The sequence below is a fragment of the Melospiza georgiana genome, chromosome 5 (assembly GCF_028018845.1).
Source record: "Melospiza georgiana isolate bMelGeo1 chromosome 5, bMelGeo1.pri, whole genome shotgun sequence".
Classification (NCBI taxonomy): Eukaryota; Metazoa; Chordata; class Aves; order Passeriformes; family Passerellidae; genus Melospiza; species Melospiza georgiana.
This window is the reverse complement of record NC_080434.1, coordinates 35,947,473-36,070,809: the sequence shown is the minus strand read 5'-3', so window position 1 is coordinate 36,070,809 and position 123,337 is coordinate 35,947,473. Positions and strand designations below refer to the sequence as shown.

Here is a 123,337-nt window from a genome sequence, read left to right as displayed (position 1 = left end):
TATTTCTGAAAAGAAAAAACAAAAAACCAAACATACCTTGATATGTGAACGCCTTGTTCTGAGCATACATTTGTGAGGCAAGAGCATTTCTCATTGACTTTCAGCTGTACTTTTATGTTTTGTTCTCAAGAGAAACACTCAAGGCAATTGAAAGTCCATTCCTGTAGCCCCCCCTGCAATAACAGAGGACTTTTATTAAAAAAAGGAACAGAATATGGGCAGTACCATTTGTTGAGTCAAAGGATCCCTGCAAGAAGACAAGGTTTGATGCAGACAGATTGCTGCAGGGCTGTGCTTTAAAATGTGTAACACTAATACAGATGTATAATTAGGTTAGACACCTAGACTGAAATTAATAACCCCAAGCACTTCAGAGCTACAGTAGCTACACTATATATTAGTTTCTGGGAGAACAAAATTTGCTCTGTTATGCACATAATTCCACTGAAAGTCAAAGGGCTTCTGCGTGTGATGAAAAACATAAAAACCCACTTCCCTAAACAGTTCAAGATGCAAGTTAATTAAATTGATGAAAACAAAGCCTTCTTCTTCCTTCATGGCTACAGCTGAGAAAATTATCTCTGTGAAACCCTTGGCTGGCTTTTCCTGTGCTTCACGAGGACAAACTTTGTACATACAGAAAACAACAAAGGCAAAACCAGGGACAGTACTGCAAACAGTGTGAGCTAATAAGTATGTTACACTAAGACTACTTGATGAGACTCACAAACAAGAATTTCTTCCTAGTGGTGATATGTGGATAAAAAGTCCACTTTCTCTGAAGTAATAGGAAAGCTTAAATAAATTTGAACTTCAGCAGCACCTGAATACAGATTTGGAATGTGGTTTCATGGAAATTTATACCCATACTGCTCAAAAAAGTTTAAAGCAAGAGAAAAATGGCATCTCAGCACGATGCAGACAAAGTAAAGGCTTTATTATACATAAATTAACACATGCACGCTATATGTACCTACCATTCTGCAAAAAAAAAAAAAAAATGCTCACAGGCTCTGCCTTGATTGTAAAGGGGTTGCTCTCACAAAATAATTTTCCCTGTGAAATAACACGCCAAAAAAAAAAAAAAAATCTCCTAATAAGGGAAAAGGTAATATGCCTCTACAGGAGAAATCTTTGTGACTGGGCTCTATAGAGCATAATTTGTTCTGATTACATGCCATGAGCATCTCAGCATCCTCCCACTGTTTTTCAGCTTAGCACCACACAGAAATACAACAGTCAAGCCTAAGGCAGAGACATCTGAAACACTTCGGGGAACATCGGCTTGCTCGGTAAGTCAGTCAAAAGGACCTTTTTTTTTACCTGCAAATTTCAACTTCACCTATTTCCAATGTGGGGCTGGATATTTCTCTAAGCACTTGCCGAACTTTGTACAGCTTCGGCCGGGCTGTTGGCCGCTTTTGGGCCTCTTTGGCCAGAATTACCTTGCTGCTGACAGACCCCCGCCTCACGGCTCCGGGCTCCCTCAGGACTCGGCGCCGGCTCAGCGGGCACCTCCCAAGGGCTTCCCCTCACAACCAGCTCAGTGGGCACCTCCCGAAAATATCCCCTCATGCCCGGCGAGCACCTCCCGAGGGACTTCCCCTCACGCCCAGCTCGGCAGGCACCTACTCAGGAGTCCTCTCACGCCCGACTCAGCGGGCACCTCCCGAGAACCTCCCCTCACACCCGACCTGGCGGGAGCAGGATTCACCCCAAGCCAGCAGCAGCGGGCGGCTGGGGGTCATTTGTAGCGCTCCTGGGGCAGAGCGCCGCCCCCTCACGCCCCCCCGCTCCAGGCCTTGAGGGGCGGAGGTGGGACGGGCGCGCCTCCTCCTCTCCGGAGCGCTCGCTGTGGGAGGCGGGTGCGCTCTCCGTGGCCCCGCTGCCTCCGTGATGATGCCGTCCTAGTGAGGGATGATGACAGGCAGAAGAGGAGGAGGGGAGCAGAGTCGCCGCCGCTGTTGGCAGCCCTGTCTCTTGCTTGCCTCGCCGGTAGTTCCTCGCTCTCGCTGCCAGGCTGCGCATCGCGCCGCCTTGCCGACGGGCGGTGGGGTGGCCGTGGGTTTGTGGTGAGAGGTTTGTCCTCTGTAGGTGCTCTGTCCCCCGCCGAGCAGAGCTTGTGTCTCCTTTCTTCTCCTCCTGCTTCCTTCCCCGCCGCACACGCTGCCGGACGAGGCCGGCCGGGAGCGGGAGCAGCGGCGCTCGCCGCCGCCTAAGGGGACCCTGACCATGTCGAGCAAAGGCAGGAAGAGCAAGGAGCAGGGGAGAGTGACCTTCCCCCCGCAGCAGGAGGAGGAGGAGGAAGGGGCAGAAGAAGAGGAGCAGCAGCGCCGGCGCCGCGGCTGGAGAGGCGTCAATGGGGGGCCGGAGCCCCCTCCGCCGCCGCAAAGAGCTGTCAAAACCCTCCGGGAGCCCTACGGATACTACCCGCCCCCCCCTTTTGCCAGCACCATGTAAGTGGGGCCCGGGGGGGTGTTCGGAGGGGGAACTTCCCCGAGCAGGGACGCGGCTCCCGGCGAGTTTTGGGCCCGGGGGTGCGGCCCCGTCCCGGCCGATCCCGGGAGCGGCCGCTCGGCTCCCAGCGCCCCGAGGGGCTCCGAGTGCCCCGGCCTGCCCTCGGCCCCCTCCCCAGCCCCGGCTCTGCTTCCTCGGCGTCAGGCGGGCACAGGTGTGTGCCGGGGCAGAGAAGAGTCCATCCTTTCCTTATTTCTTGTTTTCTCTCTGGATGGAAGTGCAGCTGCCGGGAAATTGACCAATTGTTGGCTCGGCTAAGGTCCAGAGAACCCCTTGCTAATGCTGCCGCTTTATTCTTATAAATTTTTAAAAGCTATGCTGAGATAAAACTGAATTCCCCACAGAAATCTAGGACACCTGTACAGAAAAGCCTTAGTTCTGGAGATGCACCTTATCCTGCTTGGATGCGCTTTTCCAAAATATCCATTTATTTTTAAAGGCACAATCCTAAACATCTATCTATGTAGATACATGAAGAGATGCTGCCCATGCAAATACACTTACTGCAAAATAAATGCATTCAATGTTACTAGTAGGGATGATAACTTTCTTTTCCCTGACTTCCAAAATGTAGGTTGTCCATGAATAATTCACTAATTTTTATATCATGCTGCAGTTTAGGTAGACTTAACCTCAGAGGATTGCTTGACTATTTTATGTTTTCCTGACAACGTTTAGTTCTTAATTAAATATTTTAATTACAAGATAGCAAACACTGAGTTTTAAGATAAGATATTCAGCATCTGTAGAAGCCTTAATTAAAATCACCCCGGAGAAAACTGTAAAGTACAGAAATAATTAGGGTAGTGTTTAGAATGGGATAACCACAAGTAATGGTGGGGTTTACCATCCCTGTGCATAAATTCTTCACAAATACCCTGTGCCCAGCAATTTGCACTTGGAGTGAATTGGTCTTTCACATGTCTTCAGCTGTCAGAAAGTTAGTTGTGCTTGAGTTACTTGTCTAGACTCCCATGTAGATGATGGAATGGGAGCAGAAATAGCAGTGGGAAAAGTAGTATAGCAATTTATCTTCTTTTTTGGAGGTGCTTGTCTTTATCTGCCATAAAAAGAGACTTGGACACATTATTTTTAGACAGTTGAAGCTGGCTCAGATGAATTGTAAGCTGTGAGTCCTCAACTTCTGGGTCCCAAGTGTCCTTCTAGAGAGGTTGACATGCTCCTGTGTTGAAGAAATGGGTACTACACCACGGGGGGGGATCAAACTGGAGTGCAGTTTACACAGCTGTAGGTGTTTGAGCCTGAAGTGAGTTCTGTCTCATGGAATTGTTTCTGGTAGATAATTCTTGATATCCTGGGAATCTGTGAGCCCAATGGACTGACAAAAGAACTGACATGGATTAATGTAGTAAGAGTATATTGAACTGTTGGGTATAGAGGCAAAAGACACAGAATTACATTTTCCCTGTTAAGTGACTGTGGTTATCCTTGGTGTAGCAGCAGGATTTTTCTCCTGGAGTAACATTGTGTGTTTGGTGCAAGTGTCTAAAATCATTGTGCATGTTGATGAGATAAAGATGAGCATCAGCTTGCTCCTGATGTGCTCAGATTGACACATGTCAGGCTTTAGCAGGCACAGAGTGAGAGTCCTTGGCTGGAAGGATTTGTAGTGTGAATACTCAGCACAAGGTGTGAGGGAAAGAGGCAGGAAGATGTGAAGGAGTGTGCCCATGAAGGCAGATATTGCTGGGTTTGAAATCTCTGAAAGCAGCAGCCTGTGCAAAGTGCCTGTCAGTGTACAGCTGGCTCCCTCCTGTGCCAAATATGGCTGTGAAAAAAAAGTAATTAACCTCAGATTCCCACTAAGATTGCAGAGTGGAAGTAGTACTTGTTTCACAGGGTACTCTATGCCCCAGTGGGGAAAAGGTGGACAAGACCTGTAAATTAAATGTAGGCATCAGATACCTGACTTCCCGAGTCTCTCTGAAAATCACAGTGTAGTTTTCTGGCTAGAGAGACAGAACACAAAGAAAGGACTAAGTTTCAAAGGAGCTTTACAATTCTTTGTTGGTACAGCCCTGTTAACTTGGCTCTTTCCTGGTGAGATGTTTGCCTTGTTCTGTGTGTGCATAGATGCCCTCCTGCCATCAATACATGGTCCTTTTTTCCCACAGGAATTCTGAGGGTTGGTATTTTCCTTTGAGGAGTTATTGAAGGGTAATGGTCAGAAAAAGCTCTGCATAGTTTCATGGGGCAGGAGTTTGTTCCATCCCCTAAGTGCATGTACACCTCCTCCTGATATTTCACTGTAATTTTTTTTCCATTTTTTTTTTGGACTAAATCTTTCCAGTTTGGAGCCAGCACTTGTGTGAGATGACATGAGGGCATTTTGGATGATGGATTGTGTCGTTTCAGACCAGTGGGAGAGTATAGACCTCAGTCAGATCTTGCAGCTGGCCTGATTTATGTTCTGCTGTTCAGCTGAATTAGCCTCCCTCTTCTGGAAAGCCCAGGCAGTAGCTGACAGAAAGGAAAAGGAAGCTGTCATTTAATGCATCTTGGATTTTGGTGCAGGGACTCCCAAATTTTTTGGAACATGAGCCAGCATGAATGAAGGAGACGCCAGTTTTAGTGGTGAAGAAACAAATTTCCCCCATTTGGCCCATTCTGACACAAGGGAAGCAGAGACTGGAGAGAGGGAAAAGCCTTCCTTTGGGAAAGGCAGTGAGGATGGGGGATTACCCCTCCAGCGCTGCTTGTGGTCCTGCTCAGAGCTAGGAGCTGCTTCCTCCCATGGAAGAGCTGGTTTTTTCTGCTGCAGTAGCAAATAAAACACTTGAGATGGCTTACTTTGAGAAATCTCAGGAGACATTAGCTACAACTGCTCTTGTGTGTGTGTGTCTGAGCACTTCTGTAAGGCAATTATGGGTCTTTAATTTTCAAACTGGGGCCTCAGAGGTGACTTTTGGCAGAACAAGAGGCACGATCTGCATCTCCTGCTCGGCTGACTCTGGTGTTGTTTCTTTTAAGAGCTGTTGGCATTGTGTGCTTATCAGATCTGTCTGTTACCACTGGGCTGCATTTCCTTTTCAGGGCTAGAACGGAATCAAGATCACTCGTGTGCTGTAGTTTAGCAGGGGGGTAAACTGCTTGTAAATTGTTGATGCCATCTTTTATTGCATGTGATAGTTCAGGGAGAGTAACAGCCTGTTCTTCAGCATTAATTTCTCTATGGATCGGGGAAGGCCCAGGATAAAATCTCTGTTTCTTCAGCTACTCTCCTTTCCTTTAAAATTGCTTATGCTGTGTGCACTGTTAAAAAGTAGACTTAGAAACAAGACTATAAATCCTTTGGATTGCTGTAGATAAAGAGCGGGATAAGGAAAAAGGAATTCTCAGGTCAACTCTCCATCCCACATTTCTTTTCTGCTGCAGTTCTAGATTGAAGATGAAAAGGAATAGGTATAGGAACAGTAGAAATCTGTAATTGAAATAGCCCATGGCAGAAGCAGAGAGATTGTTGTGCTTTTTTCCAGTCCTTTGTAGTTGCTGTGCTGCTCAAATGTCTTGCTTTGTACATTCCTTGTAGGAATAACTCTGGCCAGGCAAGGATATGATGCAATGTAAGGTCATAGTAAAACAGGAGACGAGTGGGCATTGATTGTTCCATGGAAAATCTTTTTTAAAATAATTTTTTATTTCCCATATGAAGGTCATACATTTTAAATGAAAATACTTGAGGTAAGCAAAAACATGTTGTAATGTAGGAGAGGTTTTTGTATGTCTTATTTACCAGGTCTGTAATGAACCAATGAATTGTTCAGAGTGCACACAACATTGCTGTGTCTGAGAGCTTGTGATGCTTATCATTAGGGAAAGGCCTTGAAAGGTGTTGTGCTCCTTTAGGAGCCTTGGCCCCACTCACGTGGGAGTTCTGCTGCAAAGCAGAGCTGAGGAGTGACTGATCCTGAAGGCTGCTGCACAGTTCCTGACGTTCTTCCTTCTTTCCAGTGCAGTTTTGGAGTTCCTCAAGACAGCTGCAGGCTCAGGGCCGAGTGAAACGTGTCCAGATGTGGTGGGACAGGTGTGCTTCATTCAGTGAGCATGGCTGATCTCCAATTCCATCCTTCTTAATCTCTACTGACCAATTAATACAGAATAATTGGGCATTTTTCTCACTTGGTTCTTTTGTGGTTTTATTGCCATGCATTCTACAGATATCTTGATGTTTTTGTGTATGTGTTTTTCAAGTATTTGGAACAGTTGGGAGGAGGAGCATCATGATTCCCATCTCTCCTTCCCCCTTTATTAAATTAGGTTGCCAGTACCTTACAGAGACAAGGCTGAATATTTGAACTTTCAAGGCTTTGCAAATAGAACACAAGTAATTAACGCACACTTAGTTCTATTTTCATCATATTTTTAAGCCAGTCTAATGATGTTGAGAGATGCAACTTGAGATTTTGCTGGCTTGATTATTTCAGATGGCAAATAATACATATAAAATATGCTGGAAGTGGTCAAACACTCAAAACTAAAAACTAACTCTTTTATTCATAGTTTGGGATAGCTAAAATATTAGATGTAAGAAAAGGAAAGCAGAAAAAGGAAAAGGAGACCTTGTACCCGATTGTTGCATGCATTACTCTGACCAGAGCTATGCTGGCTTCAAGGTCCTTGAATTTGCTGAGGGAAAAGTGGAAAAAAAGAGGGGAGAAGTGTAGACGAACACAGCAGCCTCATGGCCCTGTGGTGCTGCACAAGAGTTTTTGCTTTTTAGTTTTTTTTTGGAGATGCCTTGACAATATTTTAGTCATTAAAATACCAAGCATCATCCATCTTTATTTTGAGAAGGTATTGCAGTCACTTCAGATCCATCATTTCTGTCAAAAGGTTTACAGTTAAGGATATCTTCCTTCCTAGGAAGCCACTCTTGAGAGGACACTTTTGAAAGGAGATGTGTGTGTCTCTGCAGAAGTCAGATGAATAACCTCCTCTAGATAGTGGAGTTTGAAAGGAAGGTAGATAAAATGAAAATAAATGTCATATTTCAAATTATGCTGAAAAATTAAACTGAATATATAAGAAAAAATGTATTGTGTATTTCATAAAAGATAAATGAGATTCAAAGTGGCAGTTTAGAGTCTTCTTAAAACAAGAAGTCAGCAAGAGTCAATTTATTTTGTCTTTGTTACATTTTTAATAGCTATAATTTTTTTTTCTTCATAACACTAAACACTACATTTCTGTATCTGTGTGATTTTGGATGTGGAGGATGAGTGGAAGTGTAACAGCAAAGACAATAAGATCTTGTTTAGAAAGAAACTATGAGAAGACAATGTATCTGGTTTTACTTCTGATTTTGCTGGGGAATAAGACAGTAGCGAACTGTGGCTGTTCAAAATGTGCACTCTGGGCTCAAGTCTTTATTTCTGAGTACTCCTAAGTGGGAAATATGCCTGAGGTTTAAGACATTAAATCAAGTCTGTGTTTAACAGAGTTACAAATCCTCTGTGTTATGCAGCCTTTTTTATAGATTTAAAGAAAGTGGTATGGAAGTGGGGAAAAAAAAGAAAGAATGGATCATGTCATGTTTGCCAGAGAAGTTTTACCACATATTTCAAAGAGTAAGTAGCAGTTAACATTGCTTATTCTGTGGTGCCACTCAGGCTATTTCAGGTAGTCCAGAAATGGCAGCCACAGATAACAAGGTAAAAAGATCAAATGCTTCATCCCAGGAGAGACCTGCCCTTGCTAATGAGTTTCACAGTCTCTCTGCTTGATGAGCAACTGAGCTGCCCGTTTGTGTTCACTGAAATGCCCAGGGCTTGGACTGGGTTTTAGGATGTTGTGGCTGTGATAAAGTACTTAAGATTGTACATTTTGATATAGATAGCTGCAAGGGCAGGCCTGTCCTTAGAACCTGGATGCAATTAGTTCTGCCCAATGAGAAATCCTGGGGCCGGCCGTGCTGCATCCAGAGATGGCAACGGGCATATTTTGTGCAGTGGCAACAGAGCTCCTCGTTGAGAGACCACACCCTCAAAAATCAACCCCCAGCAGCACTTAGGAGGCTGTTTCTCTGTCTGTGGATTTGAACCTGCATCAGTTTGGATGTTTACCTTCCAAAGCTGCCCATGCAGATGCTACTGTGTCCACTTTAATGCAGAGCCCTTGTGTGCCCAAAGGTGTGTGTGGAATTTTTCCCTTGGTTCTGTCTTTTTTGCAGACTGACAGGGTTTGCTTAAAAAGGGTTGTTTAATATTTTGGTTTGCCCTTGGCATTCATTACATGGACTCACATCTCTTCTAATGCACTGAGGGTAGAAGGATTAATTTCCTTTTCAGTTTTTCTGTCTGGCCTTTTACTCCTGTGTCTGAGTTTTTCAGCAAAGTGAAAAAAAAATTAATTTTCACAATGCTCCTGTAAGATGGGAGCCAACTGTTCTTTTTTCTAAAGATGAGGAACAGAGGCACGTAGGACCTAAGAAACAAATTTGGAACTTGAAAGATTTCTTTATCTCTATGTATTGTGTGTATATATATATATATGTAGAGCATTGTATATATTCAAAGCACACCTCCATTAAGTCATATTGTTTATCAGCAGCACTTGGTGTCTCCATGCCCATGAAATCATCCAAAGTGATCTCTGTCTCTTGAGCTACTGGATTAATTGATAGCAGCTGGAGGCTGCCTTCCTCACTGTTCAGCTGGACTAGAAAAGGCAAGGGAGATTGCTGACCTTGCCAGGCAGTTGTCTCCTGCTGCTGTTTTCTCCAGCTGGGCAGTGTCTGCTCCTCAGCCTCTCATCCTGGGTCCCTTCTCTTAGCAATTTCTGTCCAGTCTCACTGCTGTGAACCTCCCTGCCCCTCTCTTGTTTCCTTGCCTTGCTAGATCCAGCTCAGCATCCCATCTGTCTGTTCTCTGAGCACATTCACTGGTTCATAATTCCAGTTTCTGTGTTTGCCAAATTAGCTTGCTCAGCCATTCTTTTCATCTGTTACCCTTCTCTTTCCTCCCTCTTTCTTCTTTTGCAACTGGTTTCTGTGGAGAATTCACGGGTTCGCTGGTTCTCATTTTCCTTTAAAACATTTCTTTCCTACACCCAGGTTTCCTCTTTCTAGTGCAGCAGTTATCCCAGTTTTCATTCATTAACTCTTTGACTTGCCTTTTTTTTTTGATCATGGTACAAGAATGTGCACACAGCCCCTCTCAGCTCCTGAAATGGGTGATGTAGAAACAGGCCCAATAAAATCCACAGCATTGCAGGAGTCCACTGGAGTGAGAGCTGATCCCAGTCTATACTTAATGACTCCTGGTGCCTGGAACCTGTGAACAGTTTACTTGTAGAAAGTCTGCTCAATATGTATTTAGTATTGTCATCCAAAAATCTGTAATTGGACCAAAGTGATTTGTGAGTAGAAGCTTCCAGGTTTAACGTTTCTAGTAGTAACACGAGAAGCTGTTATCAGGTGTTATCAGCTTCATCATGTGTTGCTTGGCAAGACACCCTGAAGAAAATGTGTTTTCACCTCACTTTTATGTGATCTACAACATGGTAAGTATTAAGTATTGCCTTACTTATACCATCAGCTTGAATGCCTGTGATGGATAATATTAATTACTACTGAAAGCAGTAGATGAGTTTTCATTTTGTATATGGGAGGGATTTCTGAAGAGGAGCAATGTCTTAAAAGGAATGAAAAATGTTAATAAATCTTGACCATGCTAAGAGAACAGCAGTGGCCTGAGGCATTGAGCCTGTGAGTGCCTTTAGATTGCAGACGAGCAAGAGCAATCCCAATTCAGGATACTGCTTGTCAGAAAACGGGCGAAGGACAAGGCACAAAATAAGTTGTTGCAGCCACAGGATTGGAAGTTACAAATTACCACCAGAGTGAAAATTTGTTACCTCTTGCTCGTTATTTCCTTAGGTACATCGAAGAGAGCCCGTCCCTGAGGCGGATGACCATGATGAGGGAGAAGGGAAGGCGACAGGCCATCCGGGGCCCGGCCTTCATGTTCAACAACAGGGGCACGAGCCTGACGGCCGAGGAGGAGCGCTTCCTGGACGCTGCCGAGTACGGCAACATCCCCGTGGTGCGCAAAATGCTCGAGGAGTCAAAGACGCTCAATGTCAACTGCGTTGACTACATGGGCCAGAACGCCTTGCAGCTCGCTGTGGGGAATGAACATTTGGAAGTGACAGAACTTCTGTTAAAAAAAGAGAACTTGGCACGGATTGGAGATGCCCTGCTGCTCGCAATCAGCAAGGGTTACATTAGGATAGTGGAAGCAATTTTGAATCATCCTGGGTTTTCGGTAAACAAGCGACTGACTCTGAGCCCTTGTGAACAGGAGCTCCAGGATGATGATTTTTATTCCTATGACGAAGACGGTACCCGCTTTTCTCCAGACATCACTCCCATCATTTTAGCCGCCCACTGCCAAAAATACGAAGTCGTGCACATGCTGTTGATGAAAGGAGCAAGGATAGAAAGACCTCATGATTATTTCTGCAAATGTAATGACTGTACAGAGAAGCAAAAACATGATTCTTTCAGTCACTCTAGGTCAAGAATAAACGCCTACAAAGGACTGGCCAGTCCGGCTTATCTGTCCCTCTCCAGCGAAGATCCAGTGCTCACTGCTCTCGAACTCAGCAATGAACTTGCCAAGTTGGCCAACATTGAAAAAGAATTCAAGGTAATGTTTTTGTGTTTCTCTGTCTTTGTTATTGTTTTAAAGTTGCTGCTACTTCATGTTGTCCTTAGATGCTGAAATGATTCCCCGTGTTTTACTTTTCCAATTACAAATACTCTCATCTTATTGTCTCTTTTATTCTTGATACATAAGCCTTTAGAAGGAATTTTTAATGGAATAAAATTGCTTTTGCACCTTCTGTGTTTGGAGAAATTTGGTAAAATTGGAAACTGGAAAAAGTGTGTGTTCTGATAACCTTGCAGCAGACAGAAAACAATTCTGGTTCCTGCAGCACACAAGGACTGTTCTTAGTTACAAATGCTGAGTAATATAAGTGCAAAAAGCAGAAATATTTGGCTTTTCTTGCGGGCACTGCAGCACTGACCTTAATTTGTACTGATTTTGACTGATATCTCCAAATTGTTAAAAATACCCAGAGTGGATTTTTTTTTTTTGGATGCACCTTTTAGGAATGTCATGTGTTCAAAACCAGCTGTTAGACTGCTTACAGATGTTGGTCCTCTTACTTGGTTTTCAACTGTATCTGGTTTCGTATGTCAGTGCCCTGCCTTCTTTATATATTTCAATTATTGGCTTAGTTAACTGTTGCCCAGTGGTTTTTTAAATGCTTTTCCTGTTCAGTTGGATTCCTTGGAAAGGACCTTTCCTCTTGTTCTCCATTCTCCCCCTGCAGCCAAACCCCACCAAAAATCCAACTCCAGTAATCTGCTTGTAATGAGAAAAACTTGGCTTGGGGAATGACAGACTGCTCTCAGTGGGTAGAGATATTCACAGCATTGTCTCTGGGTGTAACAGCAACTTTATTGGGGTTCTGCAAGGCCAGTGTTGGGTACCACTTGCTCATTTAATATCTTGAAAGATGATCTGAGAGAGACAAAGGATGCATTAACCTCTCCAAACAGCAGCAGACACTGCTTACCCTGTGGAGTACTCAGAAGGAATATACAACAACTCGGAGAAAGAAGCAGAAATTAACCAAGTGAAATTTAACAGAAGAGGAAGAAAATTCCTGAGAAAGAATAGGTCCATATTCAGCTGAGTGAGTTAAAAGAGAATTTAAAAAATAAATTTTCAGCGGTGAGAAAGATTAATGTATTATAACACAGACTGATGAAATGTAAAATTCATCTTTAACCCTTCCTCTCCTTTCTTTGCTAAAGGAACTCACTCTTACCATGCTGTGTATTGTGTAACCTGGCAAATTAATTGAATACTTCCTCATTGTATTTATTCAGGAAAATATGTCAGATTTTTCTTTTTCCTCAAGTGAAAAAGTACCCTGCCCCCAAAAGCTAAATTAGGGCAAGCTGCATTGTGTTTTTTTAGGCAAGGATGTAGGTGATTACAATTGCATAGAAAAATTACAGTGGAAAGAAATTAATAGGAGACTCCCATCTCACAGGTACTAACACCATGCATACAAATTTCATCAGAAAAACAAGTAACTTGAAATTTTGAGGGAGAAAAGGTAAAGATTTTTGATTGAGCTTTAATTTCAAACCAGAGCTTGAAAAAATTGATTTCCGTTTTTAAAAGGGTAATTCCCTGCTATTTTGGGATGCCTAAAACCCCAAGAATTCACTGTTTTCACAGATTTCAGTATTTTTGGATAGCACTTTCATGGCTACTAACCTTGCCAGGTGTATCAGATGATTGAGTTTTGGCACCTACAGTAAAAATTGTCCCAGACTCCTTGCTGGGGTGGAAGCTCCAGCTTCTCATCAGTGTCAAAACATTCCAGTGAAGTAATTACTCTCCCCACTGGTGTCACATCTCTTTTTTTCCCTTCTTTTTCTATCAAGCCTGATGGGAGAGCTGAGTGTTTCCCTGGAGTTCCTCCCATCTGTAACTCCCTTTTCAGTGCTTTGTTCCCTACAGATCTGTCATCTGAAGGTGTTTGGCTGATAACTTGTGTGCTTTGTCACATCCCAGAGGAGAAGGCTTCTAATCCAGCATTTGTATTCCTGCAGACTTCTGCTGCACTCTCCTCTAGGATCATCACTGGAAATTCTCCAGTATTCCACTCAAATTCAATCTGTAGCACAGCACTGAGCAGAACTGTTTCAGGGTGGAGAAAAATGGGCAAAATACTTCATCTGTCTCACAACAAAAAAATGGACAAATCTGTTTAAATCACAATTTATTCTCAGTATCCATGGAACATTAAGGCCCACAGTGTTTCCTGTGTGTGCTCTGCATCCAGGATTCAGAGCACTCCTACAGAAAATACCGTTCTGGGTGATTTGCCCTCAGAGAAAGAGCATAGGTTGAACCTGTTTAAAAACACCTGAGGGCCAAGTTTCCTGGTGAATGCTTGTGAAATTGAACCTAACATCCATTGCATATGCAAAGCCCAGTCTGCCCCTCTTGCTTATCATTTACACTAAGAAATTCCAATGCACAAACCAGTGTTTGCACAAGTGATTTAGAAATGTGGGAAGGTGATTTAGGGCCTTCTTTCATGACAGTCAGTTCCTCAAGAAAACCTGATTGATCACATTGATTTTTAGGTTTTGTTTTATTTTCCTTTTAGGGGAAAGGATTCAAAGAAACCACAGAGCCCTGATTTTTCTTGGAAGATGCATGACATTTAGCAAAAAAAAAAAGTGCTGAAAATTAAAAAAAATAGATGAGGAGACCAGAGCCTTAAAGACCCTTTGATTCTACTCCTTTCATCTCCAAGCTTCCTTACTTCCAATTGTGAAATCCTTGTTTCAACCTGCTGTTTGTCCTTTTGCTCTTCATCTATTATATTTATTTCTTCTTGACACTTTTGATCCTTTCTGATCTTTGCATCCACTTGTCTTCTTCCCATGTATTCCTCTATTCAATTCTCTCATGGCCAGGGCAGGGAGTGCAGTATTTCTCTGACTTTACTTGGCGTTCCTAGTCCCCCTGGTCTCCTAATTCCAGGGATTGCCTGCAGGATTTCAGATGACATCAGGAATTTCACTTTGATCTCAGCCAGGAATGCAACCAAATTGTAAAAACTGGAACTGTATCTTGTCTTAATGTAAAAAAGTGACCATTGCCATAGCTGGAGGATTATCTTTTCCTTTTCAGTAGCACCACAAAGTAGTTTGCAACACAAATATTCCCGATTTCAATGTTTTCCTGTTCTATTTTTAGCAGACCATGGCCACTGCAGCGTGGCTTGGGGAGTGTCTGGGTTGGGTTACTGAAGTTAATTGATATTCACCCTCCTCCCTGAGAACTTTAAAGCTGTTATTGCCCAGGGAAGGGAGGATTTCTGGCAGTCAGAACAGCTGATGGAACTTTCCTTTGGAGTCACCATAGGAAGAGAGAGGACAAGGTGGCTAAAAGCCCCATGGTTATCTCTGTATACCAGCTTTCAGCTAAATACTGTCCTGTGTAAGCAAGCTCAATTGTCCCAGCTGAAATTGCTCTGGCAAGGATCAAAAAGGTGCTAGTCCTGCTTTCTATAGGATAAAAAAAATCCCTGTTCCCAGTTTTGCTAAAAGCTCCTACTGAACCAACAGAAGATGTGGACGTGCATCTAAAAGCAGAATCTGTCAGTGTTCCAAGTAAATTTACATAGTGTTATCTCAGCTGAACTAACAAAGAGTGTGCAAGCTTGATCTAGGTTTAGACTCAGCTTTTGAAAGGACAGATCCATAACCATTAGTGCAATTATGTGTTTTCTTTGCATATACAGTTACATGTGCAAACTCACCATATATGTGATATCAAAATGGCCCTTTAGCAGATAATAACATGCAGTTATGATTCAGTGTAATGGCTGTGAATTAGTTGTGCGTTGCTCGTGAGCTTTGGTGCTTGCAGGAGTGTACCAAAACACAGATCCCTACATTTTGTTTGACTGCATGTGATGGCTCAGAATAAATTTCCTTTGCAGTGGTTGCAAATCTTGAGCGCAATCAGCTGAAGGTCTTCTGTTCGTGCGCTTTGTTCTTTGCACACAGACTGATACCTTCTTTGTCAAGACTCCAGATGAATTCACAGGGCAGTGCTTGATGTTAGGAGGGAGAACAGAACACACAAATTTGGGCAGGCTTTTGATGTGTGTCAGAGTCCTCTGAAACACAGCTTTGAAATTCCAGTCGTCGTCAGTTGGCCTGAATGTCCCAGAGTCACCTGGGAACCTGAAAACACAGGGTGCAGGCTGATATTTTTTGATGTTACCAAGATGTTTGTGCAACTGTTGATCTGGTGTCTTAATTTGTGTGTTCTCAGGAGTGAGCAGAGGTGATTTGGATGACTGGGGCCATAGATTAAAATTCCTTATATTCACACAACACCCTAGAGGCAGAAGGTTGTTTGAGAATCAGGTACTGTTTGTCTGTTTAATTCTGTAAAGCAATCAGATAGACTGGGATAAATTTGATTTGCTAATACATAGGTAAATAAAGACCTGGAGAGGGAAATCTGACAAGTTTTCTTGCTGTAAGATTCAAAGCCAGAGTGGGATATTAAGAATGCACATACTGGCTTGCAGTTCTCATAACAGCATTTGTGAATAATGTAGGCTTTATTTATTCCTTAAATTTGACAGAATTAAACCTCATCCATGATATTGTTAATCTTATCTGGCAAGAAGCGTCATTCTTGTAAGCAAGTGGTGTAGCTACCAATGAAGAAACATGTCATTCATGTTTTTACTGTTGTTCTACTGCTATTAGAAGAAATCTGGGTAACTCTTGTGGTAGGCAAACATGCAAAGCATGGAAATAACTCTTATTATTTCCTAACTATTAGAAATCCACTATTTCTTCTTCTGTTTCTTCACAATTAGCAAAATAATGAGAAAACACTTTGTAATTGAAGCCTCTCCCTGCAACTGGACAGCACATGTTTATTCATACAAGGACAAAATTTGGGTTGTGTTATGTCATGAAGCACTTGACTAATACAAAACCTGTATTCTAGCAGTTTGTACTCAGAGTTTTGGCCTCTGTGATGAAGCTGTTTCTTGACTAGGCTGTCATGAAAGACTGTTCCTCTTTGTTTTTCCCTTTTTTTTTTTTGACTGCTGCTATTTTCTAGCCGCCATCCTCGAGTCTTCTTTTGCAGGGTTTTTATCTTTGTAGTGTGAGATCTAATCACATTTCATGTAAAAGCTCTATCTGCATTCAGACCTCCATGCAGGCAAGTATATTTCACTCCCTTGATTAACTTTTTTATGAGGCTTTGCTGTAGGGGGATACAGCATGGGTAAATGAAGGTGGTACAGAATGTAATCTTATCCCCAAAGAGTTGCAGCTGGAGCAATTACTAAAGATGAGGAGCAGGCCTGATGTTAACAGGCCACACCAATAAGAGCAGTGGTATAAAAGAGTGGGTTGGTGGGAACTGGAGTCAGATGGCTGCTGCAAGGACCAGGAGCAGTCAGTGCTCTGAGGAGCTGTCTGTGAGAAACATCGAGGAGGTATGGAACTCTGGTGATATGGAGTCCTTGCACTATAACAATAATAGAACTCTTGATGTATAAGACAGCACTTTGCCTTTTTCTAAGTCCTAAATCTTGGTCATACATTAGCTTGCTTATCCCTTCGCTGAATTTAATCACACATCCCAGTATCATTTTTATAATTGGCTCATTTGTCCTGTTCCCCTTGGTTACCAGAAACAAATCTAAAATAACCTTACATCCTGTTGCTTCACTGACGACTGAATTAATTTGTCCTCTATGACCAAAGAAAAGAACAGGATCCTGTTTAAGGTCTATGATTCGGGCAGGTTGCTTCCAAGTTTGTATCAGGGATGTTAGTCTTGTGTAATAACACAACTTCTAGGAGTATTTGTTTGTCTCCAGTAGTATTTCATTTTGATTCATATCTGAATGTGACCTATGGGATTGATGGCTGATTCTTGCACTTAGCCTATGCAGCCTCTTTTCCATCATTTCCCAAAATAATTTGAAACTACTGAAAGCACATTAGTTTCTCTGCCTAATTGTGTAGATGCTAAGTTGAAAATTTAGCAAAACTACTGGTAGGTAGTTTTGGAGGAGGTAAAAATACTTAGGAAAGGAGGACGAAGTGAGGGTTTCAGGAAAAAATAATTTAAATGAGAAAATTATGAGGGCAGAAGCAGTAAGGAAACATTTTTGAGAAGACAGGCACCTCTAAGGGAAAATCTACACCCTCAAAAAGTAATTTTGAAAAGGCAATATCTGGAAATGAACAGTAAAACACAAAAAATGGAGAGGCAGAGGGCTCAAATGAGTGTTTTGGTGGTCTGGCAGAGGAAAAAACCTGAAGAAAAACTATGGAGTAATTAAAAAAGGTAGTTGTGCTGTTTTTACTTGTGTGCTGAAGGTAAAATTGGCAGATTCAGTTAAGTTTCCTCCTTCAGCTGTAGCCTCATGTGCGTAAATCAGAGGCCACATTTCAGATATGGAATTTCTAGGAACCTGTCTGAGAGGACATGGACATGAAAATGAAGACCTAGGTTTGTGCTGAAGCAAAGATCAAGATAAGGCTTCATAGGTAATGTCACAGAGGTGGTGGAAGATGTTTACAAGTATAAACAAAAGTACATGCAAAATTTCAGATGTGCATGTTTTACAGAGTTAGCTAAAAATTCTGAAATGCAGCCACAAATGTTTTGTCAGAGGAGGAGGAAGATTAGAGAGAAGCAAATATTTGATGTTGGTAGGCTAGTCCTTGGAAAGACTGAACATGTATGGAAGATGAATTCTCCTGTTCTTTCCAGAGCACTCTTACAGGAAATTTGGGGTATTTTGCCTGTAATGTTGGTGTCCAGGCTTTTGTCCTGCAGTTACTCAATGCAGTTACTCCGTAACCCACTGTGCCTGACGGTAGGAAAGGAAAAAGGGGGAAATGTACCTGGTGTACATCGGAGTAATGAGCAATCAGCCACTTGAGCAGTGTAGAAAGAGCTAAAAGGTATTTGTAGCCTCACAGGCAATTACTTCATTAGTTGTCAGCAAAGTTTTTGCAGGAATGAGGTTCCTTTTTTAATAGTCCTGGTCCTGCTTTGTTTGTGAAATTGTTATATTTTCAGCTGCCCCTTGTTGCCCACCCAGGTTATTGATATATAATGGTACATGTTCCCGTGCTCTGTTAAACATCTGCTGTTAGGTGTTCACCTTGTGTCAGAGAATGAATGATTCTGTCTTGGGATCTTTTGGTGGTTGCTGTGACCCCAACAGATGTTAAAAGTCTCTTTTCCCAGCCCAGTGCTTGAAGGAGGAGTCAGAGCTCTTCATTTCTTGGTCTCAAGGTTGTTTATTGTTCCTTATCTATAAAAAATTTTCTCCTGCCCTGCTGAGGTCCATCCAGCAGGACAGTTCCAGGCACTCTGCCTGCCCCTGGGGTGGTGTTATGTCTTTATACTGAAAACTATATATACAATGTTTACAATTACTTCCCAATACCTGTCACCTACGTTAGACAGTGATCTTCTACTCTAAACCAATCTGTAAGTTCCAACATCACAGCAGAAGATGGAGGCCAAGAAGAAGAAGGAGAAAGGCTGGACACACCCAGATCCCTTCATCTTGCCTCCTGAATCCCTATTCTAGAAACCCCAAAATCTACTCTTCCACCCTGTGATAACTTCACTGTTGTGCTACCTAAACTGTTGTGGCTTGCACATCTTCATATAAGGTTGGTAATTTGCTCCACGGGTCATAATCAAAACCACAGGTGTTTTGGGCTCAGTGCCAGAGCTTCTGAGCCCCCTGGCAGGGGTCCTGGCCATCCTGGAGTGTCAGAGGGATGTTCTGGGTTCCCACAGAACATTCTGCTGTACAAGAATTCTGTAATATGTGATACACTTCAAACGTGACACGGTAAAAATCCAACACTTCATTTTTATCAAGTTGTACGGGTCCTTTTCTCCTCCCCACTGACTCTTAAGCACACGTGTGACAGGCCACGTCATGTCCTCCTCCCGTTCCAGAACGACTACCGCAAGCTGTCCATGCAGTGCAAGGACTTCGTGGTTGGCGTCCTGGACCTGTGCCGGGACTCGGAGGAGGTGGAGGCCATTCTGAACGGGGACCTGAACGCGGAGCCGCTGGAGGCGCAGAGGCACCGCGCGTCCCTGAGCCGCGTCAAGCTGGCCATCAAGTACGAAGTCAAAAAGGTAACTGCTCACAGCTCTCAGGCACTGTGGCAGCAGGGCACTGCCACCTCCTCTTTCTGCAGGTGGTCAGATGCACAACTGAGACGTGGGGTGAGTAATCAAGGCTCTCACAAGGCAGAAGGGGACTGTAATGAAGGAGTTTAGTTTAATCTACTTCCCACTGCTGAGAAGTGGCAGGAGATTGTAATGACATAAATGAAGTGTGCTAGCCAGGCTTTGCACAGTTGGTCAGATCCTTCTCCTGATTAACCCAAAAGGTGTTTCAGTAGAGCCAGATTTTCACTCAGAGACACTCAGGCTGTGTCTTTTGTCAGTCAATGAAATAATAGCTACTCCAAAGAAAAGTCTGTGTTGGTTTCAACCCATAAGTAACTCATCTGCAACTGTGTGTTGTAGTGAGAAATGCCATGTGATTTACCATGCTTGTTCCTTTAAAAATATTTTAAAAATCAGCTCTGGAAATGCATGGAATATGTCTGTGACTGCTTGGTCAATTCATTTCAGTTCTTCACCTTTGTGTTTATTGGTGTTTTGGCAAGTGTTTTCAGTAGATGCCTCTCTCAAAGTAGTTTGTATTTTGTGAATGAATGTTATGGGTTAAAAAATAGAACTATGCATCACATATTTGACATAAATACATATCTTTTCATTGTAGTTTTTATTGTATTACTATGTTGTTCTCCTCAAGATTCCACATTAGACTAGCACAGAAAATAGTTAATACTGTGTCCTGTTGTGAGAGGAGGCAGGAAGTACAGCAGGGCCTATGTATTATTTACAGCTACCTATTTGTGTGATTAGCATCACTTCCATTCCTTACAGCCATTATAGTTTCATCATCTCCACAAGAAGCCTTGTGTCTCTCAGAATAAATAACCCTGTGTGCTGTGGCCACCTCTTGAGCCAATCTGCCATATAAAACAAATTGTAAGGACCCTGCCAGAGCAACTGGGGATTGCTGGTGTTTATGACGGCCCCAAAAGATTGATAATAAAAATTGTAAACACATATCCCAAGTAGCAAATCATCATTTCCAGTAAAGGATTGGTCTTCAGCAGATAAATGCATATTAATTGCCAAAAATCAAGGTAAATATATACAAGCATTAAATTAGTTTAAAAGACTGGAACTGGGGAGAAAAAAAACCAAAGTGCATAAGCATGCTTTAGTGTCTAAATATATACTTCTTTATGCTATTGCAGTGTAATGTGTACCAAAACTTTGTTGATGCTCATTTGTCAGCTTTCACACTAAAGGCTGTGGTTTTCTTTTATGAGTTTGTTGTCACTGATGAAATTCACTGCTGAGCAAAGGGCCACACGGATCTGTTAAGAATAGCAGAAGTCTAAATAATACCAAAAAGAAAGATAATTCCTCATAGCAAACTTGTTCTCTTCTCTTGCAAGAGAGAAGCTCAGAATGCTGGCTGCAGTTCATGACCAACATTGTTCAGAACCTACAAGAGGAATGATCTTGTTGGGAGGAAATGGTGCAGAGTTGTTACCATACATGTGCAGTTCCCTGTAAGTGGCCATTACAGAGGGCATGGCAAGGATGGAAAGGTCTCTGCCATGGTGGTCCTTTCATGCTGGGATTTGTTCTGTCAGAGCTGTCAGGATTCTAGTGATATCCTGACTGGAACAGATTCAGAGGTGGGAGGTCCACATAGGACTGCTTTAATCCTCTCACCATAGGGAGCAGACGAGGATGTGGTGGATTTCCTTAATTTTCTGTATTTCTAGCTGTGCTTCCAGGTCAGGTCCATCAAGGTCAGTTCCCTGCTTCCAGCAGTGCAGCCAAACAGAGCAGCAGGTCCATGAAATGGGTAATGAGCCTATGCCCTGTGCAGAGGCAGGAAAAAACATATGACAAGCAGCAAATGTGCTCAGAACCTCACTGCTAGGGGAAGGGAGTTTTAAATTCTATTAGTAATGAAAATCTTGCACTTAATGCCCTGGGTACTGCACCAAAGTGGAGCCCATCTTTTAAACATGATGTGATTTTGAAGCTAAGGTTCAGACTGAAACTGCAGCCCCAATAGAGGACTAAGGGAATAGCAGGAGGAAAATTTAAAAAAAAAAAAAAGCAAGTTGGTCTTGCTCTGTATGCTGAATTACTGCTGTGGTAGTGCTTTTAGTTTTGTGTCTCAACTCTGTCTCTAGATTGCCAATGAAATTCCAGAGAAGAGCTGATACTGGCCCAAGTAATCTACAGTTCTTGCTGAGACAAAAATCAGGATGGAATTTCCAGGGCAATCAATAAGAGCTGGAATAAAATCACAAGAGTTAATTTTCAAACCCTGAAGTGTTCAGCTGATAGATAAGACAGAAGATGCAAAAATCTCTTTTTATTTTTTGTGTTAGTATATTGGAGTGTGCCAGGATTTGTTCTTGCTCCATCTAAACCCAGCCATTATGATGACAGAAATAAATAACATAATCACTCTGAGTCATACAGGAAAATATTTACATACTGATGACTTGATTCATGGTCATGAAACTGAAAACATCAAAAGTGTTACTGTCAATTATACTTGGAAAAGCAGCTACATTAAAATTGGGATATTTTTTTCTTTTAGTGATCAGATACTGTTCTCATGCATAATTTTTGTTCGCTGAGGTTCTGCTTGGAGCTGAACGTATTAGATACATGTGATAATAAGCTCAAGATATGTAATGAAAAGTGAGAAACTGCATGGAAAATAGAGTGAGAGGAGAAATGCAGGAAGAACAAGGTTGTAGGATGCTGTGAGCAGTAGGTAAAATGTGATGTGAACCTATTGTCCTTGGAGGAGATGAAGCTGCAGGCTAATACAGACACACACGCAACAGGGGTGGGCATAGTTTAAAGTTGCTGAAACTAAAAAAAACATAATCATAAGTTGAAGTATTTCAGTAAAGACTGAGAGAGGAGGGATGAATTTCAGAGCTTTTATGGATGAGAAGTGACACAACTCGCTCCGAGGGCTTGGAAGTGGTGCATGTTGTGCAGTTGCCAGCAGTTAAATAAGTCACTAAGATCCTCTCTAGAGCCTTTAGACTCACTGCCAGAGAAGATCTTGCCCATAACTCTTGGCATCTTATTCACTAAGTCTTCCCTTTTTTTTTTTTTTTTTTTTTTTTTTTTTTTTTGGAAATTATAGCAGATCTCCTCTCAGTGTCAGATCAAAATGTTGATAGATCAGGAGAATAAGCCAGCACAGAGCTCTGGATAAGGTGCCACAGGGCCCATGGGCTGATTCCCAGCCCTGGGTAAACTTCCTTAAAGCTCCTTTAGTGTTTCTTCCCATTCCCTGTGGTAACAGAAGAAATGATGTGGGTGTTTCTTCCCTCCTCTTCCCTACAGTTTTAAGCCTGATTTTTAAAATGTCTTTGTAATTTGAAATAACTATTTACTTTCCTGCCTTTGTCCACAGTTAATCTGCTGAGGGATTTGTCCCTTTGATGTCCTGAGTTGACAATGAAATTTATCTTAGCAAAAGAAGAGGCTAGGGGCAAATGTCAGAATGCACAAACACACAAAAACCCAATCTCTTCTCCTCAAATGGGCCAAGCTGGCAGTTTTTATGGTGCATAAGCTTCAAAGGTGACAGCCTAATAAAAAGAACAGAAGCAGTTGGAGTCGACATTAATTTCTTAAAGAACTTTTTTACAATCTCTTTATTTATTTCTCTTGGCCACTCCACTTTATGTACAAACTGCATTAATATGTGAAGTAACTCCTTAATGCATCACATAGCAAAATGCTTAGGGACTTTAATTTTACAGCAAAGTAGATTAAAGTATGAAGATTGCCTTCCTTTTTAAAGTTCATGCAGCAGTTTCAGATTGCTCTTCTTGAGAGGTTTAAGGCTCCCTGTTTTCATTGCCAATGATTTAATTTGATTTTCTTTAAGAAGTCTGTCCTGTTGTACTACTCTATGCACTTTTAATGAGATTTGGAATATTAATAGAGTTTTGCAAGCAAGACCTGGCAAACAACAGTGTATGTAGTACATAATGATCTCTGCAGAGTACAAGGGATAATAAAATAGGTATCCAAGGTTTACAGTATTTCATTTTTTTTCCAGAGTATAACCAACCGACAACAAATCTCACTCTTAATCCAACACAAATTATCAGTTATCAGATTTATTTTCAACCCCCTTTTTGTGAAACACCTAGCCTTCTTTATTCTCATTCACTAGTTATTGGTAAGTGTACTACCAGAGTTCTTCAAACTGCTGTGAAAACCAGGCTGCTCGCCCTTGTGCTTAACTGGTGTCCCACATGCTCTTGTGGTGTGGCAGTTTCTTCGTTTATTAACCTTTGTTTAAAAGGGAATGAGAAAAAAGCCATGGTTCTTAAATATCTGGTGTTAATTTAGACCTTAGGTGATTGCAATTGTGCATGTGGCAGTTATGTAACTCTTCTTATTAGTGACAGCATGTCTTGGTTTTTCTTTCTTTTTCCTTTTCTTTGCAGTTTGTGGCCCATCCAAACTGTCAGCAACAGCTCCTGACCATCTGGTATGAAAATCTCTCAGGATTACGGGAGCAGACCATAGCTATCAAGTGTCTGGTGGTGCTGGTTGTGGCACTGGGCCTTCCCTTTCTAGCCATTGGTTATTGGATTGCACCATGTAGCAGGGTACTGAATTTTATAAATTATGTGTCTTGTGCTGTTCTTGGAGCTGCTTTTCCTTTCCTGGCAGTCAACATGCAACTTCTGCTGCTTCCAAATTGGAACTAATTAATGATATTTTTAGCAATCCCTAACCTTGCGCCAAAAGGCGCTAAGGGGGCTTTTGTTACTTGCACTGTAAAGAGGGGACCACAGTGATGAAGTATGAATGTAAATTAACATTAAACTGAAGGAGAGAAAAATAACCTTCTTTAAGAGCTTTTTTTCTTTTTTAAATTTCCCTAGGTTATGCTCACCTCACATGTGCTGTGTAATTTATTATATTAGTAATATGGATTTTTTGAAAGTCACCACTCAGATTCTTTATGAAGTCTCCTCTGGTGGCATCCTAAGGTCTCATGCTGTTCCCATATAAACCATTAGCAGAACATCTGTTGACTTTACTGATGCAGAACTTAATCTTAAGTAAAATATTTGTTATCCCAGCCCTAGGAGGTCTGTTTGCCAGCTGAACCATAGAGCAGAAATCAAATTGAATGCATCATTCTGACTGTGTAGTGGAGTGTATTTGTAAAAGAGCATATCTGTAAACTCTGATCTTATAAAAAATTTGTGAACACGTAAGGTTGCTCCCACCTTTGCTGCTGGTCTCACAAGGAAAGGAACTGCAGTTTCTTTGAAATCCTCATGGTCTCTAGCACATGAATTGTTTGCAAATCAGGTGTATTCATAGATCTTTGGTATATCAGATGAAGGAAGATTTCTCTGTTGAATTAACATTTTTAAAAATTTTAAGTACGTTTACTCCTGTGCTGAACGTGGTCTTTCAGTTTTATTTCCCTAGCAAGTGTAAAGCAAAGAATTGTGAGTTTATTTTATATTTCATTCTTTTAGTTCATCTCAAAGAGGATAAGGTTTTTCTCATCTACATATTTGAAGGGAACCTGATCTTTTCTCTGGGTTAAATATTTATTTACTTTGAAGATAAACCTTTATGAAAATGGTGTAATTGTTACTCTCATTATTCTCTGAAATGTCACTTTCTATTAATATCTTTAGTAAATATATTCCTCACAGCTCCAAATAATAGGAATATCTTAATGTATTTATAGCTGGTGTCTAATATGGAAAAGTGACATTTGTCCTTGAGCTCTAATTCCCAGTAGCAGAAACATCTGATGTTTTTCCTCAGTGCTCATGTCAAATAAAAGTGCTATACATTCAGGTCAGTGGTTGGATATTGCAATTACAAAATGCCTTCTAAAGGTCAGGAGCAGGAAGGGAACCTGAGATTGTTTGCCCAGGTAGTAAGTGCAGTTTAATGTGTGCTGGTTTGCTTAGTTCATAGTAGCTGACCCAAATTTCAAGGAAAACAATTCCTTGAAATAAGAAAGCTCATGTGATCTTCTGTAAGATGCTGGTCCCCTCTTCTGGTGCAGACAGACTTCCCCTGCTGCTGCTGTTTTCTTCTTTTAGTAGGTGCAGATGTGAATTAAACCTGCTGAATTTATTTATAAAACAACTAATATTTCTGATCTTATCTTCTTTAGTCCATTTTGTGGAACAGTCGTTAGTTTTGATAGACACAGGAACTTATCTTGGCACTTAGAGCTCTGAACATGTGTTCTGTGAATGAAATATAGTAACCAGACATAAGAAAACAACTAATTCTTCCTATAGCTGTAGTTATAGAAAAGTTAATAATACTCCCTTGTTGTTAGGGAAAATGTTTTGCTGGAGTTGGAGATTTGAAAAATTTATCTTTCCCTGAACTTGCTTTACAAATTCTTCCTGGTCACGGCCACGGTACATTTGCAGCTCCTTGCAGTGTTTCCCCTCAAACATTGCCATCTAGAGCTTGTGGAGTATCATGAGCACTCACTAACAGAACAACACACTCTGGAAGGCTCCCCTGTGGGAGCCTTTTGTCTGAAATGGCAAAGCACCACAGCTGAGTGCTCTTGGAAGGATATCTTTTAAGAATGAGGTTTCTGGCTGTCCTGCGCTCTGAGTGCCCATTTATGCTTCTGGAATGCCTGGTGTTTCTTTGAGAAAACTGAGTGACTGCTTTCATTCTGCCTTTGCAGCTTGGAAGAATTCTTCGAAGCCCATTTATGAAATTTGTGGCACATGCAGCATCCTTCATTATTTTCCTAGGCCTGCTGGTGTTCAATGCTTCAGACAGATTCGAGGGCATAACCACGCTGCCCAATGTCACTGTCACTGATTACCCCAAGCAGATCTTTAGGGTGAAGACCACCCAGTTCACCTGGACAGAAATGCTGATCATGGTGTGGGTTCTTGGTAGGTATATTGCCCCTTCATCTTCCTGTTCTCCTGCAAATAAAAATTCTGAAAGGGAGGAGAGAAGCCCAGGTCCCAAAGCTTTGATCCAGCTGCTGTGTGCAGCAACTATAAACCTTTAGGGCAGATAAGATGACATTAGAACAGATTTTGAATAATTTCATCCTAAACTGTGTCAGGGGAGGAGGTGAGTATCACTTGCATGCTGCCTTTTGGGAGTTACGGCTTTTTCTCTTTATGTGACCGAAGGCAAGGACTGGGGTTTTCCAGTCCAATGTGTGGCTGCTCCGAGTGTAGTTGGGATGGCAGCAGCAGCCCCTTTGAATTACACAGCCAGAGAAACAAGAAAAAGTTTGTGGGGTTGTGATTTTGCTTTTTCTTGGGTTTTTATTTTCCCTAAGAAGCCTCTTTGAATCAAGAGTCTTGATTCACAACAAATGCATCTCATGGTTATGGTGAGGCTGTGATCTGGATTAAATCCACACAAATTAATTTCTGAGAAGAAGTTTAACTGAGAAAACCAAATTACACATAGCCAAATTCCACTTTCTATGCTGAAAAGAATCACTTTCTGTAAAGTGGAAAAACAGTAGTATAATTGTGCCTCTTATATTTGGTCATCTGTGTTATTGGGTAATTGTGTTCTTGTGGAAAAATTAAACCCTCTGATTCCGAAGTGGCTTAGGAATGTAAATGCTAAGAGAGTAAGAGGATGTATTTCCCCCACACCTTATTTTTTCTACTTTGCAATTACAGAGGTTTTGTTGTTTAGCCACAATACTTTCACTGAAAAGTCAGGGTTCTACTCTACCCTCTGTGGGGTGATGTCTGAACTATGTTTCCATTAATTAATCTCAATTAATACTTTGCTATTTGATCAACCCTGTTGAAACCAAGAGAGAATAACCTTAGTGATGAGGCTGTGATACTGCAAATAAGTGAATCCCTGCTCCACTGGTATCATCCACTTCCATGAAATGGGAGAATGCAGGGAATTTAAATGACCACAGTTGGGCAAACACTGCTGTGCTTTTTCATTTCTTGTTGCAGGTATGATGTGGTCAGAATGCAAAGAGCTGTGGCTGGAAGGACCCAGGGAATACATCTTGCAGTTATGGAATGTTCTGGATTTTGGGATGCTGTCCATTTTTATTGCTGCTTTCACAGCCAGGCTCCTGGCATTCCTTCAGGCCACAAAAGCACAACAGTATGTGGACAACTACATTGAGGAGAATGACCTCTCCGAGGTCACACTTCCTCCAGAAATTGAATACTTTACTTATGGTGAGCTTAGTTTTTCTTCCAAACATGGAAAAAGCTTGAAGGATGCATTTAGAAGCCTCTCTTTACCCTAGAGCTAAATTTGACCCCCTTGATTTTAAATATTTGGAAGTTATATTTTATTCTTAGCTAATTGCACAACAGATGAAAATATTGATGTGATTCCTTTCTCTATTTTTTGATTCAGTTGTTTGATAGTTATTCATGTTCATAAGCATCTATCAGCATTTCCTCCTGTCTGTTTAAATAGAATAAAACTGCAAAATACTTATTGCAGTGCAGAAATTGTCCATAAAGGTGTGATTCACCTGTATTTACAACACAAGAAAATGCTGCTGACAGAGTATTTTAGGATGGGCTTCAATATATTGTAACAGCAGACTTGGTTTTGTTCCTTACCTTAATTGCAGTATAACCAATCTGAATATTGTGTACTGAATGTAATATCTGAATATAACCATTGTGCATATGTAAATACACATTTAGAAACACAGGGTATTTTGATATGAAACACATTTTAATTCAGTGTTGCTCTGCTAAAATGGTGTGTGAATTCACATAGTAATTTATGAATTTCTGTATAACTCAATTGTTTCTGTGCACATTGTGTGTAAAACCCACAATCCTATTTCTTTTGAGGTAATTGACAAAAATCTTTATGGTCACTATGGGAGCTAGGTTATATCCTGCAAAAAGAATAAAAAAGAATAAGCTTGTTGTGACTAGTATATGAAATTGTTAATCAGGCAGCACTTAACTGCCCATCAATAAAAGACCAAATAGGAATAAATTTCCCTGCTTTAGCATAGTGCTTGTTAAGATAGCTAATAGAGGCAAAAATGCAGTAAAAGTTAGTTACTGTGTAGTTCAGGTTAAAATGCAAACTGCAGAAGAAAATGTCATGTTTCTTCAAGTCACTTTTCTTCTAACAGAAGGTAATGTAACTCATAATTTGTGACTTAAATGAAAAAGGAATAGAGCAGCAACTGTTAGACTCTTCAAATATTTGTCTCAACTAAATTCAGGCATGTTAATGGGAAAGTCCTATCAAAGTTTATTCCTCAAGATTGTGATGAATGAGTAACCCCTGTGTTTCATATCTTCCAGCTAGAGATAAATGGCTCCCATCTGATCCTCAGATAATATCTGAAGGCCTTTATGCAATTGCTGTTGTTCTCAGCTTTTCTCGGATTGCCTACATCCTGCCTGCAAATGAGAGTTTTGGGCCCTTGCAGATCTCCCTTGGAAGGACTGTTAAGGACATCTTCAAGTTTATGGTCCTTTTTATTATGGTATTTCTTGCATTTATGATTGGAATGTTCATACTGTACTCCTACTACCTTGGAGCTAAACTGAACCCAGCCTTTACGACGTAAGTATGAGGTTTCATTGTAAGTAAAAAGCCAATCAAAACTTTCAGGTTTTTCATTAAGATAACAAAGTCTGTGAGACATTGTGTGCTCTCTGTTAGCATTAAAATAAAACTGAAGACCTCAGAAAGCAGAACACAAAAGAGCAATTGTTCCCTGTTTGTATAATGGAAACTTTCATTTCAGCCTGAAATAATTTCACCTGTATATATTTCAGTCACATAGACTTGTGGGCTACCAATTGGAAGAAAATATTACTTGATATAAAATACCTTTCTAGTTCCTGTTGTTCTGCATGTATTGTTACAGCTCTATTAGCTGTGATGGATAGGTGGAGCACAGAGGACAAATGAAAAGTGCTGTGGAAAATGCTTCCTTGCATGTTTGTTGTTTTGATAAGTGCTCTGGTTCACAAACAAATTAATTGAGGTTGTTTATCAGTCACTGTAAACATAACTTTTCTATTTCTTTGTGTAGTTAGTAATAATGCCTTCCTCTTTTTTTTCCTACAGAGTGGAAGAAAGTTTCAAGACCTTATTTTGGTCAATATTTGGCTTGTCTGAAGTAACCTCTGTTGTCCTCAAATACGATCACAAGTTCATTGAGAACATTGGTTATGTTCTTTATGGCATATACAATGTCACAATGGTGGTGGTTCTGCTCAACATGCTGATTGCCATGATCAACAGTTCATATCAAGAAATTGAGGTGGGTTCTCTTTTCCAAGTTGTTCTCGTCTGTTATGCTGTAAAAAGGACAGAATTAATAGGAATTATTTCAGTGGTATGCAAAAAGTACAAAGAGATTACCACAGGAAAAGATATCACAAAATGAAGAAGGTTGACTATCTAACAACTCAGCCAAGCTGCAGAACCTCACAGGATCTAAACAAGTTTATCTCATGTTGTGTACACATTGTACTTGGCATCCAACTGCAGTGAAAAAACAAATCAGAAAATGTGTAGTATTGAAGATACTTGGGTTTCAAAAATAAATCTCAGGCTGCTGAAATGAAAGTAAAAGTGTATTTATAGTGCCAGTTTTCCAGACCCTGAGTTCAAAGAGTACTACATTCACACAGATGCAGGCACACGCCCACACAAACAGGAAGAACAATTATCTAAGACATGGTGTACAAATGGATACGTCATTCCCAGTCTTTTCAATGAGTTCTGGGGAATATTAGGGAATTCAGGAGAGAAAACTAGTTATAATCCAGCCTTGGAATACTTCAGTAAGAATCTGTGAGGACAAAATAGGTTTGTCAGTGTTTAACACAATTTCTTCAGGACCACAAAGTTTGCATTTTCTATACTCCATTGTAAATTGGAGTTACTTGTCCTGGTTATGTAAAAAACTGTGAGCACTACCATTTTAAGCCATTTTTTTGCCTTGAGCCTGATACTTCAACACTTGTGCAAGTACCAAGCCCATGTGACCACTTTAATAAGAAAAACAAGGCTTGAAAAACCCCTGAAAGTTCCACTTTGAATAGCAGGGAGTTTATATGTTGGCTTTCACTTGATGCAAAAATTAGGCTTGCTTAAATGCTTCATGTTCTTGAACTAAGTATTCTCAATCAAATGTTGCCATAAAGAGAACTGAAATTTGGTTAAAATAGACTAAGTGAAGTGGTTGCATTTCTGCAGAACTGCTGGAAGTCTTATTAGCAAGAGTATAATATTTTATCTCAAACCACAAAGATCTTTCAAAGCAGCTTCTTTGAAAGAACGTTTGCACTTCACAAAAACCAAGAGCATCATCTGTTTTATTTCCCAACACAGGATGACAGTGATGTGGAGTGGAAGTTTGCTCGTTCTAAACTTTGGCTGTCATATTTTGATGATGGAAAAACATTACCTCCACCCTTCAGTCTTGTACCAAGCCCCAAATCTTTTTTCTATTTCATCATGAGGATCATTAACTTTTCCAAGTGCAGGAGGAGACGGCTACAGAAGGACATTGAAATGGGAATGGGAAACTCCAAATCAAGGGTAGGTTCTGAGATCTTTTCATTGCAGGAAAGAATTGTGTGTCTGTTCCACCTGTCTTCTTTTCTTTTTAGTTTTAGCCTGTAATCCATGCTTCTGATGCTAGTAGAGTAATTAATCATTTATAGCAATAAATCTCTATTTCAGACTGCATAAAACAAGAAATAGACTTAAATTTTATTAGAACAACCAAATCTGGGGAAACACAATTAAAAGAAAAATTTATGAGTATTCAAAGATGCAAATAATTCCTACAAGTAGTTACTTGAATATTGATTAAAGATGCTTTAAGCCTATTTCCTCAGAACAGGATGGCCAAAATTATCAGCATTAAAAAAACAAAACAAAACCAACATAGAATTCAAGGCAATCTCATTTTTTAAAAAATAATACTCTGATATATTAAAAGATGGAACAACATGTCTTTAAAATATAATAATGGACCTGAATCCTAACTTTGTGTTCCATAATTTGTTTTAATTTTGTCTTATTTCTTCCTAGTTAAACCTTTTCACTCAGTCAAATTCCAGAGTTTTTGAATCCCACAGTTTTAACAGCATTCTCAATCAGCCAACACGCTATCAGGTAAGCACATACAATGACCACTGTCCTGAATAATAGAACTGTGAGAAGGTTCTTGCAGAATTTTGTGCTTCAAGTACAGTTTGCCTTCACCAGAGAAATAAAACCTCCTGTAGAAATCAAACTCTAGGATGCTCCTTGAAAAAAAACATAGTTATTGTCCAAGCCCATTATTTGAAGCATTTCAAGACTAGCTCATGCAGTACTTAAAATTGGTCTTTGATGTCCCCCTTGGGAACATGTGAGGAGCAAACATCTGAAACTGGTGAAGGAATATCTGAAATGGGGTTTTGGGTAAGGGATGTGAAAGCTGAGTAGGTTGGCTGTTCCCTTCCTTGCTCAGCATGCCTCCATTTGAGGCAAGTACTTCATCTGGGGCTGCTCATTCTTTCTCTTAGGCTGGTGTGACAGAGAGAGCTAAGAAAGAAAAATGAACAATGTTTAATTATATAATCTCAGCTGATTATAGAACTGTTTTAATCTGGCAGCAAATAATGAAGAGACTGATAAAACGCTACGTTCTGAAAGCACAAGTGGACAAAGAAAATGATGAAGTCAATGAAGGTAAGAAAGAGACTGCAATATTCAGAGGCAGCTTTTTTCATGTTGTATTAGGAGCCAGTATTACACTGATGCATGGGGGTTTTGAGTGAAAAGAGGGATTGTTTGTATTTCACATGCACCGAGGCTCAGGAAGTAATGGAAAGTATGCCCATGTCATCAAAAAATGGAAAACTAGGACTAAAGAAGTAGAACTGAGAAATATTATGGCTCCTGTTTTACAGATATAAAATGAGAGCACAGACAATGCACAGAGGATATCTGTGAAGGAGCCATTAACTGTATTCACACTTCCAGAGTCCTAATCAAAGCTGCAGGATCTTCCTCTCTGTTTCATTCAACTGAATACACAATTGCACACAATTTACCACTTTACACCATGAACTATTTGTCCTCCCTTCATAAAGCTGTGAGGAATAATCACCTCTGAAGCTGCCCATCATTAAACAAAACTCTACAGTCAGCTGCATGGTGACAAAAAATGACAAATGTAGCCTCTATTTTAGTGGGAGACCTTTTGAGAAACAGTGGATGTGAGCTCTCTGGCAGATGTGAGAGGTGCTTGCTCCAGTTGCACACCCTAACTCACCACTGGGATGAGATTATGGCAAAGGTTGTCCTCTTCTCTCCAATCTTCTAGGAATGAAACTCAGGCCTGCAGTCCAACAAGGAAACCCCTGTGCTCTGGGCAGATCCCCAAACAAAAACTCTAGCTGGAATGCTATCAAGCAATAGAGTGATGCAGTGATGGACAGGCTGGGGTCAGAAGATGCTTTACGGGCACGGCAGCATCAGGCAGCTGTGTGCATGTGTGGTGTGAGGGGCCTGAAAGGGCTGCTCAGCTCTCAGCTAAGGCAGCAAAGCTTCTGTTTGGCTCCTTAGTTGCTCTCTGCTTACCTATAACTCTCTTCAGCAAGAAGCAGGGAGCAAAAAAGATTAAATTAAATCCCCCTCAGTGCCTTCAAAAGGCAAGCATTGTGCACTGACTGTTATCCTGACACTTCCCCATCCTGTGTGGATGTACAGAGCTGTGATTGTCAGTGACAAAAGCAGACAGGCTCCTAAAAGTGAATCCTCTCAGTGTGCTGCTCTCCTGAATTCCCACTGCTTTCCTCCTGTTCCTGCTCTGTGATGTAGGAAATCATCTACCTAGTGACTGATGAAAAAACTGTTCTGTCACCAGCAGAGCCAGCCCTTTCCAGGTCCCTGATGCCACTTTGGTGTTGAGAGAGATGTGTTTAAATTAGAAAGACAGCACAGAAGAATCAGGGTTTACTGACATCATGGTTCTGGCTTTGGCACCAGGTTTTGTAGAGGGCAAGTAACCCTTGAGTTCTTGAGTATCACTCTTCAGCTGCTAGCCAAGTGCTCTGTGTCTTGAGCATCTCATTGTACCCAAAGCACAGACCCAGCCTCTGAAGACAGAATTCTTGGAGTCTGCTGTAGCCTAAAGAGAAAACATTGGCATTTCTGTACTAGAACTACTTTAACAAAAGTCTAGAGATTTTTCCCTGCTCTCCATCACTAGAGAATTTAGGTGCCTCTTCATACTCTTGTATTTTGTACATGACAAATCATTTCCCGAGGCAGGTGCTGTGTAGGAATTCACGTCCCTCACACTTGCTGGAAGAACAGATTTGAACATTTTTAAAGGCCTTTGCTCTTGAACTGAATATCCTACAAAGCAATACATGCTGCTGATTATTATAAGCCTGGCTTTGACAGCTGTCTTTGTTTAAATGTGTTTTTTGTATTTGTGTCAAAATATAACATCATGTTAAATTGGTTGACTTTTTCTAATTCCAAGGATGTTGGTAAGGAAGAGGAGAGAGACTCAGAAGCTGTGAGTTTTACTGCCAGCTCTGCCACACTTTTCCTTGTGATTTTGGCACACCTCTTCAGAAAAAACCTCTTTTCCTTTTCTCTCTAAAAAGGGGATACTAATATTTACCAGCTGTTCAGCAGAGTTGGTGTGATTAATTCATTAACCTTTGTACAGCCCTTTGGGAATCTTTGGTGTTGTATATATACATGGAGCATAGTGTAAGACCCCAATGGACTGTTAAAATGCCTTAGGTGCTATTAGGGCTGGAGACACATCTCACTGAGAATGAGGATGAGGTAAATCCTCCTGACCCATCCTATACCTGCTCTCATGAACATTTTGGGATGATAATCTGAAAGAGGCACTGATGTGGCTTAACAGGAGAGTATTCACTGAATGTCAAACTTTACTACTGAGTGTTTCTTTCTGTTATTAATGCAGGTGAATTAAAGGAAATCAAACAGGATATCTCCAGTCTTCGCTATGAACTGTTGGAGGATAAGTCCCAAGCAACAGAAGAGCTGGCAATTTTAATACATAAACTCAGTGAGAAACTAAATCCCAATATGCTGAGATGTGAATGATTCAACAAAGGAACCGTGGCTTCAATGACAGCACAACTATTTATTGGCAATAATATTTCAGTATCTTATACTTGAAAAAAATGTATTGTAGATTTTTAGCACTAAATAACTTTATGTACAGCTTCTCTGGAATTTAGTCTTAGGAACTTTTAACTCACCACAAAAAGATTGCTCTCTTCATTTTAATTGTCTAAAAGCAAGAACTATCATAACATTTTTTTTTTTGCATTTATGCATTAAAAAGGTATAATGGTATCGATTGCTGATATTTTAACAGGTTTATGATTACATATGGAGAATTCTTTGCACTAAATTTGCAAGACAAAAAATTAACAGACACAGCATAATATTCTGTTCCTTGCAGTGTCCAGGTACAAAATAGGATTTTTCATACTACAATAAACCAACTAGAGATGAGTGGGGGATTACTTGAAATCTTTGTTCTTTATTAGTGGTGCTAGTAACGCGTGTAAGCCCAGAACTCATGGAATTGCTGAGAACCAGGTAAGTGGCAATGTGATGGCAGCAGCGTTATTTAACATGTCTGTGTATTCACGTACTCGCGCCGACCCTTTCTTAATTCAGTGTATTTACCCTTCGGAGAGAAAGGATTTATTTTTTTAACTCGGACCCCGTGCAGGGCAGATACTTTTGGCTTCGTTGTTAAACAAACCATTCCTCCCGCACGTTCGGCACCGAGCCCGGGATCGCCCTCGGGGTCGTTCCCGCGGGAGCCGCTCCGGGGCGCTCCCGGCTCTGCCCGCCCCTCACCCCGCCCCGGCGCCTTGCAGCCAATCGCCGCGCCCTTCTGGCCGAGTCCCCGCCCACCGTCCGCCCGCCCAGCCAATGAGAGGCGGGCCCCGCGTGGAGGTTGCCGCGGTGACGGGCGGCGGGCGCGCCGTGCCCGCGGGAGGGACGCGCGTCCGGCGGAGCGATGGAGCCGAGCCTGGCACGCGTGGATTACCTGCAGGTGGGCACGGCAGCGCCGGCAGCGCCCCGGCAAGGGAACCAGGCGGCACGGCCCGCCCGGGGCCGAGGGGCCGCCGTGCGGCGGGGCCTGCGCGCTGCCCGAGGCGCGTCCCGGCGCTCCGGGCCCCGCTGTGCAGCGTCTCTTGCATCCACAGGTGGGAGTGACGGCGCAGAAGACGATGAGGCTGCTGCCCGCCTCCGGCAAGAAGGCCACGCAGAAGGTACCGAGCGCCTGGTGCTTCGCTGCCTCTCCTGTCCTCTGCCTCATCCTAGCGTTAATCAACTCCAGATTTCCTTAGATACAGGACGTTATAGGGAAAGACTGTGCAACCCCATTTGGGGGGTTTGGAAAACCTTATTTTGGAGAAAAAGAGAAAAAAAATCTGACTTTGTGATTGGAAACCTTCAGAACCAGGAAGGAATTTTTGTAGTTCCCAGCATTGCTGAAACCACAAGGGAGTTCTTCCACATTTCTCTATTTTGGTTATACTAACATTTAAGCCTAGAGGAAATGGCCTGAAGCTGAGATGCAATAACATTACTGTTATACCTGGTATATTACCTGAAGTAGTACCATTACTGTTATACCTGATATGTTACCTGAAGTAGTACCATTACTGTTAGGATGGTCAAGCATTGGAACAGGCTGCCCAGGGAGCTGGTGGAGTCACCATCCCTGGAGGTGTTTAAGAGGTGTCTGGATCTGGCACTGGGTGGAGTGCCAGTTTAGGAGTTAGAGTAATAGTGACAACTTGATAGTTGAACTTCATGATCTTAAAGGTCTTTTCCAACCTTAATGAGTCTATAAAACATTTATTTTTAAGTATTTCTTAATTTAATTAAGGCAACCTTGTTAGGGAAACACAATAAAAAGAGCTGCATTTTTTTCCCCTCGGTAATAAAGTCTTAGTGTGAAAACACAACTTTTCCCAAGTACGTCTTCATCTCATGGTTGCTGACGTTTACAAGTAGAAGCAGGAAAAGGATTGTAAATGCCTGTCCTTGAGCTGCTGCTCTACATCATATTTCTAGCATTTTATATAGATCTTTAAAGTATACTTTAAAGTATGTAATTAAATAGTCTAGAAAATATAATTAATCTTATAACAGAGGGGCTATTTACAGTAGCATATAGTGACCAGGCAAGGGGGAATGGCTTCACACTGACAAGAGTAGGTTTAGATTAAATATTAGGAAAAAGTTATTCCCTGTAAGGGTGATGAGGTACTGGCACAGGTTGCCCAGAGAAGCTGTGGCTGCCCCATCCCTGGAAGAGTTCAAGGTCAGGTTGGATGGAACTTGAGGAACCTGGGGTGGTGGAAAGTGTCCCTATCACTGGCAGGGGGCTGGAGCTGAGAGATCTTTAAGGTCCCTTCCAAGCCAAACCATTCTGTGATTCTATGAATACAGGTAAAGCATTATTTAAAACCACAGCTGGTGTGTGTAACAAAAAATAACAATGTATTGTACTTTTGAAGGTGGTTGTTGGAGATCAGGATGGGGTCGTTACGTGCTTTGGCATAAAAAAGGGCGAAGCTGTGGTAAGTGGAAATGTTCCATTTAAAATTTTGGTTTTGGAATGTTCTTCCCAGTGAACTTTGGAAGTCCCTTATTTATTCATGTGGCAAATAAGATGCCAGTGGAAGGTGTCTTGGTAGAGCTGTGGACTGATGCCTAACTTGGTGAGGGAATGCTGATCTCGTGCCTGTTCAAGCACAGGATTCTCCACAGTTATAGTCAAAAAGTAATGTGAAAGAAACGTAATATCCACACATTTTGCACTTCAGCCAAGTTGGGCTTAAACCTGGGCACATACACAGTTATTACAATGGGACAAAAACCTGCAGAGATTCATTAAATCACCTTAGGGATTTGGACAAACTGATTGCTTTTCATGCCCAGCTCAATAAAAAATAACTTTATTTCACAGGTTTTGTTCTCCAAGTTGATGGTTAGCTCATAAGTATTCTATAGCAATACAAATAAATCAATGTAGACTTTTGGAATAAGAATGTAACATGTGAGAGAGTGTGTGTGTATTTGTTGTTCTTTAAAATAAAAAACAAACCACAAATAACACAGTTGACAGCAGTGCTGAATTTTCCCTATGGATGAATTAATAACAATGAAGTCATAATTTACTATGTTGTAAAGCTTTTTTGTATTTCTTTGCTCATAAAATGCTTTGTTACTCTGTGACTCTGAAATAAATACACAGATTATTTTTGTCAGTGTACAACCCATTGCATCTTAGTTTTGCCAGAAATTGAAAGTCAATTTGTTATCCTTTATGTTAAAAGATTAGCAGAAATATAATATTGTGATTGATCAAAATTGCTTTTTTGTTGACAGCCAGTGTTCAAGACACTGCCAGGACAAAAGATCTCCAGACTGGAGCTGGGAGGAGCTCTTAATACACCACAAGAGAAAATTTTTGTGGCTATAGGATCTGAAGTCAGAGGTTTCACAAAAAGAGGGAAGCAGTTTCTTTCCTTTGAAACTAACCTTACTGAAAGCATCAAAGCTATGTATGTATGATAATTTGCATTTTTGAGAGCTCTAGCAGATTGTTAGTTTATGATTTTATGCGATAATTTTAAGCATATTGTGTAGGTGACACTAAGTGCCAGTCCAGCTTCAGCTTGTGCTGCGACCTGTAGGAGGAATTGGGGATATCTTGGAAATGTGGGGGGAATTGGGAGTGGTCTGGAGGCTCACACACTGTGTGAGCAGAGCTGGGGTTATTGCCACAGTGTGTCCTGTCCACAGAGCTCCTGGAGCAAAATCTCTTTTGGATTGTGTTGTAAGATGCTGCCATGGACAAATCAGCATAAAAAATATAATAATGAAATTTCTATAAAGATATTCTTAGGGATTTACCTGAAGATAGGAGTGGAAATGTGAGAGCTGTAGAAACCACATGGTTTTAGTATTTATAAGGAACTCTAAAAGCTGGAACAGCTTGCAGGGGCCCATAATACCTTGGAGCTGTGAGCATAGTAGGACATAAAAGCATAAAGGACTCTTGCTGCAGCAAGATGCTACAGGAAGTGTTTTCTTCTCCTCAGGCACATTTCAGGAGCAGATCTCTTTCTCTGTGCAAGCTACATCTATAACCATTACTGTGACTGCAAGGACCAGCACTACTTCCTCTCAGGAGATAAAATCAATGATGTTCTCTGCCTTCCTGTAGACAAAGTGAGCTGCATCACACCGGTGCTTGCATGTCAGGACAGAGTGCTCAGGATGTTACAGGTTCAAATGTCTCCTTCTTTATGTTTTATGCATGGATGCTATGGAATTGGACTGATTATTAAGGGAACAGGGCTTAAACATCATAAGGATTAGTGTATTGTGCCTTACTTGGGAGTGTTGCTGCTAGTACATTCCCTTTCTGCTGTTTTTTTTAAAGGAAAATCATTATCATAAACTTGTAAAAAATGAGGATTAATGAAACCACTGTAAACAGGCTTTGGGATTCATAGGTGGAAGTTGATGACAAATTGGTCCCTTGTAACTAAAAGTGCTCACATACTCATTTAATTTCCTGAAGTTTTTATCACTTTGGGAATTCTTTCTCTCATCAATTACTGTTGCGACAAGTCTTGAGTGATACTAAGCTGTTTAACAAATTAAATTGCTAGATGAGTATTATCATTTAAAATGATCCAGGAAACATTTCAATAGTCCTATGTTTTATTTCTACAGACTTCACCCTGTTTTAGGCTTAGAAATGGTTTTCTCATAGGAGTTTGAATAAGTAAATGTTACCTTTTAGTATGATCTGTAATAATTTTGTCATTGTGGGACATTGGTTTGGTATGTGGCTGGTGTTTTGGAGTTCCTTTTTTTTTCTTGTTTTGGGGGATTCTTTTAACAAATTAATTGAAGATTGTTTTCTTTATCTTCAGGGATCCAATTTGCTGTATGAAGTAGAACTTCCTGGACCACCTGCTGTTCTTGCTCTGAGCAATGGAAATGGGGGTAATAAGAATTTGAATATACATGTAATTAATAATACTGTTTTACTGTATTTTTAAGATTATGTAGCTTGTTTTAGTTATTTTATCTTGATTTTCAAGCTGATGCTAAAAATGCAGCAGAAAAGTGACTATGCAAGGTAATTCTTTTACATATAAATAGACATAGAGATATGACTTTTAGACAGTTCTAAATTATATTCACATTTAATTGAAGGCCTCTTACAACACTAGTGAGGTCTGAGGTCTCATTGTGTAAAAACAAACTGGACTTTTGGGGGCCATGTTCAGATTTTGGGTTTGTGTTTCCCTTACACATGGATTTCCATAACTGGAATACATGGATGGATGAGAATATTGAGTAGAGCTGACATAAACTGAGCCTGGAAGGTTCAAACTTAAAATAGTTTTGATCATCCTTCCTGCTAATCTGCTCTATCCTCATAGAAATCTCTTTAGGGTGTTAATCTGGTGCTTAATTTAGTTTCAGTTAGGTTGTGTGACAAACATCCAGAGCTGGTTTAGAACAGTAGTTCTTAATTGCTGAGATTTTGGCACAACATTCACTGCTGGGTGTGTGTTTGGAAAGGATTTCTCTGGTTTTCTTCTGTCAAGTCCATTGAATAGCCTTTATACTTCAGCCTAACTTTGATGAAATACATAGTAATAAATACTGACTGGTTTTTAGGCAGAACTCAAGTGCAGGGTGCAGCCAAACACAGAATAGTGATAGCCACAAGGAAATGACCAGGATGGGTGCAGTTTTCATGGATTTGTTTTCAGCTTTGAAGCCTGACAGTTCCATTACTAATTCAGTGTTTTCTTTTCCCATGGGCTGCAGAGTGTAACTACACAACATTTTGAAGTTGGTGTGCTTGATTTTATCAATTCTAAATTCAGTTTCTGTGTTCAGGTGATTCTGGGGAAGAAATTGTGTATGGGACTTCTGATGGGAAATTGGGTGTCACCCAGATTACTGGTACCAAGGCAATACCAAGGTGGGAAATTGGAAATGAAAAGAAGAGAGGAGGTATGTCATGTGTCTCAATTTCTCACTCTTTAGCTTTCCAGCATACCTGAGGCTTTGTTAAGAGTAGGGTAATCAGGAAATCTTATTCATAGATAACTCTGGAGGAATAGTATGATTATGTCATTGTGGTTATATCAGTATGTGATACTAACATGACTAAGGTATCTTTAAGTCTTCTGATTTTCTGACAAATAATTTTAATCAGTTTGTCTTGCTTTGGATTTTGTGTTCATATAATTTCCAGTATTGTAGCAAACTTTTGTTTTTACACTATTTTTAAAGTGGTGTTTGTAAAACAGTGTTGATTCAAATTCAGTTGAGATATTTGTAATTTTTCTAAGTGTGTGTATAATTGGCAAACACACCTGCCAAACTTATCAGATGTTCAGTGGTTTTAAGGTCTCTAAGAGTCATAGTAAAGGGTTTTGTCTGAAGGTAGAATGTGTCTCCACAATAACTGATCAAAACTTTCCCAGTTTTAGCCTTGGTGTGCTGCCTCTGGAGCATCTGTTAGCCCCTACTGCTTTGTAAAGGACAAGATCAGGAATGGAATGTATAAATACATTTTTATTTAATTATAAGAGTTATCACCACATTATTTTCTTAAAATGCTTCTTAGTATGTCCTTAGTCTTTCTGTGAAATATGGCACCAAAAAAGTTTACCTTGAGTCTGAAGCACAGGGGAGGGACTTCAGCTTTGAGGACTTATCCAGAAATCTCACTAAAAGCTGGCCAGGACTCTGTTTTGTGTAACTGAGTGTGGCCTGTGTATTATTGTATCAGAAACTGATAAAGATGAAGCAAATGGCATTGTTTTCTTCTTCATTAGGTATTCTGTGCATTGATAGTTTTGACATTCTGGGAGATGGAGTTAAGGAATTACTTGTTGGACGAGATGATGGAATGATAGAGATTTATAACTTTGAGAGTGCTGATGATCCTGTCCTTCGACATGATTATGTAAGTCCTCATTCTTCATACTCTGCTGAAAAAAACCCAACTCATTAATTAAAAATAAAAATCAGTATTTCAAAATTTACAGGATCGTTACTGCTAAAATATGTGGTTTGGTTTTAATTTAAGAGGTTTGTAACATTGACAATATGAACTTGAAATCAGTATGGTAATATGTAAGAATCAGAAAGTGAAGTAGTTGTGATTTGAGCAAAAATCAAAACAATGTAGAGAGCAAAAATCAAAATAATGTAGAGAGTGTTCAAGTTTTGGCTTAGTTGACTGCTGGGTGAAACCTAATCCAGAGTTGCTTTCTGAGTGAAAAACCCAAGAGTGTTGTGCATAGTCTGTGATTTACAGGTTAATAAATGGAAGCTGCCAGGGCTTCACTGAGCATAATTACTTTGGTATCAATTGTTTAAAATAGTAATTGGATCCAGAGGGATCATTTCACTTCAGTCAGATTGCTAATTTCTGCTGGAACAACACTGTCTATCAGTGTTTTGCATTCAACTTTTCAATATGTTTGCTATGTGGAATAGAATCATCCAAAAACTTCTAAAATGAGTGCAGTGATATTTCCCTCTGCTTGAATGTGTTTATTTGAAGGCTTTGTCAGAGAGCATTTCATCAATCCAGGGTGGCTGTGTGGGAAAAGATGGCTATGATGAAATTTTAGCAGCAACATATTCAGGTAAGCTTCATGTCATTGACACAAATGCCATGTGTGGTGAGGTGATAAAATGAAACAGGTTATGTTGTTAGTGCAACTCACATCTCTTAAAATTTTGTGTTGAGAAGATTTCTTCTGATTTAATATTTACACTTTAAAAAAGTTTACTGCATTTAAACTGTGAGGATTTTAGATCTTAAGATATTCCTCGTGTGTAACACAGTGGCTGACTATATTTTGGTGTCAACTGCTGCCTTAATGTGATGAATTAATGAGTATGTCTATACAAATTATTTATGATTTTTTTAATATGTATGAAAAGTGTTAGTATACAAGCATGTTTTTATTTTATTTTTCTGTGTTTTATGTAATTTCATTCGTTTTCAGCTTCAGAGTGCTTTAAATGGAGTTGATTTTGATTTTAGTTGGAAATGAAGCTCCACTGTGTGAGGCAACCCAGCAGCTCCTCTGTAAGCCTTGAGCTATTGGCCTGTCTGTGACAGAGACCATGATAAACATGCTGCATTTGTCAGCTGATGGGAGCTAAAATATTGCTAATTCTCTGCCTTTAATTACCTTCAGTGCTAAAAGTTAACCTATTGAAACTTCTTGTGATGAAAATCATGCCATTTGGCAAGATGCAATCTTCAGTCAGTTACTGAGAAATCATGCTGTTCCAAGTACTTCTTGTAAACATTTTTGAGTGATCAAAAGTCCCTTGCACCTGACCTCACATGAATTGTGTTGGTATGATTGGCAGTACTTGGTACTGTTGCACCCTAAGTCCTTTGTGGCTTCTTTTAGTGGGAATGTTGTCAAGATCCTGGATGATAGAAGGAAGGGGAAAAGTAAAAGCCCGTGTTTCCCTGTGGGCTTTCAAAGGTGAATTCTGGTCGGATGTGCGCTAGACTGATTTTGGCAGAGAACTGGAGCTGTAAGCACCCATTCTTCTCTGCATATCATACCTGAGGTATCAGAATATAATCAATTAGTATTTGCTTTTAGAAATAAATGTAACTTAGTAAGCAAAAGTATAACTTTTTTCAAGCATCAACATCCAAACTCTAAGCCCACTGAGCAGCATCTAGTTTGCTATAAACACATTGAACAGTTTTTATTTTGTTTTCAGTACTGCCAGTAATTCAATTTGTGAGAAAAAATCCAACTGCTCAGTTAAAAACTGCTAAAAAGGAATTTATTGCTCAAAATACTTAATGAAGACAAAGTAATGTTTTCCAATTTAAGCATGAAACCCATAAAAAGTGCTGCTCTGTGTCTAGGATTAATCCTACAAAAAAGGATTAAATTGGGCTCAATTCTCTCTAGCCAGTGTGTGGAACAAACATCACTCCACACATAAAATAGCTGAGTGTAGAATTTTCTTTTTAGCTTATAAGGAATATAAACTTCATATATTGGTTTAGGCTGGCTGACAGGACTGACTACAGAACCTGTCCATAGAGAAGGTGGATCAGGTGAAGAACTTAAATTAAGTCAAGAAATGCAGAACAAGATTTCATCCTTAAGGTAATTGTGCTAGAAAGAAATTTAAATGGAAGAATGGAAATGTTAAAAGCTGAAATGTCATCTCTCCTTCTTATCTCACTGGATTTTCTTTATCACTAATATATCTAGAAGTAGAATCAAACCTTTTCAAAGTAGAAATGAATAGCAGCCTCATTTCACAGCCTTTTTCTATCTTGCCTTCACATGATGTCTTAATGCTTTCTGCCTCAGTGCCAGTAAGATAAGATTCCTTTCTTCCTTGCTGCTCTATAGCTTCTAAATGATGGCAGGAAATAAGTCACTACCATATTATTCAAAATGAATTGTACTCTTCAAGGAAAAAGTTTGTCCTTTCCTCTGTCTCAAAACCCTCTTTAGGCAAGGAACATGTAAAATCCACGTGTCCATGTGATAGAGTTTATATTTTATCTTTGCTAAGTACATCTAAGGGGAGCCATCAGTCACTTCTGGCTGAAATATGGAGGACAGGAGATAAACATGATTGCCTTGCAAGTTTAAACTATTTAATTTCTAGTCTAGCTCTATAGTTACCTTTTTTTGAAGACATTATGAGTGGTTTTCCTTTTCTAGGAACGAGTTGGAACAATTGCAGATAAAAGTGCTCCAGGAACGGGAGAAATACCAGCAGTCCTCTCACTCCAGCACTGCAGTTTCCTCAGTACCTGCCTTCAGTGTCAATGACAAGTTCACACTGAACAGGGATGATGCCAGCTACAGCCTCATCTTGGAGGTGCAGACAGCCATAGATAATGTCCTGGTGCAGGTCAGTGGGGCTTGTTCTTGGTGGATTTCTTGATGCATAAATAAAACACTCAGAGACTTTCTAGTTCAGAAAGCCAAGTTGCAGCATCTTAAGGACATGACATGCTTGTTGGAGAGAAAAGACAACAAATTCATATTGAGCAGAGCAGCTTTACATTGCCAAAATAGACCAAAGTGGCTGCTGTAACAGAAGATTTCTTTGTAACTTTGTGTTTGCTTTTGCATATCCTTATTTAAACACCAATTAAATGGGGTGCACATCTTCACTCGCCAGTTAAGTGCCCTCTGTAGTGGAAAATTAATTTCAGAATGTTATGGGCCACCTGTTCACTTCCAGTGTGGAACAGTGTCTGATTTGTGTGCAGCTGGGGAGAAATAGTCCTGCCCATTACAGCCACCTTAATTAATTATTCCTCCTACTGTATCAGCTGAAATTAATGCCATCTTTGGTAGTCAGAAAGAGTAGCAGTACTGAATTACCTATTTTGGGAAATGCATGAGGAGAAAAATGTGACAAGGAGGAATTTATGAGGTGATTTTTCTATAACAAATGGGAAAGTAGTATTGTACGAATTTATTTTTCACTTCTTTATAAAAATCCTGTTTTTATTAAGGATGTTACAGAGCAATGCTAAGCTACAGCTAATTTGTCACAGTATAATATCAGATGTTTCCATAGCTAAATGAGAAATAAAGAAATTGTTTAATCAACCTTTCATGTCTGAAAGACAGTTACAGATTTTACACTGAGGTTGTGGTAAAGCAGCCCCCCAGGAGTTCAGGACTCTGTAAAGGGAATAAGAGCAAGATCATCGTGCTACTCCAGGATTAAGGAGTAAGCTGCATGTCTGTTAGGCTTTTGCCTCTGAGATGAAGCAATCTCCTTGCCTCTCTCTCCTTACAAAGCTTGATGACAGTCAGAGGATAAATGCACTTGGAGCTACTCAGGAATGTAAGCTCTTGCTTTTTCCTTCCTCCTGTGTTCTGCAGAGTGATGTCCCACTGGACTTGCTGGATGTGGATAAAAATTCTGCTGTTGTTAGTTTTAGCAGCTGTGATTCTGAGGTGAGTGAAACTGAAGAGGGGATGTCTGGAGAGATGGCATGATGGAAACCCTTAATATTGTAGCAAAAATAGAACTTGGATGTATATATCTCTGATTGAAAATACATTCAGTTAAACTGCTCCTCTGGTAATTTTGGAGAGCACAGCTTCTTTAGAGATACTGCAGAATGGGGAGCTACAGGCAGGTCCTGATGTAAGGCAAACCTAAATATGCAAAAATATCTCCTCTCTTCCTTTTTTTTGTTCCTGAGGAGGATTGTGAGAGACATTCAGTATTGCTCTCTTCTCTGGATTTCATAGACTCATGTATGTTTACTTCCAAGTAATTTAGGTGAAAAGTGTTACATTTCTTAGTTAATTCCTAAAAATTATCTTTAGAATGTGACAGTTCTGCTGTGTGCGGAGTCAAATGTTTGCATGCCTTTTTTTATATGTTATAATTACAGACTTAAATAGTTAGAATTACTATTGACACTGAGGGCTGGGGAGAAAATCCTGAAACCACCTTAGGATTTATTAAAATCTTCTCCCTTTTAACAGTCTTTTTAGTTTTAAGAACTGAATTTGCACATCATTGTTCTGCCCTGGAGCTCCCAGAAATCAGCTTTTTATTTTAGGTTTTGTGCCATTTGTGGTGATTAACTTAGTGCTTTTTGGGGTGTATTTTCTTACTGATCCTGCTTTAGCTTTTGAAAGTTGAATTAATTTTGCAGATGAGTGGAGTGGGCTGACATGCATTTTTCAGATGAAAAGTAGGTATCTGTGTAATCTTTGTAGAGATATTAAAGAGTGTAAGAGGCTTTGGTTGACTTCTCCTTACAGAGAGATTTTATTTTTTTAACTCCATCATAATTAAAGCTAATTGGAACATTCAGGGGAACCAAGGATTGCTTTTTTGTATTTAACTCTTGTAAACAGTTTTGCATGCATAGCAAAAACTTCACTGTAACGTAGCTACAGTTAAAAAAGACTAGTAGAGATTTTGTGAATCCACAGACCTATTTTGTGTTATTTTCCTGTTTAATTCTTTTTTTTTTCCTTTTTTCAGCCAAATAGCAACTTTCTTCTTGCAACTTACAGATGCCAAGCAAATACTACAAGACTTGAACTTAAGGTAAAATGCTCAAAAATATGTTTCATAAAATTCATGGTTAGTCCTGCTTTGGAATGAAGAGCTCTCCATGTGGATCAGTCCAATTTCTACTGCTGTTTTTTTCCTAAGACCTTCTAACCTGGGGCTTGTGTTCCTTTCTATTTGTCTTTAGGATTTCTAAGGGCTTCTAAAAATATGTCAGAGGAGAGCCTGGGATCTTTTTGAGTGTCCCTAAGATGAAAGCAATGGGGACACCACAGATTGGGAAAACACAGGATTCTGAAGGCAATGTGTGGACCTTAAAGCTGAGGGAGGTGTGGGAAAGAAAGCTCTGGCATTGTTTATTCTCTGAAGTGTTTGAAGGAAATGACATTGGGAACTAACAAGGGAATATAGGCTCAATTTGTATTTTGAAGAGGAAGCAAATCCTATCATCCCATGCTTATTATACTTAAAGGCATGTGGGTGTTTTGGAATTTATTTTTAAGGATCTACCAAATCCATACATTTTATGGCAGCCACCACAGGAAATAATGAAGGAAATCCTGATTAGGAAAATCCTCAGCATGCCCACAGGCATGAGGTTTTCTCTTTTTTACTGCAGTCTTCTAATCTGATACATGTTTACATAAAACTTTCAATTTTTGAGGCTTTTTATTTTAACTGATCAGAAAACTGATCAGAGTTAGAGGGTGTTATTAATATTCATCTAATACAGCAGCACTTCACTGGACTATGCTCCATTTAGTTTTAAAACTCATCTGCTTTGTTTATAGTGGCACTATCAAGTAAATGTAGTACTGTAAATATTCCTAAATACTAGAGGCTTTCTTTAACATACTTTGAATATTCACTAAATTTCCAAACAGTGGTAAAATTATCTTTTTCCTTTCCTTCTTCTCTGTGGGGTTCTTCTTTCCTCTCTGCAGGTTCGCTCGATTGAAGGACAGTACGGGACACTTCAAGCATATGTAACTCCAAGAATCCAACCAAAAACCTGTCAAGTTCTTCAATATCAAATTAAGCCACTTTCACTTCACCAGAGAACTCATTCTATTGACCAGGACAGGTATGTGCAAAGGAAAATCAATACCTTTTTTCACTTGGAAAAAATGACACAAGGCAGCTGAAATGTTTGCTCGGTAAACTTAAGTATGGAATTTGTAAGCCCTAACCTACATTTTTGAGCCTGTAGTTCCATTTCATGGATTTCCTAATAGAAATAATGGATTAAATGGATTCCTTGCCACTCTTGTTTTGGGGCTATTTTTCCTTTTACTGCCATGGGTTGTAGTTCAGCCCCATGTGTTAGTTGAGCTGAGGGTGTGGTAGAAAGGAAGCTTTCCTCTGTAGGTAACTGTGTTTTCAGTTTCAGCCTCATTCTCTGCTCCACCCTTTTCCTCTAATTTTTTTCTCACAGCTAACTTGGCCCCAAAATTGAGCCAAGACTTTATCTCTCTGTTATAGGAGTTTTGTATTTTACACAGTTTCTGATGGATTTTTGCCCACTTCACTAACATCTCATATTGCCTCCAAGGATCTGCTTGTTCAAACCAAAACTGAAGAACTGAAGGGAGGATACCAAAGGCTTCAGTGTGCAAATGAGTTCCACCATGCCTTGTTCTTGATAAAAATGCTACATCTGAGGTTTACAGCATGGGAAGCTCTTGAGGCTGTCTTAGTCATATTTGCTCTTGTCAGTTGTTTACCTTTGTCCTAAATTTCAGGTTTAACAACTTGCAGTGGGACATCAAAAACTTCCAACTTGTTTTTTTTTCCTAGATCTGACATGCCTAGTGGGCGGTAGAACTTGAATATGCATGTAGCTTTGCATTTTGAAGTACAGAAAAATAGCTGCAATCTACAATATGTATCTGTACTTAGGGAGAGACCTGTTTTATTACAGGGTGCTGATTAAAAGGAAACCACCACATGGAACTGAGCTTTTTTTACATGAACAGAGTCCGTCCTTCTTAGATATTAACTGTCCTTTTTCTCTTTTAATTTCACAATGCCACAGGCCCATGAATACACTTATGCTCAAAGGCCAGTTCAGTTTTGCTGAAATTCACTCCTGGGTTGTGTTTTGCTTGCCTGAGGTGCCTGAAAAGACTCCTGCTGGAGAGTGCATCACCTTTTATTTTCAGAACACTTTCCTGGGAACACAGCTTGAAAGTACTTACAGGTAAAATACAATTACTAAGCCTAATGCATGCATGTGTGTTCAAGTTTATGTATTTTAAACTGTTCTTCTTTTATAGAAAAGGTGAGGGATATTTTAAATCTGACAACATCTCTACAATATCCATCCTCAAAGATGTGCTTTCCAAAGAAGCTACTAAAAGGAAGATTAATCTTAACATATCATATGGTAAAAATATTTCTCTATTTTGTTGTACTTCAGTTCATTTGTTATTCCCATAAATGGAATATGTAGTACTCATTTGCTTGTTGGGGTTCTCTTTTACTCCCTGCTAGATGTAAATGAAGAATCTGTGAGGCACACCTTAAAGCTTATCCACCCTAAATTAGAGTATCAGCAGCTGCTGGCCAAGAAGGTGCACTTAATAGATGCTTTGAGAGTAAGTATCTGAATTCTTGGGGTTTGATCTATATGGGGGGGTTATGCTGTCAGATACTAAACCATGGCTCAAGTCACGTGTGTGTCATGTGGGGTGTGTTCCCTTAAATTAAATTAAAGCATGTATTTGAAGTGTCTAGGAGAGAAATTTCTCCAATGAAAATTCTCATTTTTGTTCTATAACTAGTGAATAACATGTAGGATTACTGAAGATGCTTAAATTGGATGGTAGGAGGGCAGCCAGCTTTATTGTCTGATGTTCTCTCCTAGCCTGCTGTTAGTTTCCAGCTCCTTCTCCCTTCCCACTAACATTTATAGTTTTTTAGATCATTCAGGCCAGATGCAATTTCTTTGCTTTGGAACTTCATCCCAGTGTCCCATAATTTCTAAATCATCTGCTTTTGAATCTTTTGCTTAATACCTTCCTCAGTAGCCTTTGGGAGGTACCAGTTGGGCAGCTCATCTCAGTTCTTAAGACTTTTTTCCCCAAGAGCCAAGATTTTCCTGTCTAAAGCTCACCATCATGGAGTTGGTATTTATTATTTAATGGAAGGGGAGGTGAAAATGTTCTGCCAGTTCTCTTTTGTCCTTTTAGGGGATTCAAATACTTGTCAGAGCTCTTCAGATAGCAGAAAAGCTGACTACCAGTGAGAACCAGTGTGACACGAGTGTGAATCTTTATTATCACTGAAAGGGTTTTACTTGGGCTTGGTTTGGGATTGAAACTATTTTTTGGGCAAACGAGGGATTTAAACAATAATAGAGAATTAATTCTTATTGCACATTGTCGTTGTGCAATGTACATCTGTTGTACATCTTGCTTGTTTTAGACAGCAAATCTTTGGCCAATTTTTTAATCACCCATTTTTTGGATGGGAACTTATTGACAGGCAGTAAAATAATCTAATGATTGATAAAAGCTGTTACCCCAGCAGACTCTCAGTGCACAACACCATTACCTCTTTTCTAGAACAGAAGTGTGCCTTTCTCTGGAGGATAAAAAGATCTGTACTATCAACCATCCCAAATTGGTCTGCTGATAGACTGAGGCTTTTTAGAAGAGGCATTCAAAACTTTCTGCTGTCACAAATTGAGTGATACTTTCAGAGTTTACTTTTCCCTTCAGACTTCATGGAATGCTACACTTTTTTAGGAATTCATTTATTCTAAAAATGAAGGTATGGTCAAGACTTGAGTCTGTGTGGTGTGATCCTGTTCTGGCTCAGAGCTGAAAGAAGCAGGATTTTGAGAATCCAGTCTATGAAGTGACATCTGGCATTTCATTAGGAGACTAGAAAATGAGGCACTCTGAAATAACACTTGCTAGTTTACGAGGGGATTGTCTTCTCTTTGAAGTACTTCCTTCTGACATATCTAAGCTTCATTTCTTCTGACTTACCTGCTCTTACAACACTTAACCTGCTGTTAGCTCTTACCATTTTCAACTGTCTTTGAGGAATTACAAGTTCATGAAGGCAACCTGGACTTCCTGCTCCCAAAATACCGCAGCATTTTGGAAGAGGCAGATCAGTTGCTGGAGGAGTACAAGAGACAACCTGCACATCTCGAGAGACTTTATGGTTTGTTGACAATTCAGCTTTATTGAAATGGAGCTTAACATCCAGAGACATGGCTGAAATAGACAGCTGCTTATATTTAGATGATTCTTGTCTTTATGGACATGGTTAAAGATTGTGTTCAAATTCAGGATGGCACTTAAGAATGTATCAAAGTTAAGTGGCTTGGATTTGTTTACAGTCGAACGTAAACTTTAAAAACTCTTTTAACAACTGGAATACTTGGTATATAATCATGAATTAAAAGTAGAGATACCTCCTACTGAAAATAAATAGTAATTCCTGGAATTTTACCTTTACAGGTATGATCACAGATCTCTTCATAGATAAATTTAAATTTAAAGGCACCAATGTGAAAACCAAAGTTCCTCTCCTTCTGGAAATTCTGGATGGCTGTGATCAAGATGGATTGATCGCTTTTTTTGATGCTGCCTGACAAGGAAAAAGCAGAGTAATTTTTCTGGTTTTAACCAAGGCATTTCAGTATCAAGTCAAAAACACTTTTACTCTTTTGTTGTACTGTCAGTTCTTAGGTTTTATTCATATTTATTACCATATTGGATGCAGTAGAAAATTTCCTATAAACTGTTGTGTATGTTAACTGTGTGCAGAGGTTTTATGTACAGTGTTAAGAGCTCAAGAAAGACCAGATGTAAATACCAAATATCCTTTTGGCAAAAATGTTTTCACTACTGTTTAGGATGACATGGAGTGGCCTGTCCCCCAGCTGCAAGAATGGATGAAGAAACTGTTTCCAGAAACTTGGATGGATTTGGAAAAAATCTGTGTGTTTAAGGTGTACCGAACTTAGTTTTTCCTGTTGTGTTGAGAATGTGGTGTGAGAATCTCACCAGACCCTGATGTAGCTGGTGTGTACAGAGGGGGGAGAACTCTGAATTTTAGACTGATAGCAGCTCCATTTAAAGCCACATTTGTTTAGGAATGGATGGCATTAAACTTCCTCAGTGCTTCTCCAGCCTCCCTGTGCTTCATTTCAAAGCTCCACCTACTTTCTCACTTGGTTTTATTTAAAATTACAAGAGATGAAGCAGCCAGTGGAGACAGAAATGTTTGCCAGTAAAAAAGATCAACTTCATTGAAGTGACATAGAATCACCAAGGGTGGAAGAGACCTTTGAGATTATCACGTCCAACCATTAACTTGTCATTATCACTGTAACCCCTAAACCACATCCCCCAACCCCATATCCAGACACCTCTTAAACACCTCCAGCGATGGTAACTCCCTCTAACAGTGGTAATTTTTCTCCTAATTGTCTCATCTGAGGATGGGGAGGCCCTGGCACATGTTGCCTGGGGCAGCTATGGATACCCCATCCCTGGAAGTGTTCAAGGCCAGGTTGGATGGGGCTCTGACTAACCTGGTCTAATGAAAGGTGTCCCTGCCCAGAGCAGGATGGTTGGAACACGAGTACCTTTGTGGTCTGCGATTCTTTGTCAATCGAAGGATTATTATGGCCTCATCCTGAGGCCATTTCCTCTTAGCCCCTCGCTGCGGGCACCTCCCTATCCCCTCGTTTCAGAGAGCTGGAGAGAGGGATGAGGTCTCCCCCTGAGCCTCCCTTTCTCCTGGCCAAACCCCCCCATCTCCCGGGCCACGTTCAGGAGCCCGGCTGGGCGAGCTCCATCTCGCTTCCCACACACGTTTCCCGGCGGGAACGCCCGAGGCTCTTCTCTCCCTGCCCTGGGCGGGTGCGGGGCCTGCTGTCCCCGGCAGCCGCGGTCCCTCCCCGTGCGCTGCCCGCCCCCCGCGTCCGCCCGTGTCTGTCTGTCCGTCCCTCTGTCCGCCCCATCCGGCGCGGCCGTGACGCCGCGCTCGCCCATTGGGCGGTTCAAGAGTCGCGGGCTACTTGAACGGCGCGGGCGGCTCCAGGCGCGCCCGTCCCCGGCCCCGCCGCTCCGGCCCCGCCGTCCCCTCCGCCGCGCTGCCCCCGGCTCCTGCTGCGGCCATGCTGGCGGAGCAGGAGAACCAGGAGAACGTGCCCCCGCCGGCGGCCGGCAAAGCCGCGGCGCCGCTGCCCGCCGCCGGCACCCGCGTGGCGCTGGGGCTGCTGCGGGGGGCGCAGCAGCGCGCCGGGATCCCGCTGCAGGTGAGGGGGAGCGGCGGGAGCGGGGCGGTGTGGAAGGGGCGGCGGCGGGAGCTGTCAGGGCCCGGCGCTGACGGCCGCTCTCCCCACAGGCGGCGCGGGGCGGCTGCGAGGGCCATGGAGCGGCGGCGGGGCTGCAGCAACACCAACACCAGCCCTTCTCCATCCATGTGGACGAGCCCGACGGGGAGCGGGAGCCGCGGCGGCAGCGGGGCGTCCCGGCGGGGCGCAAGGAGGAGGCGGCGCTGGGGCTGCGTGCGGCCGTGTGTGCCCTGGGAGAGCGGCGGCCCCTGGCTCCCCTGGGCAACGCCATGGAGCTGAGCTTCGGTACGTGCGAGCCCGGCCCTGGGCGCCGTGCAGGCCGCGTCCCACCTGCTCCCCTCAGGGCCCTGCCTGCCCCCGGGCAGCGAGGAGGAGCTCACCCAGGGAAGGGTTCCCAGAGCCAGCTGCAGAGCTGTGGCCTGGGACGAGGGCTGGTTTGGTTCCTTTGAGCCTGCTTACCTGAGTGCAACAGCTCTGCCATGCAGCTGAGCCTATGCGTTCTTATCCCCTCCTGTTTTAGGCCGTTTTATAATTTACAACTTTGACTATCAGTACTTCACGAGAGAAACCAGATTACAGACAAGATCAACCCATAAAGCCTCACCCTTTGCTACTATTACAGAGTTAGAAGGGGACTTGACCCAGGCAGATCCCAAAACGTTAAAGGTTTTTCTGCCAGTTAGTGGTGCAAGTGTTTTGAGCTCTTGCCAGTATGTGAAAAATGGGAACTACCAGATCCGTCTTCTGTAGCATATGTCTGAATATCGGGGGGTGGTTTTTCTTTGATCCACTTCGGCAGGCTACTGAAAGCTCCGGCACCCCTGCCCTGTTTTAAGCCACGATCTAAGCTTGCAGGATCCACGTCTATGTTACAAGGTATCACAGGGTGCACTGAGCACTACATAATTGCAAGAGAGTTTTCCATCTCTTTATTCTTAGCGGGAAGTGGAGAAAGGGGAAGGGGAAAACTTTCCTGTTGCACTAACATTTCACTTCCATAGACCCTCCCCAACTCTCAGTCCAGCTGAGTGAGCCTGCACAAGGTTCCCTGTGCTGTGAGGAAATGATGTGATGGTGCCCATTTTAACATGGCTGTTATCCTCTGCTTAGATTCTCCAAGTATTATGGATATTTCAATAACCTCAGAAACAGAAGAGAAAGCACCAAACGTTAATAATGTGCCAGACTATATCAATGAAATCCATTCATACCTGAGGGAAATGGAGGTGAGCTGCTGTCCCTTTTCTTATTTGCATACAGCCCACGGGGAAAGAGTTTGGGGTGGAGAAATGTATCAGAACATGAGTTACCAAGACAGTGACTAAATTAGAGCTTGCTAGAAAGGGAGAAATAAGAGCACGGGACTGGTTTCTTGTGATAAAGTTTATTGTGCCACGCACAAGCTGGAAAGCGAGATTACAGAAATAGAACTTACTGATCCTGAACTCACCAGTGTTTACTTCTGATTTGTTAAACTGTGATAAATGGAGTTTAAACAGTTGCTTCCCTACCAGCACGTGGTCCAGCCTCAACTCTATCTGTCATCTAAACCTACAGGTGAAGTGCAAGCCCAAAATAGGCTACATGAAGAAGCAACCTGATATCACAAATAACATGCGGGCTATTCTTGTGGACTGGCTGGTGGAAGTTGGAGAAGAATACAAATTACAGAACGAAACCCTGCACTTAGCTGTAAATTACATTGATAGGTTTCTTTCATCCATGTCTGTTTTGAGAGGAAAACTTCAGCTTGTGGGTACTGCAGCTATGCTGCTCGCATCGTAAGTGAAATTGCTTCATTTCATGTTCCACCTGCTGGTTTCATGCCAATGAAAATCTTGGGGCTGTTCTGTTGCCTAGAGCAGGACTGACTTGGGAAGGCTTCACAGTAGGAGAAAAATCAAGAGTTATCCACCTAAAAGCTGGGCAGTTATCTTTGAAGTTTGCCCCTAAAGTGAGAATCTGTTATTTCCAGCTGCAGCAGCCGGCATCTAAAATAGTATTTGAGGGAATATGCTTAAGGCATGTGAAAAGCAAGTTGTGCTTGCCCCAGTTGCTAATTCAGTGGGTTATTCTGGAGTTTCAGTGACTCCAAGTACTAAATTCCTTAGTCCTGAATTATCATGCTGTTGTAGCTCTCTTATTTCAAATCCTGGTGATTCAAGAGCTATGGAACCAACTGCAGCAAACTTGTTTGGCACCAGTGCCCAGCTCCTTCCCAAGTCAGAATTTAAATGAGCATTTCATTGAATGTTGGTGGTTTTCTAGTACTCAATTATTTACTCATAAACGTTTCTCCTGGCAGAAAGTTTGAAGAGATCTACCCTCCTGAAGTAGCCGAGTTTGTCTACATCACAGATGACACCTACACCAAGAAGCAGGTCCTAAGGATGGAGCACTTAATTCTGAAGGTTTTGTCATTTGACTTGGCAGCTCCAACAATCAACCAGTTCCTCACCCAGTACTTTCTACATCAGCAGACAGATGCTAAAGTGGAGAGCCTGTCAATGGTAAGTAGGAATTACTAGCTCAGCTCATGTAATTAGAGAGTTTTATTGCAGATACTTATTGCACATATATTTGTGTATATGTATGACATATATACACCTTCTGAATTGTGCTCCTGCAGAAGTCATGCCCCACTGCTGGGAACTAACACTCCTATTGCCACTTTCTGTGTGGGATACTCCATTCTTATTCTCCAGAGGCTGGCACTTGGCCTGGCTCAAGCATGCACCCTTATTCAGAGCAGGCAGAGATTAATGAACTTGAAATTGGGGCTTGTTGCACTGCCAGATCTTTCCCTCTCTCTTATCTACAGCTGCCACACCTACCCACACACTTTGGCAAGACCACTAACACACTTTGGCAAAAAAGGACTTTTGGTTTGTTTTTTCCTCAACCAGCAGCAAGCTCTAAATCCAGAGACTAATTTCTAGAACAAAGCACAGATAACCTTTCAGCTGAAGTTATAGTAAATCCTAGCTCGGTGGTAGGTACCAGAGGCCCTAAACACAAGCCTTTGTCTCACTGTGCAAAGGTCAGACCTGACTACACTCTTCCCTCTAGTTCTTGTATGTTTGTAAATATAAAATGTGCTGGGAAAGCAAGTGCTGGGAATGCTGTTTGGCAGTAGCTAGCAGGAGATGCTTAAAGAGAAAGTAAGTGGAAACTGATAAAAGATGTCCTTCCAGCTGATGGCAGGATTGGAAGCTCAAGTTAGGGTTCCAGAGCAACTGTTAACTTTTGGAAGCAGATGATTCCCTTTTTCATTTCCCTTGCAGTACCTGGGAGAGCTGAGTCTAATTGATGCTGATCCTTACCTGAAATACTTGCCATCAGTTATTGCTGCTGCAGCATTTCATCTGGCAGATTACACACTCACTGGACAAAGCTGGGTACGTAGCACTCTGGTGTGAGCCCTCACAGGCCTCTGTGTATGCTCAGTGTACTTGTACACAGTTCTGAGTGCTGGGCCTGGGCTCCAGGAATTGCAGCCCCTCTGTGCTCCTGGGCTGGTAATTAAGGATTGCTCCCTGTGGCGTTTGAAAAATGGGGTAGGGGGGTGAGGTAAATATAGTTCAACAGAAAGATAAAGACTCCACTACTGGTGACCACCATAAGTGAACAGCAACATTCAAATGTCCCTCACCCATTCCTTTTTTCCCCTCAGCCTGAATCCCTGTGCAAAGTAACGGGCTACACCCTTGAAGACATCAAGCCTTGCCTCATAGACCTACACAACACCTACCTCAAAGCAGCCCAGCACACACAACAGTCCATAAGGGAAAAGTACAAGAGTAGCAAGTGAGTATCTGTGGAGGTGTTAATGGCTGATTTGTCCAAGCATGTAACTGCCTGGCAGGGTGTGGGTGTGGGATGTATCTTTTGAGTCTTCAGGCACACTCAATTAACCAAATTCACCTCTTCAGTGTGAGGATGACAAGACTCCTTGGGGTTTTTACATTGTGGTTTGTCAGGCAATACTTGGTGTTCTGTTGCTGCCTGAACTGTCAGGTAGAAACTGGAGGAATTTTTCTTGACATTCCTACAGTTGGTGATACCTAATGCTCCTAAAAATCTGTGTGGGGCATGGCAGCCAACAAGCCCCAGAATTTTTCCTGCCTGCTTGGTTGAGCAAGATGACATCCTGCCTCTTTTGTTCCCTCTCTAGGTACCATGGAGTATCTCTCATTGACCCACCAGACACACTAAACTTATTGTAGTAATCAAGAGACTGATCTTTTTAAGAGATGTATATTACCAGAAAATGATGTACAGTTTTAAACATGGTTCAGGATTCTAGATATGATCAATCAGAATATGAATACAGGCCTTGATGACTTCAATTATGAAGTTTAGTTTCATATGGTTTTAATGTAAATCTTTTGTACATGCAATCTTGTTAAGAGTTTTAGCTGTGTTTTTATCAAAATGTTCTCTTCAGGCACAGAATTAACCATGCAGGCCACGTGAAGTCTGAGACTGCTTATCTAATTATAGACTAAATGTTAATACTAGCAGTGCATTATTATAGTAGGGCTTTTTCTCCTTCTGAATAAGAAAGATTTGGTTTCCACAGAGTATCAGTAGCATTTTTATTCTGTCTAGTTTAAACTGAGACTTAGCATAGATCCAAAACATTGCCTTAATGGCTACAAAACTGGAAGAAACTCTCTGGCCACGAGGAGAGCTCCTTGCTGGAACCGACTCATGAAGCTCTCTAGGACCTGCCCCAGTTGCTGTATAATGTAGTGCCAGATTTCATCAGGGGAAAGGCTGAGTGCTCTGCTGCAGGGACTGCACAGTTAAAACCCCTGCACCAGTTCATACCTTGTGCTTCCACTACACAGAAAATGGCCTTGCTGTCAATATCTTCTGGTCCAAGTGTAAAACTGATACTAATGCAAACCCATGGAGTTCCCACTGATGTGTTGGCTGTCCCAAAAGTCCATTGATGCCTACTGAGAACATTAGTCCTCAGTCTGCTTGCCTTGTACCTCTTTAGGGGTGGTGGAGGGGTTAAACTGCAGTGGGTGAGCTGCTGCTCTGTGGCCTCAAGAGCAGGGAATGTCTTCTGACATGGATGGGCTGTGTGCAGAGCAGAGCAGCAGGAATTCCATACGCCCCTCATGCTTGGGAGTAGCTCCTCTCTGGCACGCAGCAAAAATGTGCCATGTTTTTCCTTAGTTCTGCAACTGTTACATAAGCAAACTGGCATTCAATCAGCATTAGATCAAGTGGATGTTTACCTTCAGCCTGTGTAAATGGAGTGATGCTGCCCTGTACTGCTGCTGTTGGCATGTAAAGCAGCAAGTGCATGGAAGTGGGCTGAATTGAGCCATTTCCGGGTTGGCTAATAAACAGTTTTTGTATCTGATGTTAGTGGTCTTGCCAATAGCTTAAAATCACTGAGGGGTAGTGCTGTCATATGAGACTGGCATTCATTCCTAAAGCCTTTTGGCAAGGGCTGCCCTGTGAAACCTGTGCCTCTTCAGCTTGGAGTCGGTGCTGTCTCTGGTTATCTGGGCACCCAGCAGTATAAACTCCTCCCCAGAGATGTCCAACAGCTGTTTGGGTGTGGGCTATTGGAAATATTTTTTTTCAAATCGTCATCTCTGTCAGGCTGAGCAGCAGCAGTTCATGAGAAAGAACTCCTTGTGTCACCTCAGCAGCTACAAAGTTACTACTCTGCCCCCACCCTTGTGCTCCTGCCTGAGCCTTCCCTGAACCACCTCAACTACAAAAGCAATGGTGATCAAAATTCTGGTCGAAATAAGCAGCAGGAGTGGCCTTTTTGACCAATCTGTTCTTCTTAGGATGCACTTGGACTTCTATGCATGTTCTAATGGTTAATGAAAAACCATATTTCATTGGCCAGCAGCCTTTATTTAGATGAATTTCAGTGGGCTGCTACTGAAATGCTAAAATTAATTTGGGACAGCCTGTGCGGTATATCATGTCTGGTGCTTGGGGTTGGAAACACTTTAACCTTGCAGGAGAGGGAGTTTGCATAGGGAGGAATGTGTTTTTCCCTGTTTGTGACCTTGGAAAGGCAACTGGCAACGCTGACTGGTAGCAATTACTTGAAGGTTCCAGGCCACAATGCTCTTCTGGGGAAACTGGGTTCTGCCTTCCCCTTCCTTTCTGTGGCGTATTCCAGGACCACTGAGAAATAGCAACATTGGAGGGGTAATTTAAAGGAAGCTTATGAAATATTTTCTCCAGAAAAGGAGCAAGTAGCAGTACTTTAGGTGAAAAGACTTCAGTGGGTTTTAGTATTAATTTAGTGCTTAATCAAAGAGCTGTGCTCAAGTTTCGATGGAATTTGTCCCCATAGCATGGAGAAAAATTCTTCCATGCTCCCTGAGTTTTATTTTCACCATTATCAACCCGACCTCCTCTGCAGCCTAACAAAAAATCCCCAGTCAGGGGCTGGCATCACTGCCCAGCATGGTCCTCCTTCCTCAGGGCAGCTCTTGCTTCTGCTGTTAAGTGTTATCTTTTTCCACCTTCTCATTTTCCAAAGTTAATATGGGACAATTCCAGCTTTTGCTTCTAAGCCTTGAACAAAATATCCCAGGTTGTACTGTACTACTGTTAAGCCTATCCAGGTTAACTTCTAATCCTTTCCAACTCAAGGCTCTAAGGAATATAGGGATGTTACATGTGAAGAAGGGAGAAACAGCAGTGCAAAAGGTACTGTTCTTTTTTCTGAAGAAGTTTACAGTCTTGTGGTACTACAGAACTAAGAAGGAACTGCATCTTCACCCATTTTTGTACTCAGGACAGTGACTTTGGGTTGGAAGAACTGACACTAAGAAAATGCACTGGTTTAGCTCCTGGAGATAAGAGGGTTTGTGTGTTGGTCCCTTCTCCTGAAAGAGCACAACTTGATTCAAAATTTGCCTGGCTGGGAGCAATGTTATATACATATGGTTTTGGGGGTTTTTTTACATTAAGTTCTTAACCTGATTTGGGGAATGTAAAATCTGCAGCAGTAACTCCTCTCCAGTTCACAGCTCATGTAACACTGAGGTCACCTGTAAAATAGCCCTGCTTCACTCTGTAAATATGTGTGTGTTTCTAGGGTCACTTGTTTGCAAACAAAGTGCCCAGATCAGGTATTTTGCAATTCTCCCTGTCTCTTTGTTTTGCCTGATCCTAAATTGAGAGCATAACTCTTTGCCTATAGTTCAAGAAGCATTCCTGTCTGTTGCATGTAATATTTAATTAAACTTTTAAAGAAACTCCACTGCTGAAGTTCTGTGCTAGTTTGTTAAGTCCATGCATTTCTGCTGATTTTCATACAAAGTGGTCTGAGTACAAGGTAAGATGTGGAGTAATGGGGGCAAGAAGGCTTTAATAACAGCACATTGATTTTCCCCTGTGCAGAAAGCTGAAGTAGGTGAGTTTTTGCTGCAGCTGGATGCCAAACCTAGGATTTCAATTACCATTTCAGGCACCATTTTTTTATTTAAATCTGTGTACAATGGTTTAACATATTTAATATTTACCATATTTATTAATGGTTTAACATAAAAAAGCAAAACCAGATATTGGGAGGGGAGGAAATAAAATTATCTACAAAAATAAACTCAGTAATAATACACCAAAATCCATATGATACAGCATTCCTGCAGGAGGGATGGTGGCTTTAACGAGAAGTTCTCTTCTTTCTTCTCCTTTTGTTAAATGCTTTCTTACTTGGATTTTCTTGTTTGGAGCTGGCCTGTGTTCTGTCAGCAAACAACAGTTGTATCAGAGAAACATACTGAATAGTTTTTCAAAATAACACAGGCTGATTATCCATAACTTGGCAACTCCCCCCCATGCCTGGGGCCAAGGTGTAAGTTAATCTTTTGAAAGTGCACCAACAACAAGGGTTTCCATGGATACAGCAGCAAATCTCACTTATTGGAGGTAAAACTCAACATCAGCTCTAATGCAGCACAGAGAATGTCTGCAGCAGCTCTCAGGAGCCTCTGACTGAGATCCACTTGTATGCTCTCACTCCCTCTGGAAGGACTAAAATGAGTCAAATGAGCTGCAGGCCAGATAGGTTCTGGCCTCCCAGGACAGAAGAGATTTAGCTAGATTTAAACTTCCTTGCTCTCAGCTATATCTGTATTCCCTTTTATCCACTGAAACCTTTCTTGGCCTTGCCAAAATCCTGCCCTTCCTGGTAATACTCCTTACAAACTTTTCCCCTCCTAATTCCACTTGCTGCTTACCTTGTTTTCCTTGGTAGTTCCTGTGGTTCCAGAATGACAACTTCTTCCTCCTCGCTGTCAGACACAACAATGGGTTCATCTAAAAAAACACACAAACCCCACCAACCCCAAACTGCTGGTCAGCTTTGTACAAACAACTCCTGTAAAGAATAACCACAGCATTTTTAAACGAACATCCCGAGGGGTTACTGATTCATTTGGAGCCCTCCCCATACTACAGAAATCAACTTTTGAAAAGAACTGACTGGGTCAAGTGGAATTAGCAAATGTGTAAAGTGGCTACAATGGTTCTTTCTTCCTACAGACCTTTCACATTTTAACTATAAACTGTTAATAAAGTGATATAATAAGATCTGATATTAAGAAAACAAATACTTACCACTCTTAGTTTCCTTCAGTGTACTTGTATCCTCAGTCTCCACCTTCACACATTCAAAAGCAGCTGCCTCACTTTCACCTTCCTCTTCTGCTGCTTCTTCCTTCTCAGATTCTTCAAGGTCTCCCCAGGAGCTCTCTATTCCTTCCCCAATTTGGGCTGTGCCAGGAGTGTGCACTACTGGACTGGCAAAACTGCAGGAGTTAAGAAAAACCTTGGTGTTTGCTGGTACATTTCTTTATATTCTGAGGGCAAAGCTGGGGACAACAGCCCTAAAGGGGAGTTCAGAGTGCCACTTCTCCAGTCAATGTAATAATCACAGCTCTGACCTCAGCTCTGCACTTTAGGCAAGGAATAAAAATCAGACCGAACCAAGACCAGGATGATGAGGATGATGATGTTTCCTCTCAAGGTTATATGGCTACCTAACCCAAGAGGAATCTTAGATGTGTGTTAGTCTGGTTTTCCCTTGGGTAATACCCTGGAAAAGATACACTTCTGAGGGAGGGTCAGCTTTAGCAATGATTTCTCCAGCCTGTTCTTCCACGTCGTTGGTGTCCACAGCAGCACTCTCCATTTTGAAGGCAGTGATCCTTTGGTTGGGGATGGATTCTGCGAAGCCGAACTTGCCGCCTTCTTTCCTGGCCGTTCAGCAACAGACATTATTTCAGGATAACCAAAAACTGCTGCTCTTTTCAAGTTCAAATATACAAATGCTTGCTATTTAAAACAAATAGAAGTGAAGACAATTTGCTGCTGAAACCACAATCTGACATTATTCCCTAAAAAAATCTCATTTCCAGCCCTTCCCAAAACACTCACCTGGCTTTCTGGTCATTTTCCAAGGCTTTCTGAATCAGTTCTGTTATTTCTGCAACCTTAACAGCTGTTATTTTACTGCACCTCAGAATCTGTTACACATACAAAAAGCAGCTTACAACCAGGAAATCAAGAGGTTTTTAACTGAAACTACAGAGCATCCTAAGAATCACATACATTTCAATCACAGGAATTACAAACACAATATGGCACCTTAGCATGAGGATCTGGATTCACTGAAACTTTATGCAAAAAGTTAACAGCTTCCATAGTGCAACTGGAAATAATTTGCAGGGGTTTTTTTCAGCCAAGTCTCAGGGAAAATAAAAATATGCATATCTGACCAAAACCAATGCATTTTCTACATCCCTTCTGCAGCATGGTACGCAGTACTGTGCTCCTCCACTAAGACAAAAAATACATAATCTTTTCCAATAAAATCAGACAGTTAATTGACTTCTCAGTTTCCAAATGTCACGGATATTACCACATCAAGACTGCAGCACAGGAAGCAGCCAGTACACCACAGAAGGACTGGTCAGAGCAAAGGTTTACCTGATCTGGCAGCAGCATGACCACTCCACTGGACTGGATGGTACAAATTTCATGGTGTTTATTCATGGCAATTACCAGCAGCCCATCCATCACCCGCTCCTCACGTTCAGTGGGATCCACCAACAAATAGGTCCTAGAATCAAGGTTTGAAATATGAGGCAACAGTAGAAATTTGAGCTATCTTACTACCCCCAAACACAATTAAACAAAGGAGTTGGTTTGCATATTAATAACTATGGGTATATAAGGTTTATACCCCTTATATGGGTACATAAGACCTCAAAATCTTACCCTTGATGGAAGAAGGCAAAACTGACACAAATGGGCATGTGGTGGATACTCAAGGGGACAGGATCACGTTCCTCAGGAGTGTACTTTGAAAGGAATTGGCCCAGAACACAGTTATTTATGAAACTTGTTTGATTTTAAAGTGACAAAGAAATTTCAGGAAATTAAAAAAAAAAAAAACACCAAAAAACAAAAACAACTTACCACAGTTACTTCCTCTCCTTGCACAGACACATCTGGCCTGCGAAAATGGCACAGTGCTACAATCCCTGCTATGCTGGCAGCATCAGTGATGTTGCCATCATGGTTTAACAGGTGCATGTCCAGCCGAATTTGCCAAACCTCACAAAAACAAAAAAATAACAAAACTGCTGGATTTCACAGAAGTTTGGTTTTTTTTAAAACTAGTTCATTTTTTTGAACCAGAAAAAAACAGTATATTTTCCTTAGGTCTTTGATTAAGAAGGTGAAAGATCTTGGTATATTTGAAGATACCCAGATTTAGTTATGACGAAGTGTGCAGCACTTCAGCACAATTTAAACATCATTCTGTAGGGTCCCAGTACTTCAGAAAGCCTATGCAGACAGGCAAAGTAAAAATCCTCTCAAATCAGATGAGTGAATTTTTGCACTAACCTAAAATCAGTACTTCTACTATCCAACATAAGACAGAGGCCAACTTAAAATTGGACTACGTGTATCTTTTAGTTTAAACCCATCAGAAGTGAAGTTTTCCTACCTTTTCACCAGCAACAACACAGAGAGATTCAGTCTCAATGCACTTGGAGTCTCTGAGGCATCGCTCCAGCAGTCTGTTCAGTGACACCAGTAACTCAGATTGTCTGTTGGAACAAAATTAACCCAAACTCAACACGATTACAGTGGCTTTTATGCCATCCTTGTTTAGTCCTCTTTAGACATTCATTACCTGCCAGGCTCCAGCCCAGGTGCAGCCATGGGTGAGAGCTCCAGGTTAAAGAAGAGCACACCTTCCGTGGGCCGACTGGGCTTAGGGGCAACGAGTTCACACGAGACCTGGGCAAGAACCCTGCCAAGGCAAAGAAAGCACCAAGTCACAGAGCGTACCAGGGAAAATCTAGAAACAAAACACATACTTGGGGAAAAAGCACGTGGCTAGGGTTTTAGTTTGTAATTTTCACTCCTGACAGTTTCTTGTTCAATGCCTATCATACAGATTTAAACTTTGGTCGACAACTGAAAGAACGAAACGTTAAGAACTAGAACATACTCCTGTCTTTTAAGACTAAAAATTGACTCGAACACATGAGAAAATGTAATGAAATATTGTGCATCTATTCATAATGCGATAACTCATATTGTGCATATTCATATGCATAAAGTGCTTATATTTCATTTTTACACATGCAAAAAAGGGTCGTTTGGTTTGGGGAAGAACGCAAAATGCGAGATATAGGGAAACTAGGGAACAATTTTGCATTTTATAAATTAGCTGTAACTACAATAATCACGGAAACACCACCCCTTTCCCGCTTACTTAATTTCCATCTTCTCCTCTTTGCTCCTACCCTTGAAATACTACGACATTAAGGCTTGAAAGGTTAAAATCTGTTTACAGAGCTCTCTGGGAACCTCAGGCTCCAGCTAAGCCGGGCCCGCAGCCGAGCTCCCGCTCCCACCTGGTCCTGCCCAGCTCCACGATGCAGCAGCCGCGGTCGGCGCCGAAGGAGATGCGGATGTTCCGGTAGTCGTAGCACTGCCGCCCGTCCAGGCGCTGCGGGAATACACGGAGGGTCAGCGCGCCATGCCCGGCATGCGACGGCACCGCGCGGGCGCGGATCCCGGGGACAGCCGGGCAGCGGGGAAGGGATGGGGAAAGGGGCAGGGAGGGGGATGCCGGCGCCGCACCTTCTTCTCCTGGATGGCTCTCAGGAGGAAGCGCCGCTCGCAGTTGGAGAGCGGCGTCGCCTTCATGGCCGCGCCGTGAGGGTGACGGGCGGAGAGACGGGCGAAGGAGGGGGAGCGCGCGCGCGTCATCGCCGCGCGCCGCGCGTGCCCAGCCCGCACGCGCCGCGCTCCCGCCCCTGCGCGCGTCCCCTCAGGGAGGGCACGGCCCTGAGAAATCCCTTATGGGGCGCGAACACGCTCTGCTTGGAAAAACTTCCCCTGCTCTCCAAGCTAAACCTGCCCCGGCTCGGCTTCATGCTGTTTCCTCGAGTCCTGTCCCTGGTCATCAGGGTGCAGAGATCGGCATCTGCCCCTCCGCTCCCCGTCCCGAGGATGCTGAGGTCTCCCCTCAGTCTCCGCCAGCTGGACAAACCAAGTGCCCTCAGCCGCCCTTCACACGGCTTCCCCTCCAGGCCCTTCAGCATCCTCGTGCTGCCCAACAGCTCCATGTCTTTTTGCTTCCATTTTGGTGCCTAAAATTGCATACAGTCCCCGAGGAGAAGCCGCAGCAGCGCAGGGTGTGCGCCTCAGCCGTGAGGCGGCACATGAGGGACAGAGGCAGCGTGAGCTGATGCCGGAGTGCCGGTGTCGGGAAAGCCATCTGGAATTTAAAAAAACCCCACAAAACATGCATGCCAGACATTTGGAGTGGTTCACACTATTGTGGTGCTCAGCCCGCAAGGTGCGGATGCCCTGCAGCCCTCAGGAAGCAGCCGGGCCGGTGTCGGGAGCACGGCGGTCAGTGCTGCAGGCAAAAATGCAGCCGAGACATCCAGGCTGCCAGAGGAACATCCCTCCCTGCTGTTCTGAAATGTTGCCCGTAAGTAAAAAGGCCTTTACAAGTGGCCTTTATGCCTAGTTTGAGCTATAACGAGAAAATGTTATCTTCCCACCAACATTAAGCCCCAGACACTGGCGTTTTCCACACAAAAGTGTTGAAATATCTCAGGCTGTCTTTTCAAACCCTGTTAACACACTACAGTTCTAGTACAAACTAAAATGTAAGTTGTGTTTCTGAAACTCACAAGTTTGTGTTGGTGAGGACAAGTGCTGCCTGATTTTCCCATGCTGGTTTTGTACTTTCAGTTTAGGATAAATATCGTCACAAATATTAAGACAATATCGATGACATTATAAAAAGACACTCCTTCTCCAAGGCCAAAAATAAGCAATTAGCCCTTGGAGTTTTACTGGCAGTCTTTATGTGGAAATTCTGTCTGATTTTACGTTTTTGTTGTGTGAATTTGGTGACAATATTCATTAGTGAAGGCTTGGGATTAAATTCTGTTACTCTTCAAGTTTACTAACAGCAAATTTGGAAGGGATTTTTTTTTTTGTTTGTGGGAGTCGTCCAAACTACTTACTCTTCATCAATTACAAAAAGATGTTAATTTCACCGTATGTTGAGATTTCTGCTTGAAGTGGAGTGGGAAAAATTCCTGTTCCTGCTCTCTCAGTGAACTGTTAGGTGCCTCAATCCAACAGGCTGGTGGCAAAGCACCCTTTTCAAAACAGAGAAGGTGGTGATGATGGTGAACTTCAGGAGGAGCTGGATGTAATTCCAGGGGAAATAAGTCAGGTATTGGGGCTGGAAATCAGCTGTGTCCCCTTTGATCCATGCCTGTCTTCTTCACACAAAGGTTACTTTACAGCTTTGGTGCTTGCACATGTGCTAGGAAGGGTGTAGGATTTAATGGACAAATTAAGGAAGTGTAAAACCACAGCATTGGAAATCTGTAGGAGGAGGGTAAACAGAAAATGAGGTCAGTATAAATGGTTCATGAAATAGAAGCTGAGAAATTTCTGTGTTTCTGAACAGTGGAGGGCAGGGCTACAGTGGTAAGGAAATAATGGAAATACTCTGGGTGTTCAGAGGGAGTGAGTGTTGCACCCTGCAGAGTGAATAAATGAGCAAATAAATCACAGGTACTTAGGCTAAAGCAGGAACTTTTAGAAAGAAGATCCTGATGATCTACTGTGCCCACATGGAAGCGTTTCTTCTTTTGAGCTTAATGCTCTGTGGGCTGAAATGCTTGAATTGGATTATCTTACTGAACTGAGCCTGGAGGGAAAATCTCATTTGAGGACTGGAGAAGAAAAGCAAACTGCATCAGAATCTTTGCTTCTTGACAGCAAGCTGCCAGCAATTTTTATGGCCTAATCAAAATAAATAAGAAATTGACCTTCTCTTTCCATGGCAGCCTTAACTGCAATGTGCCTCTGCTGCTTGGCTGCAAGTCCTGCTCATTTCCACACCCATGCATGACACGATGTATGCATTGTTCCAGCTGATAAGGTTATTTGGGAAGAATGGCTTTGCCTAGATGTAATAATTTAATTTATTATTTGTTTTTATGGTGAACAGTTCTGGGGGGGTGGGAGGATGGGCAATCCTTGCCTCCCGCTGAGATGAGGAACATTCTGGCCAGGATCCAGGGAAACACCGGATCAAACAAGCTCTCAAACAAGGGAATCTCAATCCAGGGAAGCACTCAAACAAGCTCTTTATCTGAAGCACAGATAAGCACCTGTGTCCCTTACATATTAGAAGGAATGTGTCACAGCTTCCAAGGCGAAAATTTAGGAAAGGAGTTGCCTGGTATATATGCTCAGATAATTTTATTAAAAAAAAAACCCAAACAAACAAACAAAAAACCCTAAACAACAACAACAAGACCAACAACAAAACAAAACAAAAAATAAACAAAAAAAACCAAAAAACAAACCAAAAAACACACAAAAAACCCCAAAGAAACCCCAAAGAAACAAACAAAAAACCCCCCAAAACCAAAAACCAAAGCAAAAAAACCAAAAAAAAAAAAAAAGAAAACAAAACCAAAACAGACAAAAGAAAGGGATCCAGAACTGCCAGAAAATCATCCAAACACCAGCTTAAGGCAAATTGGTAATAATATCTTCATCTACTTGCTGGATGCTTCTAGCTCGATCATCTTCCATAGGCTAGATTTCAGGGTAAACTCCAAAATATTCTTGCTATTGCCACCTGTACTTTAACCTTCACATCACCTCTTGGGGTTTACTGCTCTCATGAAAGAATTTAAGAATTTTTTTGCTCCAAAGGGTGGTGCCAGAAATTCTGATCCTGTAGACAGTGCTGCATGGAATGAACTCTGGTTCCCAGCCCTCAGCAATCCCGTGGGGAAAGTGGGAAGTGTTTCCAAGGCTGGATGCCAGGCAAGCAACAAAGTCAGAGGAAAATAAGTTACACCTCTCCTTTTTTTGTCTCCATACCCTGCAATTTCCCTGTCTCCAGGCAAACTGTTTCCATGATTTCTATGGATTTAAGTGAAACCAGTTGCTGAGTTAAGTGTCATGCTAAGCCAGAATTGTTACAGCTTGAGTTGAAGGCTCTGAATATACAAAACCAAAGTCTGAGTTCAGATTTTAGTGTGGTTTAAGATTTTCAAACCTTTTAGAAGCATCTTCAAATTCTCTTAAGAACCAACAGGTGTCTGTGTTAAAGTAGAAACTGTAATTTCATTTCATGGGGAACAGGCAAAAATAGAACAAAATTGTTTCCTGAAAAAAAGTGCTTTCTCATATCCTAATCTCAAATATTACTTGAGAGGTAAGGTAAATGCTGGCTTGATGCAAGAGCTCAGGAGTGTGAAAATTAAGTGAATATCTATTTGGAATCTAGTTTGGTTTATTTTTTTCCTGTTGGAAAGGTGTCAGAAAATGTTTGCTGGTACCACAAATATTGATAGTCCTACAATACAGAGGAAATTCAGAGTACTGACAAGCTTACGAGCCCCATCTGATCCCTGAGAGATGACAGCACATTTAATAACATTGGGGATTATCAGATAATCAAGTTAAACCATTAAATCAAAATGGCGCTTTTTTTTCCCAATTATTTCTCCTGCTTATTCAGCTTCCAAGTATCTGTTACAGACCAGAAATTAATTTTGACTGCCTTGAAATGCTGGAAGTCATAATCTTTCTCGATCAAGTGATTTTGTTGTTCTGCATGGATAGCCTCTCTTAAAATCTGGATACTAAAATGCTCCTTTTAAAACAGGGGATGCATCTTTTTGTTGATTTGTCTGATTTTACATGAAATTTCACATTTACAGTTGTATCTTAGAATGCAGGGGTTGTTAAAAGATAGAAGTGTGGTTGAGAAGTGCCTCCTGTTGTGTAGAACATCCACTCAGCAGGGTCTCATGCACAAGAGCAGACTGTCTCACATGAAGTATTCTCTGTGCCACGTGTTAATCTCTCCATATTTTCCAAAGATCCCAATTCTTCATTCCCTGCCCAGAAATGCTTACAGGAAAACTGTTGTGAGTAGTTGGATTGCTCATAGTAATACAAGCAAAATGGGAAAGTGTCCAATTATTGTGTCAGAGATCACAGAGAGCACTAGAGAATGATGGATGCAGGTCTTGCCTTTTCCCACCAGGTGATGTTTTCTACAGTGTGGATAAAGTTGTCAGAATGATGTTTTGTTACTTCAAGAAAAGGTAAGTGATCATTTTCCCAAATTGCCTCAATTTTTTATATTGAGCTTTATTGTGAAATACTATTCACAGGTCCAACAAGGATAGAAGATTTGGTGTAAAATCATATACACTCAATACATATTTGTCTCCTTAGATCAGACTTGGGGTGATGCTATACTTATGTTAAGAATTTGGGAGGGTTGGTGAAGTAGAATTTATGAGCTTTTTTTAAATACATATTTCTTCAGAAAACAGTACTTTCTCAGGCCCTCACAAAATTTGCAGTATAGGCAGCCGTGCTAATGTTCCCTCTCTGAAATTTCACTTCCCTGGCTTATAAATCCTTGGAGGCTTTGGGAATATGACTTGAGCCAAGACAAATCATGCAGGGAAGTGGACAGATGGAACCATGAAAGGCAGAACTCATGGTGGGTCCATCACAATCACATCGTTCACCAAAATCTGAGTCGAGTGGCCAAAACTCGGAATAACTTTCCTACTGCCACGGCAATACCTGACGAGTGTTTTTGCTTCGGGCCACGGGCAGGGTTCTCAAATATCTTCAAGGGGAGAGACATTTCCTGGTGCCGCTGGCGTTCGGAGCTGTTTGGCCTGTGCGGTGTAAGGTGACTCGGGCTGGGCAGGCAGCGAGGGTGGGTGCACATGTGGGCATTTCAGTCTGGACGGAAGGCTCCGACTCGAAGTGTGCCACCCCAGGAGCTTCTCCTGCCGGTGACAGGCGGTCGTTTGTGTGACATCGTTTGTGTGACCGGGGACCTGTGCCCAGGGAGCGGGGACAACACGCGCCAGGCTCGGAGCGCCAGCACGGTGGAGCCCCGGTGCCCCCGCACCGACCGCCCCTGCCCCGGTGCCCTCCTGCCGCCGGGGCTGCCCCGCCGGGAGGGGCCGCAGAGGCGGGGGGTGAAGGCAGGACGGGCTCCGCGGCCCCTCCGCCCGGTGCCCCTCTCCTGCCGCAGGGGAGGAGGCTCGGCCGCCACCGGCACCGAGCGGTCCGCGGGGAGCCGAGCCGAGCCGAGCCGCGCCGCGCCGCGGGCAGCATGGAGTGGGAGCTCAACCTGCTCCTCTACCTGGCGCTGTTCTTGCTGCTGCTGCTGCTGCTGCTGCTCCTGCTGTGCCTGCTCCTCCGGCAGCTGCGGGGCTCGGCGGGAGCTGCCCCGCGCCGCCTCCCGCCGCCCCGGCAGCCCTGGGCTGAGCGCCGGCAGCCGGGAGCTGGGAGCCGCCCGCCGCCGCCGCCTCGGGCCGCCCCCAGGTGAGTCCGCGACACGCAGGGAGGGCTGGGGGCCGCCCCCGGGGCCGCCTCCGCCTCTCCGCGTCCCCCGGGGAGACACGGGCTGAGCGCTCCTCCGCCGGTGCAGCATCCCTGTCCTCGGCCGCCCAACGAGCCCGCGCTCTCTCTCTAGAGTAGCTACGTCTGCCATGGAAAATTCAGGGGAAATCTGAAGGTGCGCCCACCCTGCAGCTTTTACTCTGTAAGAAAGTATTATAAAACTCCCCTCCGGCTTTCTTTGCGGAGGAGGTTATGTTGGCTTTCCTTTGGCATACAGACATCCGAATTTGACCTGACTACAGAATTTTTAAATGCGAGTTTTCCGGTGCGGGAGACACCTTTTAAAAGAACTTCTGCCCCCCCGCCCCCTGCTTCAACCACATCTAATTCAGTTTTCCTCCTATTACTCAACAGGAGCTATTCCATCATGTAGCTAAAATTCCAAATATTCCATCATATAGCTAAAATGTCAAGCTTCACTCCCTGTGGAGTGGGAGCAGACCTGACAACAGCCCATGGCTGACCCTACCCCATCTCTGATGTCCCTCAGGCACCACTCTGGCCCCAGCACAGCAGCTGCTGCTCCCCAGGTAATGCCTGGGGCTGGTGTCGATGCAGTGTGGCTGAACGGCCATCTCCTGCTGACTGCCCCCATCCTGTGCAAGGCATCAGGGGTGGCACCAACCACGAAGCAACTCAGCTGCTGGGCCTTTAGGAAATTTGTGTTTGAGGCCTTTAGGAAATTTGTGCAGACCTTTGGCTGCAGACCTTTCACAGCACAGACCTTTCATACCTCTCTGGAACCAGGGTGGCTTTCAGAGTGTGAGCTTAAGTGAACCTGTGCTCACTCTGGTGAGTTTCTGCACCATGGCAAAAGATGGACAGACACCGGTTTGTCCCTACAGGAAGGGCCTGTGGAGAAGCTAAGAATAGGTGCTATCAGGTGTGCAGTGAGATTGGCAAAAAGAAATTATTTCAGTGCTGTAGAGCTGGTGTTCTTGTTTAAAAGTGTGGGGTTTAGGCATTCTTCTTTAAGCCACATTCTTGAAGCCACATGCCTTCAGCTGTTGTGGCGGTGTGGCTGCAGGCAGCCAGGTCTCCAGCGTTGCTGTGGGGTGTGTTTTTACAGGGCAGGTTGCTGCTAATTCAACAAGTGCCTCTCAGTGCACGATGTGCCTGCTCCACTCCTGCTGTGCATTGCTCTGTTACAAGGCAGCGTGCTGCGAGCACGAGGACGCTGTTGGAGGGAACACAGGATATTCCAGCTCTCCAGCCCTTGCTGCAGTGATCTGAGCTCTCCTCCTGCTCGCTGCTGGGTGACTTGGCATGGGGGAAGTCTGCTAATGGTGCGGGGGTAGTTACAATCAAGTTGGAGAGGCCCTCCTCCAGAGGGATTGCACTGGCCCTTCTTTCAGCTGGCTCACTATGGCTTTGTATTTCAAGCTTTTAAAATTGTTGCACACTCTGGGATTTAGAACAGATCTTTTATTTGCATCATTACAGATCCATCATCTCTTATGCAGACTGTCCCAACGTGCAGTTCTGCTTGGCAGGGGCTTTGCAAGGACATGGTCTTTGTGGCACTCGTCCTGGAGCTGATGCCATGCTGCCTCACACTCCTCGGGCCATGAGGATTTGCTGTCTGTAGCCCCTCCTAGTGCCTGGTGGCCCAGCTGCCCTTCTCCACTCTTGGCTGGTTTTTTTCAGTCATGGCAAAGTGATGAGAGAACAATCCGGTGTAGGTTTCCCTGCCAGTGACTCATCAGCCTCGTGTCTCTATGGTTTTCTTGTCCTTCCTCTGTGAAAATGGTGGGAATGATTTTTGGCCTCACATCAGTGATTAAAAAGAAGGTGACTAGTGGTTTTGCTCAATTAATATGAGTAGCCATAAAACTGCAACACATATTCTGCATGAGCACCAGGAGATTACCTTCAGAATGACTTCACAGATAAGTGAAGTGTTTAAAATCTTGACAATGGTTGGGGCACTTCTAATAACTTGCGTTGCAGAAGCCCTTCATACTTACTGTATTGCATGAAGCAGAGAGATTCTGATTTTTGTAATGACTTTATACAAGCATGACTGACAGGGCACAGTTATCTTTCTCTGGAAAATGAAAAGTAGTACATGATTTTTCTGACATGTAAGCATTTTACACCAACAGTGCAGGAGAAAAGTTTATGGGGGCTACTTAGTGAAACACTTGCAGGTCAGAGGATTATAATCTCTTTGCTTTGTCTTGTTTTGGTACTAGTACCGCATCTCAAATGCTGTCATTTCACAAATGTGTTCACCTGCTGTGCAGCAATAAATACCTCCAATTCACAAGATGAGTGCTGCTTTTAAGTAAGCTCCATGTTCCAGTGCTGTCATCTGCAGTGTAATTTGGAAGGACAAGCAAGGGAGTTGTTTGGCATCACACACCCAAGTGGCATCAAACATCTGCTCCATTCAAACAATTTTCCATTTCTTGATTTGTGTTTTAGGGCACAGCTGTGGAGGCAACACTTTCCCCTCTGCTGGTGGAAGGTGGATGGTTATACAGCTCTTCAGTGCTGGTGTTATGGGTGATTTGTTTTCCCAAAGATTGATGCTGCCAATCCTTTGATTGATCCTTTTGCTCAGGAAGGAGGGCAGGCTGCCCCTTGTGCAAAGATCCAGAGATCTTCTAGGAAGTTTCTAAATTCCCAGTGTCCAACCTCTCAACAGAAGGTGTACACCCTTTTGTTCAATCAGTGATGAGAGGCAGAAGTAAGCCAAAGGCTCTAAAAGATTAGCCCGATGAATCATCGAGGGAAGATGTAAACAAGCTGCAGGGTGAGAGAAATCCAGGATGGAATCGTTAGTAGGAAATTACTCCCTAGCGCTGCATGTTGCTGAAGTGCACAGGCACAGGTATCCTGTCCTGGGAGGGGGCACGGTTTCCCTTCTGTTCAGCACCGAGGTTTTGGGACGCCTCTTTACTGGGCCATTGCCGGCAACACCAGAGGGAAGGCAGATAAGAGCCGTGAAAAGCCCTTGAGGAATCCAGAAGGAAAGAGTAAAACAGTTAAATATGTATGCTTTTGTTAGCTGGCAGCTATAGGGCAAATAAATCATCTGCAAGTATTTGAAATATACAAACTCTGAGGAAGAAGATAATTTGTTTAACAAGATCTGTAACAGGGCATAAGAGAGTACAGATGGGGACTACTAACACTAAAGGCAGGAGGAAGTACTTGACAACAAGGTGTGTAAACTCAATAAATGATCTCGCAGGGAAGACACACAAAGCTCGATGTTTGCCCCTTGAAAATTAGACTGTCACTAGAGGGAATAATGCTGTGCTCTTATGAAGAGGCACTAATTATGTTGTCACCTCTTTTCCCATCTGTAGATTAAAGACACAAAGGCTCATTGGACCAGAACAGTGCCCAGTGAGGCCTGAAGAATTATGTCAGAAATGTCCTGATTTGGGTATTTCCAAATAGTCTAAAGCAAACACAGCAATCTGTTTCTTTTTCTGATGATTGATCTGGTGCATTTTCACAGTGACAGGTAGTGGCACAGCTCCACTCACAGCCACAGCTGTGCAAGGCCTGCTCAGCATCTTTCTTTTTTTGCATTCCCGAGAAACTCTCTACTGTGTTGCTTCCCTTCAAACGTTGTTACATCTCTCAAATTCCACTTTGAAAGTCCACCTCTGTGAAGGGCTGTCAAAATTCTGACAGTCATTTAAGATCTGTTTCAAAGTGCCTTGGGGGGGACTTCAGCCGAAGCAGGTTTTCTGTTCAGGTGTATGGGCACATCTGAGCTGACAAAACTTTCAATACAGAATATGATGGTCCATCTTATTTGGACTTACAGAATAAATTTATTATTATTATTACTACTGTTGCTACTTTGATATTTTACCACATAGTAATGACTGCAAGTTTTAGAGAATGGGGAATATATTGCTTCATGTAGTTACAAAAATTGCAGTATTGATCAGTTCTGTGAGAAATCTGTATAATTATTGGAGGAATTTTATGGAAAGTCTGACAAATCCAAATGTTACATGTTTTCAGTGTGACTGTCAGTGAAATTCAGCAGCATGTGCTTCAGGTGACTTCTCTCTGAAAATGCATATCCTATTTTTTATTCCAGAAAAATTATCCTCTTCAGAACAGATCTTGTCAATAGCAACGGTATTAAAATAATATTTTGCATTTCCTGGATAATTTTTTTAAATAATCAGGGATAAAATGTACATCCTCAGTCTGCTTAGTTTATTATTTCTGTCTTTATGGGTGGGGTTTTCTTAAATTTAATTTTGTACTTTTTCTGAATCTGTGTTGACAGAAATGGCACTCTGCAAAAATGGTTAAAAGACAAATCCCTGCTTGCTGAAGAAAACAGTTGGTAGAGAAAAACAAATTAATTTTCATTCTAGCCTTTGTGCACAAGGCTTTACTTAATCTCTGTGTTAGCAAATGGCTCTTCTGCTTTTTCGAGATTTAATATCTTTAAAAGCTGAGTTCGCTGCACGTCTGCTGTGCTCACCAGGGCACGCTCACACCTATTTAACACCTGGGAAGTGCTGCGTGCTGGCTTATTAAAATTTATGCCGCATTAAGGAGCCTGTCAAGAGGCTCACGCATGGTAATGAAGTTTTCAGAGGAATCTGGTCTTTCGCAAAAGATCACCTGTCTTTGTTAGAACAGGTTTTGCAGGAGCTTTGATTGATAGCTGCAGACAAGTTGAACTGCTCTGCTTGGAGAAAGGATCGCTGGTGTATACTTTCCCTCCGTTGTTTTCTCTTCCTTTGGGGTGATTGATGTACTCGAGCCAGTCATTTCTACAGGGCGTTAATGCCAGGTAACATCAGACGTGCCATGAAACCTTGATATTCCCGTCCTGAAAATGAGAAAAGCCTCTCAAAAACTCCCGGAACTTGAGGTCACGACAGTGTCGCTGACTCCTTGGGACAGCCCAGGGCTGTGTCTGTGAGCCCTGCGGGATTCTGATGGCCGCGGGAGCCGTGGGGCAGTGAGGACTGCCAGGAGGGGGAGGAGGAGCGGCACAAAACACAGGTGCGGCCAATAGAGAGGGGGGATCAGCTCGATCACTTGCAGCTGAGGGTGGGCACAGAGAGGTTAAAGCGCTGGGACAGGCGCCTGTGTGTCCTCTGGAGAGAGAGGAGGGCTGGGGAGTGCTGCCCCGGGCCTTGGCTGCTGCCTGGGCAGTAGTGATGCCTTCTGGAGCAGCTTGGTGTCTGTCTGTCTGTCTAGAAAAGCCAGTGAGGATGGAGGGGCCTGGGGCAGAGGAGATCCAGGAACAGCAGGTGACGTGTTTATGTATTTCACTATGCTTGAGTTATTGTGTAGGAAAGAGCAGGGCGTGGCTCTCCTTAGAGGTGAAGGGAAATGTATATGTGAGGCTTTTTTGTCTTCTCCAGGAGAACAGTGAGCTCTTACAAAGCTGGTGATGATGAGGCCTCTCCTGCTTTGCCAAGTCTCCCCAGCAGTTCCTTAGCAGTTCTGGTGTCTGCATAGAGGTTTTTCTGTCTGTCCTGTGAAAACAGCTTAGCACCCTTTTCCTAGCCAGAGGGGTACCATGTGTTGAGTCGATGTGCTCTCCTTTGCTTTAAAATTATGGAAATTAGACAGTATATCTTCATGGTCTTTTCATAAGCCCCTGATGAAATAATTTTGTTAAGACTGATAGTAATTGGAGTGATATAAACTTTTTCCTTTGTTAAAATGCACAGTTTGGTTGAAGTACAAGTCTATAAATTTTATATTTCTGCTTTATTGAAGTCTACTTTAATGGATTTGTCTATGTCTGTTGCCTTGATTCACATATAAATGCCTGGAGACTCATCAGCTGTCAGAAAATTATGGATGTTTAGCAGAGGAATTAGAGGTCTGCAATATGTTGTTGTGCAAAGAATAAGCATGGAGGAAAAGAGGTTCATTGCTGCTCTGCCCCAGCCCTGTATTCACATACCTCATTCAAACCTGCCTGAATTCAATCACTTTATCCATGGCTCGAAAAAACTGGGAGGGAAATGTGTGCCCTGCTTGTCCTCTCCTGGCTGCTGGTTACCCTGGTTCCTCAGGTGAGGAAACAGAGGCATGAAGTGGTTCTGAGCAGGGACACAGTGCAAGGCTCTGATGGGAATCATCTGAGTTTGTGTGCCTCTCAAAACCTGAGTGTGGGCAGTGACATTCCTGCCTCAAGGCCCCTGGTGGCTGAAGCCAAAGGTTTGGGTTCCTGGAGCTGAACACAATCGATTCAGAGCTGCTCCTATGGGCACTGTTACCAGCCACTTTAATGCAGGTCAGAAAGCCAGAAGACTGCTGGAGAGTGTGTTACAATCCCAGCTAAGAAAGCTTGCAATTTGGCCTTCAGCTCAAGGAAAAGAGCATTTCCCTCTGGTCGGTTGTGGTATCAAGGCCAGGTGAATCTGCTTTAGGAAAGAGTTTGTTTTGCGCTGTGGGTGGCTCGTTACTGGGAGTGCAGTGAGCAAACTTATTTAATGAACCCACAAAGGTCCCCTCCACCCTGTGACAGCAGCTTGGTGGCCTTTACTTGTGGCCCAAAGCCCCCAAACAAATTTCCTTTTCAACCTTCTGTTTCTGCCACCAGTTCTTGTAAGTAACAGCAGGCTCCATGGAAAACATGAAGGTTTGATAACATTTTAGGAATAAAAGACCTCAAGAATCAGCAAATGCTTGTGACAGGGCAGAGATGTGTGACCTGTAACAAACTCATTTGTCTGCTTGTCTTAGCCTGCAGCTCTGAAAAACCGAGTATCACCTGGGAGTTTCTGTAGTAACTTGGAAAGGAAATGCATAGTCATGGAACTGTGCAATATTAATTTAAACAGAAATTAAATGAAAAAGTGGTGTTGTTTTTTTTTTTAATCATGTTCCTCCACTTTAGTCTGGTCTTTTGAGCATAGTCAAGGCACGGCTGGATTTCTTAGTCACTATTTGAAAGCTGTTTGCTTGATGTCATTTATGAGTGTCAAAAAAAATAGTTTGCTTGGCCAAAATCTGCCTACAGTGTAGAGACTTCTCACTGTTGTAAAATCTTTCCCCTTTCAGCTTTCCTTTGAGGGGAATTATTTGAACACTGGGAAGCACTGAAATACCATTCAGTGCTAGTACAGAGGAAGGCATGAAATGCTTTTGTGAATTGTGATTATTTTGGTTGCAGTCTCAGCTGAAGTAAGCTGACTAATTGACAGGTTTTACTGTTTTCTCCTTTGTTCATCACAACTGTTGGGTTAATTTGCAGTCTTTTGGGCATTAGCAATTTCCTCAGTGTGTAACATATAACACGAAATGCCAAGTCTTAAAAGGCTTGATGACAAAAAAATCTTAAAAACACAAACCAGGGTTTTATTTTTTCCCCTGTTGATCCTACTACATCTGTATTGGATTCATTTTGAGCTCAGTAGAGTTTTCCTGTGTTAAAGACAAACTCTTGGCATGAGATGATCTATTCCTATGGAAATTTGGCTTACAGAAACCTGCTCAGTTTGATACTAGAGAAAGCAGAGCTGGTGGGGGACCTGCCTAGAGCAGCTGGGAATGCTTAGTAAGCAGAAATATTCCGAGATCGAACATTAGGGTGTGTGGTAAAAAATCCCTTCCTCTTTTCCGCTGTAGTGCCGCAATTCCCGAGCAGTGCCACGAGATGGCGCACTTTCTGCGAGGTTCAGCCCTCCTTCAAAATCCCGGGGACTATTGGATGTTTTGGAAGGGATTTCAGCAAGTCAGCGTTTGCATTATTCATCTCTTCACTTCCCCTTTGAGTTTTACCATGCCTATTTTCGAAAAAATTGCTACTGAGCGTGGTTTAACTGAAGTTCCTACAGTGACTGAGACGGGGAGCCTGACAAGAAGCAGGCATCCCTCCTTGCCTGCTGCTGTGTTCAGCAGAGTAACTCGTAGTCAGTTGGTGTTCAGCTGCTGTACAGCAGTGATATAGATCCTGGTGCAGATGGAGGCTGGGGCTGCTGTCAAGTTGGTGTTTCCTGGTTTCTCCCTCTGCTTAGAGGCACAGCAGCTGCTCCCTGTTCCTAAGACCTATGGCACTGCCTCTTGTTCAGTCAGGTGCACCTCCCAACCCTGAGAGGCAAGTCCTAATTAGCCATAAATATTTATTTATTTTGGCTGAAGGCAAAAAGGTCGTTTAAGTCCACAGCTGTCTTCAGCAAATAATAGCACCCCAGGAAGGAAATAGGTGAGTCATTAAAGGAATAAAATGCATCTGCTCCTGCTTGGTGGTTTGGATGCAAAGGTGAAACATGCTGGTTTGCCAGGTGCCACGGCACAGATGGGATTGCACCACCTTTTCCTGCAGCTCACAGCCTATTGCTGCAAGTCCTGCACTGTCTAAGGGCTTTAGAGGTGTTGGAGGGATCAGGGCAGGAATTTCTCCCCTTTTCTTCCCTCTTAGCAGTCCAGAGTTAGGACTTGAGCAGTTAGAGAGGAACAAGATTTGCTGTGTTTGGAAAATTTGTGTGACAAAACTTTCATGTTGTCTAACCTCAGTTTTACCCATGCCAGGGGATAACAAGGTCTGGATACTTCTCTTTTCTCAGTCTGGGAAGATGATTTGACTGGCTCAGTTATGACATCTTTCCTTCTGAACTCCACTCTTGGATCTGGGCATTTGTGTTTTTGAGCAATGCTTCCAGGCATGGAATGGATTAGCAATTTCCTTTTTAGGGTTTTGATTACCTGGGGTGTGGTCAAGCAGGTGGTGTTGCAGGCAGCTCATGAGGAGTCAGCCAAACCACTGACTGAAAATAGAACAAAGTGAGGGGCTCAGGACAGAGGAGGAGGAGGCAGGGAATGACATTTAACATCAGGCATCTGTGGTTCCCCTTGCAAATGGGATTATCCTGTAGCATCAGAATGACAAAAACCCACTCTGGTCCTTGGTCTGGTGAGGGGTCAGGATATGTGGCTGGAGTGACATGAACACATCAAAACTGTTATGAACAAAAACTCGGTTAATATTTTTTTATGAGAAAAAGTTTCAAAAAGGCAGCCAGACCACTGGCTCTGCCCAAGTTCTGTGTGTTTTGTTATTGTAATCACGGGTCGTTGTCGTTAATGGTTGTTTTTGTATTAGTAAAAGCCCTGGCTGGGGCGAGGTAATGGCCCTTCTCCTGGGTGGGGACCTTGCCCGAAGCTAAGTTGTACCTTTCCCAGAATAGTGAAGACACCTGAGAAGGTGGGGGGGGTTATGCAAAGTGACTCGCAAGACCAGAATGCTTTGTGAGACCCCCATCTCCAAACTCATGGAGAAACCCCAAAAACAACGAGCCACCTAAGAGTTGAGAGACTAGAGTGATGTCTGGACGTGAGGAACCGAGTGCTGAGCCTGCAGAGACGCGGAACACCTTCGGACCCTCTCGCCCTGACCATGGGAGTTGACCCCGGAGCTGAGACCAGGCCGACTGAGTGGGAAAAACTAACATCTGACACCATCTTATGGGATCAGGAGACCCAAAAGGCTCCCAAGAGGATCTGATCCCCAGCTCTGCCCCTGGTGGACAAAGCTGCGCATATCCTCCTCCTCTGAGTCGCCCTGGGAGACGACGGACGCTGCAGACCCGTCGAGCCGCCCGATCCTGAGCTGCTCACTTTTTAATAAAGGCATTACACAGGAGAAGAAGTCTTCTGGCCCTGTTTATTTCAGCTGGGGGCTCGTCCGGGATAGCCACGCCGCAAGAGGACTCAGGACTGGCCATCTTGGATCTTCAGAGGACAGCTGGCTACCAGGACCAGAGGGACCGGCTCAGGACAGCGACGCAGAGGAGCACCGGAGCACCGGACTGGTGAGAAACTCGGTGGCGGGAGCGGGAGACGTGCGCATGTGTGTGTGAGTGAGACGAGGGCCGGCAGCCGGACCTTCGAAGCGAGAGTGGACCCCTTAGTACTGCGGTTCCGTTTTTTTTCGCGAGAAAAGCGGCCAGGAACAGGGGGACGCGAGTGGAATTAGTGTGAGTGAGTCGTCTCCCAAGGGGGAATAAAGGGCCCCCCCACTCCGGGCGTGCGGAGTGAATTACTGTGTATGAGTGGCACGCACCCCAAAGTCCTGACAAAGCGAGGTCAGGCACTTTTGTAAGTCTCGAGAAGGATTCGAGTAAGATTTGTCAGTCCCGAGAAGGATTCGGGTGGTTCACAAGCCCTGCAGGCAAAGTAAGTCCTGACGAAGGGAGGTCAGGCACTTTTGTAAGTCTCGAGAAGGATTCGAGTAAGATTTGTCAGTCCCGAGAAGGATTCGGGTGGTTCACAAGCCCTGCAGGCAAAGTAAGTCCTGACGAAGGGAGGTCAGGCACTTTTGTAAGTCTCGAGAAGGATTCGAGTAAGATTTGTCAGTCCCGAGAAGGATTCGGGTGTTTCACAAGCCCTGCAGGCAAAGTAAGTCCTGACAAAGGAGTCAGGCACAAACCCCAGCGAAGGAGGCTGCGGTTTGCTTTTAAGTCCTGATACGGTGAAGCCTAAAAATTGGCAGGTTAGGCAAACTAAAAATCAGGCAGTTGTTTTTCCTGACTGAGGGTGTCAGGCACGACCCGGATTCTTGGCCGTGGCTTCGTGTGTTTAAGTCCCGATAGATGTAAGACCTGACGCTGGGAAGTTAGGCAATCAAGAGATTGGGCAGTTGTTTCAGTATAAAGTCCTGAGCATCAGGCAGTAAATTTGAAGTTCAGTGGAGGAGGCTGGAGCTCCTCAAAGAAGGGTTTTTTTGAAATTCCCGGTCAGTAGAGGCACCTTCGGGATATTTTTTATTGAGACTTGAAAAATGGGATGTTGTAGTAGTAAAAAGACCGGCAAGAGACTGAGGTATATACATCCCAATAGTCCCTTAGGAGAACTGTTAGTAAAATGAGATTCTATAGAGGCCACGGAAGGATTAGATAAAGTGAAAATGATCCATTATTGTATGGAAGTCTGGCCAGAATTAGAGGTGCAAAGAGGATGGCCTTAGTGTGGGACAAAGGATAAGTGGATGTGCCAACAATTAAATAATTATCTGACAGCTCGAGGAGATACTGATCCTGAGCAATTATTGTATGTAGCTTGCTGGTTAAAGAGTGCTGTTGGGGATGAAGGGGTGCGAATTTGTAAGGTACAGAGGAAGAAAGAGGGGAATGAAGGAGGGGATGATAGGACTAGTAAAAGATGGGACCCCCTAGATTATTTGCCTCCTTCTGCCCCTCCACCTTATAATCCTCTTCTTCAAGCACCTCAAATGGCAGGTCCGGTTCCTCCCCCGGCTGCCATCTCATTACCACCTGCTCAAATTCCTCCTTCTACCTCTTCAGCTTCAGCTATGATAAACCCAGTATCTCCTCCCGTTCCTTCTGCACCACCACAAGTGCCTACTCCACCTGCTGCATTCTCCACGCCTTCTCCAGCTCCACTTAATATCTACTCAGGCTCTTCTCCCCCTCCTATTGCTGTCCCTTTACCTCCTTCTACCTGAGACACAAATGCCTCCTCGCCCGATAGACAGCTATCAGCAAATACACCTGCTGATGGGCAGAACATTCAGGGTAACCCAGAAAACCCACAAAGTAGTTTGGCATCTGAAGATGAGCCGTACTGTAGCACCAGATCCAAGACCTCCAAGGCAGAGAGACTCTTTCCCCTCAGAGAAGTTCCTATGGGAGGAGTGGCGGGAGGTGTTGGCTTTGTGAATGCTCCCCTAACTGCTTCTGAGGTGAGGGGATTCAAGAAAGAGTTGGAGCATTTAGTTGAGGACCCAGTGGGCATAGCCAAACAAGTAGATCAATTTCTAAGTCCAAATATCTACACTTGGGGGGAAATGAATTCCATCCTGAGTATATTATTTTCCCCAGAAGAGGTCCAGATGATAAGGGCGGCTGGCATAAAAATTTAGGAGAAAGATAACCATCCAGGACCCCAGGTGCCATCAGGTGAACAGAAATTGCCACTAACGGAGCCCAACTAGAACCCTAACCAAGAGGAGGGGAGGAAGGCCATGAGGGAATATAAGTCTTTGATAATACGGGGGATCAAAGAGTCAGTTCCCAAAGGAACTAATACCCAATTGGCATTTGAGGGTGCACAGGAGAAAGATGAAGCTCCTGCTGCCTGGCTTAACCGCCTAAGGCGGAACTTTCAGTTGTACTCTAGAATAGACCCAGACACCCCAGAAAGTCAAATGCTACTAAAAGTCCAATTTGTTACCAAATCTTGGCCTGATATACGGAGAAAATTGGAAAAGATAGAAGATTGGCAAGAGAAGGACATTAATGAGTTATTAAAAGAGGCACTGAAGGTGTATTTAAGGAGGGAGGAAGATAAAGCAAAGGCCAAGGCTAAGATCATGGTTGCTGTAGCTAGAGAAAGTGCAGGGTGGGCGGGTCCACCACCAGGAGGAGGCAAGGATAGGTCAGTACTGTCAGGTGCAAGAAGGATGGAGACACCTCAAAGCCCTTTGAGAGAGCGACATTGCTCTTACTGTAGAAAGGCAGGACACGTGAGGAGGTTTTGTAGAAAACTCAGTCTTGATGAGGCAATAGCCAGGGAACAAGATAATTTAGGGAAGATCCTTAAAGGTGACGATTAGAGGGTCAGGGGCTTTACACTATAGGGGACCTGATGTAACATCTAGAAGAGCCCTTGGTAAACTTTGAAGTGAGACCCTTAAATGAAGAATTAGAATTTTTGAGTAGATACAGGAGCAGATAAGTCCTGTCTCAACAAAGTACTAAGAAGTATAGTATAGTATAGTATAGTATAGTATGGTATAGTATAGTATAGTGAAAAACATCTGAAGTTAGAAAAAAACAGCTAGGTAGAAAGGATATCCAATAGCACCAAAACTGGCCAGTAATACTTAACTTGTAATAAGTGATGTGAAAGTAAAACGTACCTTATTGTTGTCTTGTTGTGTGCGTGAGAGCGAGTCACAAAGTCAGCCTCAACTTCCCGGGCACGTGGGAAGGGGGCAGTGAAAGTGTGTGTATGTGTGACCTGCAAACCAGGCTTGTGTCCCCCAGGCGGGTGAGGGCTGTGGCCAAAGAGTGTGTGTGACCTGCAAACCAGACTAGTGCTCCCCAGATGTGTGAGGGAGCCATAGCTGTAAGAGCGTGAGTGACACGCAAACAGCCTCACAAGTGAATGTGCACCAGAGGCAACCAGAGCCAGGGCCCTTCCAGGAGGCCCAGAGATGCTGAGACCTGTGGGCCAACCCCAAGGTGAGGGGAGCCACAGTGATTTTCTAGCAATAATGATCCAGTTTGTGTCTTGAGAGTGTGAAGGAATGTGTGAGAATAAATATAGACAAATTAGAATAGAGGTAATGTAGATTGTGCATTATAAGTTTTACCACATCTCCTTAGAGGGAAGTGTATTGTGTAGAAGAATGGTGTAAGAAAAATTCAAGTGTAAGGGGTTGAAAGAAGTATTTAAGCTGTAAGCGAAAGTAAGAAACAGAAGCAAGAGATAAATAGATAAGATCTTGAAAAATAGAACAGAAAAACCAGTGAATTAAATACACAGAAAAATAGGGGAATAAAAATACTTTGAGAGTTGAGTTAGCTGAGAAATACAACTCCTTGCAAAATACAGAGTATGTAGAAGTTGATGAGAGAAACATGCAAGCTATGGAAAAAGAGAAATTAACCAATAACATTAAACAGAGAAACTGAGTTTTGATAAAATCATTAAATTGCAGACCATTAATGCCTGTGTTTGAAAGCCCGTTTCAAGTACTCTTCATTACTAATTCGACTGTGCAGACCAAAAGAAAAAAGTTGGACTCACATCACTCTCACCTCCTGGCATTGGACCAGGATTCAACACCAGTTTTTTTTTCCCTCTGGCATTCTAGCATTGGATCGGACTCCACCCCTTTGTCCTTCTGGCATTGGGCCAGAGTCCCAGTTTTTCCCTCTGGCATTGGACCAGAGTCCACATCACTCTCACCCCCCGGCGCTGGACAAGATTCATCTGCTTCACAAGTTAATTCACCTGAGTATACTGTGATTTAAAGATGACTCTCAGAAAGAAGAGTCAAAAAGACTGAACTGTGTAGAAAAAAATTGGTATCAGAGTTCTAATATTGCTTAAAATGTTTTAAGACTGTTCTGTGTAAATTATGTTGGTAAAAAGTTTAGGACTGTAAATAAGTAATTCTAGTTAAGTTCCCCAATTTATTTCAAAAGACTCCAGGTTAATCCTCTACAGAACACTCCCCTGGGAGGAGAAACCAAAATTGGTAAGGAACAGACCGAGAGAGGTTTAACCAGAGAAACGGGTAGAAGGGACTCTAAAGAGCTTGGAAGCTTTTCCTCAGTAAAGTTCCCCAAGAGGCAAGGCCGGGTGGGCAGGCTGTGTGAGATGACCCATACCGGACTCTTGGGAAGGGTAGTGCTGATGGCTCTGATTGCTGGTGGTGCTCAGGGGAGCCCAGCTGAGCCGTGCAATGAATGCTACCAACCCCTCTGTGAGGAGGAAGTGAGCTCCTTGTCGAGAGTCCACATCAGTTCTAACCCTGATTGTGTTAACCTCTCCCAATTGGTCTTTTATCAAAAAAATAAGAGAGTGTATTGGATAATATACAATACTGCCACTTTTAGGCAGCCACTCCTAGGAGAGTGCCCTATAGGGGAAGCCTGGTTGTGCTTTAAATGGGATGCTGCTGAAACAAGCTCAGCAGATATAGTAAAAAGCAAAGAAATGGTGAAAATAGTAAGAAAAATTATTTGTTACAAGTATTTATATGAGTGTACTGGAAAAGAGATAAACCCCTTTAGGAACACATTTCAGGGGAGCCTTAAACCCCTAAATTTGATCTCGTCTGGCAGCTGCACCGCTAGAGTGATAAAACCAATTTTCTTGTTGCCCAAAGAAACTGGATCAAGTTTGGGAGTTCCTATATATAATGATTTGGGAGAAATTAAACAGAACAGGCACAGTGAAATAGAAATTGAGAAAATCCAAAATTGTAAAAGCCAAATTCGGATCCCAATATCTATGTTAAACAAAGTTATCCGGCTCCAGGCAGTATTAAAAATTAAGAATTCAATTATTAGGAACATTTCAAACAAAATAAAAAGGTTAGCATGTGTAAATAATGAAGATCAAACTCCTACACTTGATCCCAGTGGGTGGGAGAACCTGGAGATTTTCAAAAAGGATGTGTGAGTAAAGGTAGTTTTTCTCGATGTGTGTGCACTTGGAGGATTGCTATTTTTACTATGCTTATTTATCTGTTTCAGTAAAATAGTGTTTGCCGTGAAGACAAACCTGAAGAAACCAAGGAAAGTAACAAGGTTAAGTAACCGTGATTACCAAAGTGCACAAGAGATTTATAGTAGATTCAAAACAAAAATCGGGAGTTGATGCGAGCTTAGAGTTTAAGCTCGATCAAAGAAAAAGAGGGGGGACTGTTATGAACAAAAACTCGGTTAATATTTTTTTATGAGAAAAAGTTTCAAAAAGGCAGCCAGACCACTGGCTCTGCCCAAGTTCTGTGTGTTTTGTTATTGTAATCACGGGTCGTTGTCGTTAATGGTTGTTTTTGTATTAGTAAAAGCCCTGGCTGGGGCGAGGTAATGGCCCTTCTCCTGGGTGGGGACCTTGCCCGAAGCTAAGTTGTACCTTTCCCAGAATAGTGAAGACACCTGAGAAGGTGGGGGGGTTATGCAAAGTGACTCGCAAGACCAGAATGCTTTGTGAGACCCCCATCTCCAAACTCATGGAGAAACCCCAAAAACAACGAGCCACCTAAGAGTTGAGAGACTAGAGTGATGTCTGGACGTGAGGAACCGAGTGCTGAGCCTGCAGAGACGCGGAACACCTTCGGACCCTCTCGCCCTGACCATGGGAGTTGACCCCGGAGCTGAGACCAGGCCGACTGAGTGGGAAAAACTAACATCTGACACCATCTTATGGGATCAGGAGACCCAAAAGGCTCCCAAGAGGATCTGATCCCCAGCTCTGCCCCTGGTGGACAAAGCTGCGCATATCCTCCTCCTCTGAGTCGCCCTGGGAGACGACGGACGCTGCAGACCCGTCGAGCCGCCCGATCCTTGAGCTGATCACTTTTTAATAAAGGCATTACACAGGAGAAGAAGTCTCCTGGCCCTGTTTATTTCAAAAACCAATTCCAATCTGTAGTTTAGGGATTAGTGCTTGCTACTAATTCTTGGGTAGAGATTTGCATCAAGGCACTTTTATTAAGAATAAATACAGTTTTAAGCATACCATTCCTGGAAAAAGAGGCTTGAGGTTTCAGAGGAGCCTGAGTGGATCTTGAGAAGACTTGCAGACCCTGACTTTGAATTCATCCTTTAATCTGAAAAAAATTGCATTAGAAGTACTACCAATAGAATCAAGAAAACCAAGTTTTCCTTTGTGAATGCCTGAATAATAATTACATAAAAGTTATTGCTGGGGTGGGAGGGGGAACACTTTTCAGTAAACAGAGCTGCAGTTTGCATCAGGATGTTATTTGTTCCTAATCTGGACCTTAACCTGGCTCTGGTTTACCTACAGCTCTGCTGTCATTAACAGTGGAAGTTGTTGGTGTGCATTATTAATTGTTTTAACCTTGAAAATATGAATTAAAATAACAAAAACTGCACCAAAAAAGGAGTTGCAGAGTCACTGAGGTTTTTTAGAGGAATTATACTGTGAACATGTCTCCTGAACTTATAGTTTATTCCCAGGCAAACATCTAGTTTAGGGATAATAAAAGTATTCTGTCATACAGGCAACTCTTTAAAAATATGATGGAGGTGAGAAATTTAAACTACTGATAGCATCCTATTTTTAACAGTAGGGTCAGTAATCCATGGAGGAAGAAAACAACCCTTGTGCCTGGCAATTATCAGGATGGGATTAGTAGAATGCTAAGAAATGCTATTTTAAATTGTCTTTGAATATTCTTCTTGAGGTGAAGGTTGGGGTTTATACAGTGACAGACCCTTCGGCATTGATCTTGGTGGGTCCCTTCCAACTCAGAATGTTGTGTTTCTGTTGATTGTGTATGACAGTGAGCAAGAGAAGGTTTATGGAATTTTGTCCTATCCATGGTTATGCCCAAAGCTCCATGTTTAAATGGTGTTGTTCATGCATAAACCTTTCAGTGGCCTACTTGCCTTTTAAAGCTTAAAAATTAAGAAATGGAGCATTTTGCTCTGGAGTGTTTGTGTCTGGGTGTGTGGTGGAACACACACAACAACTAAAATGCTCTTAAGTGCTCTTTACTTATGTGCTGGCAGTTTAGGCAGGTTTGTCTTAGGTCAGGTATGAAAATGTATTATAGAAACCTGGAAAGTGGCTTCAGAAGTCTTGAGCTAAGTGCTAAAAATATTTCTTGTGTTTTTGAGTACTAAACAAAGTGTTGAAGATCATATGGAAAATTATAGACAGAATGAAGTTCCAAAAAATCATTAAAGTTCTGTGGGACACAAATGCCTCCTGATAAAACTGTTGGGTTATTTGGGTTTGATGTAGACTCCATGCAGTTTGAAATGAAGTCAGACTGTTAGGGTTTTGGTGAATAGCCACTTGGAAGGCTGAGATCAGCATGTTTTAGAAACTTAATGAGAGGCTGAAAAGAAAAGAAGTTGATGTAGGCTTTGGTTTTGTCTCCAGGCTTACTTTCTCACAATCAAAGCAGAAATCTGTGGGCCTGGTTCTGCTCTTCCTTATGCGAGCCAAGGCTTTTGCTGTGTCTGGTGAGAACAGCCACATGGAGATGGGAGGGTGCTTCTTATCCTGGCACCTTCAGAATAATTTATGGATTCTTCTTCATGAGTCAATAGGTGAATGAAGGAGGCAGTTCTCAGTGACACAGAGGGCCTTTGGCAAAGTAAAGAGAGAACAAAGCAGAGCAAAGTCAGTAGCTTGTGACTTGAAACCTGGGCTCAGTTATCAGTCCCCAGCAGTGACCTTGGGGACACTACTGAGCCTCAGCTTGCCTTTGTCCATTTGAAAATGAAGATAATACTGTTCCTGTATCCCAGGACTCTTGTGTGGCTTCTAATGGGAGTCCCCGTGGTGAGAAAGAGGTCTTGTTACAAGACCTCACTTAGAAGTGTTTTAGGGAACAGTAAATGCAAAGCCAACACTTGTTTAGTGACCTTATGCCTGTTCATTTCAGCTAAACTTAGTTCTCTTCTCCACAGAGAGAAACAACCACTCATGGGTGGTTTTTATTTTTGTGCCTCAGATTTTTTGAATTTCCATTAAGCTAACAGAACTCAATTCTTTTTCTCTCTGCTCCTCTCTCCTAAGTAGAACTAATGGCCTTAATGACTAAGGGAAATTCCTTTCTGAACTTGAATTGGTTGCTCTGGATAGTTAGTGCTATCCCAAAGTTCCTGCATGGGAGACAAGTGTTTGCTATTATAGATGAGCTGTGCCCTCATACACCATTTGTGTGTGGAAGTGCAGAGCACAAAGCCCAAGTGATCTGCTCATGATAAGCTGAAGCTTGGAACAACTGGAAATGCAGAAATACAGCCGGAGCACCTGGCTCCTTTTCTCCCTCCTTTGCCCGGAGGAGGAGTCCTTATCACGAGTAATGAAGGATGTAAACTGTGTTCCTCAGGAAGAATTAGCCTGGAAATCAATGCCTTAGTACAGGGCAGTAGAGCTGTCCAAGTAACCAAGAGTTACATAGAATCATACATAGAATCTGGCTTAAGTGATGGGTCTTGCCTTGAATTGAGATTATTGCATTGATGGCAACCTTGTAAAATGTCTTACTCTAAAGACCATTTCAAAGAAACCTGCACCTCCTCTGTAAATGAAAATGACATTGTGTTCCAGTAAGAGAAATTCACCTGCCTGCTGCTGTAATTGGTATGAATGCCTGTACCTCCCATTAACCTCTTCACATTGTACTGGTGTCCCTGGAGAAATCAGGAATCTGTCAGAGTGCTGCTCTGTAATGGGTTGTGCATTAGAAGTAATGAATCACTTAGAGGAAGTTGTCTTTGCTGGAATATAAAACATTTTGGTTTTTTTTAAAGCACCGAAGTTGCTTTGGAGACAAAGTCTTGTACTTTGTGCTCTTAGCCTGTCGTTCAGCAGCCCCCTGATGCCAGCAAATGCAGCAGGGAACAAATTTTATCAACTTTCTGTCAGTGTTCAACTTTAAAGTTGTTTCCCCCTGCCTGTAAACCAGTTAAACTCTCCTCTTGTCCCTTATTTTAATGGTGTTGCTGCTTAGTGTTTGCCTCACACCTTCCACCCACGAGGTGCTGGAGTGCAGCACAAAGCTCTCTCCAATTGTGCTGGCTGTCCTCGAGTAGGAGCTCGGGGAAAGGAGGCACTGGGAAATTTCTATCCTCTGGCACCAAGTCTGGAACAAAACAGATTGCTCTCTGTCAGTCTTAATCAAATCATGAACTTGAAACTGCCCTATTTTTTTTCCAGCCTCACCTTTCTTCTGACAGTGATTCATCAAGGATTTTGGACTCTTTCACTTCCATAGGGACATTAAAGTATGGAAAAGCATTAAGGGCTGATTTTCATTTATAATTCCATAAGGAAATGGTCTGCTCCATCAAATTTCCAAAGCCTGAAAATCTCCCTTGGTAAGCCTGTTGCCCCCTCAGTACCTCTGCAGTAGGCTTTTAAAATATTTTGCAATGGGACTTTATTTTTAGGAGGAAATATTTTAACTAGGACAATAACAGGCCTTGGCTTTTCTGTCCTGTGTGAGAAGTGCTTTAATGTGATTTGTGTGCTCCAACTCTGTTTGATAAATTGAAGGACCTTTCCATTTTCTGCAGCTTCTGGATACATAGCAGAGCAAACTCTGCTTTAAGGAGGGCCTTGCTCTTTTATTCTCTTCTGTGATGCATTTAAAGGTAGTTACATAGGACCACATAACAGCTCAGGGATAGCATTAATAGCAAAATGAGGCACAATGCTTTTGGGCAGGAGGTGAGGACCTGCTGGGAGACTGCCTTGATACAGCAAACAATCCATCTTCCTACTTATTTATTGTTTACAAACTCCTAAAAGCAACTTCAAGGGGCTGTGCTTCTGAATTGAACTGCTTTTGTGCTAACTTTTCTTCCCTCTGGACTTTTCCATTGTTTCCAGAAAAGCACACTGATGTGTTTTAGTGCTGCAACCAGACTCTGAAAACTCTTTCAAGCCCCTTATTAGAAACCCCATATCAAATGAATTATTTCACATATCTGATAATTCCTGCATTCCCTCTTGCTTTCCTGTGCAGCTACAACCCCAGGATTTCTCTGTGTGGACAAGTCTTGTGCCTTGAAATGGATTGGGAGCTGACAGGGCCCTGCTTGCCAAGTCTCAATGTGTGCCAGAGCTAAATATACCATTAAGGCAATGCCACTCTTTCTGATATTTTACTGCTGGTTTTTGTTCCAGGTGTTTGCAGCTCTGTGTTAAGGAAGAACTGGAAGTGCACTGTGCCAGCAGCAGCCCTGGGAAGCAGACTGTTACCTCCTGGTATGATTTTACTGGTGATTGGAGATGCAAAGAGCAGGGAGGTGCTTGGGAGGTGAAAGGACTGCTATGACCTCATGTGGTTTTTTTAACCTGTGTGAAAATTTGTCTTAATTTTTAAAAAAACGAGAACAAGAATTATACTAAGTCTGGAAGGCTTATTTGTGACTTGTGGGTGAGCACTATTGACTGCTAGAGCTGCTGTCAGGTGAAATACCTGCCCAGGGTGGCCATGAAGGTCCTGCAGCTTGTGCTTGTGAGTCACCATCTCCAACTGTTTTAGCCTCACTTGGATTGTTTCTGCTGAAGGCAATCAGTGCAAAATGCACTTCTCTCCAGGCATGTGTTCATGTCTTGAGGTTCAATCTGGATTTGCTCATAGAGCTATTCCTGCCTTTTCCTTTTGCATTCAAATCAATTCAAAGGCTGAAATTCTGTGATAATCAGGTTTATTTTTTTTTCAAACATCAGCTCTTTCCAAATGGCCTGGTGAATCTTTCCCATGGTTTTACTCTAACATTTCCCCCTGCTCCCCTAGGCCTCTTTGCTTAATGAAGTTATGTAAATATTCCTTTGCTAAACACACATTGATAACATTTCAGATTGACTGGAGTAGGTTTTACTTCCAGTGTCTGTTGGCAAGAAGATCTTTCTCTTCTGTTTATCCTTTTCCTACCACTGCAATTCATCTTGGATCATGCATTACAGACCCTTTCCAGAGCAGAAAAATATTCTGTGTTCTCACTCCCAAGATTGTTTTCTTTGTTATTCACTGATTAGAAGTCCAGTGGTAGCCTCCCATTGACTGAATGTTACCTCATGTTTGTTCACAAAGAACAGAATAATGAGCTGCTTGATGGTATTTTGATTTTGATTGGAATAGATTTTGAATGGAGTGTTTTGGTTTTTAATGGAATAGACTTTTGCCTCTGGAAATGAGAAGCCACGTGTACACAGACATTTACTGCAGAATAAAAGGCAAATGTTAATTTGATTCCAAATCCACAGCCCCCTACACAAAGTTTAAAGGGCAAAATGGAATTCAATACATATGTTGGATCATTTCTTTGAGTCTGAGAGTTGCCATAAAGTAATAAGTATACCAAATAAGGCATAGGAAACAAAAATCCTATAATCCAGAAACATCCATTTTCCTTAATTGAAAGGTAAAAAGCCAAGCTCTCTCCCCCTTGCCTCTTAATGTGCTATTATACACATGACACACTTGGAACAGATGTTTTAGGATAGCAGCAGTGGTGCCTGTGTGTCACTGTTAAACTATGCCCAGCATTTCAGGGAGCCAAGGATTCAAACCTTGGGTTGCAGTGCTGGGAGCTGGGATAGACTTGCTGCAGCAAGGAGAGGGAGGTAGAGCAGATGCATTCCAGGTGCTCCTATGCTAAATAATTTGTCAGATAAACAGACACATTTTTCCAAGTTCTGCAAGGATGTGTTTTATTTGTGAAGTTTAGTAGATATTTTTGTGTCAAGGAAAGTAACTTACTGACCTTTGTGATATTTACTGTAGTAGAGATTCTGTTAACATATTTCACAGTAATGATGATTACAGATTTCTTAGTTCCTAGAGTCTCATTAGTTGTTCACATGATACTGATACAGCTTTTTTCAAATTTCTGCCTCACCCAATAATGTTTTCTTTATCACACATCTGATTCACTAATGATGTTTGGCTTCCATGTGGCACCTGAGGAGCCTTTACTGCAGTGTTCGTGTACCTCATTCTGATGGACAGGATTTTGGAGTGTGTTAAACAGAGTGGCTTTAGCTCCCACTGCATTTCTGTATGTCTGCACTCTAAATGGTACAGCTTGAAACATGATCTAGTGTGGCCTGTGTCTCCTCTGGGTATGATGTGTAAGGAGAAAAGGACTTAATTTTGCAGAAAGGGCTGGATGTCTAAGCAAGGTTGTGCTTAAATGAAAAGTAACCCATTTGAGTATCAACTGCACTTTTTAAAAACAATAATCTATAATGTTATCTTTAATATTGTGATTCTACATCTAATCCAATTTCCACATGCATGCTATGAGCAGCTCTCAATTCCCTTCATGCATCTTTGGGCACGTGTGCAATGCCACTTCAATGGATTAGATTGAAATCAGAGTAAATCAGGGCATTTTAGCAAACAGTTTGTTCCTTGGTCCTGCAGAGGAAGCCAGATGGGTGGATCCCATGTTTTTGCTGGACTGTATGTGCACTTCTGGGGCAATAAGAAATGCTGGACAAAATATTTAAATTTACATCATGACCTATGTTTCTCTTGCTGCTTGTGAGGTAAATGCAACTTACTTTCAGACAGAAGTGACTGTTGCATGTTTAAATGCTCACACAGCGGGATTATGTTCATGTTTTATTTTGGCAGAGACAGTGAATTCCATTTGCATTGCAGTCACTTTTCCTCCTTCTGACTCAAGGCTGTGTGGTGAGGCAGTGAGTCTGTCTGCAGCTTCGATGGAGCAGCTCTTTGAGTAGCCCTGCAGACTGCATCCTCTTTGCTCTCCTAAACTGGACATATCTTCCCTATTCCTGGGCTAGGGAAATGGTCCTGCTGGAAAACATGAAGTAAATAAGTGTTGCCACCTGAAATGCTTGCAATTTCTGAACTACAGCCCTAACATTCTGTTCAACATCGTGCTTGTTGTGCTAACCTGGCTTACTTGGAAGCCAGGCTAGGTCAGCTGATGAAATGTCTGCTTTTTACCGAATTCCGTTCAGACTTGCCCTTTAGTGCTGGGATAGGATCCCCTTCAGTTTAACGGGAACCGATTTTATACAGACTTCATCCGGAGGGCGCTTGAGCACCTGCTGGGGGCTGTCTGTCGGCAAATGTAACTTTTAAAAGGTTCGCGATCGCTAAGAAACAAAGCACTAATGCCACCGTCCCAGGGCGCGGCAGGGATGGAGGGGAAAGCTGGGACGCGGCCCGGCCCGCAGGCAGCGCCGGGAGGCGGCCGGGGCTCGCTGCCCGCCCCGGGTGGGGCTGGCCCGGCCCCCGGGTGAGGCAAGAGCGGCGGGGCCGCAGCGGGACCTCCTCCCTCTTCGCTCCTGCCTCGCTCGCTGCCTCGCTCGGTGCTCCCGGTGGCTCAGGGCGGCGCGGCGGGAGGTGAGGGGCGCGGGCAGCCCGGGTGGGCGGGCGCTGTCGCTTTCTGCTCCTCGCTGTCCCTCACTGTCGCATCTCTCTTTACAGACTCGGACTCGGCCCCACCCGGAGGATCCCAGAGATGGCGAAGGTGAGGAAGGCGGCGGCTCCGGGAGGACACGGCCTGACAGCCCGTGCCCGGCCGCTCCCGGGGACGTCCTCGTATTATCCCTCTCCTTACTTTCACTCCTCGCCCATTTCTTTTCGGGCTCCCCTCAACCAGCCCATCGACAAGCCCAGGCGGACGGGAGGGGAACGGGGGGTCATGTGAGGGACACGTCAGGCACAACTTGTTTTCTTTTTTTCTTTTTTTTTTTCACCAGTTTCCACTAATTTGGCCAAGTTTTCGGTACCCTGTGTTTATGTTGCGCATGGGTGGAGGCTCCTTCCACTGAAAGGAAGGAGAAAAAAAATATCGCCGTGGCAGTGCCTAGTGGGGACTCGGTATTTCTATTCCCAGTTTTCCCACAGCTAACATGAGTTTTTCTGGGAGCTATTGTACAGTTCTTAGTTTGGGGGGGACTTTGTTTTGCAGCCCTTTGGTTGCTGTGGTTTGAGCCTGGATGAAGGTGTGGAAAATGGGGCAGACTTCAGCCTTTGTTTCTATAATTGTGCCAAATGCATACACTCTGAAAAGTAAAATAGGAGTTTAATGGCTTATTTGTAGGGGTTTGTAATGGCTTTATGGGGTTTGTACTGCTGTGGAAAGTGAAAGCAATCAAGGTCTGTTAGGGCTTTCACAAAGGTCAGAATAATTGCACTTAATGAGTGGAGTGATTACTAGGTTTAATACCCTTGTGAATATTTACTTATATTATATCTGAATTTTCTTATAAAAGAAAGAGAACTTCTTTCAAAGAAAAAAGTTTTTAATAGTATTTTTCTAAATTCTTGAAATTGTCATTTTTTTGGGGGGAGTTTTCTTTTGAGTGACAAAGAAGGAGTTTTTCTTTCTCTATACATCAGGCCTGGGTTGTAGTATGCATGTTAGGAGAACAGGAGCCCTTACCCATGCCAATGCAGGACACCTGGCTAGAGGGATGTACTTGGACAATAAGCCTTTTATTACAGTGTGTGTTGCATTACTTATAGGCTTAAGGGTAACTTCCTTTTACTAAAAGCATGGAAATTGACAATATTCTCTTGTCTGTCCCACAGAGACAAACTTTAATTCACGCTCTTAACAGGAATGTTTCATTCTTCACTAGTGCAAGCCAGTTACTCTTGACTCCAGGTAGTAAATTTTGTACAGGCTAAGGTAACCCTTGAGGGATGGCTTTTTTATCTGTGGTGGGTGTTGGTAGATGGAAGTCATTGGAACAATGAGGGTTTTTATTAGGGAGGCCTTGTTCTCCAGTTGCCACATTCAGAGGGCTGCTTTCCACATAAGCAGTATTCTTTACCTGTGCAGTTAGGCAGCCACAAAAGACTGGGAGTCTTAAAGCCTTGTAGCCTGTAACTCATTTCATGAAAATGAAAGAAGCAAAGTTGAAGAAGCTCTACTTCTCATGACAGCTGCCTGTTCTATATGCTGCATTATGAAATGGTGGTAAGAGTGAAAATGCCCATGAAATGCTGACTGTCAATTGACAGAAATTCCTTGTGTACAGCTAAAGCTGCAGGGTTCACAAAGGCTGCACAGCACAGTGTACTGGAGTTCAGTTTAGCCTAGGTGCATCACTGAAGAATAAAATCTTTGAAGAAGGTAAGTTATATTTGGAGTCTTGGTCACTGAAATACCTGTCCTTGCCCACTTCTGTAAAGGCTTTTTTTTTTCTTTGCTCGAAGGCCTGGGGAACTTTGTGTTTACTGTCTAGAATAGAAAGGTTCATTCATTTTGTAGGAAAACTACAGCATGTGCTGCACAGGCTGGTGTCTGTCTGCCTGTGTTTATGTGCTTTCTTTGAGGGAGCACTGCTGCCCTGACAAGCTGCCCTTTCTCTCCCAGCTGTGTGTGCAGTGGTCTTTGTTACTGCAGCAATGCACAGGGTACCATCTCTTCCTCAGTGAACAGGCTGAGCTGCTGCCCTGTGCTTGCTGGCTCAGAAATCTGGAAAGAAAGCAGCAGGTGTTGTGGACTGGTCTGTTTTGGTGTGCTACTCCTAATTTTTTTCCTGAATAAAACTTTGGGAGGATTTGGTGTGACCACATGTAAACCGCCAGGAAAGGATCACTTGCTGCTGCTGAAGGTGTGGCTGCTCTGCACTATATCTGGAGTTCCTGTTCTGCCAATGTGCCCCTGTGAGTCTGAGCACAGGGATAGTATTGCCAGCTCCATAGCGCTCCAGAAAACTGTCTCATGTTCCAAAGTACAAACAGCCCTTCAGAACTGGGCTCTGAGCAGCCCCCTCTGGCTCTGTTGAGGTTACTCCTGACATTTCTCAATGTCTCTGTGTTGGTTCGTACACGGATGCTGCTTGCTCTTCTCCTTCTCTCCCACCCCCTCTTCCTTTTTTTTTCCATCCCTCCTCCCTATCTTTGATATCTCTGTGGTGTACTGACTCAGAGTTCACCACAGACGTTGTGTAATTGGTTTTTCTCAAGAGTTTAAATTTAGTGGGGCAGATGTGAGTAGTCTGCTGACCTGAGCTTACTCCTCCTGTTTAAGGAGACAGTCTGAAGCACTGTTAAACTTGGAGAGGTGTTTTGTAGACAGGTCTTTTTAGTTTTACATTTGCATCACTCTGTGCCTGTATCCATCCACTCACAATGCCATTTGCACTGTGCTGCCCTTGAAATGTCAGGAATTAATGGCATATTTCTTGTGTCATATTGGTTTTAGACCACAGTTTGAACTGGCATCTCTGTGTGGACTCCAATGGCTCTGAAGGCTTTCAGGTCAACAGTGAACTCTGTGTTGTGTTTATCTGCAAGATGGGTCTTGTGTAAGACATCTTAGAGCAGTCTGTCATTTATTCAAGCACGTGACCTCCTGGGCTGTCCTCAGTCTGCTGGAAATAGCTTACCTTCTCTCTTTGCTGCTAAATATTCTCCATTTCCAATCTTACCACTCCACAGTTTTCCTGTGCCATCTTGTAAACAAATGGCTGCTTAAAAAAAAGAAAAAAGTCTCACAGCACCTTCTTTACACTGAATACTGGGTTTTCCAGCAGCAAAATTTTGAGACACTGCTTCTGTTGCTGCGGAGAAAGGGGGTAGCTCTTCATCTGTGGAACTCTTACTGAGAAGAAGGTGCTGTAGGTGGTACAGAGCCATGGTAGTGGGGAAGGAGTCTCAGGCAGTTCAAGTATGGTCTGTTGTTTGCTGTTATCAATGCTCTGCATTCAGCTGTGGCTGAACACAGGGGCTTGTGGGTGGGAAATATTTTGTGTCTTGGTGAGGAAAATGAAAAGGAACCTCATTAAGTGGCTCTTGTTACTATTGCCAGGGTATGTGGCACTGTTAGTTTGTGATGCTAAATTGTCTTTTGGCAGACATTGACTTGGAGGTGCTGGTTAGAAACATTTCACCTGAGGTTTCATCTTCTGGAAACCTTTGCTAGCATAGAATTGGAAAAAAAAAACTAGAGAATGTTAATTTGCTCATTTGGAGGGCCATAAATTCTAAAGCAATATTACCTCTTGCTTTGTAGTCTTTTTATTTTTTTCCCCTCTGCCTTTTCATGCTAATTTTGTGTTTCTATGAGCTTCCTTGGTCTCATTGGAAAGTGTCTGGAGAAAATGAAAGCTGCTGTTTATTTCTAGTGTGTAGTCACAAATTTCATTTGCAGTACACATGACTCCTTAACAACAATCACTGTATTGGGGAACGTAGACAGAGAAGAATGTGTGTAGGTTTGGAGTGTTTTGATGTTGTGATACACATTGTGTTGAGGTTTTTTGTGTTGTGCTTATCTTTTTATTTTACTGCCTGGTGTAAGGTGTGGTGATTGAGTAAATGATAACTCCAGATTACAAAAGGCTTTATACCGAAGACTTTGTCTTTTTCATTTGTGTGCTTTGGGTACTACTGGATGGGGAGCTTACTATCCAAAGAAAGAAGGACCTATGGAGCTGTAGTGTTACTGTGTGTCTGCTTACTTAAACAAGGAATGTTTCTAGTGGTACTAAAGCTACCTCTTCATAGAGGTAAATAAATAATGAAGTTTGTCTGGTTCATAGCTCCTTTTCAGATTTGCTGTGACAGCAGGTTTGGGTCAGGCTGTGGTTCAGAAGAGGTGCTGCCCTCTCTTTATGTGGCCAAAATGTGCCATGTTTGGGAAGGGGGAGGCAGCTCTTGCCTCTGTGGACTGAGGCTCTCACTGCTGCAGAGATTTCTGCTCTTGTCCATTGATTTCACAAATGGGAAATCTGAACTGGAGTAACTAAAAGGGCACTTGTGAGTAGTGGAGTGTTTTAGATGGGTCTGTGGTTGTTGAACACAGCATGCCTGAGTAATCCTTGCTGTACCCCAGCTGTCAGGCCACACTGCAGTGCCCTAAAAAGCACTAGGTTGAGCTGTGCTCTGATGTGAAGTTAGGGATAGCTTCACCCTTTCCCAGTACTGGGCCAACTATTGGCAGTGTCACATCTGCCCACATGTGGCTCCTAAAGGCAGGGGTGACTCAGGTTCTGGTGGAGGGTGGTGGTGGCAGATGGGGTGCCAAAATCCACTGAGTGCTGTGTGCCACAGGGGAATGCCTGGAATGCAAACGGTGCTCAGACATCAGGACAAGTCTTTTAGGCTTCAGCTGCACCAGATTTTCAGGAACGGCTCATCAAGCTTAGTGTGTGTTCAGGCTCTCTATGCAGTGCTTTTGTCAGTTGACAAAAATGAGAAGGGCCATGCAGAGAGATTTCATCTGGCATTTAGTGTTCACACATACCTTGTCTATAACAGCCACATGGGAATGTTGGGCTGTTGTCACAAGACTTAAGGATTGTGGAGGGGAATTCCACTTGCTTATAACAAGATAAGCAAAAGAAAGCACAAGATCAGTATCTGCTTCCTCTGAGATTTGTTGACTTTGGTCATTTCCAAAGGAGAGTTGTGGTACTTGTGTAATATTCATTATGTTGAGATGATATGGAACAAAAATAAAATAAATAACCCCACTCTGGCTGGAGTGGTAGTAAGGGAGGAGGAAGGAAAGACTTTTCAGTCTTTATCTGTTTTACCAAATTAAATTCAGTGCATAAAAGTGAGTCCCAAATCCTTGAGATTGTTTTCATGGTAGCCTTGGAATTAGCTATGAAGATGATGATAAATCCATTCCAAGTACTACCTGAAAAAATGGCTTATAATGGGACAAGCAGAGTGTTCCAGTGGGATTGTCACACCTCTGAGCTCTCCTGGCTATTGGAAACCATGTCCCACAAAGAAATCTGTTCTTGCCATTTAGCGCTGTGACGCTTTTGTTCTGATCTGTCAGAATGTGAGAAGTGAACCTGACTCCTGGCTACTGCTGTGGGAGCCTGAGGCGTCTCTGCTGGCAGGAGCAGGAGGGAGCCCTGGGGCAGTTTCTGGTTACTACTCTTTTCTCCCTGCCCTTCTGGCTGACCCGTCTCTGATGAGTGCATTGACTGGAGACCAGAGTGGCTGAAATTCCTAACTCCAGGGAAGGCCAGAAGGCTGTGCTGCCTCTGGAGTAATCCGGTGCCAATCTCAGTAGGTGTCTTGGCACTTGCTATTGTGCTCTTTCTTGAGAGTGGAAAAATGCCCTGCCTGTTTGATTGCTGTGTTTTTATGGCTGTGCTCACAGGAAATTTCCCCTCTGCAGCTGCTGGAAACACCTTCCTGTTCCCCAAACCCAGCTGTTTTCCCTCTTGGCCACTTCCATAGTTAACTACTGTGCTAAACACATATAGGTTCTGGAGCTATCCTATTGAAATAAAGGCAAAACTTTTCCACAGAGATGATGAATGTCCTGTTGTGTTTAATCCAAAGAGAAATTCCCTCAAGAGCCATGTTCCATGGAAACCTAGTAGAATTGTTTTTGTGTTTGGACAAACTGATCTCTTACCCTTATGTTTGAACTGGTGGCTTTTTTGTGTTTTTTTTTTTTTTTTTTTTTTTTTTTTTTGTTTTAGTTATAAACTAATGTAGCTGAATCACTTTTTAAGAAATTGCTCATGTCAAAAGCACTATGATGAAATAGTGAAAGCCATTGTAGAATTCAGTGGGTTGCAGGGTGGTGGAAAAAATCAGCTTGAGAGTTCCAATAGGGGTTTTCTTGAGAAGTTTTTATTTCCATATGTCTTTGTGCCATTTGGGCTAGCATACATGGTTTGTGCAATTAATTTTTCAAATTACTTTAGCAAATGATAAATTCATAATAATTTTCTCGCATTCAGGTTCCAGTGTTGGAGATAAGAGTAGTTTACAGAATTGGTATGTAAATACCCCCAAGTTTAGCTGCACTGCTAAGGGAATCCATAGTAGTACCTCTGGACTGAGCTGTGTTTAAACACCACAGACTGCTCTTTAGCCAGACAATTGCAAGAAAAAGACAGTCAGCTTTTGGATTGTGAATTCAAATTTAACCTAAGCTCATGTATGAACTTGAAAGATGCAAAATTCTATTTCATGGCTTTTTCCCTCTCCCCCTGACCCCTTTTTCCCCTCTAGTACACGAGAGGCACCGTGACAGCCTTTGCTCCTTTCGATGCCAGAGCTGATGCAGAAGCCCTTCGTAAGGCCATGAAGGGATTGGGTAAGGATAATTTTTATTTTACAGCAAAGAAAAGGCTCTTCCTCCTTTGCAAGCCTCCTTTCTTACCTTTTTTGCCTCAGTAGATGAGGGTAGGGCATGTGTTTACAAGCTATGGAATGACAGCCCTGGGACTGCACTGGTCTGGGCGTGTCCTGGTTGTGGCTGTGCAGCTCTCACGGGTGTTTATTTTTGGGTTAGCATGAGGGAAAAGGGAAGGGGTTTGCACATTCCCCATTAGGAAATGGATGTTCCACATGCTGTTCTGGGCACACTGAAGTTTTACAGTGCAGTAGCTCTGGATTTACAGGGACAGCTGTGGAGAATTACAGCAGCATGGTAGGAGCTCTGCATGGAAAATCCACAGCAGCCTCCTGGCCCTGGAATTGTGTGAGCACAGTGCAGTTACTGGGGCAAGGAATGTGAGCAAACAGCGTGAATGTGAGCACACAGCAGACTAGGAAGTGGTCAGTAAACCCACACTGGAGCTTTCTGCCCCAAAATTTCCTGGGAGAACAAACCCTGATGTGCTGTTTGCTCTGGGGCAGGAGGGATGTGTGATACACCTCAGCCTAGAGGCAAACTGAGTAGGGCTGGGAGGACCTACCTTGCAAGCTTTGTGTATAAAATGGATAATAGCTCTGCTGTTTTCCATACACTGCTGCCCTCGGAGGTGTTTGGGTTTGCTAGATTGAGTTTTGCTGGGAGTTGGCTGTTTGTTGGTTAGCCCAAAGGCAAGACTTTCTGTGGAGCACTGACTGACTAAGTGTTATAGCTGGTGCTTGGAGCAGAGTCTGGATCAGAGCACTGATGGAGAACAAACGTGTTTAGTCCTCCAGTCGTGTTTTTGCACCGAACTTGATGGCTCAGCTTGGGGTACAGTGACATTTGTTATTTGAATGATTCTGCTGTTGGCCAGTAGACTTTTGTTGTCCAAGGATCTTTCACTGCCTTTTGAGTTTGTGCCACTGCAGTTTGTTTTTCAAAGTGTGTTTGTAACTTGTACTTTCTACCTTCAGGGACTGATGAAGAAACTGTGCTGACGATCCTCACCACTAGAAACAATGCTCAGCGTCAAGAAATAGCTTCTGCCTTTAAAACCTTATTTGGCAGGGTAAGAAGAAATACCTCTGGAAATGAGCTGGTTCTGGTTAACAATGATTACTTTAAAATATGAGGCACATTCACCATATTACTTGTAAAACATTCCTTGCGAGAATATCTACTTTTGCTTTTGCCTCCCCCTGTCCCCTACCCTGCCTTATACTAAAAAAATCACAAAGTGTTTCAGGTTTTCCAAATGTCTGTTCATCCTTTTCTCCTGCCTTATTTGCTTCAGCTGAGGTACCAATTATAAGAAAGAGAGGTGCTCCTCTCTTGTCTTTTTTGTTGTATCCCCAGAGCTTTCAGCTTGCAGACTCATGTGCATCCTTTTAAAATGCTTAGTCCTTGTTCATCCCAGCACTGTTTGTTCTGCACTAGGATCTTGTGGATGACCTGAAATCAGAACTTACTGGCAAGTTTGAAACCTTGATGGTGTCTCTGATGAGACCAGCGTATATTTTTGATGCTCATGCACTGAAGCATGCCATCAAGGTAAGAGGAGAGAGAATTCATGTGTTACATGAAAGGATTGGTGCTATTGGTTGGTTTTTTTTAATGAACTTTGATTGCTCAAGGGAGTGCTAATAGAAGTAGGCTTAAAAAAAAATGCTGACTGATGCCAGTGCCATGGTTTTGCCTGGGTATTTTTTCATCCTAATAACTCAGAGGCAGTTTAGAAATTTACACAGCATAACAATTGTTCCTTCTGGTTAAAGACAATGACTAGGTGTGCAGTTGCTTTCATAATCTTTTTGCTGTACAAGTGCAGTGCTGAAGTTCAGAGGGCTCTGGATTTTTCTGATGTGAGCAGCTGAGGTTTTATAACTAGGCAGCTGTATAAAAATTAGTTCAGAGCATTTAACAGAAATGTGGTGCTCTTTGTTTCTTCCTGTTATTTAAGCTACAGAGTGTGCTACCCCTGATGGATTGCAGTGCAAGTCCAAAATTGATGAGCTTGTGTAAACTGGTGTCCACAAAAATTATGAGCAGGTATTGTCTGTAGTATTGAATGACCTCTAAAAGACTGCCTTCGGTAACACAGAGGGAATAATTGATGAGCCTGTTAGTGTCCCCCCTCTAAATTTTCTCTTTAGTGAATGCATTTAGTGCCTTTCTGGGCAGGTTAGGTAAACAAACAATTTACAATGTGGATGTGTAGAAATTTCAGTGTCTCTTCCGTGTGCTCTTTTTTTCTGTCTCTGTCACATCTATGGAATTTCAGGAATTGGATGTCCCTGGACTATTTACAGTATTGATCAAAATAGAGGACACTGAACTTGACTCTAGTGTGAGGTGGTGCTTTGTGGAATGACACTTCCATGCAAACTCCCAAGATCCTGGATGAGCAGCTGGTTAATATGTAGGCTTTAGTCAACTGTGCAAGCAAGTGCTCATGCACCTGTGTCCCAGCAAATAGTCCTTCAGGCAACAGAAACTTAATTCCTGGAGATTTTCTGTAATGCCTTTGTGTGTATTGGGGGAAGGGATGGTGGTACCTGACAGAGAAACTGATAAAGGCCTTGTTGATTATTAAAAAATTGTATTCCCAAGCTCCTGTTATTGATTTAGGAGTCAAAGACTGACAGGGAACTGACAAAGAGATGGCTGTAGGTGGGAAAGTAGAGGTAGTGAAACAGGAGTGGTTTTGTTCTTGTTACTGAAAAAAAAATTTAAACCCAACACCATGGAATTTTAGAGACTGCTTGCACAGGAAAGGATGTCAGTACTGGCTGCAGCTCAGCCAAGGGGGGTAGCAGTAAAGCAGATGTGATGGCAGGGACTTCACTGCAAGGTAACTCAGCTAAGAGCACTAGCTGTGTGCCAAAGGCTGTGCCATCCATTTTCACTGCTGCTGCTTGGATTAGAGTGAGTTTAACTGCACCTGCCTCCCTTGTTGAGTAGGCATGTTCATGAAACAATCTGTATTTTGGAAATGATTGCCTGAAACCTGGCAGGTTTGTATTCTGGATAGCTTTGTGTGCAGTTGCATATGTTTGCATGTGTTTAGTATTCAGTGTTTTCCTTACAGGAAAGGTTGAAAATCACATGTTGAAGCAAAAAATGGTCAGTATTGCATTTCAGTATTGCTTTTGTGAAATGACTCCTTTGTGTGTGTAAAGAGCAGTGGATTGTTCTTGCAAACAAAGGATTAGACTTGTGGAAACAAGATATTGGCCTGGCTTTTGTAAGTTCTATCCTCGTAAAAATGAAAGAGTGGTTGTTGTTGCTGCTGTCATTAAGAACTGCAGAATTGCTGGGACTATCTGGGTTAGCAATTCTCTTGTACAGTGTTTCCAGTGGAAGAAGAGTTTTGTTTAACAGTACATAGTTTGTTTCACAGCAGGCTGCAGATCTGTGCTGGGTGGCTCTGTGCTTATCTGTGTCCTGGCTGGTGACAGACACTGTATGAATTAGAGCTAAGATGGAAACTTACTCCATTCACTTCTCCTGATGTCCTTGATTGTAATAGCAAGGAACTGAGGTGTAGGCACACAGGTTGTGATGATTGGGGCTGCAGCTGAGCCTCATCCCCAATGTGCTACAGCTGTGGGCAGCAGGTGAGCAGCATTGAAGGTAACGAGAGCCCAGGGGCACTGCCCAACCACCAAAGGGAGCAGGGCATCAACAGGAGGGGAGAAAAGGCTGGGCTGAGGGACAGGAAGGACAGATGCCTGCAGCCTTCTGGAGTGGTGTGGTGTTACTGTGTGGGTTGAAGCTTCTGAAATGGTATGGTGACACTCTATTGTGGCTGTCTCAGCTGTGACATGAGGCACACCTGGCTGTGCTTGGGTGTGGAAGGGCCCCTCTGAATCCTGCAGTGCTGGGCTTTTATAAATTGTTGGATTGGTTTTCAAAACAATCAAGACAAACTGGGAGAAATTATCTTGAAAATCCCCAGAGTGTCTCAGAAAGAAGAAAATATTTTTGTTTATTTGATTCAAATATATAAGTTTATGCTTGGTTTTGATTGTCAAAGGGATTTCTTGTTTTCCTTTTGTTATTCCATCAACTGATTCATACTTGCACCCCTGCAGGGAGCAGGAACCAATGAGAAAGTGTTGACTGAAATTCTTGCCTCCAGAACACCTGCAGAAGTGCAGAATATTAAACAGGTTTATCAGCAAGGTAACTTTCTGTATGAAATAAGGGTCTCAGTTCAGTTTCTTTGATATGATTTTATGTCATCTTTGAAGTAAGGTCTATCTCTGAACTGATGGATATGTCCAATACAAGGGAATTCTTTCTGCTGTGTTGCAAAGCTTCATATTGAAAGAAACTAGAATTTGAATTGTAAATTGAAATAGTTTATTTCAGGGTTGTGACTGCAGGTTGTGGTGCTTCGTGCTTTATAGTTAGAATTCTTTCAAAAGCATTCATGTCCTCCACCCATTATTTTCATCCCTTGCACTGAAAGGCAATTTTCAGTAATTGGAAACAAGAGAACAGTCACATAAAAAACCACAAATGTGGTGGTTTTTTTGCCTTTTGCTCTGTATTGTGTTCAAGTGCACTTATGCTAAAGCAGGTGCAGCTTTTGGCTGTCTGCAGGAGTAGATGCTTTTACCCTGTAGTTGTGGGCTTGTTTTTCAGGGCAATGTTTAATTCAACAGATTGGTTTTAGTTCTGTGCAGATTCCTGCCACACAAGAAATTGTCACGTTTCAACAAATTTTGAGCCCAAACACAGAGTCTCTAGGGAAAAAATTTATTAGTAGCAAACTTGTCTGGGCTCATGATTTTTGTACAGTGAAACTGCCGAATTTTAGCATGACTCCATGTCTGTATCCTCTTTAGTTCCTTTAGGAGCTGTATCCATGCATGTCACCTTGTAGTTCAAAATATTGTGAATAATCTGTTCCTGACATGAGCTGTGAGGTGCTCTATTTTCCATTTTGGAGTAGTGTTATGTAGGTGAAAGCAGAATGTCCTGAGTGTGAAAGATGCTTCTGATAGATGATTGTCTGTCAAGGGGACTTTGTGCCTTTCCTTGCTCTCCCCTCTAAATAGTGAGGGCCTCTGCATGGTGGTGAGCAGATGTTGCTCTTTTGCAGAGTATGAAGCTGACCTGGAGGATAAGATCACAGGGGAAACCTCAGGCCATTTCCAGAGGCTGCTGGTGGTGCTGCTGCAGGTTGGTGTGCTGTTGTGGGCTGACTTTCACTGCTGGGTGCACTTAGCCCTTCCTGCTGACTAAGCTGGGTTCTGGATGGGCCTGTGCTAGGCAGGGCTGGCTCTGGAGTTGAGGCACTTGCTCTGACATGCAGGGTCAGCCTTGGGCTCTCTTCTGAGTAATTTCCATATCGCTGAAGCAAAACACTTCTGTGATGCCCATGGGTGTAGCAGGTGCTGCTATGTGGGGTTTGGAGGGCAAAAGGAGAAGAGGACCCTTATTTCATCCAGACACATGAAAGTAAAAGGGAAAACAAGGTGGTTTTGGACAAGATGCCTTAGGGGTGACTTGTTACAGTAACTTACAGGATCAATGTAACAGATCAATGCTTTTTGACTGATCTGCTAATTCTTCAGTTTAACAACTTCTGAATTTCTGTTTAGGGAAACAGAGATCCTGATGTTGGAGTTGATGAGGCTCTTGTTGAACAAGATGCTCAGGTGGGTGACTTACTAAGGGTTTGGGGTATTTTGAGTTGTCTCACAAAGATGGCAAACAGCTGGAATTCCAATGTGAAAGTGACAGTTAAGGTTCTCTGTTTTTCTTATATGTTTTCATGTGCTCTTGTATGTTCTGGACAAAAGTGTCAAAACCTGAAATACTGGGATCAAAATTTGTTGCACTTTCACACTTCAGTTTTGCTTAGTACTTAATGAAGAGCCTGAATAAAACAGTGAGTAGATCATTGGAAGAGGCTGAGGCTTGGTGATGCTGAGGGACCCACTGCTGGAAAACTCAGATGTTAACAGTTCATTCCTTCATACCTGACTTGGACTTCTCTCTGAATTGAATCCCTGTCCATGACTGCTCCCTGCCCCTGTGCTCTGGATGGAGAGGAATGCCTGCAGTTAACCCTGTCCTTGCCTGTCTCTAGCTGGTGCCATTTGGTTTGTTGGAGTGATGGTTGATATTTCAGTGATTTGATTACAACTCAGTTAATACATGGTGGTTCTCAGTTATTTCAGACAACTCTGCATGAGACATTTTCCTCTCATAAATTGTCTGCTGAGATGAAAGAAATTGGATTGTTTCAAGGTGACAAGAGTAAACACCGAATATTAGATCAATAAAACATTCTCCTGAAAGCACAGCAAGATGGAGAGACAGATTGGCAAAATATATTTTACTGGTACAGGCCTATCCTTTGTCACTTAAATGCAGAAGGCATTGTTGTTTTGCTGTCAAAGTTAATTTCCTGTGACAATTACAGCTGGAAAATTAGAGGGGCAAATGTTTGAATTGTGCACTAGACTGTTCCATGAAATTGAGTCTTGCTTTTAGCTGGGCCTATGTAATTGAGGAAACGTATGAAGCACTGGCCCTGGTAGGCAGGTAGATTCCTTTTGGCCTCTTTAATTGGGTTTAAATGAGCAGCTAAATTTAGGAGGCACTAAAACCCAGCTCTTGAGAAGGTCCTGGTTTTCCAAACAGTCTCTGTGGTTTGCTGCATGCATTTAACTTGGGCTGGGACCTTGAGTCAATGGACTTTGCCATTCACCACCAACACAGCGGGAACAGATTCAGTCACTTCGTAATTGCTATTGCCAGGTACAGATGGTCAGAACTGGGGTACATGACTCTGCAGATGTAGGAGTATTTTTGGCTTCCCAATGTTGGTTTTTTTTGAGTCATGTATTCTGGAAAGGACTTGATACATTAGAAGGCAAACTTTTTGCTCAGTAGCGATGTTTAAATTTTTTATGATTACTAAATATTAATTCAAAGCAATTGTGGGGCTTTTCTGAGAATGCCTGAAGGAGAAAGTCTGTCTTGTTGAAAAAGCTTTTGTGAATATCACTTCTTTCAAGTTATACAGTTGAGGTATGTTTTGTGTATTGCCCAGTGGCAAGGCAGGTACCAACTTAAAGCTGACATAAAGTTCTATTTGCAAATTTTAGTATCTCTAAATCTGTCTTTTGCTGCTATTTTTCTAAATGCTGTACTGGGACTTCTCATTTTTTTACTGGATGGAGAGTGCTGGATTCATTTGCAGGGCTTAGCATATGTTATTTGTAATAAATATCCTGGAAGTGAATGCCTTGAGAGATTTTTCCTCTCCACCTTTTTTTCACTTTGTACCATGAATATTAAAAAGATCATATATACTACAGTATGTACAACCTTTCTCCTTACAGAGAAGCTTAGCACAGTTTGGGAAAGGGCAAAGTTTTCCAGCTGTCAGGAAAAAGAAATGGTTTCATTTTCCAAATTGCTTTTTCTTTCTTGTTCTCTCCTGACTCTTGCTCATTCCAGCTTCTTGAAGTGCTTTACTTTCCTGGTGCTGAAAATGCACCCAGGTCTTTGCAGCAAATACAGACTTGCCTGAAAAGCCACAGATGTGCTAAAACCATGATTAAAATCTGGTTTCAAACAGCTAAGAATATATCAGCCTGAAAATCCTTTTTGTGAGAGCTTCTAGATCCATCTTCCCCTCCTTCTTGGAGAACTTCCTCCTGGGCCAAGTTGGTGCGGTTTTGCTGTTGAAGCCAATCATGTAACAAATTTTATGCCATTTGAACAAGGAAAGGGTTAAAAGGGCAGAAAAGGCAGTACTGGGAATAGATTTTATCTATATTATCACAGCTTCAGCAAACTTGAGTCCTTATGAAGAGGACTATGCACAGTCAGTTTCAGGGCCTGAAGCTGCATTACTCATGGAAATGCCTTCACAGTCAATTTCAGATATTTTTCATTTATTTCAAAGATGAACTCAGTACTTGGCAATTTCATTTCATTTTTTCCTTCCAGCTATGGCTTGTTAGTAAATTTAATTCTCCTTAGAGTGAGACAAATAGAGCTTTTCAACAGGAGGTGTGGACACAAAACAAATGCTGATGTTTTGATATTTTGAATTTGTAACAGGTTTTGTTCAGAGCTGGGGAGCTGAAGTGGGGAACAGATGAAGAAAAGTTCATCACTATTTTGGGAACCCGCAGTGTTTCCCACTTGAGGAGGGGTAGGTAGTGTGGTTAATGAGGGGCTGAGAACCTCTGCCTGAAATCCAGCCTGGCAAACCTCAGCCCATATTGCGGTGCCTACTTTGAGCTGATAATAGAGGGACAATAGCTTTTTTCCTGCTCCTTGCCCATCCAGAAGTCCCCTTTACCAATCTGCTTAGGTCATTGGGAATAATACATGGAGCTGTTCCTTCCAGGTGCAGGGAGGGGTTGTACAGGGGGCATCTGATGGGAAATTGGTGCTCAGAACAAGACAGTGAGTGGCCAATAGCACCTGAACTGTAGATTCACACACAGGGGGCATTGTCCTGAGGGGCACTGGCAGCAATGTTGGCTGCTCCCTGACTGAGCACCCTTTGTTTTGCAGTGTTTGACAAGTACATGACCATTTCTGGCTTCCAGATTGAGGAGACCATTGACCGCGAGACCTCGGGTGATCTGGAGAGGCTGCTCCTGGCAGTGGGTAATGGAGTCCTGGCGTGTCTGGCCCTAGGCTGCCTTGGCTTACTCCCAGGCCTCCTGAAATTGCAGGTGTCACAGAGGCTGGTGGGAAAACAGGGTTCCTTTAGTAACATAATCACCTGGCATCTATTTTTGTCTGGAGAAGAGGTGGTGAACTGCTTTCTGTGTGGTCATGTGCACCTCTGCCAGAGCTGAGACAGAGCTCTGCCTTTACCTGCCTTCCTGGCAGCTTATCTAGGACAGTGTTGGAGAGTTTGACTAATAAAGTCTCTCTGCTATCAGAAATAAATTTGTTCTACATCTCAGAACTCAGAGTTGTTACAGAGGAAGAGACCATGTGACACCTCTGGAGAGAATGACCCAGTGACAAACACCTTGTCTTGGCAATAAGAGATTGCCCTGTGTTTGATAGCAGTAAATAATTAAATAATTTGTCTTTTCCAGTGAAATGCATCCGAAGTGTGCCTGCCTATTTTGCTGAGACCCTGTATTATTCCATGAAGGTAGGTAAATGTTTTCCCTAGGTCACTTTGCATCTTCTCCAGCTACAATTCCTCTCCCTTTAGCTTGTTCTTAATTTCTTTGGCCACTGTAAATGCTGACAGTATCACTAACTATCTGCAAAAGGTTCAGGGAGTGCAGGGCTGGGAGAGGATACAAATAATTCATGGTTTCCTTGGAGTTCATTATGGATTTGTCAGACCACAGACCTTTTAGTCTCATCAGCTGTTCTTTGGTTTGCTGTTGCTACACTGGAGAACATCTGGCAATATCCACTGGGCGCTTCCCAGCTGATTAAATGCCAGTGTCTTTAGGTGGTGGATGTACTGAGGAAGGAAAGAATTGTAGATTGTGCAAATTAGTACTCTTTGATTTGGATGTGAGTGTTTACAGACTGAGGGCATTGGGTAGCTTTGGAACACATTTTGGTTACTATCCATCCTGTTTGGAGAAGCAAAAGAAACTCAGCAGAGAAAAGGAAAGGCTTAAACAGCTGCAAAATATTACATGTGGGAATTATATTAGCAGTGCATCCATGTTTCTGTTGGCTTCACCTTCTCTTGGATGGGAAGAGATAAGCAAGGAAAGCTGTAATTAACTCCCAGTGGATAATATTAATTAAACCAGAGGCAGGTACTCTATTGTTTTCAGACAAGTTATCAGCTTCCTTGAGGAGTTCCTCCGTTGCCCTTGCTGGAGAGCCCTGAAAGTGCATTTGTCAGAAGATGAGGTGGCAGCTTGAGAGTTAGTGATGAGACACAAAATGATAGCTTAATTTTTAAAAGTCCTTTACTGCTTCTGTGGATACCAATGTAGAATTAGGTTCAGGTGAAAAATAGAAAGTATTGTATCAGTAGGATGAGCTGTCTGAGGAGGATTACTTTGCTCTTATTTATTTTTATTTTTTAAAGACTGCAATTTTCCTGTAGGCTTTAGATTCTTATACACTTCTGTTAGGAGCCTGACCAATGTGTGCTGGTGAGATCCCCTGAGGTTTTTTTGAGTATAAATAAAATCGTTCAACTCTTCAGATAAGAAAGCTTTTTGTCAATTATTACTTTGACAGGGAAGTTTTTACTTCTAATTTATCGGTTGGGCATAACAAGGTTCTGCACTGGGCAGAACTGGCTTTCATGATTAGGTAGGGTAGATCTTGGCTTTTATTCCTCAGAAACCACCGGACTCATGGCATAACTTCTGAGCAGCTTCAGGGCATTTTTAGGTGTTATCCAGGACTATTGCACCCAGAAGGATTGAGTGGCCCTGGAAGTTAGGCTGAAGATGACCGTGGGGGCTCTGCCAAGTCCTTCCCTGAGGTGCATCCACAGGTCAGCACATCAAAGTTTGTACAGCTTCAGCTTGTGTGGAGTCTGCCTTGTCTGAGCAGAGGGGTCAGGGCCTTGGTCCACACAGGAAGGTGAAATGTTTCAAGCACTGAGCATGACAAACAGAGTGGGGCATGTTTGTGTGGTTGGAAAAGGTTTGTGAAGCTGTGCTCCCATAATGAGCAGCAGGAGAGTTGGTGGGGTGAGTTGCTCTGCTTGTGTCCTGCTGTAGGATGTTGCTTTGTCCTGGTCACCGTTGGGACTGAGGTGCCCAGTTCCAGAAGTGAATGCAGTTCTGCAGCCTCAGGGAGCACTGCAGGGGGGTTTACACGTGGTTCTGATTGTGGTGAGCAGCTGTGCTACTGCCTGAGCTTGGAACTGGGGTCTTTTACATTTATGTGGGCATTCACAGCTGAAGCCTGAGATGAAACATGATATAAGAGGCCTGAGAATCTGGCACTCAATAGAGGTCCAGGGATCAGAGCTTCTCTGTTCCCTGCATTTCAGTGTGAATGTCTCATGATGCTGTCCCAAATATTCTGTTTTGGAGCTGAACCGTAATGCAGGAGTGGTTTGAGATGCCACTTGTTGCTTTCATGTTGTACAATACTTGTTTGTATTTCGTGTTTTGTTGAAGCATCTGTCCAGAGCAGACTCATATTTGAAAATTATTTGGTCTTTTCCCTTTAGGGGGCTGGCACTGATGATGACACCCTGATCAGAGTCATGGTTTCAAGAAGTGAAGTTGATCTGCTGGATATTAGACAAGAATTCAGAAAGAATTTTGCGAAGTCCTTGTATCAAATGATTCAGGTAAATTTACTGTTTTGTTCTCAGGGAATGCAGGGGTGATTGAGATGTCATTGTTTTCACTGTTGTTTTTCTTGGCAGAGGATGGGTGTGGGTAGAGCTGGGTGACCTGGACTCTGAGATGGAGTTTCCTCTGCAGTTTTGACATGGCATTGTTGAAGAGGGGGACACTTCCTATGGAAAATGTTTCCTTCCAGTGTTCACTAGGGCAGATGATGTGGTTTTCTGAAATTGCACTTACTCATACACCATATTTAGCTACTGCATCATTTCCTTGTTCTTGTCTGGGTTCCTTATTGTGCAGTGCTTCAGAGAGGGTGCTGGCTCCAGAGAACTCTGGGGTTGGGAGTCTGAATTACCATGAGGTTGAAGTTTAGATCTTGGGTTTGTGATGTGGGTCCCTTGGCAACATTTCCAAATGAAAAGGATTTCACTGTGGAACTGCTCTGAGTCAGAATTTCCTTTGAGTGGATGGGAAGGAACAGGAAGGGAAGGAGCCAGCAAGAAATCTGGAGCCAGCTGTTGCTGCAAAGTTAAACCAAAAGACTTTTATTTTTCTCCTCTGGTTTTATACTGAAAGTCCTGCTTTTTTATGATTTTTCTGTTGTCATTCCTGACATTATGCTCCCTTAACTAGCCTGGGTGGAGTTTTTTTTGGCAATGCCTGCCAGGCCCATACAGATTTCATATCAGAGCTTCCCATTGATTACAGGGAGCAGAGCTGGTGCCTTTCTAGGCAGTGGCAGGTGCACTTTGCCCATGAGTTACTTTTGGTGCTGCTTTGGGCTTCTCCTTTGGACTTTCCCCTGCAGACAAATGTGTCAAATGTGCAGCAGGCAGCTCTGTTTTCTAGTAAAGCTTTTGGAGATTTTTTGTTTCTGGCAGCCTGTCTGTGTAAATACAGCTCTCATGTCAGAGGCAGAGAATTTCCTTGTGTCGTTCCTGAGCAGAGAGTCATCCATGTGGATTTCCTGTGGGCGGGATGAGTGTGTCACAGGCTGGGGCCCTCCTTGGCAGCTGCCCTGGTGACTCACGGTGCTGCTGTGCTGCCTTGACAGAAAGACACGTCCGGAGACTACAGGAAAGCGCTGCTGCTCCTCTGTGGCGGAGACGACGACTGATGGGCGGGGACACGCAGCTCTCCTTGCCCTCCAGCTTTGCAGCCCTTCATTAGCATGTCTGCCTGAGGTTTTGTATCTAAATGCTTTGTGGCTGCTTGAATTTATACTAGGATTGCACTTAGTAAAAAGGAGCGCATTGCTATCCCTCCTCTTTCCCACGTCCCAGCTTCCAGGAATTTCAAGTGCCTTCTGTGATCTGTGAGAGTCACCTTTGTGGAAGGTGGGTGCTGAGCACAGAACCCAGTCCTTTACAGGTGTTTTGCTGAAATAGGAAAAAATAATAATGTATTTCACAATAAATTCAAGAGTATCCTTTTTGCTTTTTATTCCTTACATTTCCACTGAATGTTAAGCTAATTCTAACATGGCAAGCAAGGAAATCCTTTGTATGTAATATTGGAATGAATTTGCTGAACATATTACAAGCAATCATTGGAAATCTAAAGGACCAATAAATTTTTCCCCTCTTATCACAGTTGTATGTGGTTTTTAATCTAATGTTTTTGATACATTTTCCCTTTGGTGTGATTTCACTGCCTCAGACTGTTGGTATATATTTCCTCCCATTATTGAGGTTTTGTGGTACCTATGGTGCTTTGCAGCTCTCCATCCTCCTGTCTAGCCTAGGATATGGGTGCTGTGGTGATGCCGTTGTTCAGTAGAGTTGGAAAACCAAAATATTGGTGCTTGCTTGGGCATGGCATTCTCATTTTGTGCTGCTTTGTGTTTTTCTTCTCCTCTAAAGCTGGGGCAGGGAAGGAAGGAGAGTTGCTGTGCAGGGCCAACGTAGAGTAGATGTCCTGCACTCTAGGAACCAGTCAAGGAGGTCTGGAATGGAAGCAGGTGAGGAAGAGATGGCATCTGTTCTTCAGATAAGAAAGCTCTTTGTCAATTATTGCTTTGGCAGAGGAGTTTGTACTTGTGATTTATCGGTTTGGGATAACAAGGTTCTGCACTGGGTGGAGATGGCAGGGGTCTTGTGAGAAAGGAGGATGGCTGCAGCATCCCTCCCCTCAGGGTTATCAGGGAGCAGAGGGCAGGATGAGCGGAGCACCAGCCTGTTTGGTGGGCTGCCTTGAATTCTCTGCTTTGGTTCAGCATTTATGACTGGATCTGAAAATCAAATTGACATGTGTGAAGGAGAATGAAGAGGCTTCTCTTTCGTGCCTTGGTAAGGCCTGAACACCGTGGCTATAAACTTGGCTTATCAATCAGTCACACCAGCTGCAGAAACTGCACTTTTTAATACTTGTTCTGAAACTGAGTCTTTATATGTTATTAAGAGCTTTAAAACTTTCATGTTGAAAAAATGTGAAGTTTAAGCTTTCTGCATTGTAATTCTTAATTAGTACTGTCATGATCTCTTGCTACTAAGTGCTTTGTTGTCAGTGTAGAATAGGCAGAAGAAAAAATTATCTTCAGATATATATATATATATATATGTTCAGATGTTATTTCCTTTTGCTGAAATGAATTGTCAGTGTTTCAGTTTTGCTTTTTGTGCAACCTTTACAGATGTGTTAGCAAGGATTAATTTACAGCTCCTCATCCTGGAATGACGTAGCCAGCTGCACACACTGCCAGCTTGGCATGACCACTGGTCTGGAAATACCTTGGGATGGATAGCAGGAGGTTTTGGGGGGTTTTGGTAGTTATGGGTTTCATTTTTTTTTTTAATGACTTAAAATTTGCTAAGGCAAAATCACGTACAAAAATCTTTAGGCACTGCTTTCTACTCGTTTAGAGATTAGACTTTATGTAATTTTTCAGTTTCCTTCAGTTTCTTTAGAATTCTTAGGAAAGCATCATCTGATCTTAATGATCTGTTTTTAGTTCTTCAGTAGATTTTTGGTTCACATGTGAAGCTATTCCAGCGGAGTCTGACCCTTGTCAAAAACCTGATGCTTATTGTTTAAATTGAGTGGTCTTAATTACTTGCAGAATTTTGAAGTAGTGACTCTGACCTGGAGTTGTTAGGGGTCAGTGCGGTATCAGTCATCTGCAGAAAGTTTTAAGATGCAAATGGACAAAAGCATTTGAATTTCTCTTTTGAAGAAATTAAACAGAGAAAACAATCTGAGAACATTTCTTACTCTAAGAAGTCTAATTAACATATAAAGAAGTTAATTGAATCATAATATTTGTAGTATTTACTGTGTAAAGTCCCTCTAGGAATACCAGATTTGGAATCTTCAGTGCAGTGCATTCCTAAGAGAGCTTTCAATTACAGCTGCCAATGAATTAATTACTCCCTCTGTGGCAATAGTTAATCATTGGTGTGTTTGGCTTTTTCTCTCTATCTTCTGATTTTGAGTAATGAAAATTTGTGTTGTGTCCGTTTTGCCACAATTCAGAAGTGTTGAGAAATCCTATCCATCTCTTTGCAAAGTCAAACTTCAGTAAGTACAATATTGTTGGTTTTCCCTGGAGAGCTGCTGTCCCTTCCTGCTTTCTTTCTCTTCCTCCCACAGGATTGTGTTAAGAGGCTCCTATTTTACTGCCAGAAGTATGATATTCTTTATTTGCTTTCATCACAGTATGTTTGTCTTTGCATTATTGAACACAGTGAGGGGGGGAAAGGAGCTTCTTTACTTGATTTCTTTTCCCTCAGTTTTCTTATTCATGCATAATCAAATTATGATTTTGCTTGGTTTAGATTGATAAGTGCTATTCATATTGTTTCTTGATCTCACTTCAGCTCCCTGACAGCTGGAATTGCTGTGGGCATCCAGTTTTTCAAATATGTGCTGAAAGCAGTAATTCACGAACAAGGCAATGTTATGCATGAAAAGCCTGAGCAATAACTTTTCTTTTTGATTTAGTGTAGAATTCATCTGGAAGTCAGAGAATTGGTGAGTGATTACAGTGAGGAGTGGTGGATCACAGCTTTGGTGGTGTTGGGGTATTTCTGGTGTCCTCTGGAAATGGCACTTGATGGCTTATCTGGAATAGGTACGTGGAACGTGGCTAAACAGCACTTGGTGGGAAACTCACCTGCCCACTGTCTGTAATTGGTCCTGACACGGCACTTGTGACGTGGAAATGAAAAGTCTTCACCTCTTTGTCCCAGCAAAGCTTTTGGCATGTGCTTAGTTTCTTCCTGTCCCAACAAAGCATCTGCAGAAACACTGAAGCTTCGTGGAGTGGCTGCACATGAACCACACAAGGCTTTTTCTAGCTGTGCCTTCAAGAGGTGTTGCTATAATCAGCAAACAGAGCTAAGTGGAAAGCCTTGTTTCAGCTCTTCTGCCTCTGGTCACAGCTCCAGTTGCTCTGGGTGTCGGTGCAGTGAGTTGAATTCCCATTTCCCAAATGGGACAGGAGTGTCATTTTCCCCAGGCCTGTGCCATTTGCCATGTGGGCAGGGGATGGTGCTGTTGTTCCAGCTAATCTCATTCAGGCTGGGGTGGTGCTCAGGCTCTCTCATTCTCTCTTCAATCCCTTACTGATTTTTTTTGTTGTTGTTTTTCTGTTGTACCTTTTTCAGGTTGCTTTATCTGTTTTCCTTTACCTAAAGCATGAGTCAGAAAATTGAATTTTTGGTAATGTTTTCAGCATCTTTGTATGTAATCTTGTGTCCTCTATGAAATGAGAGAGAGCAGTGAACAAATACTTGATTGGAAATAGAAGCTCTGTTTATACACATGACATTATTAATGTTAAGCATTTAGCTGCTGCAGTCTGAACACAGACAATATCCACTCTAACTCCCCAATTATGGGAAATGACAAAATGAGTTTTTGCTCAACTCACGCATTTACAATTGGGAATCTAGTGGAACAGATTTTCCTGTGCAGTATTATTTGATTCACAAAGATTTCTAACCTGCACTACCTGAATTACTGCTGGGTTTTAGTAAGCCCAGGGTGTTATTTTCTATCATTCAAGCACCAGCATAAGTGCCTTGCACTCTCTAAAGAAATTGGAAGGCTGTGCTGGATCTGATATTTTAGAAAGTAACAGTGTAATTAGCAGGAAAAACGTGTGGGGTGGAAAGGATAGGAAAGATGACGTTTTGGGTTTTTGGTTTGTTTTTACTTTCAAACAGTTGTCATAACAGATGTGGCATTTCTAGGATGTCATGACAAACTCTTAAGGCAGAGAAGGGAAGAATGTTTTAAGATGCAAATCTGGTCTGCTACCACAAGAAAAAATGGCCAAAGTAATTGTACACTGGTATCTGTGGGAAATGGGCTCATAAACCTTCCTGGATCTAGAGCACATGGGAATAGAATTTCAGCCACAGAATAATCTGGTAGCTTTAACTTTTTGGCTAATTCCAGCCTTTATTTCAATAGGTAGCAGAATGGTATAACAAAAGTCTTGGTTATTCTTACACACACCTATGAAATGTGTCATGACATTGAGGGAACCAGAAGGAAGGAAATAGAGAGAAAAGCCAAATGGTGTAGGTGATTATTTCCACACGCTTTGCAGTAAATGTGTTTTCCTCTTACCTTTGCTGTTCTCAAAGCCTTCTTCAATAAGAGAAAGCTACAGGTTGCATATAATGAGAGATGGTAGTATCTCTGAAATCCAGTGAAGATGTCATTAGAAGTCTTGCTCTGTATCAGCTGCCAAGTATTCATCACACGTTCTGTTCTTTCACACTGATTGCTTTGTCTTTGTATGCAGAAATATTAAATCAGGGAAGTTACTCTGTGGATGCCTCTATAGCTTCATTAACTACTTTACCTATTTATCTCTGCTTACCCTTCTGCCATTTTATGTTTACTTTCAGAAAAGAATCTTGTGGTGATAAGGATAACTGGAGGAAATCGAGAAGCTTTGTCACTTCTTGCACTTGATAATATTCACTGTCTGAGCAGCTCTGCTTTCAGCCTGGGTGGTCTCACATGTGGACCTCACTTGAAATGGTCTGTGAGGTTATTCACTAATGGACACAACCAAAATTTGCCTTAGCAATGGTACAGGCATGGCTGACATGACCTGTGAAGGGAAGAATGAGGTTGGGGTTTTTTAATTTTGTTTTTTGGGGTTTTTTTCCCCTTTACCCTCTCCCCTTTTCCTTCCTGCTTTATGCTTAGATGTGAAAACATTTTATAGAGGCTGTCATCTGCAGGTAATCTGACTTGCTGCTTCATGAGGAGCATACACAGTGATTCTCCCATGCAGCTGGGTATAAAGCATCTGTTAACCTTCAGGGCATAACAGAGCAATCACCTCTTAATGCCATTTACATTGAGTAAAAATACTCTGTGATCTGTCAAAGGCATCCCCCGGCTAGAGGAAATAAAACCAAGTCAGAATGATTGCCTAATTATTTAACCTGTTTATGTTGTGTTTTGCCTTGGCTCAGCACCTACTGTGTCACCTTCACTCCACAGTGATGTATCATCATGTGTATTTGTTTAGAGCCTCCTTGTTTGTTTCATCTGCCTTACCAGGCTCTTGTGTGGCAGATGAGGTCCAAGCAGGCATGGCTTGAGTGAACACTGAATTGAAACAAAAGATCACTTGTCACACTTTGTCCATGTGCACATAGAGCCTTGATGGTATGGTGACCTATAGACTGCATACATTGCCTAGAGTCTGAAAATGACTGGTGGGAAGCAAGGATGAGAGAAGACTGCAAACTGATGAGTGACTATGAGAAGAGGAGTCATTATTTACTGTCCACAGACTAGAAGAACCACAGGGACCTCAGCAATATGGCCAGGTAGGCAGTTTAGAAACTAAATGAAAGGAAAAAAGCGTTGTGTCGTGATTAAGTTACAGAATTTGCTGGTTTGTGGCACTGAGGAGACCATGGCTCTAAATTACTCTTAGAAGCTAACAAGACAAGTTCATGCAGAGGTCCATGGGTAAGTTTTAAACCAGATGCAGAGTGTAGCTCCCACTGTTCCCTGCTGCTTTTCCTGGGAGGCAGCTGGGGGCCCTATTGGTGATGGATTCGTGATTCTCACTGCTGGCAGCCAGTTATTGGATTAAATTGCCCATCCCCTACTGGCTGCCAGTTTATTTCCCCTCCTTACCTCCCCGGCTAGCAGGTAGTTTGTCTTCCCCATGGCTGCCTACTGAGTCACAAGTTAAAACTGCAAATTCTTCCTGTAAGACTTTCTCTACACAAGAAAATGCCAACTTAATCAGGAGGTTGTTAATTAATGGCCTCTTGGGACTGACCTTGATGAGTTTGACCTCAGCCAAGATGAGCTGAAACCTTTCAGTGGAGATCAGTCTGTCAAGAGTGTTGTAGATGGCTGGTCCTGCCTTAGGGAAAGAAGATGAGGCAGTATTTTTCAACCTGCTTTGGTTGAAGACTCACCTAAACATTCTGGAAAAACAAAACTGAAGTCAACACAAATTAAAGAAAGCTTTGGATATGCATCTGTCCCTCCCTAATTCCCTCTAATTTTATTCATTTGCACAGGATATGTGTTGTGTGTGGAGGTGAACAAGACCTTTCTGGTAAATATTTGCAGTGGTTTGTAGGGCTGTGTGCCCAAGTGTCGTGGGTTGACAGCCTTTATCCCAATATCGTGTGTTGTGTCTGGCAGCTGTGCCTTTTCTCTCTTCCCCCCCCCGGCCGTCTTGCTGCGGCGGGGCGGGGAAGAGAGGGGGGGAGTGTTTGACCAGGCCTTTTTGGCTTTTGGCTTTTTGCTGCTTGGCTTGGCTAGCCGCTTTGCTTGCTTGCTTTCTGCTTTTTGCGCTGTTTTTTTTCCTTTTCTTTTGTTCCCTCTTTCTTACCCTCCCCTGAAGATACTGGACCGGTTCCGGACCTGACCTGAGACGTCCAGGACACCTGGAGCTTGCAAGAGAAGCTTGACGCCCTCACCATACACAAAGTCTGTTTCTTTCCTTTTCTTGTGTTGGGGAGTGTTCTTTTGTTACTTGTAAATAAATAGGTTTTGTTTTCCACTTTGCTCCTCCGAGAAATTCCTTCCCGAACCCGGTGTTGGGGGAGGGGTGGTTGGAGGTTTGTTTTGTTTTGGGGGGCTCCCTTTTGGAGATTTCCCCTAATTTGTCCTAAACCAGGACACCAAGTTTAGTTTTAAGCAGACTTTGGCTGTTTCCTAGTCTTGGAAACAGTGGAGGGGGAGAGGTATCCCACCTTGCTGCTTTCCAGGTGTTGTGTATGCCTGCAGCAATGCCAAACTGATGGACAGCAAGGATCTGACGCCAACAGAAGCAGGTCTGTCTCTTTTTTGTTTTATATTTTAGGGTTCCCACAGCTCTCAGTGCAGGACACTAAACCTGGCCTGTAGCAACCACTCCAGTTATAAATGAACAGACTAAATTCTTTGAGTAACTGCCAGTGGGAACAGCCACATTAATGTTTATCCACATGTGCTAAAAGGTGCCACTATTCCTTTCCAGCTGCATTCCCTTCTTTCTGCACACACTGCTTGCTCAGGGCAAATTTACTTTTGAAGGCCTGACAATTGAACAGTTGGGTTTTGAAGTCCCTTCCTCAAGCTGGTCAGCTCAGCCTCCCCAGTAACTGCAAGGGAAAGGTCAAACAGTCAATAGCACAAAGCTTTGCAGGCATCCTGAGGCAAGGGACTTGTTATTTTTAAAATGAGAACATGAAACTCATAGATGTGAGACTTGTGTAGACAAAAATGTCTTATTTGAGTATTGGCTGGATTTGCTTTAGGGTATCTTTCATGATATTGGCAACACTTAAAGCTGTCATTGAAGCAGATTGGTGTAATACAGTCAAATTGATACTTGACCACATCAAAGTCTGATTTCTTTCACTCTATAGCCCCAGTTTTGAACATACAATCTGTTTTCAGTCTGAAATAGTTAGTGGTTAGAAAGGACAGAGGCATGATTATGTTGTAGAGCCCAGTTTTTCTCTGCTAGACCGAAAGTCCCCTGTTGCTTCTGACAGTGATTGCCCTCCTGCTGCAGTGTTCTGCTCTATAACCTTTTGTGCTGCTGTACAAAACCTGCTCCCTGGAGCAGTGGGCTTTGCTGTATATGATCACTTGAACACATCTGTTTCACCAACAAGGCTCTGCAGACTGGGACTGCCCTGATATCTCTTGGTGGATGTTCTGAAGGTCATGTCTGTTCCCAGTGGGTGGTGAGAAACCCATCTTTTTAAAGATTCCATTCCAATACAGTGGCTGATACTTCCTGGCAGTCCTGTGGCCCTGGCAAGGAAGAGGCAGGAAGGGGCTTCCAGCCTGAGTGTCTTGGATTGGTGACACAGGGAGGGGGTGCATGGGCTTGTATCAGCTATACAAAATTACTGAGAATCTTGCATGTGTCGATTGCAACAGTGCAGAAGCTTTAACAAAACCTGTTCTTACACTGTCCTGTCCTTGTGGATTGAAGCACACAAGAGCTCTATTGGAAGACTTGGTTGCAGCTTGGGCTTTAAGGTGCTTTTTACAAGGTCCCATGTAGGAAATAGCAGTCAGGCTGCCACATGCATTAAAGAAATGGGATTAAAGTTTGACCTTTGGTTAGAGCTCTGCCAGAGGGGCTCTGAGGACTCCATGGCTGAGTGCATTTTCGATGGATTGACAACTTCTACAGAGTCTGTAATTGTCACATTTTTTCCATTTGGACAGGTCTGGATGTTTTTTTCTCTGGGAGCTGTAATCTCAGCATTCTCTGAGTGCAGGTGTAACAGGCTTTCACAGCAGCGGTCCTAGAGGCAAGTTGGAAAAGAAGTGACCTTGCTGCTTTGCTGGTCAGAAGTTTTGTTCACTGCCTCTCTGGTGAAGTCTAAACCTTTTCTGCAAGTTCAAAACTGGCCATTGTCCATAAAAAGACTTGTGAATGTGCTTAGCTGCATTCTTCTTTCCCCTAAAATTTCTTGCAAGATTATGGGGTTTTGTCTATAAAAAGACTGTAATTTCTGATACTGTCAGTGCTCAGTCCGCTGTTACTGAGAAGTGGAATGAACAGAGCAATATAGAGCAAAGAATTACTCCTTCCTGAATTCTGGAAGTATGATTTGATTTTGGCCTTGGATCACTGCAGTTAGGGTCTTTGGGATATTATGTCACTCTGAAGTTAGCCTAGAAAACACTGACCTGGTGATATCATTCCTTCCCTGACACCTCTTTGCTCCAAGGAGCAGTGCATTCATTTGTTGTTGGCTTGCACAGAGAAATGGGACAGATGAGCGGGGTGGTTTTAATTCCATAAATGTGCTGTCAGTCCTAGAGAAAGCAGTGTGGCAAAGGGCTTTCAGGGAGAGAGAGCTGTGATTAGGGTTAAGCAGTGTCAAGTCACACCACTGAAAGCTGCAATGTGGGCAAGTTTCTAGAGAATAGAATAACAGGAAGAAATCAAGGTTTTATGGCACTTTCAGAACAACTTTTGATTGCCTTTTGGTCTCATTTGATGCTCACATAATGAAAACCTTGCAGAACACCATGGCTGGCCTGAAAAAATTGCCTTCTGATGCCAGACTGTGTAAGCTTATTTTTTTCCTCATCGTTTTTCTAGCAAGTGCTACAGTAACAAAGCACGTTATAGAAACTCGTGAAGAGAGCAAGGAGAAACATAATCCATGCTGTGTCACCAGTTACTCAGAAGCTGGTTTGGTTTAGTACCTAGCAAACAGAACCTTTTGCACTGAGCCTGTTACCACATTATTTCTAACTCAGTGCTTAGTTAACAGAATTCTTAATACCTGTAGTCATACCTGCTTTAGAGATGGACTGCCCATTTCAGAACATGTCACTGAAGATTTTGCTGCAAATTCCACTTGGAAGAGCTGACTGAGCTCCCATAAAATTGGTTGCATTTGTGGACATGCCCCAAATCAGACATTGTGTTTAAGCAGCTTCAGTGTAGGTTTGCAGTACTTATGTTTTTTCTGTGTCTGCCAAAGAATGATGGACTGCTGATTTCTGAACCTAAATCTCTATCTCCCACCAAAGCCCAAAGGGAGTAAG

General features: G+C 42.7%; 5 protein-coding genes across 6 annotated transcripts; 4 read left to right on the top strand and 1 right to left on the bottom strand.

Moving 5' to 3' along the window:
- Positions 1-1,969: 1,969 nt before the first annotated feature.
- Positions 1,970-34,832, top strand: TRPC3 (transient receptor potential cation channel subfamily C member 3). Its single transcript, XM_058023811.1, has 12 exons — positions 1,970-2,456; positions 10,415-11,186; positions 19,113-19,298; positions 23,762-23,926; positions 26,008-26,224; positions 27,275-27,508; positions 28,613-28,877; positions 29,388-29,583; positions 30,660-30,869; positions 31,368-31,451; positions 31,937-32,012; positions 34,276-34,832. The coding sequence occupies exons 1-12, from the start codon at positions 2,233-2,235 to the stop codon at positions 34,416-34,418; spliced, it is 2,772 nt and encodes a 923-aa protein (XP_057879794.1). The 5' UTR covers positions 1,970-2,232; the 3' UTR covers positions 34,419-34,832.
- Positions 34,833-35,293: 461 nt separating this feature from the next.
- BBS7 (Bardet-Biedl syndrome 7) lies at positions 35,294-51,600 on the top strand. The gene is made up of 19 exons (XM_058023812.1): positions 35,294-35,388; positions 35,543-35,608; positions 36,866-36,928; positions 37,740-37,915; positions 38,456-38,642; positions 39,299-39,371; positions 40,281-40,397; positions 41,228-41,358; positions 41,962-42,046; positions 43,450-43,552; positions 44,123-44,315; positions 45,305-45,379; positions 46,428-46,493; positions 47,402-47,541; positions 48,493-48,657; positions 48,734-48,843; positions 48,951-49,054; positions 50,510-50,633; positions 50,933-51,600. The coding sequence occupies exons 1-19, from the start codon at positions 35,353-35,355 to the stop codon at positions 51,064-51,066; spliced, it is 2,148 nt and encodes a 715-aa protein (XP_057879795.1). The 5' UTR covers positions 35,294-35,352; the 3' UTR covers positions 51,067-51,600.
- Positions 51,601-52,599: 999 nt separating this feature from the next.
- CCNA2 (cyclin A2) lies at positions 52,600-57,031 on the top strand. The gene is made up of 8 exons (XM_058023815.1): positions 52,600-52,740; positions 52,830-53,064; positions 53,890-54,005; positions 54,337-54,560; positions 55,085-55,289; positions 56,064-56,177; positions 56,453-56,586; positions 56,954-57,031. The coding sequence occupies exons 1-8, from the start codon at positions 52,600-52,602 to the stop codon at positions 57,003-57,005; spliced, it is 1,221 nt and encodes a 406-aa protein (XP_057879798.1). The 3' UTR covers positions 57,006-57,031.
- A 3,204-nt stretch (positions 57,032-60,235) lies between these two features.
- EXOSC9 (exosome component 9) lies at positions 60,236-65,038 on the bottom strand. 2 transcript variants are annotated; one of them, XM_058023813.1, is made up of 12 exons: positions 64,939-65,038; positions 64,710-64,804; positions 63,980-64,099; positions 63,791-63,893; positions 63,256-63,393; positions 63,055-63,137; positions 62,764-62,896; positions 62,212-62,300; positions 61,884-62,030; positions 61,393-61,583; positions 61,014-61,092; positions 60,236-60,518 (listed from the first exon to the last, which is right to left on the bottom strand). In XM_058023813.1, exons 1-12 carry the CDS (start codon positions 65,002-65,004, stop codon positions 60,437-60,439), a joined length of 1,326 nt encoding a protein of 441 aa, XP_057879796.1. In that variant the 5' UTR covers positions 65,005-65,038; the 3' UTR covers positions 60,236-60,436. The 2 variants fall into 2 exon arrangements, with proteins under 2 accessions (XP_057879796.1, XP_057879797.1); XM_058023814.1 differs by having other exon boundaries at positions 61,393-61,574.
- Positions 65,039-94,229: 29,191 nt separating this feature from the next.
- On the top strand, positions 94,230-113,923 carry ANXA5 (annexin A5). Its single transcript, XM_058024382.1, has 13 exons — positions 94,230-94,318; positions 94,403-94,445; positions 100,922-101,006; positions 102,023-102,117; positions 102,486-102,599; positions 105,143-105,233; positions 106,159-106,238; positions 106,661-106,717; positions 109,140-109,233; positions 109,602-109,697; positions 110,141-110,199; positions 112,213-112,335; positions 113,391-113,923. The coding sequence occupies exons 2-13, from the start codon at positions 94,437-94,439 to the stop codon at positions 113,451-113,453; spliced, it is 966 nt and encodes a 321-aa protein (XP_057880365.1). The 5' UTR covers positions 94,230-94,318; positions 94,403-94,436; the 3' UTR covers positions 113,454-113,923.
- Positions 113,924-123,337: the final 9,414 nt, after the last annotated feature.

Bases quoted from the DNA above. Each gene is read 5' to 3' on its own strand.
- EXOSC9 (XM_058023813.1), bottom strand. From the start codon at position 65,004: ATGAAGGCGACGCCGCTCTCCAACTGCGAGCGGCGCTTCCTCCTGAGA. The intron at 62,897-63,054 runs GTAAGATTTTGA...CCTTGATTCTAG, and splicing joins TTTGCCTTCTTCCATCAAGG to GACCTATTTGTTGGTGGATC. The intron at 62,301-62,763 runs GTAAACCTTTGC...TATGTGTAACAG, and splicing joins TCATGCTGCTGCCAGATCAG to ATTCTGAGGTGCAGTAAAAT.
- CCNA2 (XM_058023815.1), top strand. From the start codon at position 52,600: ATGCTGGCGGAGCAGGAGAACCAGGAGAACGTGCCCCCGCCGGCGGCC. The intron at 56,178-56,452 runs GTACGTAGCACT...TTTTCCCCTCAG, and splicing joins CACTCACTGGACAAAGCTGG to CCTGAATCCCTGTGCAAAGT. The intron at 56,587-56,953 runs GTGAGTATCTGT...TTCCCTCTCTAG, and splicing joins GAAAAGTACAAGAGTAGCAA to GTACCATGGAGTATCTCTCA.
- TRPC3 (XM_058023811.1), top strand. From the start codon at position 2,233: ATGTCGAGCAAAGGCAGGAAGAGCAAGGAGCAGGGGAGAGTGACCTTC. The intron at 23,927-26,007 runs GTACTGAATTTT...CTGCCTTTGCAG, and splicing joins GGATTGCACCATGTAGCAGG to CTTGGAAGAATTCTTCGAAG. The intron at 27,509-28,612 runs GTGAGCTTAGTT...CATATCTTCCAG, and splicing joins AATTGAATACTTTACTTATG to CTAGAGATAAATGGCTCCCA.
- BBS7 (XM_058023812.1), top strand. From the start codon at position 35,353: ATGGAGCCGAGCCTGGCACGCGTGGATTACCTGCAG. The intron at 36,929-37,739 runs GTAAGTGGAAAT...TTTTGTTGACAG, and splicing joins TAAAAAAGGGCGAAGCTGTG to CCAGTGTTCAAGACACTGCC. The intron at 47,542-48,492 runs GTATGTGCAAAG...ACAATGCCACAG, and splicing joins CATTCTATTGACCAGGACAG to GCCCATGAATACACTTATGC.
- ANXA5 (XM_058024382.1), top strand. The intron at 106,718-109,139 runs GTGGGTGACTTA...AATTTGTAACAG, and splicing joins TTGTTGAACAAGATGCTCAG to GTTTTGTTCAGAGCTGGGGA. The intron at 110,200-112,212 runs GTAGGTAAATGT...TTTTCCCTTTAG, and splicing joins CCCTGTATTATTCCATGAAG to GGGGCTGGCACTGATGATGA.